Genomic DNA, 121,896 nt, shown 5'->3' with positions numbered 1-121,896 from the left:
TCCCACACTCCTGCAGAAACAGGAGCCTTTGATGTTGGCCAGGTAAGCCATATTGAGTAGTGACTTTTACGCTAGGCAAGTTCATGCTGACAATGTTCCAACCCATTTTAAGAGTTTTAGATCATCATACTAAATAATAAAGGAACAAGTCAAAGAGTATGGTGCTGGAAAAGGTTCCTCTACACTGGGGAGACAGGACGCCAACTTGCGGATTGTTTCAAAGAACATCTCTGGGACACCCGCACTGACCAACTCCACTGCCCTGTGGCTGAACTCTTTAACTCTCCCTCCCTCTCCCTCCCACTCCACCAAGGACATACAAGTCCTGGGCCTCCTCCACTACCAAACCCTAACCACCTGATGCTTGGAGGAAAAACGCCTCATTTCGCCTTGGGACCCTCCAACCACATGGATCAATGTGGATTTTACCCGTTTCCCCATTTCCCCTCCCCCCACCTTATCCCAGTCCCAACCTTCCAACTCGACACCACCCTCTTGAATGGTCCTACCTGTCCATCTTCCTTCCCATCTATCTGCTCCAGCCTCCTCTCCCACCTATCACCTTCTCCCTTACTTTTGTCTACCGATCGCATTCCCAGCTACCTTCCCGCCAGCCACAGCCCCCTCCCATCTATCTCTCAGCCCACTTGGCCCACAAGCCTCATTCCTGATGAAGAGCTTGTGCCCGAAATGTCGATTCTCCTGCTTCTCGGATGCTGCCTGCTGGCTGTGCTTTTCTAGCACCACAATCTTCAACTCTGCTCTCCAGCATTTGCAGTCCTCACTTTCCCCTAATGTAGGTTAAAACCCATTTTACCTTATAGTCATAGAGTCATAGCGATGTACAGCATGTAAACAGAACCTTCAGTCCAACCCGTCCATGCCAACCGGATATCCCAACCCAATCTAATCCCACCTGCCAGCACCCAGCCCATATCACTCCAAACCCTTCCTATTCATATACCCATCCAAATGCCTCTTAGATGTTGCAATTGTACCAGCCTCCACCACTTCCTCTGGCAGCTCATACCATACACGTAACACCCTCTGTGTGAAAAAGTTGCCCCTTAGGTCTCTTTTATCTCTTTTCCCTCTCACCCTAAACTTGTGTCCTCTAGTTCTGGTCTCCCTGACCCTAGGGAAATGATTTTGTCTATTTACTCTGTCCATGCCCCTCATAATGTTGTAAACCTCTATAAGGTCACCCCTCAACCTCCGACACTCCAGGGAAAACAGCCCCAGGCTGTTCAGCCTCTCCCTATAGCTCAAATCCTCCAACCCTGGCAACATCCTTATAAATCTTTTCTGAACTCTTTCAAGTTTCACAACATCTTTCCGATAGGAAGGAGACCAGAATTGCATGCAATATTCCAACAGTGGCCTAACCAATGTCCTGTATAGCCGCAACATGACCTCCCAACTCCTGTACTCAATACTCTGACCAATAAAGGAAAACATACCAACCGCCTTCTTCACTATCCTATCTACCTGCGACTCCACTTTCAAGGAGCCATGAACCTACACTCCAAGGTCTCTTTGTTCAGCAACACTCCCCAGGACCATACCATTAAGTGTATAAGTTCTGTTAAGATTTGCTTTCCCAAAATGCAGCACCTCATATTTATCTGAATTAGGGGCAACACGGTGGCTCAGTGGTTAGCACTGCTTCCTCACAACACCAGGGTCCCAGGTTCGATTCCAGCCTTGGGCGACCATCTGTGTGGAGTTTGCACATTCTTCCCGTGTTTGCATGGGTTTGCTCCGGTTTCCTCCCACAGTCAAAAGATTTGCGGATCAGGTGAATTGGCCATGCTAAATTGCCCATAGTGTTAGGTGCATTAGTCAGAGGGAAATGGATCTGGGTGGGTTTCCCTTTGGAGGGTCAGTGTGCACTTGTTAGGCCGAAGGGCCTGTTTCCACACTGTAGGGAATCTAATCTAATCTAATCTCAACTCCATCTGCCACTTCTCAGCCCATTGGCCCATCTGGTCAAGATCCTGTTGTAATCTGAGGTAACCCTCTTCGCTGTCCACTACACCTCCAATTTTGGTGTCATCTGCAAACTTACTAACTGTACCTCTTATGCTCACATCCAAATCATTTATGTAAATGACATAGAGGACCCCGCACCGATCTTTGTGGTACTCCACTGGTCACAGGCCTCCAGTCTGAAAAACAACCCTCCACCACCACCCTCTGTCTTCTACCTTTGAGCCAGTTCTGTATCCAAATGGCTAGTTCTCCCTGTATTCCATGAGATCTAACCTTGCTAATCAGTCTCCCATGGGGAACCTTGTCAAACGCCTTATTAAGTCCATATAGATCTACTGCTCTGCCCTCATCAATCCTCTTTGTTACTTCCTCAAAAACTCAATCAAGTTTGTGAGACATGATTTCCCCGCACAAAGCTATGTTGACTATCCCTAATCAGTCCTTGCCTTTCCAAAACATCCTGTCCCTCAGGATTCCCTCCAACACCTTGCCCACCATCGACGTCAGGCTCTGTCTATAGTTCCCTGGCTTGTCCTTACCGCCCTTCTTAAACAGTGGCACCACGTTTGCCAACCTCCAGTTCTCCGGCACCTCACCTGTGACTATCGATGATACAAATACCTCAGCAAGAGGCCAAGCAATCACTTCCCTAGCTTCCCACAGAGTTCTCGGGTACACCTGATCAGGTCCTGGGGATTTATCCACCTTTAACCATTTCAAGACATCCAGCACTTCCTCCTCTGTAATATAGACATTTTGCAAGATGTCACCATCTATTTCCCTATAGTCTGTATCTTCCATGTCCTTTTCCACAGTGAATACTGATGCAAAATACTCATTCAGTATCACCCCATTTTCTGCGTTTCCACACAAAGGCCGCCTTGCTGATCTTTGAGGGGCCCTATTCTCTCCCTAGTTACCCTTTTGTCCTTAATGTATTTGTAAAAACTCTTTGGATTTTCCTTAATTCTATTTGCCAATGCTATCTCACATCCCCTTTTTGCCCTCCTGATTTCCCTCTTAAGTATACTCCTACTTCCTTTATACTCTTCTAAAGATTCACTCGATCTATCCTGTCTATACCTTGCATATGCTTCCTTCTTTTTCTTAACCAAACCCTCAATTTCTTTAGTCATCCAGCATTCCCTATACTACCAGCCTTTTCTTTCACCCTAACAGGAATATACTTTCTCTGGATTCTCATTATCTCATTTCTGAAGGCTTCCCATTTTCTAGCCATTCCTTTACCTGCGAATATCTGCCCCCAATCAGCTTTTGAAAGTTCTTGCCTAATACCGTCAAAATTGGCCTTTCTCCAATTTAGAATTTCAACTTTTAGATCTGGTCTATCCGTTTCCATCATTATTTTAAATCTAATAGAATTATGGTTGCTGGCCCCTAAGTGCTCCCCCACTGACACCTCAGTTACCTGCCCTGCCTTATTTCCCAAGAGTAGGTCAAGTTTTGCCCTTCTCTGATAGGTACGTCCACATACTGAATCAGAAAATTGTCTTGTACACACTGGATGAACTCTTGAATCCCTTTTTGGTGTGGGTGAATGGTGCAAGTTCATAGGGCTAAGGGAGCTGTGCTATTGCTCTGGGGTGGGGATGGGGGAGGGGGAGTGTTCATTGCCCTGATCTGATAACCCCGAGGATGTTGATAGTGGGAGAGCCAGTGATGGTAATGACTTTGGATGGTGCTTAGATTGTTCAGTATTGGAGATGGTCACTCCTTGGCAGTGTGATGCCAATATAACTTGCTACTTGTCAGCTCCTGATACGGTTTGCTCAATGAGACGGTGTGGAACCTGATGGATAGTGTATCTGTCCAATAGCCACGTGGGGTGGTGCAGTGTTACCCAATGGGAGGTGGTCAGGTGTGTGGCTCCTCCCACCCTGGACCCGCTGATTGACAGAGGTTCTGACCAATGGCTGTGTACTGGTACCCCGTGAATAATGCTGGTTGCCCGGGAGACGGTTGCTCTGATTGACAGCGGCTGCAGGAGGAAGGAGGATGCGGCCGTGGGTGCCGCTGGTGTACTGTTGCTTCCAGACTCTCCTCCTGCTCCACCAGGCGCTGCTCAATGCAGGTCAGTCAATGCACCGACTCCGTGCATTGCATTGCTCTGGCCTGGGCGGGTGGGCCGGCACTGAGACCCCCTTCTCTCTTCGGATTACCGCGGTTTCCAAAGCCCCGAGGACGGCAGGGAGACGGAGAAGGAGAGTGACTGGGAGGGAGGGAGAGGGACGGGAAGGTTGACAGGGAGGGAGAAGGAGGTTGATAGGGAGGGAGGGAGGGAGGGGGAGGTTGACAGAGAAAGGGAGGATGAAGTTGAGAGGGGGGAGAGGTAGGTTGACAGGGTGAGGGAGAGGTTGATAGAGAGACAGGTGGAGAGGGAGAGAGAGGTTGACAGGGAGAGGGAGAGGTTGACAGGGAAGGGGGAGGTTGATAGAAGGATGGAGGGAGGCTTGACAGAGTGGGAGCAGGGAGCAGGGAGGGAAAGGGGGTGTGTAGATGCTAGCAATCACTACATCTGAGAACAGGATGCAATGTGTCTCTACTTGGAAACCCCCTGAATCACTGAGTTGACCCAAAGAGTATAGACAAAGTTGTTTCCATGGGGTGGGGAAGTCCAAAACTAGAGGGCATAGGTTTTAAGGTGAGAGAGAAAGATTTGAAAGGGACCTAAGGGGCAACTTTTTCATGTACTTGTATGGAATGAACTGCCAGAGGAAGTGGTGGAGGCTGGTACAATTACAATATTCAAAAGGCATCTGATAGGTATCTGAATAGTAAGGATTTTGAGGGATGTGGGCCAAGTGCTGGCAAATGGGATGAGATTAGGTTAGGATATCTGGTTGGCATGGACTAGTTGGACTGAAGGGTTTGTTTCCGTGCTGTACATCTCTATGACTCTATAACCTCCTCTGGCAGCATCCACTCCATAAACTGAGCTGGCTGAATTACCTCACCTGTGCCTGTAATCATTCTATCATTCCTGCCAGGCATACTGCAGGATTACGGGGCACAGCTGCAATTAAGTTAAAGTTCAGTTAAACCAAAACAGAAAATGCCAACTCCTCAGCAAGTCATGTAGAAGGAAAGTTAGAATCATATTGGAGTTTGATAATCATTCCACAGATTTAGTAAATTATAGTCAGGTTTTATGCAAGTGAAGTGATGGTATGAAAACAAAACCAGAAATTGCTGGAAAAGCTTATCAAGTCTGATAGCATCTGTGGAGAGAAAGCAGAGTTAATGTTTCGGGTCCAATGACCCTTCCTCAGAACTGTTCCAGCTGTTAGAATAGATAGATGCTTAATGATTGCTGCAGATATGATGGGCTGAAGGGCCTCTTTCTGTTGTTCAAACTGAATGGCTCTCTAATGATATCTGGATGTGGATGATTGAATGGATCCTCTGAAGAAGGTTCAGTTGGTGTGTACAGAAGAAGGTTCAGTTGGTGTTTAGCAGGAGAATGTGGCTTGAGAATGATACAAGGAGATGGTCTTAACCTGTGAGTGAGGCCAGAGATTTACTGAAGTCATGGGGTAAGGTCATGGTTGGGGGAAGGTGACGGGGAGTGGAGGGGGTTCTTAGAACTGTGAATGCGTACCTGCTGCTCCAACCCCAATTCATTAAACTAGAATAGTCTGTTGATAGATTGTCGAGATTTATGCTGTTTCCTGTGTTTCATTCAGGTCTAGGGGTCAACGAATATTTATATTTCCAAGTGCTGAGCCCTGGAGACATACGCTACATCTTTCAGACTAATTTGGCCAAGGACTTTGGAGGTATTTTTGTAAGTACCACTTCACTTTACAATATCTGCTGCAGTACTCCAACAGAGAACTTGGACAGAGGACCAAACACCACAAGAATAGTGTTGCTTTTTCGTCAATTTGACATAGAAGAAACAATTTTAAGGAACCCTTGGTGTACAATTTCATAGATCCCTGAAGGTGTCAGTACAGTAGACATGGTGTGGAAGAAGGCATACAATTGAATACAAGTGTAGGGAGGTTATGCTTCAGTTATACAGGGCATTGGTGAGACCCCATCCGGTGTATTGTGTACTGTATTGGTCACCTTATTTAAGGAAGAATGGGCCACAGCGTTGCAGTGATAATGTCACTGAGCATCCAATTGCACTGGCAGATAGTGTGGGGACATGGGATCAAATCTCCCCCCCTCCATGGTCCCTGGTGGAATTGAAACTCAGTTCCTGATTATTTAATTTCAGCCATGGTGACCACAGGAGTATCATTGGTTGTTGTAAAGAACCATTTGGAGCTCACTGATGCTGCTTAATGTGGGAAATCTGCCTTCCTTACCCCGGTCCACCCTATATATGACTGTAGACTACTGACTTTCTGAAAATGTCTAGCCACCTGCCCAGTTGTATCAAGCCACTGCAGACAAGTTGGTCAATAATGGATGGGTATCAAATTCTGACTTTCCTGGTGGTGCTCAGATTCAAAGCAAGAATAAACCTTGACTTGTTTGCAATGTTGACTGGGCTCTTTGTTTCTTCATGCAGCACACGAGGTATGAGCAGATCTATCTGGTTCCTGCTGAGCCACCCCATGCCTGCAGTGATTTAAACAATGGCGCCTTCGTTCAGGATCAGATTGCCTTGGTGGAGAGAGGGTAAGTTTCAGCAGCTCAACACTGCTCTACAGCCACATTTGTATTCAACTGGCACCTTTCAGAAAGCTAGGTTATCCAAATGATTTGGAGATGCCAGTATCCGAAATGCTTCATAGTCATCTCTGTTAGAAATAAGGGAAGGCCATTTTTCCCCTTGAGTCTATTCTTTTGAGTAGATCTGTGTGGAGTTTGCACATTCTCCCTGTTTCTGCATGGGTTTTCTCCGAGTTCTTCTGTTTCTTCCTACAGACCAAAGATGTGCAAGTTACGGTGGATTGGCCAGGCTAAAATGCCCATAATGTTCAGGGGTATGCAGGCTAAGTGGGTAAGCCCTTTCTGGGGATAGATTGGCCACTAGTGTCCACTGTAATCCCACTGACTCCCACAGTTACTTTGACTGTACATCCTCACACCCTGCTTCCTGTAAAAACTCCATTCCATTCTGAGCTGGAAGGTTCATTTCCAGACATTTCATCAACCTACTAGGTAACATCTTCAGTGGGCCTCCAGACGAAGCACTGTACGTGATTCCTGCTTTCCATTTATATGTTGATGATCTTATTTCCTGTGGTGATATCATGTCATGTAGTGATGTCATTTCCTGTTCTTTATCTCAAGGGGGTGGTAAATGTGGACGAACTCGATGTGTTTGTTGATAGAGTTCTGGTTGCAATATCAAATTCTAGGAATTCTCATGCGTGTCTCTGTTTGGCTTGTCCCATGATGGATGTGTTATCCCAGTCGAAGTGGTGTCCTTCCTTATCTGTATGCCAGCCAGCATACAGAGGAAAGCTAATTTTGACGGTATTAGGCAAGAACTTTCAAAAGCTGACTGGGGGCAGATGTTCGCAGATAAAGGGACTGCTGGAAAATGGGAATGAGATAACGAGAATCCAGAGAAAGTATATTCCTGTCAGGGTGAACGGAAAGGCTGGTAGATATACGGAATGCTGGATGACTAAAGAAATTGAGGGTTTGGTTAAGAAAAAGGCGGAAGCAAATGTAAGGTATAGACAGGAGAGATCGAGTGAATCCTTAGAAGAGTATAACGGCAGTAGGAGTATACTTAAGAGGGAAATCAGGAGAGCAAAAAGGGGGCATGAGATAGTTTTGGCAAATAGAATTAAGGAAAATCCAAAGAGTTTTTACAATTACATTAAGGACAAAAGGGTAACTAGGGAGAGAATAGGGCCTCTCAAAGATCAGCAAGGTGGTCTTTGTGTGGAGCCGCAGAAAATGGGGGAGATACTAAATGAGTATTTTGCATCAGTATTTACTGTGGAAAAGGATATGGAAGATATAGAATGTAGGGAAATAGATGGTGACACTTTGCAAAATGACTATATTACAGAGGAGGAAGTGCTGGATATCTTGGAACGCATAAAGATGGATAAATCCCCAGGACCTGATCAGGTGTACCCTAGAACTCTGTGGGAAGCGAGGGAAGTGATTGCTGGGCCTCTTGCTGAGATATTTGTATCATTGATAGTCACAGGTGAGGTGCCGGAAGACTGTAGGCTAGCTAACATGGTACCACTGTTTAAGAAGGGCGGTAAAGACAAGCCAGGGAACTATAGGCCAGTGAGCCTGATGTCGGTGGTGGGCAAGTTGTTGGAGGAATCCTGAGGGACATATATTTGGAAGGGCAAGGACTGATTAGGGAGAGTCAACTTGGCTTTGTGCATGGGAAATCATGTCTCACAAACTTGATTGAGTTTTTTGAAGAAGTAACAAAGTAGATTGATGAGGGCAGAGCAGTAGATGTGATCTATATGGACTTCAGTAAGGCGTTTGACAAGGTTCCCCATGGGAGACTGATTAGCAAGGTTAGATCTCATGGAATACAGGGAGAACTAGCCATTTGGATACAGAACTGACTCAAAGATAGAAGACAGAGGGTGGTGGTAGAGGGTTGTTTTTCAGACTGGAGACCGCTGACCAGTGGAGTGCCACAAGGATCAGTGTTGGGTCCTCTACTTTTTGTCATTTACATAAATGATTTGGAAGCGAGCATAAGAGGTACAGTTAGTAAGTTTGCAGATGACACCAAAATTGGAGGTGTAGTGAACAGCGAAGAAGGTTACCTTAGATTATAACAGGATCTTGACCAGATGGGCCAATAGGCAGAGAAGTGGCAGATGGAGTTTAATTCAGATAAATGCGAGGTGCTGCATTTTGGGAAAGCAAATCTTAGCAGGACTTGTACACTTAATGGTAAGGTCCCAGGGAGTGTTGCTGAACAAAGAGACCTTGGAGTGCAGGTTCATAGCTCCTTGAGAGTGGAGTCGCAGGTAGATAGGATAGTGAAGAAGGCATTTGGTATGCTTTCCTTTATTGGTCAGGGTATTGAGTACATGAGTCGGGAGGTCATGTTGCGGCTGTACATGACATTGGTAAGGCCATTGTTGGAATATTGCATGCAATTCTGGTCTCCTTCCTATCAGAAAGATGTTGTGAAACCTGAAAGGGTTCAGAAAAGATTTACAAGGATGTTGCCAGGATTGGAGGGTTTGAGCTATAGGGAGAGGCTGAACAGGCTGGGGCTGTTTTTCCTGGAGCCTCGGAGGCTGAGGGGTGACCTTATAGAGGTTTACAAAATTATGAGGGGCATGGATAGGATAAATGGACAAAGTCTTTTCCCTGTGGTGGGGGAGTTCAGAACTGGAGGGCATAGGTTTAGGGTGAGAGGGGAAAGATATAAAAGAGACCTAAGGGGCAACTTTTCACACAGAGGGTGGTACGGGTATGGAATGAGCTGCCAGAGGAAGTGGTGGAGGCTGGTACAATTGCAACATTTAAAAGGCATTTGGATGGGTATATGAATCGGAAGGGTTTGAAGGGATATGGGCCAACTGCTGGAAGGTTGGACTAGATTGGGTTGGGATATCTGGTCGGCATCTGTATGGGTTGGACCAAAGGGTCTGTTTCTATGCTCGATGACTCTATGACTCTAGTGAGAGAGGGTCATGTCGTTTTGTGGCTAGTTGGTGTTCCTGTACCCTGGTGGCTAGTTTTCTGCCTGTTTGTCCAATGTAGTTCTTGCACGGTATTTTGTAAATGACATTAGTTTTGCTTGTTGTCTGTATGTATCTTTCAAATTCGTTTTCTGCTGTTTTAGTGTGTTGGTGGGTTTGTGGGCTACTATGATGCCAAGGGGTCTGAGTAGTCTGGCAGTCATTTCTGAGATGTCTTTGATGTAGGGGCTAGCCACTCTCCCCTACATCAAAGACATCTCAGAAATGACTGCCAGACTACTCAGACCCCTTGGCATCATGGTAGCCCACAAACCCACCAACACACTAAAACAGCAGCTAATGGACTTGAAAGAGCCTATATAGACAACAAGCAAAGCTAATGTCATTTACAAAATACCATGCAAGAACTGTAGCAAACACCACATTGCACAAACAGGCAGAAAACTAGCCACCAGGATACATGAACACCAACTAGCCACAAAACGACATGCCTCTCTCTCACTAGTAGCCTTGCATACAGATAAGGAAGGACACCACTTCGACTGGGACAACACATCCATCTTAGGACAAGCTAAATAAAGACACGCACGACAATTTCTAGAAGCATGGCATTCCAACCGGAACTCTATCAATAAACACATCATGTTCGACCCCATCTACCACCCCCTGAGAAAAAGAACAGTAAATGAGATCACCAACCCAAGGAAACCCAAACATATAAATAGAAAGCAGGAATCATGTACAGTGGTTTGCCTGGAGGCCCACTGAAGATGTTACTTAGTAGGGTGACGAAATATCTGGAAATGAACCTCCCAGCTCAGTGAGCAAACCTACATCCAGAACCTCAACCTGAGCTACAAATCTTCTCAAAACTCCATTCCATTCTCCCAGTCCCTCCATCTCTGTCACATTTGTTCTAATGAGGCCAACTTTGACAAGAGAGCTTCTAAAATGTCCACCTTCTTCCTCAATGGAGGAATGCCCAGCACCATGTTGACAGGGCCCTCAACTGGGTTTGACTCATCTCTTGCATTTCTGCCTTCACTCCCTCTCTTCCCTCCCGCAACAGCGATAGGGTTTGCTTTGTTCTTATCTACCATCCCACCAGCATCCACATCCAGAGGAGCATCAGCCGTCAATTCCCCACCTCCAGCAGGATGCCACCACCTGACACACATTCCCCTTCCTTCCATTGTCCACTTTTCATAGGGGCCGTTCCTTCACTCTTAACATTCCTCCTCCACAGCCCCACGGCCCCTTCCCCTTCAACTGCTGAAGGTGTAACACGTGCCCATTTACCTCCCCCCTCCTCAGTATCCAAAGGCCCAAACACACCTTCCAGGTGAAGCAGCACTTTACCTGCACCTCACACAATCTCGTCTACTGCATCCGCTGCTCACAATGTGGTCTCCTCTACCTTGGAGAAGTGAAGCATAGACTGGAGGACTGCTTCACAGAACACCTATGTTCTGCCCATAAGAAGACTCAGAGCTTCCAGTTGCCTGCCATTTCAACACCCCACCCTGTTCCCTGGCCAACATCTCTGTCTCAGGTTTGCTGCATTGTTCCAGTAAAACTCAGCGCAAGTTGGAAGAACATCACCTCATTTTCCACTTGGAGACCCTGTAACCCTCCAGACTCAATAACGAGTTCAATAGCTTTAGGGTCTAAACTCTCCCATGTCTTCCTGCCCACCTCCATACACCAGGTCTCGTTTTCACATTCCTAATGAAGGGCTTTTGCCCGAAACATTGATTTTCCTGCTCCTCGGATGCTGCCTGACCTGCTGTGCTTTTCCAGCACCACTCTAATCTTGACTCTAATCTCCAGCCACTTCTGTTTTTGCTTTTGGAGTTCTGACCAATGTGCAGCCACTGCTCCAGGGGCCTGTGTGAATCAATCGCATTCGCTCCCAGTTTTCTTAGTCCCTGACACACACACACACAGACCTCGGAGACCTGCACAACTGCTGGAGAAATGAAAGGCAGCGTACCTCCTGATTGGACCCCTAAGATGTTGGTTATTACTAGGAGTTCCCCCTCTTTATAGTTTCTTCTGTTATTCACAAATTTTAATACTTTCCACTGAGTTTACAGGGCACCTTTATGTCGTTGCAAGTGCCACTTGTTTATGATCAGACAGGGCACCATTGCAGTCCTTGAGTGTCCTGGGTGAGGCATTAATATGTTCCTGATGAAGGACTTATGCTTGAAATGTTGACTCTCCTGCTCATCGGATGTTGCCTGACCAGCTGTGCTTTTTCAGCACCACACATTTTGAGTCTGACTCTCCAGCATCTGCCATCCTCACTTTCTGCCGAGGCATTAATATCTTATTGACCTCTCAGGTTCCTACTAATGTGCTTTTTGTTTGAGAAGCCAGCTACTGATGTGTTTTCAATGGACGACTGTCGGTGTTTGGAACAGAGTTGTTAAAAATAAGCAAATTAACAAAGTCTTTTACAACATTTAGTTCTGAAACAGAAATTAGAAATACACTTAAAATCTAAACTGAGTTTGTCTTTACGCACTGATAATTTTGCACAATCAGCATGGTAAGACTGAGATAGTAAAACACACATACATTCAGTTAATACATGGAATTTATTAGAAAGGCTACATGATCACAAAACCATCTTAGAATTTAATTTTAAACCATGAAAACAGAATGGAATTTCAAAGGAAGTGACTGTTTCCTTTGAAAGCACAACTAGGTAAAGGGCTCAACAAATGTAGGACACCAGCTGAAGACCTGATCTTTTCCAGCTGTGATTCTACACAATAGACCTTTCTCGGAGTCACTGATACCTTCTAATATAATTGTTAAGGATTGTAATAGTGCTGGAACTTCACTCAGATATTTCCCGGTTAGCATGTTCAGAGGTATTATTACACACTAATTGTATTGAACCTGGGCCTTCTGATCTACAGGTAGATTATTTATTAGATTTTTTAGATTCCCTACAGTGTGGAAACAGGCCCTTCGGCCCAACAAGTCCACACCGACCCACCCAAACACATTCCCCTACGTTCACCCCCGACTAATGTACCTAAAACTACGAGCAATTTAGCATGGCCAATTCACCCAGCCGGCACATTTTTGGACTGTGAGAGGAAACCCACGCAGACACGGGGAGAATGTGCAAACTCTACACAGACAGTTGCATGAGGCAGGAATTGAACCTGGCTCCCTGGCGCTGTGAGGTAGCAGTGCTAACCACTGAGCCGCAGTGCTGCCCCAAAGGTGGTAGTGACACTACCACTGCATCATAAAGAGCTCTTTCGAGTGTCACTGATAGGTGAGCTGCGCATGCTTTGAAGTTCACCCATAAAGGACAGCAGTGTGCTTCATCGTCAAAGAGTGAATCCTACATGGATTGTAATTAAAGGGAATAGCATTGCATTTAGTCAGTCATGGAGGTTCACAGCATGGAAACAGGTCCTTCAGCCCAACTTGTGAAAACTAGGCAGGATGGACAATTAATCCAGCCCCATTTGCCTGTGTTTGGTCAATTGATTGATGTTAATTCATTGCACTTTACTTCACCACCGCTGAAACAAATAATTAAACATGAGCTTCCCCACTTCCAGTAATTACTCCTTTACCTCAGCTTTCAACTCTTGTAACGATCATCGAGATATTTTTAAACAACTTGCTCAACTATGATATGACACATCTCTGGAGCAGGTGGAATTTGAATTCAGCCTCCTGGTCTAGGGGTAGGGACACTCCCATGACATCCAAAGAGCCATTCACTTAATCTTCTAAACTGGAAGAAAAAGACTCGTTCATGCAATCTGACCCCATCATTGACTCGTTCAAGCCCCACACCTCTCAGGTGAATCTGTAGTGCACCCTCTCCAAGGCTAGGACGGCATTTCCTGACTGCTCTACCTGGAACTGAATGCAGTCTTCACAAACGATATCCCAGCAGAGCTCTGTACAATTGTAGCCAAGCTTATTTTTGCCTGGTGAAGTGACCGAGTGAGCCAATCAGTTGAAAGACAATTAGGAGTGAGCAATAGATATAGACTTTGTCAGTGACACATCCCTTGAAAGAAAACTAAAGCTTAACATAAGACATTGAAAAAAAAGATTGGTGCTTTATCTGGGACTTTGCTGTGCACAGATCGGCTGTTACATTTTACTCTTTATCTGTGATGACATTTCCCAGTGAATCGAATCTCCACATTAATTAAAAAGTTTCAATTATTCGATCAGATTTACTGCTCACTCGTGTTCCTGGGATCCAAGTAATCACCTTGAGAAAAATGGCTGGGGGTTGAAAATATCATTGACTAGACTCGTTGTGTTGACTGGACAGTTTTCAAATCCCTTGCTATTCAGTACTCAGTTTAACCTGCAAGATGGTTTGTGTGAAAGATTGTGGTTTTGTTGTGTCTTTCTGAGCATCCATGAGATTCTGCTTTGATACCACTGGCTCCTTCCCGTGTCTGGGTGGATTAATGCGGTGTATGTGTGACAGAACATAATGTTCTTTCTTTGACAGGGAAACCAGACCCCAACCACTGTGCAGTCAGTGCTGCTATCGTTAGTTACAACAGTCAAAGGCCAATCCCATAGGAGCAGTCTAGCTCCCCTCATATGTTGATTGAAGTCTATAGCACAGGCAAAGGTCTTTCAGCCCATCAAGTCTGTGCTGGTCAACAACAAACTGCTAATAATCCCAGTGTCTGTGTGAGTTTAATCTGGGTGCTCAGGTTTCCTTCAACAGTGCAAAGATGTGCAGGTTAGGATGGATTGGCTATGCTGAACAGCCCATTGTGTCCAGTGAAGTGCAGGCCAGGTGGATTAGCCATGGGAAATGCAAGGATAGGCTAGGTGCTGGGTCTGGGTGGGATTCTGTTTGGAGATTCAGTGTGAACTCAATGGGTCAAATGGCCTGCTTCCACACTGCAGGGAGTCTATAATCCCATCAGGGGAGGTAATGGCCGAGTGGTATCATCACTGAACTTCTAATCTAGATAATGTTTTGGGGACATAGGTTTGAATGCCGCCATGGCAGATGGTGGAATTTGAATTCAAGAATATGTGGAATTAAAAGTCTAATGATGACCAGGAATCCATTGCCAATTGTCAGAAAAACCCATCTCTTTCACTAATGTCCTTTAGGGAAGGAAACAGCCAGCATTAACTTGGTCTGCCTGATATGTGACTCCAGACCCACAGTAATATGGTTTACTCTTAACTGTCCTCTTGGCAATAAATGCTGCCCTCGCCAGCAATACCACATCCTATGAATGAACAAAAGAGAAAAACAAATTTTCCAGCACTTGCCCCTGTGCAGTTATGGGAATGTGTTCTGAAAATTGTCCCCTTGACTGAAGCATTGAAATGTGACAGGGAAATGTGTGCCTGCAGTGGGAGGGGGAGCAATGGATGCAACAAGTCTGTCTCTCTCTGTGTGTCCCACAGGGCCTGCTCATTCCTGTCAAAGGCTCGCGTTATCCAGGAGCACGGTGGCAGAGCAGTGATCATCTCGGACAACGTGTATGACAATGACAGCTCCTATATTGAGATGGTGCAGGATGGTACGACCAGGGACAGCGACATCCCAGCACTGTTCCTTCTTGGGAAGGATGGGTGAGTTTGGGTATTTCCCGTCATCACTTCCTTGGACATCTGCACTTGGATTGGGTCAGCCAGGGCAGAGAAAAATCAAATCAAATTGGACCAGTAAATTGGGGATGCAGAGTCTAACGGAGGTGCACAACTGGAATATTGCATTCAGTTCTGATCGCCATGCTTTAGGAAAGATGTGAGAAGGTGTGGGGATACTAAGATTGGGGAGTTTTAGGTCTGAGGTTGAAAAGATAAGACAGAAGAGCAGAATTAGGCCAGTCAGCCCACTGAGTCTGCTCTGCCATTCAATCATGGCTGATATGTTTCTCAGTATCATTCTCATTCTATCTTCTCCCCATAACCCTTGATCCCCTTAGTAATCAAGAACCTGTCTAGCTCTTCTTAAATACACTCAATGACTTGGCCTCTACAGCCCTCTATGGCAATTCCACAGAGTCACCACCCTGTGGCTGAAGAAATTCCTCCTCATCTCAATTATAAAGGGTTCTCCTTTCACTCTGAGGCCGTGCTCTCGGCTTCTACAATGGAAACATATTCTTCATGTCCACTCTATCCAGGCCTCTCAATTTTCTCTAAGTTTCAATCAAAATCTCTCTCTTTCTTCGAAACTCCATTGAGTACAGACCCAGAGATCATATGACAACTGCTCCTCATATGACAAGCCCTTCATCCCTGGGATAATTCTTGTGAACCTTCTCTGGACCTCCCTCCAACACCAGCCCATCCTTACTTAGATACGGGGCCCAAAACTGTTCACAATATTTCAAATGCGGTCTGACCAGAGCTGTATACAGCCTCAGCAGTACAGCCCTGCTCTCGTATTCCAGCCTTCTCAAAACAAATGTTAAGATTACATTTTCCTTCCTAATTGCCAACTGAACCTTCTTGTTAACTTTAAGGGAATCCTGAACGAGGACTCCAAAGTCCCTTTGTGCTTCACATTTCTCAAGCCTTTCCCATCTTAGAAAGATTGGGCTTGTTTTCCTTAGAACGTGGAGATCGAGGGGAGATTTGATTGAGGTGTGTAACATTAGGACAGGCCTCAAGAGAAAGAGAAAAGGGGGATATTGCGGCACAGCAATAGTTTTCATAACTCTGTACTTGGAACCTGGGTTCAAGTCCTATCTGTTTCAGACATGTTTAATAACATCCCTGAACAGGTTGATGCAGGAAAAACATCTGCAGTTTGAGGCTTTGTCTCTCTGCAATAAAAACAAAGATGCTGCTCTGATTGGACAAGGATTAGGGGATAGAAATATTGATGCTTTGGGCAAGAGTTGCAAAGGCAGATGGGGAGGAATGTCTTCACACAGCGCTGGGTAATGGCCTGGAACTTGCTGCCCGTGCACAGGGGACATGGAGTAGAGACAGCAAATGGTTTCATAGAGCAAATTGGGAGGCAATTGAGGGAAATAAACTTGGAGAGCGAGCCAAGAAAAAGGCACTTGCAGAAACATTCTTATTACACAGTTGTGATGTAGAATGTACTGCCCGAAAAGCTGATAGAAACAGGTCCAAACATAACAATCACAAGAGAGCTGGATAAATTCCTGAAGGGGCCATGGGGGACAGAGAACAGAAGAGTGGGACCAAACCAAACAGCCAGCACAGACATGATGGGTCAAATGGCTTGTTGGGCAGGTATCATGCTATTATTTGACAGTGTTTGCTTTCCCCACTGTTGGCAGGTACATGATCAGGCGATCTTTGGAGCTGCATGGTCTCCCGTGGGCTGTCATCTCCATCCCAGTCAATGTGAGTGGGATCCCAACATTTCAGCTCAAACAGCCACCATGGACCCTCTGGTGACAGTAGCCAGCCCCTGGACTCACAGTCAGTCCGTTTGCACTAATCTCTCTTGATCATACTTTGTGATGTCTTCTCAACTTTATTTAATAAATTAATCTGCTGTTAACTTTCTACCCCTCCCTTTTGTTTCCATCTTTCCCGTAGTTATGGACTAGACTGGAAACGTGCTGCCACATACTTGTCCATTTTCATGCCTATGTTTCGCACTCCTGCAGTAGTCACAGGATCTTCTCGTACAGTGATTCCTTCTGGGGACATCACCAGCCTCTGTCCTGACGCTCATTTTGCTGCCACAGGGAACCCTGGCTGACTGGCCTAGCATAAACCCATGCCAGCTCAGGTTACAATTCATCTGCCTGCCAAGCTTGGTTTTGTGGGGAGGGCTTTGCTGGAAGTTTGAGTGGAACGAGTCAATCCATTCAGGGCTGGAAGTCTGCTGTCCCTCCCCAGTCTTTGCTGGAACTCAGAGCCACACCACAGTCGAAGCATCGCTAGCTTCTGATTGACAACACTCCACTTGTGTCAAACCAGCAGTGTTTCAAAATAGCAGCTCACACCCCACCCTTTCCCAACTGTAAAGGACAACATGACCCGGAGGGTGAATTAAACGTCTGGATAATAATCCATTACCAATTTACCACTCGCCTTAAAGGAAACCCTTCCCACAAGCACAGAGTAATGTTACCAGACTGATAATCCAGTATGAGTCAAAAAGTGTGGCACTGGAAAAGCACAGTGGCAGCATCCGAGGAGTAGACGAGTTGACATTTCGGGCAAAAGCCCTTTGTCAGGAATGTAAATACCCTGAGCTAATTAATGCTCTCATGATATGGATTAAAATCCCACAAGATCAGATTGTGAAATCTAAATTCAATAAAAACTTGAGTTCAAGCTCGTCCAGTGGTTAAATATCCATCTGGTATAATAATGCTGCTTAGGGAAAGAAATCTGCCATCCATACCTGGTTTGGCCTACACACGACTCCACACCCACAGCAACGAGTTTGACTCTTAAATTTCCTCTGAAATAGCCCAGTGATTAGAGTTAGACAGTCATGTCCACATCCTGTGAAACAATAAAAAGAACCAGACTCCATTTGCTGTTTTCCATCATTTTATTGAATACATGCAGATTGGTCACGCCTCAGTGCTGTGAGAATCTGTGATGATTAAATGGGAAGCTGCTACACTGCTGACCCAAGTGGAGCCTGACTGCTCTAAGTTATAGCCTATCCTAAAACTAAGTATTGATATAGAATCTTTCTAGACTATATGCAAAATCATCTCTTTACCGCTCCCCATTTCCCCCCCCCCAACTTCACAAAGTTCGCACTGGGACCTGGGATACACCAGCCTCAGCATAGTGACCCCCCCCCACTCCCACCTCATGTCACTGGTGGCCTTTCCAATTATGGCCCTTATCCACCAATTCCCCCCCCCCCCCCCCCACACTCTTTACTCAGCAGAATTGTGATCAGGATAGGAACAGTTCAGCACCTCTTACCCTCCCTTAGCAGCCTCCAAGTTCCCCCTGATCCTGGTCCCAGGGTTACTGGAAAGCAACGAGAGCTGTTGCCCTACTCCATGGTAGATGAATGACGTGAAACTGAACATTCCTTGTTCACTCCTACTCTCCCCGGAAGAGACTAACGATACAACTCAGGGGAATCACTAATGAAGCGAGACAGAGAATTGGGAAAAGGCTGGTGAGGACCATGAACAGCAGGAAGGACCAGATGGGCCAAACAGCCTTTTGCTGCAATGACCTACATAAAGCAATCACATCAATGAATTGCCCACATACAATGTCTGACTCCACTGTGTCCTGTCACTGTGCAGGGAGGACAGAGAGAGAAAGGAGAGAGAGAGAGAGAGAGAGGGACACACACACAGACAGGTAGGCCGTGAATAGGAACATGTCAGGACTCTGGGCCACTGAGGAGCAGCTCACAGGTTACTGTAGGCCCAGCAATAGATTGGCAGACAGACAGTCTCACTTACTCGTGTGGAGTTAAAAAGACCCAGGCACTAGAGACTGCTACCTTATCCCCAAGGCAGATAGTGGAACAGACACAGAAAGAGACAAACATCCCACAGCAAGAGATGTGTGTGTGTGTGTGTGTGTAACTGAGACAGACGTACACACACACACCCACATCCACCCAGACAGAACACGAACCAAGACAGAGAACTACTCAGCCCCTGCCCATCATCCCGCCCCCCCCACCACCCACACATGCAGTCCCACACCAAGACAGGAACCCACACACACAAACTAGACAGCAACAAAATGCAAACATCAGAAATCACATTCTCACACAGCACACTGTAACCAGCTGTTGTCTCTCAGCACATCAGCTGAACTGGAGCCAACTGGATTTTAGATCCATTTTAAATAATTCTCTTGCAGCTGGAGAGAGTGCATGTTACACCAGAATTTAATATAACTGTAACCTGCCCTCTAGGCTCTCCGGCCTGAACCCTTGCTTTCACCTTCATGGAGGTGCTGGTTGGGCTGGGGAATAGGCTCAGGGATCTACTGGCCACCTCTCTGTAATCTCATCCAGCATCTACCAAGACAGGGTGTGGATGGGAGGGCTATCCCACTAGGGGAGGGGAGGCAGCATTGAGGGGAATGCAATGCTTCAGGCTGCGTCGACTCACTTGGCAAGAGGGATCACTCAACAGTGACCGAAACTCAAACGTCAGTTTCTGGCTGTTCCTCGCTGACCCTCCCCACCCCATCGCCACCCACCCCACCCCCTCCAAGCCCGGTCCGTCACTGTACATCACAGGGCTGCCGTCACAGAGGTGTCTATGGCACAGGTTCTGATTACACCCACCAGCACACCTGGTGGAGGGGGGCAAGAAGGCAGACATCAGAAGGTGACAATTTTGCAGGAGGAGAAGGTAATGGAAGGCAGTGCTCATGGGGAACAGGAGACTGCCCCCTTGAACAACAACCCCCTCCCGAAAACAGCAACTATCTTCCTCACTCACATGAAGCAACTGGTGTGATTGAGGAACCAGCCTGCCCAGTGCTTGTACAGATTTGTATTTCTTGTGTGTGTGTGTGTGTGTGCGCACATGTGTATGTGTGATAATGATGTCTAGCTGTGGTTATTGCATTGTTGGAAAAGGGCCTCTGGCACAGCCGTGTTTCTGTGGAACCCTGTGCCCAGTCACTGCCTTACACATCGGTCATCTCATCTTCCAGCTCAGCACTCTCAGCATCAGCTTCAATCTCCTCTTCTTCGTCTGAGGTCAGGTCAGGGTCAGTGGCCTGAGCCACACATTTGGGACAGGAGCAGACGAACAGATAATTCTCCCTTCAAAAATAAAACAGATTTCAGATATAACCTAAACTCTCCCAGGTCATGTACAGCACGGGGTTACATACAGCGTACAGCTCCCTCCACACGTCCCCCATCAAACACTCCCAGGACAGGGACAGCACACGGTTAGATACAGAGCAAAGCTACCTCTACACTGTCCCCATCAAACACTCCCAGGACAGGGACAGCACGGGGTTAGATACAGAGTAAAGCTGCCTCTACACTGTCCCCATCAAACACTCCCAGGACAGGGACAGCACAGGGGTTAGATACAGAGTAAAGCTCCCTCTACACTGTCCCCATCAAACACTCCCAGGAAAGGGACAGCACTGGGTTAGATGCAGAGTAAAGCTCCCTCAACACTCCCCATTAAACACTCCCAGGACGGGGACAGCATGGGGTTAGATACAGAGTAAAGCTCCCTCAACACGTTCCCCCATCAAACACTCCCAGGACAGGGACAGCACAGGGTTAGACACAGAGTAAAGCATGGGACAGCATGGGATTGGATAGAGTTAAACTCCCTTTACAGTGTGCCTGCTGTGGGAGCAAAATGTTTCTGAAGCTCTGGTCAGATCCTCAACTCTGGTATTGTGTCCAGTCTTGGCAACACAAGAACATATGAACCAGGGGCAGGAGTAGGCCGTCTGGCCCCTCGAGCCTGCTCCACCATTTAATAAGATCATGGCTGATCTTCTCACGGCCTCAGCTCCACTTACCCACCCGCTCACCATAACCCTTAATTCTTTACTGTTGAAAAATCTGTTTACCTTAAGAACATTGAACGAGGTAGCCCCAACTGCTTCACTGGGCAGGGAATTCCACAGATTCATAACCCTTTGGGTGAAGAAGTTCCTCCTCAGCTCCGTCCTAAATCTGCTCCCCCTTATTTTGAGGCGATGCCCCCTAGCTCTGGTTTCACCCACCAGTGGAAATAACCTCCCTGCTTCTATCTTATCTATTCTATTTTATATGTTCCTATAAAATTCTCCCCTTATTCTTCTAAATTCTATAATCCCAGTCTACTCAATCTCTCTTCATAAACCATTCCTCTTAATTCCAGAATCAACCTCGTGAACCTCCTCTGCATTTGCTCTAGTGCCAGTACATCCTTTCTCAAGTAAGGAAACCAAAACTATACACAGTATTCCAGGTGTGGCCTCACCAGCAGCACCCTATACAGCTGCAGCATAACCTCCCTGTTTTTAAACTCCATCCCTCTAGCAATGAAGGACAATATTCCATTTGTCTTCTTTATTACCTGCTGCACCTGTAAACCAATGTTTGTGATTCATGCACAAGGCAACCAGGTCCCTCTGCACAGCAGCGTGCTGCAATTTTTCACCATTGAAATAATAGTCCATTTTGCTGTTATTCCGATCGAAATGGATAATCTCACATTTACCAACATCGTACTCCATCTGCCAGACCTCTGCCCACTCACTGAACCTATGTCCCTCTACAGACTTTGTGTCCTCTGCACACTTTGCTGTCACTCATCTTAGTGTCATCTGTGAACTTTGAAACACTACACATGGTCCCCAATTCCAAATCATCAATGTAAATTGTAAACAATTGTGGTCCCAACACGTGTTGGGAAGTGTAAAGACCGCATTTTTTATTTGTCTTTATTTTTACATTGTGGTCCTAAATGGGGAAAGAATACTGCTTTAAACTAAGGAAACTGCAGAAAAAGATGTTGCAGTTTTAAAAACGCTAACACTGTAACGCACTGAGAGTTGCATTTAGATGGCTGCTTTGTTCCAGCAGTGGGAGAGGAGTTGAGTAAAGCTTTGGGAAGATGTTTGTGCCCCAAGGCACCGTGGCTCTGTGTTCAGGTTTTGCCCAGAGACAGACTGTTAACTGGATTCTCACTCAAGACCAGCCGTGAATCATCAACATGACACCAACTTACTGATAACCAACTTGGGTGTGAACAATAAAGCAGCAGAAAGCCTCCAGACTATAAAAAGACTGCATCTCCTCTGCAGTGAGGTAACCTACAACTGAAGGATAGCTTGCTATTCCCTCCACTCATTTGCTGTAAACTATTCCCTTGAACTAGCGACTGAACAATTCCTGTGCCAATCACCCAGTGCCTTTAGTAAAGAACTGGAAGGATTTGGAAAGAAGGAAAAGGACACTTTGAAAAATCCTATGGACTGGTGAAATCGCACCACAATCCTCCAATGTCTTGTACTTTATCTGTAACATTCACATTTACTTACTTGTCTGTCTGATTGCATGGGTATGTAAGGGTTTAAGAAAGTGGTACAATGAATAAAAACTATAAGTTGAGCATTCATGTTTTGTTTGCCTGTGGTCAAAACTGATTTAACAGTTTTCCAGCCCAGAAGGAGGCCATTCCACCCATCATGTCTGTACTAGCTCCTTAAAGCTAGTCCCACTCTCCAGCCCTGTCCCTGTAGCCCTCTATCTTCATCCCTTTCAATTATATATCCAGCTCTCTTTTGAAATCTCTGATGGAATCCGCCTCCACCATTCTCCCAGGCAGCACATTCCAAATCCTAAAAAGTCTCTGAGTAATGAAGGGGGTTTCTCCTTATCTCACTCCTAGCTCTCTTGCTGACAATCTTGAAACTGTGAGCCCTAGTTACTGACACACCAACTAGTGGAAACAGAATATCCTTCTTCACTATGTCAAAATTGTTCATAATTTTCAACACCTCAATAAGGTTCTCTCTTAATCTTCGCTGCTCTAAGAAGAATAAGTCTAATCTCACTAATTTTTCTTTATATCTAAAATTTTTCATTCCTGGTATCATTCTAGTAAACCTCCTTTGAACTCTCCCCAGGGCTTTAACATCCTTCCTTAAATAAGGTGTCCAGAACTGAACACAATACTCCAAATTTGGTCTGATCAATGACTTGTAGTGGTGTAGCATCACTTCCCTTGCTTTCCTTGCCTCAATTTATAAACCCCAGGATCCTACCCTGCCGTGTGGCTCAGTGGTTAGCACCGCTGCCTCACAATGCCAGGGACCCAGGCTCGGGCGACTGTAGGTGTGGAGTTTACACATTCTCCCTGTGTGCGCGTGGGTTTCCACCAGGTGCTTCATGAATGAGGACTCCCTAATCCGCCTTTATGTAGTTCAGAGAATTATGCACACGAACCCCGAGGTCGTTGTGTCCCTGTAGTTCCTTCAAAGTTGAATCATTGAACCTGTAATGTCTCTCCATGTTTCTTCTATCGAAATGCACTGCCTCACATTTCTCTGCATTGAAATCCATTGATTTGTAATAAATAGTAGTTTCTTGTTAAGTACAGAAACCTGGTCAGTGTTTTCAAGCAGGTAAACTGGAGATCTTGAGTAATTTAATTAATCTCTAACTTGTCAGATGACTTGGGAACAGTGGGGCTCTATCTCAGTGCCTGGTAACAGAGGCACAGAAAGAAGGATCTTTGAGAGGGAGCATACGAGATTAACCAGAAGTAATCCAGGGCTGCTGGAAGTTCAGGTCCTAGGCTCACTGGAGATGGTGGGGCTGTGTCCTTGAAGCAAAGGCAGTCGAGGGAGGATGTGAGACAAAGGTACATCATTAAAGCAGGCTTAGGGAGGTTGACAAGAAAAGAAAAACTCTTCCCATTAAGCAATGAAACAAAGACTGGAGAGCAGGGATTTAACATTTTGGGTACAAACGTGAGGGAAAATCTTAAGCAGCCAGTGGTACAGACCAGAAATCTGAAGCCCATGATGGGCTGAGGGAGGTGGAGAACAAGTGTAGACTTGATGGGCCAAATGATCTCTTTTTGTACCATGACAGAGTCTCCAGAGGGACAGAGGCAGATTCGACATTGTGCAAAAACCTGGCAGGAGGAGTGTCATGTGGAAAAATGAGAGAGTGGCAGGAAGAATGGAGGAGCCGAGTATTATTTAAGTGGAGAAAGAGTGCAGACGGCGGATTAGGGAGCCCTCATTGATGAATCACAAAAACTAGAGCTCTTGTTTAGAGGGTAGTTGGGAAGACAAATGGAATGTTGGCCTTTATTTCAAAGGGAATGGTATATAAACGTAAGAAGATTTTGCTGAAACTATACAAGGTGCTAGTCAGCCCACAGCTGGAATACTGTCAACAGTTCTGGGTCCCTTATCGAAGGAGAGATATTTCAGCATTGGAGGCAGTCCAGAGAGGGTTCACTCGACTGTTACTGGGTAGGGAGGGACTGTCTAATGAGGAGAGGTTGAGTAGGGTCGGTCTGTACTCATTGGAGTTTAGAAGGATGAGAGGTGATCTTATTGAAACAGACAAGTTTCTTTGAGGACTTGACAGGGTAGATATGAAACCTACCGGGTTGTTTCCCCGAGGACCAGATGGTATAATCTCGGATTAATGGCTTGCACATTTAAGACAAAGACGAGGAAGAATTTGTTCTCTCAGAAGGGAGGGAACCTGTGGAATTCTTTACCACAGAGGGCTGTCGAGGAGAGGTCATTCAATATATTCAAGGTTCAGATAGATTTTTAATTTGTAAGGGGATCAAGGGTGATGGGGAAAATGCAGAAAGAGAAGTTAAGGATTATCAGAGCAACTATGGTCTCACTGAATGGCGGGGCAGACTCGATAGGGTGAATGGCCTACTTCCGTTCCTACGTCTTCCTATGGTCTTCCGGGTATTTGAGAGAAATTAATGTCAAGGTCTGTGTGGACCAAGTGGGGGGAATGAGGAATGACTGGGCTGCTCTGTGGTTAGACTTGATAGAGCAAATAGCCTCTTTCCATAAAATGACTCTACATTGTCACTCTGAGACTTGCCTGTGGCCAGAATGAAGCTCAGTGCAATCTGGAGGAACAGGACCCCATCAGTGAGTGGTGAAGCTGATACCTTTTAAATGGGAAGGGGAGGAATACTCAAAAATGGAGGAAACTGCAGAGCTGTTAGTGTGAAGAGTGGGCCTGAATTAAACCACTTTCTCAAAGAGTTGGCACAGGCTTGATGGGCTGAATGACCTGCCCCTGGGCTGTATTACACTATGACGAAAAGTAACATGTTTTTGAAGCTGTCCTGTGCTGACTGGAAGGTGCGGTAAAAGGGGAAGGGAGCAAGAAGCCGGGAGAGAGACAGTGAAAGGTGGGGTTCGCGACATGGGGGTGAAGTTGGTGATGGTGGGGTCAGGATTGTGGAATGGGGCACAGTACCGGAGGATCCTGTGTCGTGTGTGCCTGCTCCGATCTCGCTGACAGCAGTCCAAGTACGTGATGCACACTTCCTGTGAATAAGACACATCAACCATCAATTCCATGGTGCCATCCCCTCACGTACCCCACTCTCTGTCGCTGCGTGTGGGATATTGATAAATACACAATGTACACATACAAACACATTCCCTACAGTCCTTTCCTGGAACAGGAGGCCATTCAGCCCCTCAAGTCCGTTCTGCCATTCAATTAGACGTTGGCTCCACTGATCCCTGTAGGTTCTGGACAAGGTCATGAAGAACGGCGACCTCGGTGTTGAGGCTGAATACTGACAGTGAGGAAGGAGAATCCATAAAGAGATTTGGGTGGAAGCAAACTGATAATCTCTGCAGAGTCACACATTCATCGGCAAGGTGAAGAACAGAGAACATGCCACCACATTGAGACTGAACCCATGGTGAGACAAAGAGAGAGAGAAAGGAAGTGGGAGAGAGAACCAGAGAGGGGCAAAGGAGAGACAGAGAAAGCGTGACAGGCATAGAGCGTGACAGAGAGAGCGTGAGTGTGTGTGAGAGAGAGAGAGAGAGAGAGAGAGAGAGAGAGAGAGAGAGAGAAAGAGAGAGTGACAGAGACAGAGACAGCAGGCCAACTTTTTCACACAGAGGGTGGTGCATGTATGGAATGAGCTGCCAGGGGAAGTGGTGGAGGCTGGTACAGTTGTAACATTTAAAAGGCATCTGGATGGGTATATGAATGGGAAGGACTTAAAGGGATATGAGCCAAGGGCAAATGGGACTACATTAGTTTAGGATATCTGGTCAGCATGGATGGGTTGTTTGTTTATGTGCTAGATAGCTCTAAGATGGAATGAGATGGCTGACTTGAGGTTTCTGACTAACGTGCCCTTTTATCACTTTAAGGGAAGAGAGAGGGTTAATTTAAGAGCACTTTAAAAGAACCAGCACAGGTTTAATAAAGGAAGTGACCTCTTCCTGTACAAGGTACCATTAGCAAATTCAACATCTGACCTGTTTACACTTTAGCAGTGGGGAATTGGACTAGTTGCGAGCTCCCTGTCCACTCTCTCATCTGCAGCATGAGACAGAAGCCACGCTATCCCCAGGCAGGTTGGTCCAGTTACATACAAGCACGGGTGCTGCAGGGTCAATAAAAGTCAGTTCCTGTGGCCAAGCCTTACCTCTCCTGCTTTGATATCACGGAGCGCAGTCAAGTGAAGGAGGAAGTTGTTCTCTGGGAAGGAGGTTTCAGCATTGGGGTCACAGCTATGATTACCTACAGAGGAAGGTCAAAGGTTACAGTTGTCAAGGGAGCAGGGACAGTGCATGCAAACAGAAGACCTTTCTTTCATAGAAACCGTACAATATAGCGGGGTGCCATTTCGCCCTTTGAGTCTGCGCCGACCTAAAGATCTTCCTACACTGTCCCCCATCAAACACTCCCAGGACAGGGACAGCACAGGGTTAGATACAGAGTAAAGCTCCCTCTACACTGTCTCCATCAAACACTTCCAGGACAGGGACAGCAATGGGGTTAGGTACAGACTAAATCTTCCTCTACACTGTCCCCATCAAACACTCCCAGGACAGGGACAGCACAGGGTTAGATACAGACTAAAGCCACAAAAAGTTAACCTGTATCTTTATTATAATCCAGTTCTCGCAGTGTCACCCATTAACCTTTCCTCGCCAGAGCACTGTGTTAATTCCTTGCTTGCAATGGTGTATGCTTCACTTAATGTTGATAGGAAATCGATGCCTCTGGTTAAGTATGCCGTCCCTGTTGTGCTTCTGTCCTGGATCCTAGTTACTTACAGCAGCTTTGCAGCACGTACAGGCCAGATCCCTCGCAGTTCAGGAATTCCCCACTCTCTGCGGAAGAACAAAACATATCAGTCCAGTGATTTCTTTTTTCCTGCTCCCCCTACAGCTGGCCACTCAACCTCAACACCAAGCTGAGAACACAAGCTCCAACAACTGCACCGGGGTTGGGGGCTGATGGATTCCAGTTAGGAAGGGAAACAATTGCTGAGGTATGTGGACTGAGTCAGAGAGTGGGACTCAGGTGAATTTTACAATTCTGTACTAGAGAAGCTGGAACTGCTCCCTTGCAAGAGAGACCATCAGATCTATTGGAGGAGTTTAAATTATAAAGGGGCAAGGCAAAGCAGTTTGCAGGGTCCACACAAAGGCACAGGTTTAATGTGATTGGCAGAAGAAGCAGAGAGACAAAGAGAAACTCAGCATGTGGCTGAGATCTGGAATGCACCTACTGAAAGGGAGCCAGATGCAGTTTCAATACTAACTTCTGTGAGAAAGTTGCTATACTCAGAAAATGCAGAAAACCTACAGGGTCATGGGGAAACAGCAGGGGGTTGGGCCTAATTGTTGTTCCTTTGAAAAAGGTCATGCACAGGCCCCATGGAGACAAGGTCTGCACCTCCCTGACACAGCTGAAAATGTGTTGCTCGAAAAGCGTAGCAGGTCAGGCAGCATCCAAGGAACAGGAGAATCGACGTTTCGGGCATAAGCCCTTCTTCAGGAAGGGCTTCCTGAGAAGGGCTGATGCCCGAAACGTCGATTCTCCTGTTCCTTGGATGCTGCCTGACCTGCTGCGCTTTTCCAGCAACACATTTTCAGCTCTGATCTCCAGCATCTGCAGTCCTCGCTTTCATCTCCCTGACACAATATGGCACGCCCAGAACTCCACCTCATCTCAGAAGAGCAGAGTAGATACATTTATTTCATGGGTTTATGGGCATCACTGGCTGGCAGTTAGCATTATTGGCCATCCCTAGTTGCCCTTGAGATGGTGTCTTTTTGAACCAGTGGGTTGATGTATAATGCCCTTAGAGAGGGAATTCCAGGATTTTGACCCAGCAACAGAGAAGTAATGGCCAAGCCAGGATGGTGAGTGGCTTGGAGGGAGCTCCACCCCTACCGTATGCTCAGGATGTGGATGTCACAGGAAGGCAGGTACAGATGGGAGCATCGTCTCTGGTGCACTCTGGCCACATACTGAATGGGATGAGCGCAGTCAGGTCAATAATTACTGAAGCGCTGAAAACAAAGGAATTTTGCTAACACTGGTCACACATACATCACACTTGACATGCACAGCCACAATATATACCCACATCACACACACACTTCCATTGGTGGTGTAGTGGTAATGTCACTGGGTTGGTAATCGTCCAGTCTGGGCTACTATACTGGGGGCCGAGAGTTCGAATCCACTGTGGCAGAAGGTGATGTTTGAAATCAGTAAAAAATCTTGAATAAAAAGTTAGCCAAATGGTGCTCATGTAACCTCTGTCGATTGTCATAAACACCCACCTGGCTCTCTCGTTCCTTTAGGAAACTTGCCGTCCTTATGCCATCTGGTCTACAATGTGAACCCACATGTGGTTGACTCCAAAGTGTAGTCTGAAATGGCTCTCGCAAGCCATTCAGTTCAGGGAATGGGCAATAAATGCCAGGTTTGCTATTGATACCCATAACCCACGAAAAAAAAACCCTTTTCCCCGAAACACTGCCTACTCTCAGACTGCATGACAGATATACAAACACGACACAAACGTATACGATCCACAAATACACACCTGAGAAAGGCAATGGCCTAGTGGCATCATCACTAGTTTATTACTTCAGAGACCTAGATAATATTCTGGGGACCTGGGGTTCAAATCCTGCTCACGGTGGAATTTGAATTCAATAAAACTCTGGAATTAAGAGTACCCTAATGACCCCACAGCAACCTGGCTGACTCTTAACTGTGCTCGAGGCAATTAGGGATGGGAAATAAATGCCGTGACGCCCTTATTCTGTGCATGAATAATTTAAAAAACACCCCAAACACATTGTAGAGAAGCACTGGATACCTCCTTGCATAGTCCATTGTACTAACATCTGGGGTAGTAACTGAAATAACACCACAGAGGCCGGTATTCTGTTACCAAGTCACCCTTTATTGACATTTGGAGAGGCCTTGACACTGACCTTGACACTGACCTAGCTTCGTCAGTGCCAGCACTGAATGAACAGGATGTCCGACCCTCCTGTTTATTTTTTTTTTCAGAACCTTTGACCCTCCTGTTTATATCTGTCATCCAGGGCTCCTTGATTGGACCACATTAACAGCCCCATATTCTGTGAGGTCCACCTGGCTGACCTTATTGCAATCACTACACTGTACCAAAACTAGGGGAACTATCTGGCAGACAAGTTAAGCAACTTTCTGAGAGTCACATGGAATCATATCTTACAGACAATGCAGAATATAACATTGAACATTCCAGCACAGTACAGGCCCTTCTGCCCTCGATGTTGTGCTGACCTGTTGGAACCAATCTGAAGCTGGTCTAACCTGCACTATTCCATTTCATCCATATGTTTATCCAATGACCATTTTAAAAAATGCCCTTAAAGTTGGTGAGTCAACCACTGTTGCAGGCAGCATGTTCCACGCCCCTACTAATCTTGGAGTAAATAAACTCTGACATTTGTCCTATATCTATCACCCCTCAATTTAAAGCTATGTCCCCTCATGCTAGCCATCACCATCCAAGGAAAAAGGCTCTCCCTGTCGACCCTATCTAACACTCTGATTATCTTATATGTCTCAATTAAGTCATCTCTCAACTTTCTCTCTAACAAAAACAGCCTCAAGTCCCTCAGCCTTTCCTCATAAGGCATTCCATCCATACCAGGCAACATCCTAGTAAATCTCTTCTGAATCCTTTCCAAAGTTTCCATTTCCTTCCTATAATGCTGTGACCAGAACTGTACGGAATACTCCAAAATGTGGCCACAGTATGGTCTCATGGTTCCGAAACTCAATCCCTCTTCCAATAAAACCTAACACACCACGTACCTTCTTAACAACCCTGTCAACCTGGGTGGCAACTTTCAGGGATCTGTGTACCTGGACACCGAGATCTCTGCTCATCTACACTACCAAGAATCTTACCATTAGCCCAGTACTCTGCATTCCTGTTACTTCTTCTGAAGTGAACTACCTCACACATTTCCGCATTAAACTCCATTTGCCACCTCTCAGCCCAGCTCTGCAGCTTATCTATGTCCCTCTGTAATTTGCAACATCCTTCAGCACTATCCACAACTCCATGCCAGACCCCGTGCACAGGCACGCCACGCCTGACTCCGCGCACACAGGCACGCCACGCCCGACTCCGCGCACAAACACTCTATGCCAGACCCCGCGCGCAGACACTTCATGCCTGAACCGGCGCACAGACACTCCATGTGCACACATACACACCCACACTTATATATCCATACCCAACACTCAATGCACACACATACACACATTCGCACTCCACACCCCCACACACACTCAGCCCTATACACACACTCCCTCCAGTGAACCCACCCCCACGCGCGCACACACTCCCTCACCCTCTTCCCCCCCCCCCCCCCCCCCCCCCCCCACCCCCACCCATGCGATGCACAGGAAGGCACTGTTCTCTACCATTCCTACCTTTCTCAATGTCTTTGTATAGCTGGTCTATGAAAGCATCCAGCTCTTCCCTCACCTGTGCAGGAAGCTGGAGTGCATCACAGCCATGGACCCACTGACTCAAGGAGCTGTCAGAAAATCAAACACATAATCAACTCATCTGTAGGCACACAAGGTAGCCATTCAGCCCCTCAAATCCATTATATAAGAAAACACAAGGTGGTCATTCAGCTGCTTGTATCTGCTCCTTATTTGACTGGATTGATGCTGCTATGTATAGTCTCTCCACCCACTGCCTTGATTGCATTACCCGAGCATCCTCATTGAGGATCATATATAACCGACTCAATTGGCACGCAGCCACAACTTGTTATTTGTCTCGAACTGGTACTGCCCATTGTGTGAAGGTGTGCTTGCTAACAGCACCCCAAGACAGGCCAGATAAGAAGGCAAACTTCTGTCACATTGTTGGGGACTTCAGCTATCCCCTGCTCTTCTCCCCTCCCTCCCCCACCCACCAGCAGAGACACTTTTCAGCTTTATCATTCCTCTGAACTACCTTAATCCGAATGCCCCCGAATGTGTTAAACAGACGATATGGGACTGGAGTTACTTCTAGGCCAGTGATGAAGCAGAGCTGTGACTAAACCCAAGCCTCTCTCTTTCCATTCAATCTCATGTCGGCCTGGGATTTGAACTCTCAATCTGCACAACTCAAGGTTGTGGTTTTTAGTTCCAAACACGAGCCCACAAAGCAGGCTGACACACCGGTGGAGTGTGGAGAGAATGCAGCACTATCAGAGGAGCTACCTTCCAGAGAAGGCATTCAACAAAGGCCTGGTCTACCCTCACGAGTAGATACAAATGATCGGTGTCACCACTTGGAAGAAAGACAGAGGAGTCTTCCTCAATGTCTTCAGACAATCTTTACCCGGAAGACAAAAAAAAAATAATGTGGTTATTAACAGAATGGTGTGGAAGCACAAATTGATGATCATATTTTCAAGTTACGTCTGTAAATGTACTTTAAAAAATACTTCATTTGTTGCAAAGTTGTATGTTTTATTCACGTTTGGCATAACTGGCAGGACCTGGGTTTGCTTCCTATCCCAGAGAAGCAAATATCAGAGGTCGAGAATGGTGTCATACAAATGCACTTCTTTAGCTGAACCAACTGAGCAAGGCAATGTTCCACGAATCGCGAGTGGTCTCAGCTGGGAGAGGTTTCAGGAAGGGGTGGTCAGTCGGGCTTCATTCAGGCCGGATTGCCATCGACTGCACTGATGGATCTGGCCTGTGATGTCACTGCAAATAGTCAGACAAGCCCCATCATTGGGGTCTCGCCTCACAACATCTGACTGACTCCAGTGAGTGTGGAGCCAATGATCAGGGTGATCGGGGGAAAGAAGCTTCCCCCCCCCCACACAGAGGATAAATAGATGCCCAGCCGCACAGGGACGCCACCCACCTGGTCCCGATGCCTTGCCCATTGGTTCCAACCAACGCGAAGAGTGAGCGGAATCCCTCAGGAGTGAACCACTGCGAGAATGAGGGGGCGGGGGGGGGAAGGAATGAAAGGAGAGGCACATGAAGGGGAGAGCGGTAGGAGGGAGAGTGGAGAGGAATGAGAGTTGGGGGGGAGGAGGGGGAACGCGAGGGCGGGAGAGAGACAGTGTACAAGAGAAAGAGAGCAGGAGTGTGAGAGAGAGAGAGAATGTGGAGCATGACAGAGATGGGGCAGAGGAGAGGGGTGAGTGTGAGAGAGAGAGGAGGGTGTGCAAAAGAGAGGGGGGGGAGTGAGGCGAAGTTTGAGGGGGGGGAGGGAATGGGGTGACAGGGAGAAGGGAGGGGGGGAGAGAGAGAGAAGAGAGAGAGAGAGAGAGAGAGAGAAAAGAGAGAGAAAAAAGAGAGAGAAAGGTTGGGCAAAGGAGGTAGACAGAGAGACAGTGATTGCATGAGGTGAGTAGTAGGTGAGAATGAGAAGAGGAAGTAGATGGGGTGTTGAAGGATGGGGGTGCAGGCAGAGGTCAGAGAGGAGGGGGCAAGAGAGAGAGAGAGCGAGAGAGAGAGAGCAGACAGAGAAAGGATTAAAATCCATTGTCAGGGAAAATCCACAAGATTGATTATTGAGTTATCCAGTTCAGCAATTGTGTTAACCCAGTTAGTTCACCGAGTTTACCTGGTTAGGTCACATCCAAGACTCACATGACAATTACTGGTTAGTTGAGGATGCTGTGTTAAACTGGCTTGGTTACTAAGCTAACGTGATGAGATTATTGAGTTTGCTGTGCTCAGTTGTTAGGTTAGGTTAGTAAAACCATCCAGTTGCTAATCCAGTCAGGTTGTTATCTGGTAGCTTACCTGGTTGAGGGTGTCCTCGTAGAGAGCTTTGGTGAAGAGCTGCCGTAATGTTTCCAACTGACCCTGAAAGAAAGCAGCAGAGATATGAAGCAGCCAGTAAGAGAAGTTGAAGAAGTGTCACAGTGGCTCAGTGGTTAGCACTGCTGCCTCACAGGGCTGGGGACACGGGCTCAATTCCACCTTTGGAGTTTGTACATTCTCTCCGTGTCTGCGTGGTTTTCCTCCAGGTGCTCTGGTTTCCTTCCACAGACCAAAGATGTGCAGGTCAGGTGGGTTAGAGTGGGAAATGTAGGGTTACAGGGATAGGGTAGGAGGGTGGGTCTGGACAGGATGCTCTTCGGACTCAATGGGCCGAATGGACTGCTTCCACAGGGATCTTAAAAACAAAAATAAAACTGAAAATGTAAAAGCTTCTGACAGTGAAAGGCCATCTGGTTAATTAATATTCTTTCGGAAGGAAATTTGCGACCAGTACTTGCTCGGGCCTACATTTGACTCCAAACCTACACCTCAGGTACCTAACTCTTTTAATTCTTTCATGGAACGTGGACGTCATTGGCCAGGTCAGCATTTGTTATCCTTCCCAGTTGTCCTTCAACTGAAAGGCTTGCCAGAACCATTTCAGAGGGCAGTTAAGAGTCAATCACATTGCTGTGGGTCTGGAGTCACATGTAGGTCAGACGAGGTAAGGAAGACAGTTTCCTTCCCTGAAGGACATTAGTGAACTCGCTTTTTACAACAACCAATGTTGGCTGCCATGGCCACCTTCACTGAGAATAGTTTTCAATCCGAGATTTTATTAATTGAATTTAAATTCTGCCAGCTGCCATGGTGAGATTTGAACTCATGACCCCACAATATTCACCCAGGAGAATGATGGCCTGGTGGATATTAATTCAGAAAGTTGGCTAATGATCTGGGGACCCGAGTTCGATTCCCACCAAGGCAGATGGTGAAATTCAAAGTCAATTTAAAAATAAATTCTGGAATTAAAAATCTACTGATGACCATGAAACCATTTGCTGATTGTCAGAAAAACCCACTGGTTCAGTAATGCCCTTCAGGGAAGGAAATCTGTTATCCCCACCTACATGCACCACCAGACCCACAGCAATGTGGCTGACTTTTAACGGCCCTCTGCAATGACCTAGCAAGCCACTCAGTTCAAGGGCAGCTAAAGATGGACAATAAATGCTGGCCGGCCAGACACATCCATGCCCTGCGAGTGAATAAGTAAAGAAAGTGCGGTGGCACTACCATTGCACCACCAAAATGCTGCTTCCCCCTTCTTGCAAAGTGCTCCATTGAGAAAACCAGTGCAATGGCTGTCGGAGGACAACCATCATTACCTTCTCAGGGACAACGGGTAATCGGCCACAAACTGACAGCATTTCCCACAATTCGAGGAGGAATGGAAGTGGGTGCCATGGATAACAGCAGCAGCAGCTACAAATCCAACAGCACCCAGTTAGTCGGATTGTTTACTGAGTCCTTCATGACCTTGTTTAGTTAGAAGTCCCTCACCGACCGTGTGGGTCAGGTTATTTTCCGGAACACGCCACCGTAACACGGAGAAGACACTCAGGCCAATGGAAACTCCCACCTGGAATTTGTCGCCAATAAGTTTGTGAACGATCTCCTCCTCTTCATTGGCTGTTCGGCTGCAAAACTGAGAGAAAAGCTTCACCCAGCGTGCCTTGTCTTTAGCCTTTGAACAGAAAGAGGGACAGAAATGAGGACGTTAAAGTGAACCCTGCACATTTTCAAACACCAGGGCACTGGTTAGCAACCTCTCACCAATCATGGACCCATCCCCATGCAGTTCTTAAAAAAGGTGACAGAAACTGGGAAATCTAGAGAAATTATTATCACTCACAGAGCACGAGTTACACTAACGTAAAACAGCTTCGTAATATTTAGTGCAAAAGACAAATCTCGTTAAGAACTTTGAAATTCCAAAGACCAGGGTCCATCTGGCTCACTTTATACCATCCTCACAGTCACATGCTACAACTATAATCAGGCTGAATATTGCTGAGAAACAAAACAATTCTCCAAGCTTTCCTCTCTCGCTCATTAGGACACACACAAGAATGCCAAACTTCAACCCAAACAGAAGCTGATTGGTTGGCAAGCAGCATCTGACTGGCCATGGAGAAAACAACCAGCTCCCCATGTGCCGGGTAACTAAAAGAATCACTAGCGAGTTTTGATATGATTTGTAGCTCAGGTTGAGGTTCTGGATGCAGGTTTGCTCGGTGAGCTGGAAGGTTCATTTTCAGACATTTTGTCACCATACTAGGTAACATCGTCAGTGAGGCTCCGGATGAAGCACTGCTGGTGTTTCCTGCTTTCTCTTTATATGTTTGGGTTTCCTTGGGTTGGTGGTGTCATTTCCTGTGGTGACATCACTTCCTATGGTGATGTCATTTTCGGTTCTTTTTCTCAGGGTGCGCTAAACAGGATCCAAATCAAAGAATCGCTATCTCTGACCTCAAACAGAATCAACTTGCCAACCAATCAGCAGCCTGTCCTTCCATAGTGTAAATTATTTGAAATTTGGCATTCTTGCCTTCTGTCCTGATGAGAGCAGGTGAACATGCCTCTCTTATCTGCAACATTCAGGTTCTGCATTACCAAGGGACTGTCTACACAGGTGATACTGATTAATTACAGCAATCGATCTCCATTGATGAGTTGACAACAAACCCAGTCATGAGGTGTGCAAAACCCTCAGTGATGGAGAGAGTTGGGGCTCAAAGCCCAAAGTTACTTGCACTCCCAACATGTCACACTCACCCCGTCACTACTGACGAATCGCATTCCTAAATGTTGCATTCTGAAAGAAATGTATCCAATTCTCACATGAATGAATCAGTACTATCAGGTTCCACAACCTCCCCTACATTGGGGTGGCATGGTGGCTCAGTGGTTAGCACTGCTGCCTCACAGCACCAGGGACCCGGGTTCAATTCCCACTCGGGCAGCTGTCTGTGTGGAGTTTGCACATTCTCCCTGTGTCTGTGTGGGTTTCCTCCGGGTGCTCCGGTTTCCTCCCACAATCCAAAGATGTGCAGGTTAGGTGAATTGACCATGTAAAATTGCCCGTAGTGTTAGGTGCAGGTATAAATGTATGGGTGGGTTGCTCTTCAGAGGGTGGTGCGGACTTGTTGGGCTGAAGGGCCTGTTTCCACACTGTAGGGAATCTAAGAAACCTGCCTTATACAATGCTCATAAAAAGAACACTATTTCAAAATACAGGCAGTTGTTAAACAGAAAAACTGACATCTGTTACACTGTCCATTGATCTCTCTGCCTGTCTGCTTTTCTTCACTACACACGATGAAGCGGCAGCACTCTGAAAGCTTATGATTTCGTTGTGGTTCTGTTCGCCGAGCTGGAAATTTTTGTTGCAAACGTTTCGTCCCCTGTCTAGGTGACATCCTCAGTGCTTGGGAGCCTCCTGTGAAGCGCTTCTGTGGTGTTTCCTCCGGCATTTATAGTGGCCTGTCCCTGCCGCTTCACAGAAGCGCTTCACAGGAGGCTCCCAAGCACTGAGGATGTCACCTAGACAGGGGACAAAACGTTTGCAACAAAAATTTCCAGCTCGGCGAACAGAACCAAAACAATGAGCACCCGAGCTACAAATCTTCACCCAAACTTTGAGCTTATGATTTCATTTAAACCTGTGTTATGAACCTTTAGGAGAGTTGAAAAGTTAGCAGAACTACCTGACTCAGCAAAAGTGTTCTGAACAAGGTAACGATGTAACACTTGGTCGAACAACTAGCTAAGAGCAGTGTTGCCAGGATAAAAAAAACAAATTCAAATTCAGCCAATCAGTTTAAATTATGCCCCAAGATACCAAACTCCAATCAAGTTTGAATTTGGTATTTTGACAATATTAAAACCAATGAAGCGATCTGATGTTTTGGGGTATAGAGATCAGACATTTTGAACAGTTAGCCAGAGTGGCAAAGAGAACTCCAAAAGACCAACAGATGTAGGCTGCGAGTAAGAACATTCTGAGAGGTATCTGTCTGGAGAAGGAGTTTGCACAGAGAGAAACATAGACACCGGCCTGGAGAGAAAATCTACAGAGGAACATACAATGAGAAGATTCGACAGCTGGCTGGTTTTGAAATTTGATTTTTTTTGTAAATCCTAATGGGAGTTTTATCGGACTGGTAGAGGGGAAGGTAAAAGATAGGTTCAGAGAAAGGAGTTGTAAATAGTTGTTAGTTAATTATTCTCTGTTAGACTTAAAAATATAAAGTTGTTCATTTTTTCTTTAAATAGTGACTTTTGGGACAGTTCTTTGCCTCTCAAACTTTCACAGATTCCAATGGGGGTTGCAATTTAATGGAACATCTAAATGAAAGATAGCACATCTGGAAGTGCAGCACTCCCTCTGTATGCATAGGGAGCCAAGATCAGAGTGGTGCTGGAAAGCACAGCAGGTCAGGCAGCATCCAAGCAGGAAAATCGACGTTTGTCAATTTTCCTGCTCCTCGGATGCTGCCTGATCTGCTGTGCTTTTCCAGCACCACGCTAATCTTGATTCTGATCTCCAGCATCTGCAGTACTCACTTTTGCCTATGTATGGGGAGAGTCCTGGATGATGGACTCAGTTCTCTGGACTGGGACTTCGACATGTTGATCGAAGAGGTGATATTTACCCACAGCCATGCCTGTGGGTTCTATTTTTAACATTAAAGGGGTTATATAAATGCAAATTGTTACCATTGCTGAGGTCAGCTGACCCAGGATAACCAAACTGAATTAACACCACTTTCTACATCTCAGTGAGTGAAAAGAAACCTATCATTCATCAGTTCAGGTACAACAAGACATACCTTACAGAGCCTGGCAATCTCTAGTTACCTGTTTCACCATGGCAACCATCCTAACCATCAGCATAATGCTGGCTGTTTCTGGAGGGTAGTGCATGTTCCTGTAACAAACAAAATAAATTTTATTACCACTCAATGACCCATAACCCTGCACATGGAGTGGCAAACCCATATCTGAGCATGAGAGTTATTTGACCCGGATATGGTTCAGTCACCATTTTAAAATCAACTATTTTTACAAGCTTATTACAAATTCCAATGTGTAGATTGGTCGTACAAACTGTCTGTATAAACTTGTCACGCTGTAATCACACCCTTCTGCAGCTTGTCTCACTGCAGTGCCTCCAATGTCCAGCACTGGACTTGATGGGCGGAGTGGTCTGTTTCTCTGTCATAATCGCTCTGTAGCTCTGAACTGCTTGAAATCTCTCAGCAGAACCTCCTTTCCAATCATATCAATTCTGTTCGGGCCAATGTGGATAAAGCCAACTGGACCCCTCTCCACCCTCTTGAAGTTCTTCCCCAGCCACAAGGAGATGTCCTTAACCTTGGCACTGGGCAGGTAACATGGCCTTCAGGACTCATGCTCATGGCTGTAGAGAACAGTATCTACCTCCCTAAATCTACTGTCCCTTACTGCCACAACATTCCTATTTCTCCTTCCCAGTTGAATGGCTCCCCGTACCAAAATGCCGCGGTCACTTCGTGCATCCTCCCTGCAGTCACCATTCACATTCAAACAGCTTCCAAGAACCCCTTAACTGCTGGACAATTACAGAAACTGAGGCTCTTTGGCTGTTGCCCCGTACCTGTCTCACCTACAATCATACCTTTCTGTACTTGATCACAGATGTTTGAATTACCCAATTTAAGGGGTGTAACCACCTCCTGAAGCAATGTGTCCAGGTAGCTTTCCCCTCCTTGACGTGGCGCAATGTCTGTATCTTAGACCTGAGATCCAAAACTCGGATCCAAAGTTGATTGACCTGCGACGCTTGCTTCAGGTGTGATCACTGTAGTTTACCTTGGCATCCAGCAGCACCCACAAGCTGCAGCTGCAACACATCATCTAACCTGTTATCTCCATTGTTAGTAATTAAAATCACTTCAGTATCCCTACTACTTTATTCTACTACTTCCCTTTCTATAATTCGAATCAATCTTGTACCTAACAGGTTATTTTCCAAACAAAAGGGCCGGAGACATAAACATAGGTGTTACTTTCACTTTTAATGACTAGAAATACTCATCCATCACCTGCTTTGTGGAAGCAGAAAGCAACTATCATCCCTGGATGACTCAACAGTAACACTGTTATGATCGGACTCTATTCCATCTGAAACTCTTTGCACAACTTCGAATTGCTGCTAGAACAATGTTCTATTAATTATCATTCTTTTAATACACTGTAATTTGTACACCACTGTGCCTATTGTCTTGAAGTGTCAGGAATTACTTTACTGTCTTGGGCGTCTCGCACTTGGTTTATGCGCTTTGTGCTGCCCTGCGTATGATGGTGTAGTTTTGTGCTCTTTGTTAGCACCTTGGTCCTGGAGGAACACTTCTCGTTTTTACTGTATCAGCTGTATACAGTAGAAAAGACAAATAAAGCAACTCTTGACTTGACCATTCTGCTGCTGTCACCCTATTACACGCAGAAACATGAGCAGGATCACAATCCAACTCCAACTCTGGCTTTTTTTTCATTGACAGGATGTGGGCATCACTGGCTAGGCCCAGCATTTATTGTCCATCCCGAATTGCCCAGAGGGCAGCTAAGAGTCAACCACACTGGTGTGAGTCTGGAGTCACATTTGGCCAGACCAGGTAAGGATGGCAGTTTCCTTCCCTAAAGGACATTAGTGAGTCAGATGGGTTTTTCTAACAATCAACAATGTTTCTGGGCCAATATTAGATTCCAGATTTTAAACTGAATCCAAATTCCATGATATGCCCAGGTGGGATTCAAACCCGAATTCCCAGGTCATTTCCAGGGTTTCTGTCATAATTGTCTAGTGATAATACCATTCGGCCATGAGTAACATCCACTAACATAGACACCTGAGGAGCAGACTCCCTCACCAACTAGAGTCATAGAGATGTACAGCATGGAAAAGACCCTTCAGTCCAACCCGTCCATGCCGACCAGATATCCCAACCCAATCTAGTCCCACCTACCAGCAACCGGCCCATATCCCTCCAAACCCTTCCTATTCATATACCCAACCAAATGCCTCTTAAATGTTGCAATCGTACCAGCCTCCACCACATCCTCTGGCAGCTCATTCCATACATGTACCACCCTCTGCGTGAAAAGGTTGCCCCTTAGGTCTCTTTTATATTTTTCCCCTCTCACCCTAAACCCTTTAGTTCTGGACTCTCCGACCCCAGGGAAAAGACTTTGTCTATTTACCCTATCCATGCCCCTCATAATTTTGTAAACCTCTATAAGCTCACCCCTCAGCCTCTGACGCTCCAGGGAAAACAGCCCCAGCCTGTTTAGCCTTTCCCTATAGCTCAAATCCTCCAACCCTGGCAACATCCTTGTAAATGTTTTCTGAACCCTTTCAAGTTTCACAACATCTTTCCGATAGGAAGGAGACCAGAATTCCAACAGTGGCCTAACCAACTAGCTCAATGGGTTTTAAATATTGCCCTTCAGGAAGGACACAGAGGCCTGAGAGTGAGACAACAGCAACTTCACCTGAATACATCCCCAGCAACACAAGTTCAATTCATCCAGGACAAAGTAGACCACGTAACAAGCATTCTATCCAGCATTTGAAATGTCCACTCACTCCAACACTGAAGCTCAGTAGCAGCAGTGTGTACTATCTACAAGGTGCCCTGCAGAAATTCACCAAAGATCCTCAGACAGCACCTTCCAAACTCCCGACCGATGTAGAAGGACAAGGGCAGCAGGTACATGGGAACACCACCAACTGTAACATCTCCTCCAAGCCACTCGCCATCCCGACTTGGAAATAAATCGCCATTCCTTCACTATCGCTGGGTCAAAATCCTGGAATTCCCTCCCTAAGGGCATTGTGGGTCAACCCAGAGCACATGGACTACAGCGGTTCAAGAAGGCAGCTCACCATGAACACTGATGCCTGTTGTGAACCTGCTTAATGACTGAGCTTTCATCGTCCTCTGGGGAGGAGAATTCTAAAGATTCATTGCCATCCAAGTGAAGGAATTACCCCAATCTCAGTCTTCAAAGGCCTACCCCTTATTCTGCATTACAAGGTGGCAGCGGAGTAGGCCGCTCAAACTGCAACCCATTCGCTCCACCCACTCTTCTTCTTTCTCTTCTTTTTTTCTTACGCCTCATATTTTTTCCCTTCTTTTTTAGCTTTGACTCCCGGCCACCAACAACAACACTGACCTCCCGTGAGGAGGGACGATCCTCAGTCTCTGGCGAGTAATGACTCCCGGCCTGGTGCAGTGGCCTCCAGGCAGAGTGCCGCATGGTGGGCGGCCTCATGGCATGGCACATCGTCGGCACGAGGTGGAGCCAGGGTCTAGTGGGGACTGGAAGCTAAATGGCAGTGTAGTCTGTTGTACTGAACTCTTTCCTGTCATGCTGAATGCTTTCTTTATGTATTGGCTAAAATCTTGGAACTAAAGAAGCTGTGCCGAGGTACTTTTGTATCTAAGTCAGCGCTGGAACTTATAAACGTGTCCCTACACTCATTAAGTATATATGACAATAAAGGCTGTTCTAGTCTATTCTATCCTGAGATGTTACTGATTCTAGACTCAACAGCCAGTGGAAGTATTCTATCTGTATCCACCCTGTCATGCTTGTCGGGAAAGCTGTAAGTTGGAATACGTTCAGGTAAAATTTCACTCACCGCCACGCTTCCTGCAGCTGATTCAGGGGGTGCTGAGGGTCATCTTTTGAGGGGCCAAGACACAGGACCTGGTGGTACTGCTTCATTGCAGCCTGGCGGCACTCAGTACTGCAGTACAGCTCCTGGAGAGAAAGAGAGCATGATTACAGGGGCATTCTGCACTGTCTCTGATCATCCCCCACTGTCAGAGGGTCCGCACTGTCTGTGATCATCCCCCACTGTCAGAGGGTCCGCACTGTCTGTGATCATCCCCCACTGTCAGAGGGTCCGCACTGTCTGTGATCATCCCCCACTGTCAGAGGGTCCGCACTGTCTGTGATCATCCCCCACTGTCAGAGGGTCCGCACTGTCTGTGATCATCCCCCACTGTCAGAGGGTCCGCACTGTCTGTGATCATCCCCCACTGTCAGAGGGTCCGCACTGTCTGTGATCATCCCCCACTGTCAGAGGGTCCGCACTGTCTGTGATCATCCCCCACTGTCAGAGGGTCCGCACTGTCTGTGATCATCCCCCACTGTCCCTGATCATCCCCCACTGTCAGAGGATCCGCACTGTCTGTGATCATCCCCCACTGTCCCTGAGCATCCCCCACCGTTACAGGGTCCGCACTGTCCCTGATCATCCCCCACCGTTACAGGGTCCGCACTGTCCCTGATCATCCCTCACTGTAAGAGGGTCCGCACTGTCTGTGATCATCCCCCACTGTCCCTGATCATCCCCCACTGTCAGAGGATCCGCACTGTCCCTGAGCATCCCCCACCGTTACAGGGTCCGCACTGTCCCTGAGCATCCCCTACTGTTACAGGGTCCGCACTGACCATAAGCATCCCCCACGTTACAGGGTCCACACTGTCCCTGAGCATCCCCCACTGTTACAGGGTCCACACTGTCCCTGAGCATCCCCCACCGTTACAGGGTCCGCACTGTCCCTAAGCATCCCCCACCGTTACAGGGTCCGCACTGTCCCTAAGCATCCCCCACCATTACAGGGTCCGCACTGTCCCTAAGCATCCCCCACTGTTACAGGGTCCGCACTGTCCCTGAGCATCCCCCACTGTTACAGGGTCCGCACTGTCCCTGAGCATCCCCCACTGTTACAGGCTCCGCACTGTCCCTGAGCATCCCCCACTGTTACAGGGTCCGCACAGTCCCTGAACATCCCCCACTGTTACAGGGTCCACACTGTCCCTGAGCATCCCCCACCGTTACAGGGTCCGCACTGTCCCTAAGCATCCCCCACCGTTACAGGGTCCGCACTGTCCCTGAGCATCCCCCACCGTTACAGGGTCCGCACTGTCCCTGAGCATCCCCCACCGTTTCAGGGTCCGCACTGTCCCTGAGCATCCCCCACTGTTACAGGGTCCGCACTGTCCCTGAGCATCCCCCACTGTTACAGGATCCGCACAGTCCCTGAACATCCCCCACTGTTACAGGGTCCGCACTGTCCCTGAGCATCCCCCACTGTTACAGGTTCTGCACTGTCCCTGAGCATCCCTCACTGTTACAGGGTCCGCACTGCCCCTGAGCATCTCCCACTGTTACAGGGTCCGCATAGTCCCTGAACATCCCCCACTGTTACAGGGTCTGCACTGTCCCTGAGCATCCCCCACTGTTACAGGGTCCGCACTGTCCCTGATCATCCCCTCACGGTTAGAGGGTCTGCACTGTCCCTGATCATCCTCCATTGTTAGAGGGTCCACACTGTCCCTGATCATCCCCCATTGTTAGAGGGTCCACACTGTCCCTGATCATCCCCCATTGTTAGAGGGACCACACTGTCCCTGATCATCCCCCCTTGTTAGAGGGTCCGCACTGTCTCTGATCATCCCCCCTTGTTAGAGGGTCCGCACTGTCCCTGATCATCCTGCACTGTCCCTGATCATCCTGCACTGTCCCTGATCATCCCCCATTGTTAGAGGGTCCGCAATGTCCCTGATCATCCCGCACTGTTAGAGGGTCCACACTGTCCCTGATCATCCCGCACTGTTAGAGGGTCCACACTGTCCCTGATCATCCCGCACTGTTAGAGGGTCCACACTGTCCCTGATCATCCCCCATTGTTAGAGGGTCCGCACTGTCCGTGATCATCCTGCACTGTCCATGATCAGCCCGCACTGTCCCTGATCATCCCGAACTGTCCCTGATCATCCCGAACTGTCCCTGATCATCCCCAATTGTTAGAGGGTCCGCACCGTCCCTGATCATCCCGCACTGTCCCTGATCATCCCGCATTGTCCCTGATCATCCCCCATTGTTAGAGGGTCCGCACTGTCCCTGATCATTCCCCATTGTTAGAGGGTCCACACTGTCCCTGATCATCCCCAATTGTTAGAGGGTCCACACTGTCCCTGATCATCCCCCATTGTTAGAGGGTCCACACTGTCCCTGATCATCCCCCATTGTTAGAGGGTCCACACTGTCCCTGATCATCCCCCATTGTTAGAGGGTCCACACTGTCCCTGATCATCCCCCACTGTTAGAGGGTCCGCACTGTCCCTAATCATCCCGCACTGTCCCTGATCATCCCGCACTGTTAGAGGGACCACACTGTCCCTGATCATCCCCCATTGTTAGAGGGACCACACTGTCCCTGATCATCCCCCCTTGTTAGAGGGTCCGCACTGTCTCTGATCATCCCGCACTGTTAGAGGGTCCACACTGTCCCTGATCATCCCGCACTGTTAGAGGGTCCACACTGTCCCTGATCATCCCGCACTGTTAGAGGGTCCACACTGTCCCTGATCATCCCCCATTGTTAGAGGGTCCGCACTGTCCGTGATCATCCTGCACTGTCCATGATCATCCCGCACTGTCCCTGATCATCCCGAACTGTCCCTGATCATCCCCAATTGTTAGAGGGTCCGCACTGTCCCTGATCATCCCGCACTGTCCCTGATCATCCCGCATTGTCCCTGATCATCCCCCATTGTTAGAGGGTCCGCACTGTCCCTGATCATCCCCCATTGTTAGAGGGTCCACACTGTCCCTGATCATCCCCCATTGTTAGAGGGTCCACACTGTCCCTGATCATCCCCAATTGTTAGAGGGTCCACACTGTCCCTGATCATCCCCCATTGTTAGAGGGTCCACACTGTCCCTGATCATCCCCCATTGTTAGAGGGTCCACACTGTCCCCGATCATCCCACACTGTCCCTGGTCATCTCCCACTGTTAGAGGGTCCACACTGTCCCTGATCATCCCCCATGTTAGAGGGTCCACACTGTCCCTGAGCATCCCCCACCGTTACAGGGTCCGCACTGTCCCTAAGCATCCCCCACCGTTACAGGGTCCGCACTGTCCCTGAGCATCCCCCACCGTTACAGGGTCCGCACTGTCCCTGAGCATCCCCCACCGTTTCAGGGTCCGCACTGTCCCTGAGCATCCCCCACTGTTACAGGATCCGCACAGTCCCTGAACATCCCCCACTGTTACAGGGTCCGCACTGTCCCTGAGCATCCCCCACTGTTACAGGTTCTGCACTGTCCCTGAGCATCCCTCACTGTTACAGGGTCCGCACTGCCCCTGAGCATCTCCCACTGTTACAGGGTCCGCATAGTCCCTGAACATCCCCCACTGTTACAGGGTCTGCACTGTCCCTGAGCATCCCCCACTGTTACAGGGTCCGCACTGTCCCTGATCATCCCCTCACGGTTAGAGGGTCTGCACTGTCCCTGATCATCCTCCATTGTTAGAGGGTCCACACTGTCCGTGATCATCCCACACTGTCCCTGATCATCCCGCACTGTCCCTGATCATCCTGCACTGTCCCTGATCATCCCCAATTGTTAGAGGGTCCACACTATCTCTAATCATCCCGCACTGTCCCTGATCATCCCCAATTGTTAGAGGGTCCACACTATCTCTAATCATCCCGCACTGTCCCTGATCATCCCGCACTGTCCCTGATCATCCCGCACTGTCCCTGATCATCCCCAATTGTTAGAGGGTCCACACTGTCCCTGATCATCCCTCATTTTTAAAGGGTTCACACTGTTCCTGATCATCCCCCATTGTTAGAGGGTCCACACTGTCACTGATCATCCCCAATTGTTAGAGGGTCCGCACTGTCTCTGATCATCCCTCATTTTTAGAGGGTCCACACTGTCTCTGACCATCCCGCACTGTCCCTGATCATCCCCAATTGTTAGAGGGTCCACACTGTCCCTGATCATCCCTCATTTTTAAAGGGTCCGCACTGTCTCTGATCATCCCTCATTTTTAGAGGGTCCACACTGTCTCTGACCATCCCGCACTGTCCCTGATCATCCCCAATTGGTAGAGGGTCCACACTGTATCTGAACATCCCGCACTGTTAGAGGGTCCGCACTGTCTCTGATCATCCCTCATTTTTAGAGGGTCCACACTGTCTCTGACCATCCCTCATTTTTAGATGGTCCGCACTGTCCCTGATAATCCCACACTGTCACTGATCATCCCGCACTGTTAGGGGGTCCACACTGTCCCTGATCATCCCCCACTGTTAGAGGGTCCACACTGTCCCTGATCATCCCCCCTTGTTAGAGGGTCCGCACTGTCTCTGATCATCCCACACTGTCCCTGATCATCCCGCACTGTCCCTGATCATCCCGCACTGTCCCTAATCATCCCGCACTGTCCCTGATCATCCCGCACTGTTAGAGGGACCACACTGTCCCTGATCATCCCCCATTGTTAGAGGGACCACACTGTCCCTGATCATCCCCCCTTGTTAGAGGGTCCGCACTGTCTCTGATCATCCCCCCTTGTTAGAGGGTCCGCACTGTCCCTGATCATCCTGCACTGTCCCTGATCATCCTGCACTGTCCCTGATCATCCCCCATTGTTAGAGGGTCCGCAATGTCCCTGATCATCCCGCACTGTTAGAGGGTCCACACTGTCCCTGATCATCCCGCACTGTTAGAGGGTCCACACTGTCCCTGATCATCCCGCACTGTTAGAGGGTCCACACTGTCCCTGATCATCCCCCATTGTTAGAGGGTCCGCACTGTCCGTGATCATCCTGCACTGTCCATGATCAGCCCGCACTGTCCCTGATCATCCCGAACTGTCCCTGATCATCCCGAACTGTCCCTGATCATCCCCAATTGTTAGAGGGTCCGCACCGTCCCTGATCATCCCGCACTGTCCCTGATCATCCCGCATTGTCCCTGATCATCCCCCATTGTTAGAGGGTCCGCACTGTCCCTGATCATCCCCCATTGTTAGAGGGTCCACACTGTCCCTGATCATCCCCAATTGTTAGAGGGTCCACACTGTCCCTGATCATCCCCCATTGTTAGAGGGTCCACACTGTCCCTGATCATCCCCCATTGTTAGAGGGTCCACACTGTCCCTGATCATCCCCCATTGTTAGAGGGTCCACACTGTCCCTGATCATCCCCCACTGTTAGAGGGTCCGCACTGTCCCTAATCATCCCGCACTGTCCCTGATCATCCCGCACTGTTAGAGGGACCACACTGTCCCTGATCATCCCCCATTGTTAGAGGGACCACACTGTCCCTGATCATCCCCCCTTGTTAGAGGGTCCGCACTGTCTCTGATCATCCCCCCTTGTTAGAGTGTCCGCACTGTCCCTGATCATCCTGCACTGTCCCTGATCATCCTGCACTGTCCCTGATCATCCCCCATTGTTAGAGGGTCCGCAATGTCCCTGATCATCCCGCACTGTTAGAGGGTCCACACTGTCCCTGATCATCCCGCACTGTTAGAGGGTCCACACTGTCCCTGATCATCCCGCACTGTTAGAGGGTCCACACTGTCCCTGATCATCCCCCATTGTTAGAGGGTCCGCACTGTCCGTGATCATCCTGCACTGTCCATGATCATCCCGCACTGTCCCTGATCATCCCGAACTGTCCCTGATCATCCCCAATTGTTAGAGGGTCCGCACTGTCCCTGATCATCCCGCACTGTCCCTGATCATCCCGCATTGTCCCTGATCATCCCCCATTGTTAGAGGGTCCGCACTGTCCCTGATCATCCCCCATTGTTAGAGGGTCCACACTGTCCCTGATCATCCCCCATTGTTAGAGGGTCCACACTGTCCCTGATCATCCCCAATTGTTAGAGGGTCCACACTGTCCCTGATCATCCCCCATTGTTAGAGGGTCCACACTGTCCCTGATCATCCCCCATTGTTAGAGGGTCCACACTGTCCCCGATCATCCCACACTGTCCCTGGTCATCTCCCACTGTTAGAGGGTCCACACTGTCCCTGATCATCCCCCATGTTAGAGGGTCCACACTGTCCCTGATCATCCCACATTGTTAGAGGGTCCACACTGTCCCTGATCATCCCCCATTGTTTGAGGGTCCACACTGTCCCTGATCATCCCGCACTGTTAGTGGATCCATACTGTCCCTGATCATCCTGCACTATCCCTGATCATCCCGCACTGTCCCTGATCATCCCCCACTGTTAGAGGGTCCACACTGTCCATGATCATCCCCCATTGTTAGAGGGTCCACACTGTCCCTGATCATCCCGCACTGTCCCTGATCATCCCACACTGTCCCTGATCATCCCGCACTGTTCGAGGGTCCACACTGTCCCTGATCATCCCCCACTGTTAGCGGGTCCACACTGTCCCTGATCATCCCCCCTTGTTAGAGGGTCCGCACTGTCCCTGATCATCCCGCACTGTCCCTGATCATCCCGCACTGTCGCTGATCATCCCGCACTTTTAGAGGGACCACACTGTCCCTGATCATCCCCCATTGTTAGAGGGACCACACTGTCACTGATCATCCCCCCTTGTTAGAGGGTCCGCACTGTCCCTGATCACCCTGCACTGTCCCTGATCATCCCCCATTGTTAGAGGGTCCGCAATGTCCCTGATCATCCTGCACTGTTAGAAGGTCCACACTGTCCCTGATCATCCCGCACTGTTAAAGGGTCCACACTGTCCCTGATCATCCCGCACTGTCCCTGATCATCCCCCATTGTTAGAGGGTCCACACTGTCCCTGATCATCCCCCATTGTTAGAGGGTCCACACTGTCCCTGATCATCCCTCACTGTCCCTGATCATCCCCCATTGTTAGAGGGTCCACACTGTCCCTGATCATCCCGCACTGTCCCTGATCATCCCCAATTGTTAGAGGGTCCACACTGTCCCTGATTATCCCACATTGTTAGAGGGTCCGCACTCTCCCTGATCATCCCCCATTGTTAGAGGGTCCACACTGTCCCTGATCATCCCTCATTGTTAGAGGTTCTGCACTGTCCGTGATCATCCTGCACTGTCCATGATCATCCTGCACTGTCCCTGATCAACCCCAATTGTTAGATGGTCCGCACTGTCCCTGATCATCCCGCACTGTCCCTGATCATCCCGCATTGTCCCTGATCATCCCCCATTGTTAGAGGGTCCTCACTGTCCCTGATCATCGCCCATTGTTAGAGCGTCCACACTGTCCCCGATCATCCCACACTGTCCCTGGTCATCCCCCACTGTTAGAGGGTCCACACTGTCCCTGATCATCCCCCATTGTTAGAGGGTCCATACTTTCCCTGATCATCCTGCACTGTCCCTGATCATCCCGCTCTGTTAGAGGGTCCACACTGTCCCTCATCATCCCGCACTGTTAGAGGGTCCATACTGTCCCTGATCATCCTGCACTGTCCCTGATCATCCTGCACTGTCCCTGATCATCCCCAATTGTTAGAGGGTCCGCACTGTCCCTGATCATCCCGCACTGTCCCTGATCATCCCCCCTTGTTAGAGGGTCCGCACTGTCTCTGATCATCCCCCCTTGTTAGAGGGTCCGCACTGTCCCTGATCATCCTGCACTGTCCCTGATCATCCTGCACTGTCCCTGATCATCCCCCATTGTTAGAGGGTCCGCAATGTCCCTGATCATCCCGCACTGTTAGAGGGTCCACACTGTCCCTGATCATCCCGCACTGTTAGAGGGTCCACACTGTCCCTGATCATCCCGCACTGTTAGAGGGTCCACACTGTCCCTGATCATCCCCCATTGTTAGAGGGTCCGCACTGTCCGCGATCATCCTGCACTGTCCATGATCATCCCGCACTGTCCCTGATCATCCCGAACTGTCCCTGATCATCCCGAACTGTCCCTGATCATCCCCAATTGTTACAGGGTCCGCACTGTCCCTGATCATCCCGCACTGTCCCTGATCATCCCACACTGTCCCTGATCATCCCCAATTGTTAGAGGGTCCACACTGTCCCTGATCATCCCCCATTGTTAGAGGGTCCACACTGTCCCTGATCATCCCCAATTGTTAGAGGGTCCACACTGTCCCTGATCATCCCCCATTGTTAGAGGGTCCACACTGTCCCTGATCATCCCCAATTGTTAGAGGGTCCACACTGTCCGTGATCATCCCCCATTGTTAGAGGGTCCACACTGTCCCTGATCATCCCCCATTGTTAGAGGGTCCACACTGTCCCTGATCATCGCCCATTGTTAGAGGGTCCACACTGTCCCCGATCATCCCACACTGTCCCTGGTCATCTCCCACTGTTAGAGGGTCCACACTGTCCCTGATCATCCCCCATTGTTAGAGGGTCCATACTGTCCCTGATCATCCTGCACTGTCCCTAATCATCCCGCACTGTTAGAGGGTCCATACTGTCCCTGATCATCCTGCACTGTCCCTGATCATCCTGCACTGTCCCTGATCATCCTGCACTGTCCCTGATCATCCCCAATTGTTAGAGGGTCCACACTGTCCCTGATCATCCTGCACTGTCCCTGATCATCCCGCACTGTCCCTGATCATCCCCATTGTTAGAGGGTCCACACTGTCCCTGCTCATCCCCCACTGTTAGAGGGTCCACACTGTCCCTGATCATCCCCCATTGTTAGAGGGTCCACACTGTCCCTGATCATCCCCCATTGTTAGAGGGTCCACACTGTCCCTGATCATCCCCCATTGTTAGAGGGTCCACACTGTCCCTGATCATCCCCAATTGTTGGAGGGTCCACACTGTCCCTGATCATCCCCAATTGTTAGGCGGTCCACACTGTCCTTGATCATCCCCCATTGTAAGAGGGTCCACACTGTCCCTGATCATCCCCCATTGTTAGAGGGTCCACACTGTCCCTGATCATCCCCCATTGTTGGAGGGTCGACACTGTCCCTGATCATCCCGCACTGTCCCTGATCATCCCCCATTGTTAGAGGGTCCACACTGTCCCTGATCATCCCCCATTGTTAGAGGGTCCACACTGTCCCTGATCATCCCCCATTGTTAGAGGGTCCACACTGTCCCTGATCATCCTGCACTGTCCCTGATCATCTCCCATTGTTACAGGGTCCACACTGTCCCTGATCATCCCGCACTGTCCCTGATCATCCCCAATTGTTAGAGGGTCCACACTGTCCCTGATCATCCACACTGTCCCTGATCATCCCAAACTGTCCCTGATCATCCCCCATTGTTAGAGGGTCCGCACTCTCCCTGATCATCCACCATTGTTAGAGGGACCACACTGTCCCTGATCATTCCGCACTGTGAGAGGGTCCACACTGTCCCTGATCATCCCCCATTGTTAGAGAGTCCACACTGTCCCTGATCATCCTGCACTGTCCCTGATCATCCCGCACTGTCCCTGATCATCCCGCACTGTCCCTGATCATCCCGCACTGTCCCTGATTATCCCCAATTGTTAGAGGGTCCACACTGTCCCTGATCATCCCGCACTGTCCCTGATCATCCCGCACTGTCCCTGATCATCCCCATTGTTAGAGGGTCCACACTGTCCCTGATCATTCCGCACTGTGAGAGGGTCCACACTGTCCCTGATCATCCCCCATTGTTAGAGAGTCCACACTGTCCCTGATCATCCTGCACTGTCCCTGATCATCCCGCACTGTCCCTGATCATCCCGCACTGTCCCTGATTATCCCCAATTGTTAGAGGGTCCACACTGTCCCTGATCATCCCGCACTGTCCCTGATCATCCCGCACTGTCCCTGATCATCCCGCACTGTCCCTGATCATCCCCATTGTTAGAGGGTCCACACTGTCCCTGCTCATCCCCCACTGTTAGAGGGTCCACACTGTCCCTGATCATCCCCCATTGTTAGAGGGTCCACACTGTCCCTGATCATCCCCCATTGTTAGAGGGTCCACACTGTCCCTGATCATCCCCAATTGTTAGAGGGTCCACACTGTCCCTGATCATCCCCAATTGTTAGGCGGTCCACACTGTCCTTGATCATCCCCCATTGTAAGAGGGTCCACACTGTCCCTGATCATCCCCCATTGTTAGAGGGTCCACACTGTCCCTGATCATCCCCAATTGTTAGAGGGTCCATACTGTCCCTGATCATCCCCCACTGTTAGAGGGTCCGCACTGTCCCTAATCATCCCGCACTGTCCCTGATCATCCCCCATTGTTAGAGGGTCCACACTGTCCCTGATCATCCCCCATTGTTAGAGGGTCCACACTGTCCCTGATCATCCCCCATTGTTAGAGGGTCCACACTGTCCCTGGTCATCCCGCACTGTTAGAGGGTCCATACTGTCCCTGATCATCCTGCACTGTCCCTGATTATCCCGCACTGTTAGAGGGTCCATACTGTCCCTGATCATCCCGCACTGTCCCTGATCATCCCCCATTGTGAGAGGGTCCACACTGTCCCTGATCATCCCCCATTGTTAGAGGGTCCACACTGTCCCCGATCATCCCCATTGTTAGAGGGTCCACACTGTCCCTGATCATCCCGCACTGTCCCTGATCATCCCGCATTGTCCCTGAGCATCTCCCACTGTTAGAGGGGCCACACTGTCCCTGATCATCCCCCATTGTTAGAGGGTCCACACTGTCCCTGATCATCCCCCATTGTTAGAGGGTCCGCACTGTCCCTGATCATCCCACACTGTTAGAGGGTCTGCACTGTCTCTGATCATCCTGCACTGTAAGAGGGTCCGCACTGTCCCTGATCATCGTGGCGGCATGGTGGCACAGTGGTTAGCACTGCTGCCTCATAGTGCCAGAAACCCGGGTTCAATTCCCGCCTCAGCAAACTGTCTGTGTGGAATTTGCACATTCTCCCCGTGTCTGCGTGGGTTTCCTCCCACAGTCCAAAAATGTGCAGGTTAGATGAATTGGCCATGCTAAATTGCCCATAGTGTTAGGAGTAGGGTAATGGGTCTGGATGGGTTGCTCTTCGGAGAGGCGGTGTGGAAATGTTGGGCCAAAGGGCCTGTTTCCACACTGTAAGTAATCTAATCTAATCTAATCCCGCACTGTTAGAGGGTCCGCCCTGTCCCTGATCACCCCCCACCGTTAGAGGGTCCGTACTGTCCCTGATCAATGCACTGACTGTTTGAGGGTCCGGACTGACTCACGATACCACCTACCACCTGTTAAACAATCCAACAACATCCTCTAGCATATCCCCCTCCACTGCTCTGTGTCACGGTAGATGTTTCAGTGGTGCACAGTCTGTAGTTGAAGTTGCAGTCCCACCTGGATATGTCAACTTGCTCACAGGCAGCTTGTCCCCCTCCCTCCATGTGATCCTTGCAGCAAATACATGTTAGTCCAAGGTGGATTCACTGAACAGAGCGTGGCCTGTGCATTGTGCCAGCAGGTCCGTTACCTTGCAGGCAGGGCAAGTATCCAGGAGCTCCTTCCGGACGCTGCACTGTTCAGGGTGCGGGAGGATCAAAGTGGGGTTTCCCGACAGTCTGCGGCTGTTCTCCTCAGCTGATTCCAGGGACCTCATACAGTAATCACAGGCTGGAGAGAAATTCAACGACATGACAGGATTGCAACCGTTTCAAATTTCCTCCTTCACTGTCCTCATCAAACTCTCCCCGGACAGGGACATCACGAGGTGGGGAGCTTAAGCAGTTGTGACAACACATTGGTTGCTGATTCCTACTTGTTCGAATGCTGAAGCACCTCGAGTAACCAATTATTGTACCAGAACCAACTGCTGTATCGGGATTGCCTTTCTTGGTGAAATTTAATAAAGCAGTGGGGATTTTTAAAATTTCACTCGTGGGATGTGGGCCTTGCTGCCTGGGCCAGCGTTTATTGCTTGCCCTTAGTTGCCTTTGAGAAGTATTTGATGATAATGAGCCAGATTTTAAGTGCATAGCTCCAATCCTGGGGACATTTAATCACAGAGTTTAGTCTGTTCATTTGACTTGCAGATGTGGAACACACTATCCCTGGTTTGCTGCCTGAGAATATTAATCCTGGAATGCTTTTGTTGGGCTGGGTTATGTGTTGCATATTATCTAAATCCTATATTGCATATTTTGTTAAGTGCGTGCACATTGTGGGAATTGAGTGTATACTGCATGCAATTACACATGAATTGAATTGCACATATATATTGCATATGCATTGGATATTACATGGAATGCTCATACAATTTGACCACAGTGCCACACAGTTCTGTCCACTGGTGTAACCAGATGCGGGGGAGTGTCTGAGAGGCAAATGCACTCGCCCAATGTGTGAACCAACGAGTGTTGCCAGTTGATGCTCTCTCTGCACCTTACCTTTGTACTTGTATAAGGCATTCCAGAGGAACTGTGCTGAAACAACTGGCTGCTCCACAAAAACGGTCTCCCCTTTCCTTATATCCGTACTGGCGAAGAGTCCTTTCCCCTTGGAAACAAAAAAGTTTAAATGGAGCAGTCCTGTCAGAAATACTGGAGACAGTTGATCTGCCCTGAAGGAGGAAGAGGGGTCTGGTGAATGCCTTAGGTATGGTTTGACAACCTAGGGGGAGGCTGCTCATCCAAAAGACCCAACACAAAACTGAATAATGAGTCCAACCACAGTCTATCTCAGTCCTCATCTTCTTACATCTCATATTATCATGACTCACTGAGGTACCGCACGGGAAATTGAGCTCCACGATTCCCAGAGCAAATGAAACTACCGAAAGAGCCAATTTATCTCTGATTTGGAGGAGCCAGTGTTGGACTAGGGTGGACAAAGTTAAAAATCACAACACCAGGTTATAGTCCAACAGGCTTATTTGGAAGCACTAGCTTTCAGAGCGCTGCTCCTTCATCAGGGGGACCACCTGATGAAGGAGCAACGCTCCGAAAGCTAATTCTTCCACATAAATCTGTTGGACTATAACCTGGTGTTGTGTGATTTTCAATTTGTCTTTGACTGACTGATACCCAGGATGAAAACAAACCACACCAGGTTCCTTCAGTCACAATTAAAATACGTTTTTTTTTTATTGTAAAACTCTCAACTTGAACTTTACTCCTTCCAAACCATCCCCCAACACACACACACACACATACACACAGACAGACATACACACAGACAGACAGAGAGTAAAATACATATCATCAGTAGAGCATTTCCAAATCACAGTCACTGGACAGATTGACTAGACGATCCTTTTTCTTGCTTTGAGGTTATTTGCACAGCAATGATTATCTTTAGTTCAATGGCTGTTGGACAGGATTCAGCGTCTAACTAGTTGTTTTTGGATTTTAAAACCACTTTCTCAGCATCCCTGCTCCTTCAACAGAAAATGAGAGATAGCCAGTTTACAGAAAAAGGGGACAGCGCGATTGGGCAGCCAGCCTAACAAAGTCTCCTTGCTTTTACTCTGTTTCACTTCTCTCACTGCATTCTGTTAAACTGCAATCTGATCAATCAGAGGCATATTCCTATGCTGGGTTCTCCTGAACCTGTGGGCAACTTGTGTAAATTGAAAGCCAACCAAAACACTGTACCTGGGCAAAATTACCCTGAACACAACCAGGTGGTATTAATTTGTCTGAACAGTGTTTCCAGAAGACATGGGTTCAAGTTCCATCTGCCCCCGAGGTGCATCGTTATATATCGTAACAGTTTGATTCAGAAACAGCTCCAGATGCAGACCTGCTGAGCAGCTCCTGGGAAACCAAAGTCTTTGGGTTCCAGGAGGACTATGGTTGCAAAGTTGAGACTAAAAGGACTTGACAGAAGAGTACCACTAGCTGTGGAGCATGTGGCTTAATTTATCTCCAGACCTACACTGTCTCATACGCAGCAGTTAGAGCTTCACTTGTTTTCCCAAAGCTGTGAATTATAGAGGTTTATAAAATCAAGAGGGGCATGGACAGGGTAATTAGACAATGTCTTTTTCCAGGGTTGGAGGGGAGAGGTTTAGGGTGAGAGGGGGAGGATTTAAAAGGAACCTAAGGGCAACCTTGTCATGCAGAGAGTGATGCATGTATGGAATGAGCTGCCAGAGGAAGTGGTGGAGGCTGGTCCAATTACAACATTTAAAAAGCATCTGGATGGGTATATGAATACGAAGGGTTTAGATGGATATGGGCCAAATGCTGGCAAATGGAACTAGATTAGTTTAGGATATCTGGTCAGCATGGAGGAGTTGGACTGTTTCCATGCTGTACATCTCTATGACTCTATAATTCATTGCATATTTTCCATTTTTTAAAAGTAGTGACCATTTCTATCGTTTATAGTCTATTGCCCATAAAGAATAAAAATGAAAAGATTTAGAACATAGAATATAGAAAAGATTTAGTCTCTCAAAACTTACAGCACTCAATGGATCAATCATTGGTGTTTTAAACTTAAATCAAAGCAACTACATGGGCATGAAGACAAGGCTGGCTAAAGTAAACTGGAAAGTTAGATTGAGGTATCAATAAGGAGAAATATACTGGCAGAAATTTAAGGGATATTTCAGAATAGCCAGTAAAGAAACATTCCAGTAAGAAAGAGAATGCACACAACCTAGGAGCAGAAGGAGGCCATTCAGCCCATCGAGTCTGTTCCACCATTCAGTGGGATTATGGCTGATCTGATAATCATCAAATCCACTTCCCTGCCTTTTCCCTATAACCCCGATTGTCTTATTGATTAAAAATCTGTCTATCTCGGTCTTGAACATACTAAGGATACAACTTTAGCAGCCCTCTGCGTGAAAGAATACCACAGATTAAGTATCCTCTGATAGAAGAAATTCCTCCTTATTTCCCTTATTCTAGGATTGTGGCCAGTGGTCCTGAATCTCCTATAAGGAAAAGCAATCTTTCAGCACCTACCTTGTCAAGTCCATGAGATATCTTATATGTTATAATAAGCTCAAACATGACCTGAATTGTGTCCCCACTCCCCTCTCTCTCTCTCTGGGTAATCATGACCCCTCATCCCCAGCTCTTGGATTCTTACTCTCCCTTCCAATTCTCTGAGGAACCCAACTCCCCTCCCACTATCTACTTCTAGGGCAGCCGTTCTCTACAAAGGGATCCCAGGTCTTCCACAACCTCCCGCCACTCCTCTCTCATTGGGGGTGGGGGTCATTGGCCCCATAACCCCCAATAACTTTCTCTGGTAGTATCCTACAGCCCTGCAACATACCTTACCCTCTCTCTGGGGACAGTCCACAACCCATCTGTAACCAATTCTCCAAATTCTCCACACATTCCCAGCCTCGCACTCTCTGGGAGGGATCCTGGATCCCACACCACACCCTCCTCACTCTGGGAAGGATTCACACCCCACCTCCACCCTCACTCTGGGAGGGATCCAGAACCCACCTTAACGGATCCTACACTCCACCCACCGCCACGCTGGGAGGAATCCCAGATCCTACAGCCCACTCCCCTCACTCTCTAGAAGGGATCCCACTCCCCACCCTTCACTCTCACTCTCCAGGAGGGATCCCACATCACACCCTCCCCCCTCAATCTCTGGGAGGAATCTCAGCCCACACACCCCCTCGCTCCCCCCCACCCCCAACTCTCCGGGAGAGATCTCACACTCCACCCCACCCCTCCCCCCTCACTCTCCAGAAGGAATCCCACCCTCACTCTGCGGGAGAGATCCCACACTCCCCTCCCCCCCTTCACTCTCCTGAAGGGATCCCACACTCCCCTCTCCCCTTCACTCTCCTGAAGGGATCCCACACACTTCCCCCCACTTCACTCTCCTGAAGGGATCCCACACTCCCCCCCCCCCCCCCCCCTCACTCTCCTGAAGGGATCCCACACTCCCCTCTCCCCTTCACTCTCCTGAAGGGATCCCACACACTCCCCTCTCCCCTTCACTCTCCTGAAGGGATCCCACACACTTCCCCCCACTTCACTCTCCTGAAGGGATCCCACACTCCCCCCCCCCCCCCCCTCACTCTCCTGAAGGGATCCCACACTCCCCCCCCCCCCCCCCCCTCACTCTCCTGAAGGGATCCCACTCTCCTCCCCCCCCCCCTCACTCTCCTGAAGGGATCCCACACTCCCCCCCCCCCCCTCCCCCACTCTCCTGAAGGGATCCCACACTCCTCCCCCTCCCCTCACTCTCCTGAAGGGATCCCACACTCTCTCCCCCCCCCTCACTCTCCTGAAGGGATCCCACACTCCCCCCCCTCACTCTCCTGAAGGGATCCCACACTCCCCCCCCCCCTCACTCTCCTGAAGGGACCCCACACTCCCCCCGCCCGCCCCCCCCACTCTCCTGAAGGGATCCCACTCTCCTCCCCCCCCCCCCACTCTCCTGAAGGGATCCCACAGTCATCCCCCCCCGCCCCCGCCCCCGCTCACTCTCCTGAAGGGATCCCACACTCCCCCCGCCCGCCCCCCCACTCTCCTGAAGGGATCCCACTCTCCTCCCCCCCCCCCCCACTCTCCTGAAGGGATCCCACAGTCCCCCCACCCCCCCCCACTCTCCTGAAGGGATCCCACACTCTCCCCCCCCCCCCCTCACTCCCCTGAAGGGATCCCACACTCCTCCCCCCCCCACTCTCCTGAAGGGATCCCACACTCTCTCCCCCCCCCTCACTCTCCTGAAGGGATCCCACACTCTACCCCCTCACTCTCCTGAAGGGATCCCACACTCTCTCCTCCCCCCCTCACTCTCCTGAAGGGATCCCACACTCCCCTCCCCCCTCCCTCTCCTGAAGGGATCCCACACTCCCCTCCCCCCTCCCTCTCCTGAAGGGATCCCACACTCCCCTCTCTCCTCACTCTCCTGAAGGGATCCCACACTCTCTCCCCCCCCTCACTCTCCTGAAGGGATCCCACACTCTCTCCTCCCCCCCTCACTCTCCTGAAGGGATCCCACACTCCCCTCCCCCCTCCCTCTCCTGAAGGGATCCCACACTCCCCTCCCCCCTCACTCTCCTGAAGGGATCCCACACTCTCTCCCCCCCCCTCACTCTCCTGAAGGGATCCCACACTCCCCCCCCCCCCCTCACTCTCCTGAAGGGATCCCACACTCTCTCCCCCCCCCCCCTCACTCTCCTGAAGGGATCCCACACTCCCCCCCCTCACTCTCCTGAAGGGATCCCACACTCCCCCCCCCCCCTCACTCTCCTGAACGGATCCCACACTCCCCCCCCCTCACTCTCCTGAAGGGATCCCACACTCCCCCCCCCCTCACTCTCCTGAAGGGATCCCACACTCTCCCCCCCCCCCCTCACTCTCCTGAAGGGATCCCACACTCCCCCCCCCCCCCCTCACTCTCCTGAAGGGATCCCACACTCCCCCCCCCCCTCACTCTCCTGAAGGGATCCCACACTCCCCCCCCCCCTCACTCTCCTGAAGGGATCCCACACTCTCCCCCCCCCCCTCACTCTCCTGAAGGGATCCCACACTCCCCCCCCCCTCACTCTCCTGAAGGGATCCCACACTCCCCCCCCCCCCCCCCACTCTCCTGAAGGGATCCCACACTCCCCCCCCCTCCCTCTCCTGAAGGGATCCCACACTCCCCCCCCCCCCCTCACTCTCCTGAAGGGATCCCACACTCCCCCCCCCCTCCCTCTCCTGAAGGGATCCCACACTCCCCCCCCCCTCCCTCTCCTGAAGGGATCCCACACTCCCCCCCCCCCTCACTCTCCTGAAGGGATCCCACACTCCCCCCCCCCTCACTCTCCTGAAGGGATCCCACACTCCCCCCCCTCCCTCTCCTGAAGGGACCCCACACTCCCCCCCCCCCTCACTCTCCTGAAGGGATCCCACACTCCCCCCCCCCCCACTCTCCTGAAGGGATCCCACACTCCCCCCCCTCCCTCTCCTGAAGGGATCCCACACTCCCCCCCCCTCACTCTCCTGAAGGGATCCCACACTCCCCCCCCCCCTCACTCTCCTGAAGGGATCCCACACTCCCCCCCCCCTCTCCTGAAGGGATCCCACACTCCCCCCCCCCCCCTCACTCTCCTGAAGGGATCCCACACTCCCCCCCCCTCACTCTCCTGAAGGGATCCCACACTCCCCTCCCCCCTCCCTCTCCTGAAGGGATCCCACACTCCCCTCCCCCCTCCCTCTCCTGAAGGGATCCCACACTCCCCCCCCCCCTCACTCTCCTGAAGGGATCCCACACTCCCCTCCCCCCTCCCTCTCCTGAAGGGATCCCACACTCCCCCCCCCCTCACTCTCCTGAAGGGATCCCACACTCCCCCCCCCCCTCACTCTCCTGAAGGGATCCCACACTCCCCCCCCCCTCTCCTGAAGGGATCCCACACTCCCCCCCCCCCCCTCACTCTCCTGAAGGGATCCCACACTCCCCCCCCTCACTCTCCTGAAGGGATCCCACACTCCCCTCCCCCCTCCCTCTCCTGAAGGGATCCCACACTCCCCTCCCCCCTCCCTCTCCTGAAGGGATCCCACACTCCCCCCCCCCCTCACTCTCCTGAAGGGATCCCACACTCCCCTCCCCCCTCCCTCTCCTGAAGGGATCCCACACTCCCCCCCCCCTCCCCCCCTCACTCTCCTGAAGGGATCCCACACTCCCCCCCCCCCCTGACTCTCTGAATGAACCTCACGCTCCATTCTCTGGGAGAAGTCCCTCTGTCCCCCCGCCCCTCCCCCTCCCGGCGGATCCCAGCTCCTGCTGACCCCGCTCTTACCTGGAGGACCCTGACCCTCCAGTGGGGCCTGTCCCAGGTGCAGCCCCCTCGGGGTCCGTGTCCCCGGAGCCGCCTGGCCCGGTGCTGCTCCAGGATCAGGATCAGGATCAGGCCTCGGCCTCGGCCTCGCTTACCTTAACGTTACTGATGAACCGAACCTCGACCCGTGTCCCGGCGGCCGCGTCTCTGCAGAACGAGAAGAGCTCGCACATGGGAGCCGCCATCTTGCTGTCCTCTCAACTCTGACCCCTGACCCTCACCACCCACCGCTAGGTTCAACCAATCAGAGCAGAGCCCGCCTCAGAGGTAGGACAGACCAGAAGGTGAATGGGAAATTGTAATCATTAAAACTCCAAAATACAATCCAAATAATCATTAATACTCCTAAATATAACTCAACTAATCATTAAAACACCAAATTCTTATTAACACTCCAAAATATAAACCAAATAATAATAATTAACACTCCAACATATAACCACCCTTTTATATCTTTCCTCGCTCACCCTTATGCTATGCCCTCTGGTTCTGGATTCCCCCACATCAGGGAAAAATACCTTCTCTATTTATCCTGTACATGCCCCTCATGATTTCATAAACCTCTATCAGGTCACCCCTCAGCCTCCAACGCTTCAGGGGAAAACCCCAGCCTAAAATATAGCCAGATAATTATTAAAACTCCAAAATGTAATCCAAATAATCATTGAAACTTCAAAATATAACCTAAATAGTCATTGAAACTACAAAATGTAATCTAAGTAATCATTATGTCAATAGTCTGACGAGGGAAGGGGCCACATTGGACCTGGTACTGGGGAACGAGCCAGGCCAAGTGGTAGAAGTTGCGGTGGGGGATTTCTTTGGGAACAGTGACCACAATTCTGTAAGTTTTGAATACTCGTAGATAAAGAAGACAGTGGTCCTAAGGGAAAAGTACTAAACTGGGCCAAGGCCAATTATATCAAAATTAGGCAGGAGCTCGGAAATGTGGATTGGACACAGCTATTTGAAGGAAAGTCCACATTTGAGATGTGGGAGGCTTTCAAAGATAGGTTAAAGATAGTGCAGGATAGGCATGTCCCGTTGATATGGGTCAAGTGGTGGCAAATGGGACAAGATTAGTTTAGGATATCTGGACGACATGGACGAGTTGGACTGAAGGGTCTGTTTCCATGCTGTACACTCCCCAACATCACCACTTTACAGAGATTCAAATCCAGAGAAGTGACCCCCTCGAGATCAAATCTTTTAAGTTTGACTAAACTGATTTTTCCCTGTTCCTGTCCTGTGAACTGAGAGTCATTTTACAATTACAAAACTGAGACATGAGGCTTTCTCTGCTCTGAATAACCTACGGATTTCTTAGCAAACAATCCTGGTACAAAAGTAGTACAAATTACAGTTTTCAGTTGAAGTCACCCATTCCCTCAACTGCTTGAGAAAAAAACGTGTGGGTGGCACGGTGGCACAGTGGTCAGCACTGCTGCCTCACAGCGCCAGAGACCCGGGTTCAATTCCCGCCTCAGGCGACTGACTGTGTGAAGTTTGCACGTTCTCCCCGTGTCTGCGTGGGTTTCCTCCGGGTGCTCCGGTTTCCTCCCACAGTCCAAAGATGTGCAGGTCAGTTGAATTGGCCATGCTAAATTGCCCGTAGTGTTAGGTAAGGGGTAAATGTAGGGGTATGGGTGGGTTACGCTTCGGCGGGTTGGTGTGGACTTGTTGGGCCGAAGGGCCCGTTTCCACACTGTAATGTAATCTAATCTAATCTTTTCCATGGGAGAGACTATCCTTGCTTCTGACCCTATCCAGGTTCCTCTAAATTGCCCTAAAAACTTTCAACCTCTAACTTTACTCAGATAAAATCAATCCGTGAATAATCTGAACCAAACAAACAAGCTAATGGCTTTCAATCCCACTTTACCTATTGTAAATCATCACATTATAAACAATTTTCCATGAACATTTCAAGAATTCGCAAAAATCTGCTCTCTGGCACATAATGAATTAGGTCACTGTTCCAGAAAGACTACCTCACCTTTTTTTAAGTTTTTTTTTTACAGAAAGAATCAAGACCCAACTATTTTGAAATCCCAGCCCGAAAATGGTATTTATTATATAAATCATATATATTTCACCATGTCGTTCTTAATAATCTAATGGTAGGCACTAGAACAATAATGGCTTCTCTTTCTGTTCCCACACCATTTGTTCTGGTTTTCCCCAAGATTTATCCATTGATCGTGCCTACTTCTCATCTACATGCTGTCCCTCAGCAGGATCAGCTGAAAGGCACAACTTTGCTTTCACACATTCCCTAATGGCACCCAGATCTAATTCACATTGACCTCTCTCTCGGCTCCTCCACTGTCTCTCAACTGACAGACATCGTATCCAATATCTAATGCTAACTGAGTCAAAATCTCTTCCAATTGAATTTGTAAAGGCTGCCTTTGTTATTCTACTCATTTGCAATCAACTCTAATTGGCAACTCTGAGCTTGAACAAGACAGTTCACAAAAACAGAGATTACTGGGGCAAGTCAGCATCTATGGAGAGAAAGTAGAGTTAACGTTTCGAGTCAATAGAATCATAGAGATGTACAGCATGGAAACAGACCCTTTGGTCCAACCCATCCATGCCAACCAGATATCCCAACCCAATCTAGCCCCACCTGCCAGCGCCCAGCCCATATCCCTCCAAATCCTTCCTATTCATATACCCATCCAAATGCCTTTTAAATGTTGCAATTGTACCAGCCTCCACCACATCCTCTGGCAGCTGATTCCATACACGTACCACCCTCTGCGTGAAAAAGTTGCCCCGTAGGTCTCTTTTATTTCTTTCCCCTCTCACCCTAAACCCAAGCGCCCTCTAGTTCTGGACTTCCCCACCCCAGGAAAAGAACTTTGTCTATTTACCCTATCCATGCCCTTCATAATTTTGTAGACCTCTATAAGGTCACCTCTCAGCCTCCGACGCTCCAGGGAAAACAGCCCCAGCCTGTTCAGCCTCTCCCTATAGCTCAAATCCTCCAACCATGGCAACATCCTTGTAAATCTTTTCTGAACCCTTTCAAGTTTCACAACATCTTTCTGATAGGAAGGAGACCAGAATTGCATGCAATATTTCAACAGTGGCCTAACCAATGTCCTGTACAGCCGCAACATAACCTCCCAATTCCTGTACTCAATACTCTGACCAATAAAGGAAAGCATACCAAACGCCTTCTTCACTATCCTATCGACTTGTGACTCTATTTTCAAGGAGCTATGAACCTGCACTCCAAGGTCTCTTTGTTCAGCAACACTCCCTACGACCTTACCATTAAGTGTACAAGTCCTGCTAAGATTTGCTTTCCCAAAATGCAGCACCTCGCATTTATCTGAATTAAACTCCATCTGCCACTTCTCAGCCCATTGGCCCATCTGGTCCAGATCCTGTTGTAATCTGAGGTAACCCTTTTCGCTGTCCACTACACCTCCAATTTTGGTGTCATCTGCTAACTTACTAACTGTACCTCTTATGCTCACATCCAAATCATTTATGTAAATGACAAAAAGTAAAGGACCCAGCACTGATCCTTGTGGCACTCCACTGGTCACAGGCCTCCAGTCTGAAAAACAACCCTCCACCACCACCCTCTGTCTTCTACCTTTGAGCCAGTTCTGTATCCAAATGGCTAGTTCTCCCTGTATTCCGTGAGATCTAACCTTGCTAATCAGTCTTCCATGGGGAACCTTGTCGAACACCTTACTGAAGTCCATATAGATCACATCTACCGCTCTGCCCTCATCAATCTTCTTTGTAACTTCCTCAAAAAACTCAATCAAGATTGTGTGTCATGATCTCCCACATACAAAGCCATGTTGACTATCCCTAATCTGTCCTTGCCTTTCCAAATACATGTACATCTGCCCCTCAGGATTCCCTCCAACAACTTGCCCACCACCGACATCAGGCTCACCGGTCTATAGTTCCCTGGCTTGTCCTTACCACCCATCTTAAACAGTGGCACCACGTTAGCATACCTCCAGTCTTCCGGCACCTCATCTGTGACTATCGATGATACAAATATCTCAGCAAGAGGCCCAGCAATCACTTCTCTAGCTTCCCACAGAGTTCCAGGGTGCACCTGATCAGGTCCTAGGGACTTATTCACCTTTACCCATTTCAAGACATCCAGCACTTTCTCCTCTGTAATATGGACTATTTGCAAGATGTCACCATCTATTTTCCAACAGTCTATATCTTACATATCCTTTTCCACAGTAAGTACTGATGCAAAATACTTGTTTAGTATCTCCCCCATTTTCTGTGGCTCCACACAAAGGCTGCCTTGCTGATCTTTGAGGGGCCCTATTCTCTCCCTAGTTACCCTTTTGTCCTTAATACATTTGTAAAAACCCTTTGGATTCTCCTTAACCCTATTTGCCAAAGCTATCTCATGTCCCCGTTTTGCCCTCTTGATTTCCCACTTATGTATACTCCTACTTTCTTTATACTCTTCTAAGAATTCACTCGATCTATCATGCCTATACCTTACATATGCTTCCTTCTTTTTCTTAACCAAACCCTCAATTTCTTTAGTCATCCAGCATTGCCTATACCTACCAGCCTTTCCTTTCACCTTGACAGGAATATACTTTCTCTGGACTCTCGTTATCTCATTTCTGAAGGCTTCCCATTTTCCAGCCGTCTCTTTACCTGCAAACATCTGCCCCCCAATCAGCTTCTGAAAGTTGTTGCCTAATACCGTCAAAATTTGCCTTTCTCCAATTTAGAACTTCAACTTTTAGATCTGGTCTGTCCTTTTCCATCATTATTTTAAATCTAATAGAATTATGGTCGCTGGCCCCAAAGTGCCCCCCCACTGACACCTCAGTCACCTGCCCTGTGCCTTATTTCTCAAAGCTCTTCTTCACAAGAAGAATCATTGGCCTTGAAATGTTAACTCTGTTCTCTCTACAGAGATGCTGACAGACCTGCTGAATTTCTCTAGCAATTTCCAATTTTGTTTCAGATTTCCGGCAACCTCAGTTCTTAGTTTTGTTAAGGCAGTTCACAGTTTCTCCAAGATGAGCTTCTGCCCACTTATCTGCGCTGTCATTCGGACTGTCTGTTTCCATGTCTGTGCCCCAAAGAATAATTCCAAGTCTGCATTTACCTGCATTTCCTCTGCATTGGAGAGACCGAGCGCAAACTCGGGGGCTGGTTCAGGGAACATCAATGCCGCTCCAATCAACCCCACCTCCCAGTTGCCAGTCATTTCAACTCCCCCTCCCACTCTCCAACGACATGTTCATCGTGAGCCTCCTCCACCATCAAAATAAGGCCACATGCAAACTGGAGGAAGAACACCTGATCTTCTGCCTTGGGAGCTTTCAATCTTATGGCCTCAACATAGAATTCACCAGCATTCCAAACCTCCTACCCACCCCCACCCCCACCCACCACATCCCAGGTCCAAACCTGACTCTCCACCCTGCTCCCTTGACCTGATCTAACCTATCCATCTTCCTTCCCACCTATCTGCTCCACCCTTCCCACTGACCAATCCCATTCACCTCCTACCTGCATCCACCTTCCCCATCCCACCCACCTTTCCCTCAGCCCCACCCCTCCCTCTATTTATTTAGAACATAGAACATAGATGAGACGTTCTTCCTTGTGTGGTTAAGGAGTGGCGATGGAGAAGGCCCAGGACCTGCATGTCCTTAGCGGAGTGGGAGAGGGAGTTAAAGTGTTCAGCCATGGGGTAGTAGGGTTAGTTGGTGCGGGTGTCCTGGAGATGTTCTCTGAAGCGCTCTGCGAGTAGGCATCCTGTCTCCCCAAGGTAGAAGAGCAATGGATACAGGAAATGACATGTGTGGAAAACTCTGATGGATAAGGAAGGCTCCGTTGGGGCCTTGGACGGAAGTGAGGGGAGAGGTGTGGGTGCAGATTTGCAATTCCTGTGGTGGCAGGGTAAGGTGCTGGGAGAGGAGGGTGGGTTGGTGGGGGGGTGTAGACCTGACAAGGGAATCACAGAGGGAGTGGTCTTTACGGAAAGCAGATAGAAGTGGGGAGGGAAATATATTCCTGGTGGTGGGGTCCATTTGTAGGTGGCGGAAATGTCAGAGGAGGATGCGATGTATACAGAGGTTGGTGGGGTGGAAGGAGAGGACTAAGGGGGGTTCTATCCTTGTTGCACTTGGAGGGGTGAGGTTTGAGGGCAGAGGTGTGGGAATTGCATGAGATGCGTTGGAGGGCATCATCAGCCACGTGGGAGGGGAAATTGCGGTCTTTAAAGAAGGAGGCCATCTGGTGTATTCTGTGGTGGAACTGGTCCTCCTGGGAACAGATGCGGCGGAGGCAATTGGGAATAAGGGATAGTGTTTTTATAGGAGGCAGGGATGGAGGAGGTGCAGTCCAGGTAGCTGTGGGAGTCAGTGGGTTTGTAGAAGATGTCAATGTTGAGTCAGTCACCGTTGATGGAGAGGTCAATTCTCCTGCTCCTTGGATGCAGCCTGACCTGCTGTGCGTTTCCAGCACCACACTCTCATCCAAAACTTTGCTGCCCTACATCTGACATTCTACTTTTTGATCAATTATATTGATCATTTATGGTGCTGCATTATATTTTGATCGAGTATGTTGATATTTCTGGTGCTTACTTGTGATTACTTGTAGGGATTATTCGTGGTGTTGTAATTGTAGCAGCCTCCACCACTTCCTCTTTCCCCTCTCACCCTAAACCTATGCCCTCTAGTTCTGGACTCCCCCACCCCAAGGAAGAGACTTTATCTATTTACCCTATCCATATCCCTCATGATTTTATAAACCTCAATAAGGTCACCCCTCAGCCTCTGAAGCTCCATGGAAAACAGCTCCAACCTATTCAGGTGTTTTAAGATCATTCTAATTGTGTTTTATGCTGAGCATTTTTTAAAAACTATTTTTTTGTATAACAGACTTTGTTTTATTGATTAAAAAACCTCTGCAGCCTCTATCCATCAGGGCAGATTTCATTTGTGGATCTGACTTGACCAGTAACACCTGGAATCATAACCAGGCAAAAAGGGAATAGGCTGAATATTATAAAAGGATACATTTACAGAGAGGTGAGAAAAGACTAAGGGAACAGAACTATTTGGACGGCTCTTTCAAAGAGCTAGCACAGTGCATTAGGGACCAAATGGCCTTGTTCTGTAGGATGATGAACATAAAAGATAAATCATTCTGTGATGGGCCAATTGACCGAGGAGTGGCAGATGCAGTTTAATTCAGATAAATGCAATGTTTTGCATTTTGGTAAGGCAAATGAGGGCAGGACTTACACGGTTAATGGTAGAATGTTATCGAACAACCGATAACCTGTCCTGGACTTCCCACATAGATGTGACAGTCAAAGAGGCACAGCAATGCCTCTTCTTCCTCAGACAGCTCAGGAAATTATGTCCATAAGGGCCCTCACCAACTTCTACAGATACACCATTGAGACCATACTGTCCGGGTGTATATCGGCCTGGTACGGTAACTGCTCTGCCCAGGACCGTAGGAAACTACAGAAGGTGGTGTGCACAGCCCAGACCATCACGGAAGCCAACCTTCCATCCATGGGCTCCATTTACACGGCTCGCTGCCACGGAAACGCTGCCCACATCATCAAAGACCCCTCCCCCCCCCTCCCCGGTAATGATCTCTTCCATCAGGCAGGAGGTACAGACACCTGAGCACACACACCAGCAGGTTCAGGAACAGCTTCTTCCCACCCGGTATTAGAATAACATCAAATAATATTGCGCTTGCCTAGTGCCAAAGCTTTTCACTGTACTTAGGTACACATGGCAATAAGTAAACCAAACCAAACCAAACCAAACCAAACCAAATCCGACAGAGAGAACTGGTGCAGGTGCATGCTTCCTTGAAATTGGAGTCGCAGGTAGATAGGACAGTGAAGAAGGTGTTCGGTATGCTTGCCTTTATTGGTCAGTGCATTATGTATGAGAGTTGGGAGATCATGTTATGGCTATCCAGGACATTGGTTCGGCAACGTTTGAAATCCTGGTCTCCCTGCTACAGGAGAGACGTTGTGAAATTTGAAAGAGTTCAGCAAAGATTTACAAGGATGTTGCCAGGGCTGGAGGATCTGAGCTACAGGGAGAGGCTGAATAGGCTAGTGCTGTTTTCCCTGGAGCATCCGTGGCTGAGGGATGACCTTATAGAGATATATAAAATCATGAGCAGCATGGAGAGGGTAAACAGTCGAGATCTTTTCCCAGGGTAGGAGTGTCCAAAACTAGAGGGCATAGATTTAAGGTGAGAAGGGAAAGATTTAAAAGGGACCAAAGGGACAACTTTTTCACCCAGAGGATGGTGCGTGTATGGAATAAGCTGCTAGAGAAAGTGATGAAGGCTGATACAATTACAACATTTAAAAGGCATCTGGATGGGTATATGAATAGGATGCGTTTGGAGGGGTATGAGCCAAATGATAGCAAATGGGACTAGATTAATTGAGGATATAATTGGTTGGCATGGACACGTTAGACTGAAGGGTCTGATTCTGTGCTGTATAACTCTCTGACTATAGGGTGGCATGGTGGCTCAGTGGTTAGCACTGTTCCCTCACATTGCCAGGTTCAATTCCACCCTCGGGTGACTGTGTGGAGTTTGCATATTCTCCTGTCTGGGTGCTCTGGTTTCCTCCCACAGTCCCAAAATATGCAGGTTAGGTGGAGAGGCCGTGCTAAATTACTCATGGTGTCCAGGGGTGTGCAGGCTTGGTGGATTAGGCATGAGAAATGCAGGGTGAAAGGGTAGCAGGGTGAGTCTGGGTGGGATGTTCTTCGAAGAGTCAGTGTGGACTTGTTGGGCAGAACTTAAAGCTTAAAAATGTGTTGCTGGAAAAGCGCAGCAGGTCAGGCAGCATCCAGGGAGAAGGAGAATCGGGAAAAGGGCTTAAGCCCAAAACGTCGATTCTCTTTCTCCTTTGATGCTGCCTGACCTGCTGCGCTTTTCCAGCAACACATTTTTAAGCTCTGATCCCCAGCATCTGCAGACCTCACTTTCTCCTAGTTGGGCAGAATGTCCTGTAAGGATTCTATGACTCTATTAAAGAATGAAAGAGGAGCATATTATCTAACTGATAAGAGATTGCAGAACTCTTGAGATGCAAATAGGTTATGAGATATGGGGGGAAAGAGGAAAGGGATATAAGATATGAATCACAAAGTGTTTGAATACTTGAAAAGCAAGTAATTAGGAAAGATAGTGGAGTCTTATTATTTATGAGGAAGGGAATTAAATACAGAAGTGGGAAGGCTATGCTTTTAGTGAGGGAGTTCCAGGATTTTGATCCAGTGATAGTGAAGGAATAATGATTTATTTCCACATTAGGAGTGACTAGGAGGGGAGCTTGCAGGGGGTGGTGTCCCATGTATTTACTGCCCCTGACCTTCAAGATTGTAGAGGGCGGGGATTGGAAGATGCAGTGAAGGCACCGGTAAAATTATTAGCCACTGAGCTGAAACTGACAATGGAACTGATGCAGCCAAGAGCAAACAAACTGGTCAAATGTCTTCTTAAAGTTTGTTGTGCAATTCCTCTGTTCATCTCAGTGAGCTGGTTTACCTTCATTCTTATATACTACCCAGATTCTGCAGTACCTCCAATTGGCCATGAGAGGGTAGTGGTGACCAAATGATGAACAGTACAAAGGTTTCCCCCAATTCATTCCAGTGATTCCCGTCCTCCAAATGGACTTCCCATTACCAGACCCCATGCCATGACCCCCATGCCACCCCCTCCTCCCCCAACACTAAAGGGGTATTGGGGATACGAATGATTTAGAGGAATGTGATGGCCTTGTGGTATTGTTGCTAGATTATTAACCCAGAAACTAAGATAATGTTCTGGGGACCAAGGTATGAATCCTACCGTGTCAGATGGATTGAAGAATCTACTGATGACCCGAGGGCCTAAGTTATCGGGAGTGGTTGGACAAACTAGGACTTGTATAGAAGTATATAAGATCATGAGAGGCGTGGGTAGGGTGAATGCGCTGAGTATTTTTCCTGGGGTTGGGGAATCAAGGACTCGAGAACATCAGTTTAAGGTTAGAGGGGAAAGAATAAAAGGGAACCTGAGGGGCAATGTTTTTACACAGAGATTGGTACGCATATGGAATGAGCTGCTAGTGGAAGTGGTTGAAGGGGATACATTAAGAACATTTAAGACAAATACATGGACAGGAAAGGATTAGAAGGATATGGGCCAAGTGCAGGGAATGGGGTTAGTGTGGACGGCCATTTTGGTCGGCATGGACCAGATTGGGCCAAAGGGCCTATCTCTGTGCTGTAGGATTCTGTGACCATGAAATCATTTTCAATTGTCAGAAGAACCCATCTGGATGGCTAATGCCCTTTAGGGAAGGAAATTTGCCATTCTGATCTGGTGTACTTGTAACTCCAGAGCCACAGCAATGTGGTATTAACTTTCAATTGCTCTCTGAAATACCCTAGCTAGCCATTCAGCTGTATGAACCACTGTGAAGTCTCATCAAAGAAATAAATCCGGACTGATCACCTGGAATTGAACTAGGCAGCGACAAAGACAATGGCATAAAAAACAGCCCTGTTGACCCTGCAGGTTCCTCCTTTCAAACATCTGGGGGCTAGTGCCAAGATTGGAAGTGCTATCTCACAGTCCAGTCAAGCAACAGCCTGGCAGAGTTATCCTCATGGATTCAATTATTCTCAATGTCCTAGACTAGGAGGCATATTTTTAAAGTGAGAGGAGAAATACTTCAAAGGTACCTAAGAGGCAACTTTTTCACACAGAGGGTGGTTCGTATGTTTAATAAACTGCCAGAGGATCTGGTAGATGTAGATACAGTTAGAACATTTAAAAGACATTTGTGTAATCACATGAATAAGAAAGGTTTGGAGGGATATGGGCCAAGTGCAAGCAAGTGGGGCTAGTTTACTTTGGCTGGCTTGGCCAAATGGGTTTGAAGGGTCTGCTTCTGTGTCATATGATTCTAAGATTCTATCACCATCTCTGGATATGTCCTGTCCCACCAGCACAATGGTATACAGTTGGAAGGGAGTTGCCCTTGGGGTCTGCAACATTTACTTCAGACCCCATGAAGTCTGATGGTTTTAGGTTAAACATGGGCAAGAAAGCCCCTTGCTAATTACCGCATACCATCCTCTCTTGGCTGATGAATCAGTACTCCTCCATTGGAGGAAGCAAAGAGGTTGGTAAAGACGTAAAGTATACTCTAATTGGGGGATTTCAGTGTTCACCAGCAGGAGTTGCTTGGCAGCGGCATTACTGATCGAGCTGATCAGATCCTAAAGGACGTAGCTGTTGGACTGAGTCTGCAGCAGGTGGTGAGGGAACCAACAAGAGGGAAAACCTCATCTTTACCAATCTGCCAGCTGCAGGTGTATCGGTCCATGACAGTATCGGTAAGAGTGACCACCGCACAGTCCTTGTGGAGATCAAGTTCTGCCTTCACATTAAAATTTACGTCCTGCTGTGTGGTACTATCACTGTGCTAAATGGGACAGACTTTGTACAGATCTAGCAACTCAAAACTGAGTGCTCTGCTATTCTGCTATTCTTACCTGGTCTGTCCTACATGTGGAGAAAGTGAGGTCTGCAGATGCTGGAGATCAAAGTTGAAACTTTATTGCTGGAACAGCACAGCAGGTCAGGCAGCATCCAGGGAACAGGAGATTCGACGTTTCGGGCACAGGCCCTTCCTCAGGAATGAGCAGAGAGTGTTCAGCAGGAGAAGATAAAATGTAGGGAGGAGGGACTTGGAGGAGGGGCGTTGGAAATGTGATAGGTGGAAAGAGGTCAAGGTGAGGGTGATAGGTCGGAGTAGGATGGAGGCGGAGAGGTCAAGAAGAAGACTGCAGGTCAGGAAGGCGGTGCCGGGCTGGAGGTCTTTGGCTGAGACAAGGTGGGGGGAGGGGGGATGAAGAAACTGGTGAAGTCCAAGTTCATCCCCTGTGGTTGGAGGGTTCCCAGTCGTAAGATAAGACGCTCCTCCTCCGACCGTCGCGTTGTTGTGGTTTGGCGGTGGATGAGTCCAATGACCTGCATTTCCTCGGTGGAGTGGGAGGGGGAGTTGAAATGCTGTGCTACAGGGTGGTTGGGTTGGTTCGTCCGGGTGGCCCAGAGGTGCTCTCTGAATCGCTCCGCAAGTAGGCGGCCTGTCTCCCCAATATAGAGGAGGCCACACTGGCTGCAGCGGATGCAGTAGATGATGTGGGTGGAGGTGCAGGTGAATCTGTGGCGGATATGGAAGTTTCCTTTGGGGCCTTGGAGAGAAGTGAGGGGGGAGGTGTGGGCGCAAGTGTTGCACCTCCTGCGGTTGCAAGGGAAGGTGCCGGGAGTGGAGGTTGGGTCGGTGGGGGGTATGGATCTGACAAGGGAGTCGCGGAGGGAGTGGTCTCTACGGAAAGCTGATAGGGGAGGGGAGGGAAATATATCCTTGGTGCTGGAGTCTGTTTGGAGGTGGCGGAAGTGACGGCGGATGATGCGCTGTACATGGAGATTGGTGGGGTGGTAGGTGAGGACCAGTGGGGTTCTGTCCTGGTGGCGGTTGGAGGGGCGGGGCTCAAGGGCGGAGGAGCGGGAAGTGGAGGAGATGTGGTGGAGGGCACCGTCGACCACGTCGGGGGGGAAATTGCGGTCCTTGAAGAAGGAGGCCATCTGTGTTGTACGTATTTTGAACTGGTCCTCCTGGGAGCAGATGCGGCGGAGACGAAGGAATTGGGAGAATGGGATGGCGTTTTTACAGGGGGCAGGATGGGAGGAGGTGTAGTCCAGGTAGCTGTGGGAGTCGGTTGGTTTGTAGTAGATGTCCGTGTTGATTCGGTCGCCTGAGATAGAAACAGAAAGGTCTAGGAAGGGGAGGGAGGAGTCCGAGACTGTCCAGGTGAATTTGAGGTCGGGGTGGAAGGTGTTAGTGTAGTGGATGAACTGTTCAACCTCCTCGTGGGAGCACGAGGTAGCGCCGATACAGTCATCAATGTAGCGAAGGAAAAGATGGGGGGTGGGGCCAGTGTAGTTGCGGAAGATGGATTGTTCCACATACCCTACGAAGAGGCAGGCATAGCTGGGGCCCATGCGGGTGCCCATGGCTACTCCTTTTGTTTGGAGAAAGTGGGAGGATTGGAAAGAAAAGTTGTTCAGGGTGAGGACCAGTTCGGTCAGTCGAAGGAGGGTGTCGGTGGAAGGGTACTGGGTGGTACGGCGGGAAAGGAAGAAGCGGAGTGCTTTGAGTCCTTCGTGATGGGGGATGGAGGTGTACAGGGACTGGATGTCCATGGTGAAGATGAGGCGTTGGGGACCGGGGAAGCGGAAATCCTGGAGGAGGTGAAGGGCGTGGGTGGTGTCACGAACGTAGGTGGGGAGTTCTTGGACTAATGGGGACAGGACCGTGTCGAGGTATGCGGAGATGAGTTCGGTGGGGCAGGAGCAGGCTGAGACAATGGGTCGGCCGGGGCAGTCAGGTTTGTGGATTTTGGGCAGGAGGTAGAAACGGGCGGTGCGGGGTAGTGGGACTATGAGGTTGGAGGCGGTGGATGGGAGGTCCCCTGAGGTGATGAGGTTATGGATGGTCTGGGAGATGATGGTTTGGTGGTGGGGTTGGGGTCATGGTCAAGGGGACGGTAGGAGGAGGTATCTGCGAGCTGGCGTTTGGCCTCAGCGGTGTAAAGGTCAGTGCGCCAAATTACCACTGCACTTCCCTTGTCAGCTGATTTGATGGTGAGGTTGGGGTTGGAACGGAGGGAGTGGAGGGCTGCGCGTTCCGAGGGTGAGAGGTTGGAGTGGGTGGGAGGGGTGTGGGAGTTCAGGTAGCGGTTAATATCGCGGCGGCAGTTTGCTATGAAGAGGTCGAGGGCAGGTAGGAGGCCAGCACGGGGTGTCCAGGTGGACGGGGTGTGTTGGAGGTGGGAGAAGGGGTCGTCAGAGGGTGGGCGAGAGTCTTGATTGAAGAAGAAGGCACGGAGGCGAAGGCGGCGGAAGAATTGTTCGATGTCACTCCGTGTATTGAATTCATTAACCCGAGAACGTGTGGGAACGAAGGTGAGACCTCTGCTGAGGACTGATCTTTCATCCTCAGAGAGGGGCAAGTCTGGAGGGATGGTGAACACACGGCAGGGCGGGGAGCTAGGACCTGGTGTGGGACTGGAGCTGGATGTGGGGGCGGGGTTAGGCCTGGGGGCGGGGACAGAGGTCGGCGTGGGGGCGGAGTTGGACATGGTGATGGAGACCGCCGGGGGGGCGGGGTTAGGCGTGGGACTGTCCTACATGTGACTCCAGACCCACAGCAATGTGGTTGACTCTTAACTACCCTCTGGGTAATTAGAGATGGGCAATAAATGTTGGTCTAGTCAGCGATGCCCTCATCCTGTGAATGAATAAAAATGAATGTGTGCATTTATAGAGTCATAGAGATGTACAGCATGGAAACGGACCCTTCAGTCCAACCCGTCCATGCCGACCAGATATCGCAACCCAATCTAGTCCCACCTCCCAGCATCTGGCCCATATCCCTCCAAATCCTTCTTATTCATATACCCATCCAAATGCCTCTTAAATGTTGCAATTGTACCAGCCTCCATCACATCCTCTGGCAGCTCATTCCATACACGTACCACCCGCTGCATGAAAATGTTGCCCCTTAGGTCTCTTTTATATCTTTCCCCTCTCACCCAAAACCCTCTAGTTCTGGACTCCCCGACCCCAGGGAAAAGACTTTGCCTATTTGTCCTATCCATGCCCCTCATAATTTTGTAAACCTCTATAAGATCTCCCCTCAGCCTCCGAAGCTCCAGGGAAAACAGCCCCAGCCTGTTCAGTCTCTTCCTATAGCTCAAATCCTCCAACCCTGGCAACATCCTTGTAAATCTTTTCTGAATTCTTTCAAGATTCACAACATCTTTCCGATAGGAAGGAGACCAGAATTGCATGCAATATTCCAACAATGGCCTAATCAATGTCCTGTACAGCCACAACATGACTTCCCAACTCCTGTATTCAATATTCTGATCACTAAAAGAAAGTATACCAAATGCCTTCTTCACTATCCTATTTACCTGTGACTCCATTTTCAAGGAGCTGTGAACCTGCACTCCAAGGTCTCTTTGTTCAGCAACACTCCCTACGACCTTACCATTAAGTGTACAAGTCCTGCTAAGATTTGCTTTCCCAAAATGTTATGTGAATGTGTGTTCATGCCTGTGTCTTGGTGCTAATGAATGGCACATGTATGTGTGTGTGTTTTTAAAGCATTTTCATTTATATGTGGGCGTAGACTTCACTGGCTGGGCAGTGTTTATGGCCATGCTTAGTTGCCCCTTGAGAAGGTGGGACTGAGCTGCTTTCTTGAACCGCTGCAGTCCATGTGCTGTGGGTTGACCCACAATGCCCTGAGGGAGGGAATTCCAGGATTTTGACGCAATGACAGTGAAGGAATGGCAATACATTTCCAAGATGGTAAAAACCTTGGAAGGGAGCTTGCAGGGGGTGGTGTTCCCATGTATCTGCTGCTCTAGTCCTTCTAGATGGTCTAGAAGGTGCTGGTGTGAATTTTTGCAGTGCATCTTGTAGATAGTACAACATTGCTGCTGCTGAGCATTGGTGGTGGAGGGAGTGGGTGTTTGTAGATGTGGTGCCAATCAAGCGGGCTGTTTTGTCCTGGTGTCAAGCTTCTTGAGTTAGAGATGCAGCCATCCAGGCAAATGGGGAATATTCCATCACACTCCTGACTTGTGCCTTTGTAGATATTGGACAGGCTTTGGGGACACATGATGCCTTTCTAAACTAAACATTTTTTTTGCGTCTATGCAGTCTGTATCCCTCTATTTTCTGCCTATTCCTCTATTTGTCAAGATGCCTCTTAAACATTGTTATTGTATCCTCCTCCACCATCTCCTCTTGCAGTGCATTACAGGCGCTCACCACCCTCTGTGTAAAAGATTTGCCTCTCACAACTCCTTTAAATTTTCCCACTTTTATCTTAAACTTATGTCCCCTAGTAGTTTGTATATGTGTGTGTTTCTGTGTGTGTTTCTGTGTGTGTGTGAGAGAGAAAGAGGGAGAGAGAGGGAGAACATGTTTGCATGTGCACTAACTCTCTCCTCCTGTCTCCCAGACTTTTCAGGTGTGTTAACCAAGTTTTGCTTTGTAGAGGAGTGTGAAGGTTAAACCAGTTTGAAATATGTGTTTATCTCTTCTCTCGCTCTCTCTCTCTCTCTCTCTGTGAGTGTGTGTGGGGGGTCCCTGATGGATCTGTTCATTCTGACACCTCCATCACACTTGAGAGATTCATGGAGCAGAAAAGTGTTACAGTTCCCAGCTCGTTAGCAGGGAGTGAAAGTTTTAAAGGATTTAAGCTTGAAATATATCATATGCACACACGGGGCTAATGAGAGACATAACGTCCCTTTAACTACTGGCTAATTAATGTAAAACACAGCTCTCCAGATTATACTGCAGGGTATTCTGAAGAGACTGGAGGCCTCTGAAGAACTACCGCTATTTGCTTTCCTGGTAACTAGATTAGCCACAGCCCATTAATAAAATTAATTAGTGACATTCCAAAGATATTAAAGACTGTAGGAGGCTCAACAAGACAGAAGTTGAACATTGCAGTGGTGTAAGGTAGAGAGATCAGAAGCAGATTGAATGCAAATTGCCCCATTTCAGAAATCAATATTCTGCATCCCTCCACCCCCAAAAATACCTGTGTGTCAGACTGCTTCTTAGATATTCACCTGACAGAGGCCATGCCAATGCGTTTCACAGCCAGAGAAATACTAACGTTGTCACTATTGAAATGTAGGGAACACAGCAGCCAATTTTCATGCAGCAAGATCCCAGGAACAGCAATGTGATATTGACCACGTTGATTGGGGAACAGAGAATGATGCAGGATGATATGAGGACTCCCCCCCCCCCCACCTTCTTTTTGCCTGTGGCTGGGCGATCTTTTACATCCAGTCACACCTTCAGTGCACATCCAAAAGACAACACCTCTGACTCCACAGTGTTCTCTCTCTGGAGTGCAGTTTGAATATGCTCAGCAGTGAGAGTGCTATTCACTGAAGGCCAACCCAGTGAGGTACCGAAGGCTTGTTTTGACTCATGCTGGTGAATTGGTTATCAGAGGACTTCGCTGTCTTCTGCTCAGGATACTCCTGTGTACTAAGTAGATTCTTTGTTCTTAATACGGTCCTGTGGAGTTGGGGGTTGAGGAGGTGGGAGTAGTACCAATTTGTATCTTCAATTTTCTGCAAGTGTGTGTTATGGAGACCCATCCCCCCTCCTCCCAGAGGGCAGCTGTGTTGACATGCAATGCTTTTACTCTTGATTGTCAATGAGAACAAAGGCAGGAGAATCTTGGCTTTTTCAGGCTGGAAAGGAAGAGTCTCAGGGTGACAATATAGAGTCATAAACCTGTACTGCGCAGAAGGAGGCCATTTAACTCATCTGTTTGTGCTACCTCTTTGAAAGAGCTATCAAATGAATCCCTCTGTCCACCTCCTATATCAAAGTACTGTCATTCCTTCACGGCTACAGTCTCTCCCATGGCCCTGTATCAATCCCAAACTAATCCCACTGCCCCACTCTCTCCCCATAGCCCTGTATCAATCCCAAACTAATCCCACTGCCCCACTCCCTCCCCATAGCCCTGTATCAATCCCAAACTAATCCTACTGCCCCACTCTCACCCCATAGCCCTGTATCAATCCCAAACTAATCCCACTGCCCCACTCCCTCCCCATAGCCCTGTATCAATCCCAAACTAATCCCACTGCACCACTCTCTCCCCATAATCCTGTATCAATCCCAAACTAATCCCACTGCCCCACTCTCTCCCCATAGCCCTGTATCAATCCCAAACTAATCCCACTGCCCCACTCTCTCCCCATAGCCCTGTATCAATCCCAAACTAATCCCACTGCCCCACTCTCTCCCCATAGCCTTGTATCAATCCCAAACTAATCCCACTGCCCCACTCACTCCCCATAGCCCTGTATCTATCCCAAACTAATCCCACTGCCCCACACTCTCCCCATAGCCCTGTATCAATTTCAAACTAATCCCACTGCCCCACTCTCTCCCCATAGCCCTGTATCAATCCCAAACTAATCCCACTGCCCCACTCTCTCCCCATAGCCTTGTATCAATCCCAAACTAATCCCACTGCCCCACTCACTCCCCATAGCCCTGTATCTATCCCAAACTAATCCCATTGCCCCACACTCTCCCCATAGCCCTGTATCAATTTCAAACTAATCCCACTGCCCCACTATCTCCCCATAACTCTGCATCAATCCCAAACTAATCCTACTGCCCGACTCTCTCCCCATAGCTCTGTATCAATCCCAAACTAATCCAACTGCCCCACTATCTCCCCATGGCCCTGTATCAATTTCAAACTAATCCCACTGCCCCACTATCTCCCCATAACTCTGCATCAATCCCAAACTAATCCTACTGCCCCACTCTCTCCCCATAGCTCTGTATCAATCCCAAACTAATCCAACTGCCCCACTCTCTCCCATTGCCCTGTGTCAATCCCAAACTAATCCCACTGCCCCACTCACTCCCCATAGCCCTGTATCAATCCCAAACTAATCTCACTACCCCACTCACTCCCCATAGCCCTGTATCAATCTCAAACTAATCCCACTGCCCCACTCTCTCCCGATAGCCCTGTATCAATCCCAAACTAATCCCACTGCCCCATTCTCTCCCATAACCCGGTATCAATCCCAAACTAATCCCACTGCCCCACTCCCTCCCCATAATCCTGTATCAATCCCAAACTAATCCCACTGCCCCACTCACTCCCCATAACCCTGTATCAATCCCAAACTAATCCCACTGCCCCACTCTCTCCCTAGCCCTGTATCAATCCCAAACTAATCCCACTTCCCCACTCTCTCCCCATAACCCTGCATCATTCCCAAACTAATCCCACTGCCCCACCCACTCCCCATAGCCCTGTAACAATCCCAAAATAATTCCACTGCCCCACGCTCTCTCATAGCCCTGTATTAATCACAAACTAATCCCACTGACCCACTCTCTCCCCATAGCCCTGTATCAATCACAAACTAATCACACTGCACCACTCTCACCCCATAGCCCTGTATCAATCCCAAAATAATCCCACTGCCCCACTCTCTCCCCACAGCCCTGTATCAATCACAAACTAATCCCACTGCCCCACTCACTCCCCATAGCCCTGTATCAATCCCAAACTAATCACACTGCGCCACTCTCACCACATAGCCCTGTATCAATCCCAAACTAATCCCACTGCCCCACTCACTCCCCATAGCCCTGTATCAATCACAAACTAATCACACTGCGCCACTCTCACCCCATAGCCCTGTATCAATCCCAAACTAATCCCACTGCCCCACTCCCTCCCCATAGCCCTGAATCAATCACAAACTAATCCCACTGCCCCACTCTCTCCCCACAGCCCTGTATCAATTCCAGAGTAATCCCACTGCCCCACTCTCTCCCCATAGCCCTGTCAATCCCAAATTAATCCCACTGCCTCACTCACTCCCCATAGCCCTGTATCCATCACCAAACTAATCCCACTGCCCCACTCACTTCCCATAGCCCTGTATCAATCCGAAACTAATCCCACTGCCCCACTCACTCCCCGTAGCCCTGTATCAATCCCAAACTAATCCCACTGCCCCACATCCTCCCCATAGCCTTGTATCAATCCCAAACTAATCCCACTGCCCCACTCCCTCCCCATAGCCTTGTATCAATCCCAAACTAATCCCACTGCCCCACTCCCTCCCCATAGCCCTGTATCAACCCCAAAGTAACCTAACTGCCCGACCCTGTTTTGACATGAGCTTTCTGATATCAGTCAAAATGGATCACAACTGTTTCCAATGTATATTAATGATTTGGAGGAAGGGAGTGAATATACAGGAGCCAAATTTGCAGGTGACATAAAAATAGGGAGACAGGCAAGTTGCAAAAAGGCACAAACAATTTACAGAGAAATCGATAGGATAAGTTAGTGAGCAAGAAGATGGCAAATTAATAATAACATGGAAAAATATTAAGTACATTTTGGAAGAGAGAATAAAGAACAGAGTATTATTTAAATGGGGAAAACTCTGAAAGCTGCAACACCAGAAAGTTAGCATCCAGGGGCAGCAGGTAATCAGCAAGGCCAATGGATTGTTGGCCCTTATTTCAAGGTGTGAATGCTGAGAGAATGCTCCCCCTCATGGCAGAGTCTCAGTGTCAGAATAAAGCGACGCCAATTTAAGACCGAGACTATACGAACTAGGAACAGGTATAGGTGTTTGATTGCTTGTGCTTGTTCTGCCATTCAATAGGATCATGTTAGAGACAAAACAAAACTGCAGATGCTGGAATCCAAAGTAGACAAGCAGGGGACTGGGAGAATACAGCAAGCCAGGTAGCATCAGGAGGTGGAGAAGTTAACGTTTTGGATATAACCAGTCCTGAAGAAGGGTTATACCCGAAACGCCAATTTCTCCACCCCCTGATGCTGCCTGACTTGCTCTCTTCTCCCAGTCCCCTGCTTGTCTATATTCAATAGGATCATGACTGATGCAACTTTCCTCACATCCACTTTCCAGTCCTTCCCCACAACCTTTAATTCCCCGACTGATCAGGAATCAGCCTTAAATATACACAAGGACTCTGCTCCCACAGCTCTCTCTGGGGGTAAGGAGTTCCAAAGATTCACAACCCTCTGAGCAAAAGAAATTCCTCCTGATCTCAGTCTTAAATTGGTGCCCCTTTATTCTGAGACTATGCCCTCTGGTCTGAGACTCTCCCACAAGGGGAATCATCCTCTCAGCATTGATCCTGTCAAGGCCCTCAAGAATCCGATATGTTTCAATGAGATCACCTCTCATTCTTCTGAACTCCAGTGAGTAGAGTCCCAAGAAAGTGAGGACGGCAGATGCTGGAGATCAGAGTCGAAAAGTGTGGCGCTGGAAAAGCGCAGCAGGTCAGGCAGCATCTGAGGAGCAGGAGGGTCGAGTTTTCAGACACATTCCCGATGAAGAGCTTGTGCCCGAAATGTCGACTCTCCTGCTCCTTGGTTGCTGCCTGACCTGCTGTGCTTTTCCAGCGCCACACTTTTTGACCCTGATCTCCAGCATCTGCAGTCCTCACTTTCTCCCAGCATTGTGGATGTCCCTAAACCTCAAATACTGCAGCAGTTTGAGAAGGCAGCTCACCACCACCTTCTCAAGGGCATTGAGGAGGAGTAATAAACAGTGGACTGGAATTTAAGATTGGAATTGAAAGAGAAATGGTAAAATAAAACTTTGTTATGTAAAGTGGGTGCTTTCTTCTGCATTTGTCGTTTATTATATATTTTCCTAACTACAAAAATGGTTGTATTCCTTCTTTATTAATGGGATGTGAATGTGGCTGGCTGGACCCAGCATTTATTGCCCGTCCCTAGTTGCCCCTTGAGAAGGTGAGAGTAAGCTGCCTTCTTGAACCGCTGCAGTCCATGTGGTGTGGGTTGACCCACAATGCCCTAACGGAGGTAATTCCAGGATTTTGACCCAGCGACAGTGAAGGAACCGTGATATATTTTGAAGTCAGGATGGTGAGTGGTTTGGAGGGGAATTTGCAGGGAGGGGGTGGTATTTATATTAATAGTTGATAGATTTATATTGTTTATAATTATATTACATTAAGAAGTATTCATATGGAATGTTTAGAATTTTTTTATTGATGATTGTGTATTTAAATCACTGTTGATTGGATTATTGTTTTGGGTGTTAAACCAGTTAAGCTGCAGGTTGCAGTAAGTATACATTCTGTATACTGTCAGTGAGAGGATCTTTGGTTTTAAAAGGACTTGAAAAGCTCTTGATTTGATCATTTCTGTAGGGAGCTGAGTTTCCAGGGAATGTGGGGAAAGCCAGGAGTGAGAGAAACTCCTTTTCTCTAGCAACTGCTAAACAGGCCCGTGTCTCGTTGTTACAACACAGGTTTTTATCTGTGTCCTTTAACCCACTCACCTGAACAAATTAGTGCCATTACCAATGTGTTTACATTCACTTAATTAAAGAGAAAATGTAACACTGCTGTGCTGAGGGGAAGTTCGCACCGTGCACAGGATGCAAAAGATTAGCGATTGCTAATGAAGTGTTGTGATTGAAAGAATGTTCTAAGGGTCATTATCAAACTGACAATACCCAACAAGCCAGTGTCTTGGTGGGTGGTGAGGTTGTGAAGTGTCTCAGGCCTCCCGTCTTTCCTCTCAATTTTCCTTTTCATTCTTGGGAAGGTGGCGGTGAGCTGCCTTCTCGAACTGCTGCAGCCCATGAAGTGTAGGGACCTTGAGAGTGCTGTCAGGGAGGGAATTCCAGGATTGTGACCCAGTGACAGTGAAGGAACGGCGGCGATATATTTCCGAGTCAGGATGGGGAGTGGCTTGGAAGGGAACATTCAGGGGGTGGTGTTCCCATGCACTTGTTCTTCTGGACGGTAGAATCATGGGAAACCCAATTTCTCAAAATGGTTCATTTGGACACACTCTGTGTTGCAGAGTCATAGGCTCATGCCCATCATCTGGCTGTAGCACAAAAACTACACTGACACTTTAGTGTGGGTGAAAGGTTAAACTCATGCCTTTCAGAGAATAAGGCAGCTCTAGAAAAACTCAGTCAAACCAATCATTATTGACATTTACCCACCACAGTAAATCATTTCAGTGATAATTCTTTAAGACCGCACAACAATGCTGATGTCTGTTTCCACAGTTTGCTTTTCCTGGAGCAGTTCATTCGTCTCCCACCAGAGACTGTGTCCCAAGGCGTGCCACCATGCATCAGTCATGGCTGTCCAGGAGACGTTCCTGCTGTTGTTGTTGACTTGAAGTCAAAGAGTCATATGGTCATACAGCACAGAAACAGACCCTTTGGTCCAACCAGTCCATGCTTTTTTAAAATATTCATTCACAGAATGAGGGCATCACTGACTAGGCCAGCATTTATTGCCCATCCCGAATTCCCCAGAGGGCAGTTAAGAGTCACCCACATTACTGTGGGTCTGGAATCACATGTAGACCAGACCAGGTAAGGAGAGCAGTTTCCTTCCCTAAAGGACATTAGTGAACCAGACGGGTTTTTATCAACAATCTACAACACTTTCATGGTCATCATTAGACTCTTAATTCCAGATTTTTATTGAATTCAAATTCCACCATCAGCATTGGGAGAATTCGAACCCAGGTCCCCAGAACATTATCTGAGTCTCTGGATTAACAGTCCAGAGATAATACCACTAGGCCATTGCCTCCCCCTATTATGCTGAACATAATCCCAAGCTAAACTAGTCCCACCTGCCTGCTCCTGGTCCATATCCCTCCAAACCTTTCCTATTCACATACTTATCCAAATGTCTTTTAAATGTTGTAATTGCACCCACGTCCACCACTTCCTCAGGAAGTTCCTTCCTCCATGAACCACCCTGTCTCCTCATGTCTTTTAATAAATCTCTCTCCTCTCACCTTAAAAATGTGCCCTCTAGTCTTGAAATCCCCCATCCTAGGGAAAAGATAACTACCATTAATTCTCCCTATACCCCTCACCTGTATCAGGTGCATTTACAGGTTGCTAATCAACTTGCTTCACCTCGCTATAAACCTTCATGGCCATGGAGTCCTGGAGCAGGATTTGAACCTAGACATCGTGGTGCAGTGATGGATAAACTACTGACCTTCCCTCAATAAATTTACTGAACACATCCCATATCCCTTCAGTCGTTCCCTTCACTTGCATACTCTGTCTAAAAATGATCGACTAAGGAAAATCCACAGGCATTTGTATAGCACTGTACACATCCCTAGGATGTCCCAGAATACTTTTCCCCTAATTGAAATATTTGTTAAGCGTAGCCACTGTTTCCATTCAGGGGATATGGACAACAAAGGCAAGGTCAGTATTTATTGCCCATCCCCTAATTGGAGGAAATGGTGGTGAACTGTCTTCATGTACTTCTGCAGTCCACGTGGTAATTCCAGGATTTTACGCGGCTAAGTGTAATTTCCAAGTCAGGATGGTGGGTGGTTTGGAGAGTGACCTTCAGGTGGTGGAGCTGCTGTACACCTGTTGCCCTTGTCATAGAGTGATAGAGTCATACAGCACGGAAACAGACCCTTTGGTCCAACCAGTCCATGCCGACCACGTTCCCAAACTAAGCTAGCCCCACCTGCCTGCACTTGGTCCATATCCATCCAAACCTTTCCTAACCATGAACTTATCCAAATGTCTTTTAAACATTGCAACTGTACCTGCATCCACCACTTTCTTTGGCAGCTCATTCCAGTATGAACCACCCTCTGTGGAAAAATGTTGCTTCTCATGGCCTTTTTCAATCTTTCTCCTCTCACGTTAAAAATATACCCCCTTGTTTTGAACTCCCCCACCTTAGGGGAAAGACCCTTGTCAGTTACCCTATCCATGCACCCCATGATCTTATAAACTTCAGTAGGGTCACCTCTCAACCTCCAACACCCTGGGGAAAAAGGTCTCAGTCTTAACCTTCCAAGCAGAATTTGTAGTGCTCAAATCTGTCAATTCAGACACGACAAAGGCCCACAAATAAGAATGAAATAAAGGAGCTGATGTCTTGCTTTTAAAGGATTGGTTGATGGATGATTGTTTGGCCAGAAGCCAGGGTGAATTCTCTAGCCTTTCACAGAGTCATAGAGGTGTACCCTTTGGTCCAACTCATCCATGTTAACCAGATATCCTAAATTAATCTAGTTCCATTTGCCAGCATTTGGCCCATATCCCTCTAAATCCTTCCTATTCATACACCCATCCAGATGCCTTTTAAATGCTGCAATTGTACCAACCTACACCACTTCCTCTGGCAGCTCATTCCATAAACATACCTCTGTGTGAAAAAGTTGGCTCTTCGGTCCCTTTTAAATCTTTCCCCTCTCACCCTAAACCTATGCCCTCTAGTTTTGACCTCCCCTATCTTGGAGAAAAGACCTTGTTTATTTATCCTACCAATGCCCCTCATGACTTTATAAACCTCTTATAAGGTCACCCTTCAGCCTCTGACGCTCCAGGGAAAACAGCCCCAGCCTAATCAGCCTCTCCTATAGTTCAAACCCTCCAACCCTGGCAACATCCTTGTAAATCTTTTCTGAACCCTTTCAAGTTTCACAACATCCTTTCTACAACAAGGAGACTAGAATTTCCCACAGTATTCCAAAGGTGGCCTAACCAATGTCTTGTCTAGCCGCAACATGACCTCCGAGCTCCTTTACTCTGAAAGTTGCTGGGGGATCTTACCTATCCATCTGAAAGAAGAAACAACAGTAGGTGTAATGTCTCAATTGAGAGATAATACTTCTGGAAGTAATGCACTCCCTCAGTGCTCAGGTACCTGGAGTGGGATTTGGGCCCACAGTGTGCAGCCTGGAGGTGGAATTACTGTCCACTGAGTCATTAATGATACCTCTGTCACTTTCAGTTTGGCTTTTTGACAGTGTTTGAGGCCTCACGGCGTGAGGTTTGATCCCACACTCAAGCGACCATCTTGTGTGGAGTTTGCACGATCTCCCCATGTCAACGGGTGCTCTGGTTTCCTCCCACAGTCCAGAGATAAATTTCCCCGTAGTGTCCAGGCTAGCTGGATTAGCCATGGGAAGTGCAGGGTTACAAGGATGGGGTTAGGGTCTGGGTGGGATACTCTTCAGACAGTCTGTGTGGACTCGATGGGCCGAATGGCCTGCTTCCACGCTGGGGGGATTCTATGAAATATGAAGTGGTCGTCATGTATTGCTGATTGCAGTGTGGAGTGTGAGATAGAGATAGAGAGAGGGAAGACAATGTTTAGTTGGGAAGTTAAAAAAGGAAGGGGATAATGTGAGATGACAAGGTGCCTTGCTATGACCTGCTTTCACAGTGAGATTAAAGAGTCTGCAGGCTACTGTATCTAATGCTGAGCTCTGACACAGACAAGCAGATGATCATTGCCTCCAGGCAAACTGACCTCAGCAACATCTCAAACTGATGGGCTTTGAAAATAAAGGCAAGATATAGACACACAAGGCTGATCCTATCAGAGGCAGTCACGGTGAGGTGGGGATTATCACTTCACGCTGCCCACGTCTCACACACAGACAACTTCGTTGGGATCAGGGCGACTTAAACAAACTGGAGCTCAGAAATAGGCTCCAGTCCCCAACCACTCTGTCCCACCCTGAGAAATTAACTGAAAGAGCATTCTCACCAGAGTCCCAGAGTCAGGATATTTTCAATATTGTTCCATTCCTAACTTCTTGCCGTCAAATGATACACATTGAAAAGGAAGCAGGAGAAATTTACGGAAAGATTGTTAATTAGGAACTTATCCAAACAATTTCACAACTTCACTCAGCCTGCAAGACTCTGTCATTCTAGCTATCTTTCTCTTTCTGTCTCTCTCTCTCTTTCTTTCTTTTTATTGTGGGATTGCTTTCTATCTGCTTTCACTTCATACTTTTTGCTCTTCCATTTTTTGGCCCTGATCTAGTCCAATTCTCTCTCTCTCTTTCCCTAATATGACAATATGCTTGTACTGATATATCTCCTCACCCTCACTGTACATCTCTCCATCTCCCTCTTTCTCTTTCTCTCATTCTCTGTTAGGGGAATGCTGTTAGTGATATATCTCCTCACTTTCACTGTAAATCTTTCCATTTCTGTCTTTGCTTCCCCCTCTCTCTCTCTCTCTTTGTCTTTCTCTCTCTCACCATAACTTTTCACTTTATACATTAATGATCTAGATGAAGGAACTAAGGGCATCCTGGTTAGGCTTGCAGATGGTACAAAGATAGGTAGATGGACAGGTAGCATTGAGGAGACGGGGAGGCTGCAGAAGGATCTGGACAGGTTAGGAGAGTGGGCAAAGAATTGGCAGATGGAATACAACATGAGCAAGTGTGAGGTCATGCACTTTGGTAGGAAGGATAGGGGCATGGACTATTTTCCAAATGGGAGGAAAATACTTCACTGTAAATATCTGCATCTCTGCCCTTCCCTACCTCTTTCTCTCTCTCTCTTATCCTCTCTCTCGTGATCACTTTTGAATATGCTTATTTCTGGTGTACCTCTGCAGTCTGTCAGTACACCCGTCTCTCCCTCTATTTCCCTATCTCTCTCTCTCTATTTCCTGCTATTTCCCTATTCCTCTTCCGCTTTCCCTATCTCTCTCTCTGTGTTAGGGGAATATGTACACCCCTTTCTTCCTCTATTTCCCCATCTATCTCTCTCTTGCTTTGTGTTAGAGGAGTACTTGTTACTGATATGTCTCCAGTTTCTGTTCATTACTCTAACTCTCTATATCTCTTTCTCTCACTGTTGAAACTTGATCTTTTGTCTGGAGTTGCCCTTTGAGGCAGATGGACTCCGATCAGTGTGCAGACAGTTCAAGCTCAGCATGTGGGTCTGTGTTAAAGCGGAGATTACTTTAATAAAGCTTTTCTTACTTGTCCTTTTCAAAAAGGAAACTGAAAACAGCAAATGATCGAATTAATGAGATCTGAGGATTGGGCAGGGGCTGCAGGAGGTGGGGGACATCAGAGGGTGGATTGACTCCTGACAACACTTTGGATTTTGCATGCTGCTCCTGGGACAATAAGTGTTTAGCAGGGACCTAAGTAACCATAGTAACCCCTAAACAACCACACGTTTTTCAGTTGCACAATGTACATGTTTTGATACTTGATAATTTCATTAACTAATGCCCCACTAATTATCCTTTGCCCTCCAAACATGGTGATTCTCTCATGGTATTGTTCCTAAATATAGCAAAATCTCACTTGAACCTTCACTACCAATGGTCAGTAGCAGCAGTGTGTACTATGTACAGGATACACTGCAGAAATTCATCAACGATCCTCAGACAGCATCTTCCGAACCCACAACTATTTCCATCTAGAAGGACAAGGACAGCCGTTACATGGGTACACCACAGTATCCCGATTCCACACATACCATCTCAACTTGCAGATTTACTGGCAGTTCTTTCACTGTTGCTGGATAGAAATGTTGGTCGATGTGTCTCCCTATAGCACAGAACCTGCAGAGAATTAAGAAGGGACCTTATGAAGAGTGATAACTGCTGTCTTTGTGCATGAAGTCCACATCTTAAATATAAATAACAGGAATTATTTCCAAGAGGAGGAACCATCACAGAATGGGCAGTAATTCATTTTCCATTACTTTTCTCACATTTACCTGTTTTGATTGACTTATGTACTACTATGAGTTTCCACGGTTTTCCTAGTGCAACAGTCAAGTAAAGCGAGTTTTGAGAAGATTTGTAGCTCAGGTTGAGGTTTTGGATGTAGGTTTGCTCGCTGAGCTGAAAGGTTCATTTCCATACGTTTTGCTACCTTACTAGGTACCATCTTCAGTGGACCTCATGCAAAGCAATGCTGAAAATTCCTGCTTTCTATTTATATGTTTGGTTTCTTTGGGTTGGTGATGTCATTTCCTTTGGTGATGTTATTTCCTGTGGTGAAGTCACTCCCTGTTCCTTTTCTCAAGGGGTGGTAGATGGGTTCTAACTTGATGTGTCTGTTGATAGAATTCCGGTTGGAATGCCATGCTTCTAGGAATTCTCGTGCTTGTCTTCGTTTGGCTTGTCCTAAAATGGATGTGTTGTCCCAGTCGAAGTGGTGTCCTTCCTCATCCATATATGAGGATACTAGTGAGAGAGGGTCATGTCTTTTTGTGGCTAGTTGGTGTTCATGTATCCTGGTGGCTAATTTTCTGCCTATTTGTTCAATGTAGTGTTTGTTACAGTCCTTGCACGGTATTTTGTAAATGGCGTTAGTTTTGCTCATTGTCTGTTTAGGGTCTTTCAAGTTCATTAGCTGCTGTTTTACTGTGTTAGTGGGTTTGTGGGCTACCATGATGCCAAGGGGTCTGAGTCATCTGGCAGTCATTTCTGAGATGTCTTTGATGTAGGGGAGAGTGGCTAGGGTTTCTGGACATGTTTTGTCTGCTTGTTTGGGTTTGTTGCTGAGAAATCAGTGGACTATGTTCATTGGGTACCCATTCTTTTTGAATACACGGTGTGGGTGATTTTCCTCTGCTCTGCGTAGTTCCTCTGTGCCGCAGCGTGTGGTGGCTCATTGAAATGTTGTTCTGAAGCAGCTTCATTTGTGGGTGTTGGGATGATTGCTTCTGTAGTTCAATATTTGGTGCGTATGTGTTGTTTTCCTGTAAACGCTGGTTTGAAGTTCCCCATTGGCTGTTCGCTCTACTGTGACATCTAGGAATGGCAGTTTGATGTTGTTTTCCTCCTCTTAGTAGTGAATTTTATGCCAGTAAGGGTATTATTGATGGTCTTGAAGGTTTCCTCTAACTTGTTTCGTTTAGTGATGACAGAAGTTCCGGAGTCCTGAGGTCATGATGCAGTTGTATAAGACTCTGGTACGGCCGCATCTGGAATATTGTGTGCAGTTTTGGTCGCCATACTATAGGAAGGATGTGGAGGCATTGGAACGGGTGCAGAGGAGGTTTACCAGGATGTTGCCTGGTATGAAAGGAAAATCGTATGAGGAAAGACTGAGGCACTTGGGGCTGTTTTCACTAGAGAAAAGAAGGTTTAGGGGTGACTTGATTGAGGTGTACAAGATGATTAGGGGGTTAGATAGGGTCGACAGTATGAACCTTTTCCCGCGTATTGAGTCGGGTATTACAAGGGGGCATAGCTTTAAATTAAGGGGGGGTAGATATAGGACTGATGTTAGGGGTAGGTTCTTCACTCAGCGAGTCGTTAGTTCATGGAATGCCCTGCCAGTAACAGTGGTGGACTCTCCCTCTTTATGGGCATTTAAGAGAGCATTGGATAGGTATATGGAGGATAGTGGGTTAGTGTAGTTTAGGTGGGCTTGGATCGGCGCAACATCGAGGGCCCAAGGGCCTGTACTGCGCTGTATTCTTCTATGTTCTATGTTCTAAGTGTCATCCATGTAGTGGACCCAGAGTTTGTGTTGGATGGTTGGCAGAGCTGTTTGCTCAAGTCTCTGCATTACTGCTAAGAACCCTGACATCGGAGGTCCCATGGGTGTTCCATTGGTTTGTCTGTAGGTTTTGTTGTTGAAGGTGAAGTGGGTAGTAAGGCATAGGTCCACAAGCTTGATGATATTCTCCTTGCTGATGAAGTTGGTGGTGTTTGGTGCATGTGTCTTTGGGTCTTCTAATAGTGTAGTCAGTGTTTCCTTGGCCAGGTTAATGTTGATTGAAGTAAACAGGGCTGTTACATCAAAGAAGATCATTATTTCATCCTCTTCTATCTTAGTGTCTTTGATGGTCTTCAGGAATTCTTGGGTGGAGTGCCATGAGTCTTCTACTAAGTGTTTTAGTCTTTCGTGTAGCTCCTTGGCCAGTCTGTAAGTTGGTGTTCCAGGTAGCGAGACTATGGGTCTGAGGGGGGGCTCCTGGTTTGTGAATTTAGGGTAATCCGTAGAAGTAAAGTACATTAAAACGTGGAAGTGGGGGAGGAAAGTCACCTGTTATCTCAATCCTAGACAGTTCCATCATTGATCCCACACCATACAGGTCCCATTCTACCCCCTTGCAGCCTCACTCCCTGTTGTAGCCCCCACTGGAAAGAAATCCCTCACCGAGTCACTTACAACCACACTTTCCAGATCTTAGCTCTCTGTCTTTGACCTTATGTGTCTGATGTGATACCTTAGCGGCTATGGATCTGTGTAATCATAAACACACCTCTACTTTTAATATCTTCTCCCAAGGCGATGGCTTAGTGGTATTATCGCTGGACTGCTAATCCAGAGACCCAGCTAATGTTCTGGGGACCTAGGTTTGAACCTCGCTCCGGCAGATGGTGGAATTTGAATTCGGTAAATATCTGGAATTAAAAGTCTTCATCAGGAATGGAGGGACTTTTGCTCGAAATGTCGATTTTCCTGCTCCTCGGATGCTGCCTGATCTGCTGTGCTTTCCCAGCACCACTCTAATCTAGACTCTGGTTTCCAGCATCTGCAATCCTTGTTTTTACCTATCTGGAATTAAAAGTCTAATGATGACCATGAATCCATCATCGATTGTTGGAAAAACCCATCTGGTTCACTAATGTCCTTTAGGGAAAAAAAACTGCTCTCCTCCTGGTCTGCCTGACATGTGAGTCCATACCCACAACAATGTGGTTCACTCTTAATTGCCCTCTGGGTAATTAGGGATGGACAATAAATGCTGGTCTAGCCAGTGACACTCATCCCATTAATGAATTTTAAAAAATTAAAATTCTTGTTAATCTCATTCATGCTAATCACATCCCCCAGCATACCCTTCAACTTTCTCCACCAAAAAGCTGTGGATACTAGGGGTCAACTTAAATGATTATCAGAGATGTTTGGCTAAGACTTCAAGAGATCAGTAACAAAGACAGATAGATAAAGTCAGGTGCATACCGGTCCTGAATAACCTAAAAAACTTTGGAGTATGTTTGAGAGGCTGTGTTACTGTCCTTGTGTTCCAATGGATACTCTCACTGCAGAAATCCCAGTAGATCCAAAACACATTCAACTTCACATCCATGCATTCCCAATCCAAGATTAGGAGAACACTGCATAAATCCTGCTCATTCCTTTCAGTGTGCAGCATCCCAATGGATCAAAACTCTTATCATTCACTCCCATTGTACAAAATCCCAATTGCTCAAACCCTTTCCCATTCACCCCCACTATACAAATTTTCAATGGATCAACCCCCTAGCCATTCACCCCCACTATTCAAAATCCCAATGGATCTAACCCCTAGCCATTCACTCCCACTATACAAACTCCCAGTGGATCTAACCCCTTCCCTTCACCTACACAACATAATACAAAATCTCCATAATACAAAGTTCCCATGGTTCAAACCCCCTTCCCATTCACTCCCAATCCCAAAAGCAGGATACATTTCAATCAGCTGTAGTGACAAATTCAGTCCAATTAAAAGGGATTCTTGATTCCAGCATAGTGGAGATTCCCAATTAGCTGGATGTTAATCCGCTGTAAACTCCCTCTAATCCTCTTTGTGCTGAGTGTGACGGTGCAGTCAGTTTGTGCTCAGTATTGACTGACAGTGAGTCTGTGACAGAATGAATGAACTGTATTGTCACTGTTTGGAAACAGCCTCATTGATTCAGTGGTTTGAATCATAATGTCCTGATATAGACTTTGTCAAAGATAATGGAAGCAAGGAGTCCACAATACACTCGTCCTCCAAGCACCCATTACTGCCCCTTACAAATTGATAAATTGGCTTTGTTGCAAAGATCTGTCTTTGAGTCCACAAATATTATTGTGCCATTCCATTGTTAGCTTAATAGTAGATGTTTACAGAACAGGAAGAGGCCATTTGGTCCATCATGCCTACGCTGGCCTTTTGGTAGAGCTGATGAATTAGTCCAGCACCCCGTGCTCTTTCTCCATAGCATTGTCAAGCTCTCCTGTTCAATTATTTTGCCAATTGCTTTTCGAAAGTCATTATTAAATCTGTTTTCACCCTGCTTTCAGACAGTGTGCTATAAATCGCAATATCTCACTGTGTCAAAGCATTTCGAATCCTCACCCCTCTAGCTCTTTTACCAGTAACCTTGAATCTGTGTCCTCTGGTTACCATACATCCAATCACAGAAAACAGTTTCTCCCGATAAACACCAGGAGTTGACTCCTGATTTCTGACAGCTTTATAAACCCTCTGGCAGCAGTTAGAGTTCCAATGGCAATAACAGCCAAAACTCTGCCATTTTGAACTCGGAGTGAGATCTAACTGCTCATTATCTGATTAACACATCTTGGAGCATCAATTACTTCCCAATTCAATGCCAATCTCTCGAGTGAGCAATTATTCGTTTCACTGGAGAAAGTGGAGCTCAGAGATTGGCTCGTTCCTTTGGATCTTGCACTACATTCAAGATAAAATTTCAATTTGCTTTATTGTTGTTATAAGCACCAAAGATGTGCAGGTTAGATGAATTGGCCATGATAAATGGCCCGTAATGTTAGGTGCATTAGTCAGAGGGAAATGGGTCTGGGTGGGTTACTCTTCGGAGGGTCGGTGTGGACTGGTTGGGCTGAAGGGCCTATTTCCCCACTGTAGGGAATCTAATCTACTTAGGTACAGTGAAAAGTTTGTTTAATCTGTAGTGCAGGCAGGTCATACCATACAAAGTGCATTAGGGTAACAGAACAGAGCGAGGAATACAGTGTTACGGCTGCAGAAAAGGTGCACAAAGAGCAAAATCAACATTAAATTTAAAAATTGCAAGGTCCTTTCAGAATCTAATAACAGCGGGGAAGAAGTGGTTCTTAAATCTGTTGGTTTGTGTGATTAGGCCTCTGCATCTTCTGCCTGATGGAAGAGGTTAGAAGAGATTATATCCAAGATGGGAGGAGTCTTTGATGATGTTGGCTGCCTCCCTGAGGCAGTGGGAATGTAGATGGAGTCAGTGGATGGAAAGTTGGTTTGTGCGATGTGTTCACAACTCTCTGTAGTTTCTTACGGTCCTGGGCAAAGCAGTTACCTTACCAGGCCATGATGCATCCAAACAGAATACTTTCTATGGTACATCTAGAAAAATTGATAAGAGAGTAAAATGGTAAAAATTAGTGGGGATGGGGGATAAGACAGGAGAATATTCATTCAAGGGGACAACGAAAGCTTGGCAGTTAAATGTTAATCATCATTAATTGGTGCATTCACCATGGCAACACCTCTCAGAATCACCTCGCCTACCCAGCAGCATTTTCCTCTCATGTAGTATAAACCTTGGCATTCTTAACTCAAATTAATATTCTTGTGAACTGTCTTGATGAGTGAAATTGAAAAGCTCAAAAACAATGTGTGTTTTCTTTTTCAGTGCTGTAATTGAAAAGCAACTAGTTGTACTTCTGAAATGTTGTCCTGGAGGGAAGTAAGTCCAATGCTTGCTTAGCAAATACAGAGTTCCACAAAATGACATGTCATTATTAAATAAGGTACTGCTTCCACCTAGAATCTGGGACTGATAGCACAGTAGGTACAGCATTAAAATGGATGTGATATTAAATAGAAATATGTCAGGCTTGCAGTTAATGCGATCTGAGTCCCTTCACTGACCATAAGAGATAGGGTCAAGTGTAGGCCATTCAGACCCTCGAGCGCACTCCACCATTTCAATAGGATCATGGCTGATTTGACATTCCTCACATCGACATTCATCCATTTTCCCAGAACCCTTGATTCCCCGATTGGTCAGGAATCTTTCTCAGTCTTAAATATACACAAGGACCCTGCCCCCACAGCTTTCTCTGTGGCAAGGAATTCCAAAGATTCACAACCTTTGGAGAGAAGAAATTCCTCCTCATCTCAGTCTTGTGTTGGCACCTCTTTATCTTGAGCCTATGCCCTGTGGTCCTAGACTCTCCCATGAGGAACAAAAAATATATATTCAATAGGGTTTGATGAAGTAAACTGCAATGAAGCAGTTGAGGAGTATAAACACCAGCATGGAAAAGATGGGCTGAATGGCCTGGTTTCAAAGGTTTGCCAATTCCACATAATGATAAGCACAATGATGTTCTTTTCCTGAAAGCCTGATTATTGGCAAAATCCTTTCTGAGCCGATGCATGTTTGTAAAATTAAATTGCAGTCCTTCAGCAATAGGGAACTTCAAAATTCCCAGGCTTCTTGCATTCCTCCTTAAATAATCCATTTTACACGGAGTGGGGAGGAATCTTGTTTCATTATTATAGTGTGGAGCAAGCTGGCAGATAAGAGGCACAGTCAGAAAAAGGAAAGCTGGCGCAAGTCAGGTGGAAACGTTCTGTTTGTGCGAGGCGAGGGAGGGGAGGGGGTAGCGTTGTCACTGGTTTTACTGTGAGAATGTGCACACCTCTCTGAATCTCACTAACTTTAAGCTTACTTGTTTCAAAGCTCCGAGGTGCTGGCTTGGTTCAGTGCCTAACTCTTTTGCCACGCGAGACAATAGGTCAAGGTTTCAATCTTGCAGGAACAAGTCCTCAATCTTGACTTTGTTACTCGTTAAAAAGTACTGTTCTAGAACCTAAGTCCTATATATCTCAGGAATTTATACTTCATTCCATTAGTGATGACTTGATTACCCCAGACCATAAGTGCTGAAAATGTGTTGCTGGAAAAGTGCAGCAGGTCAGGCAGCATCCAAGGAGCAGGAGAATCAACGTTTTGGGCATGAGCCCTTCTTCAGGAGCCCTCCTGAAGAAGAGCTCATGCCCGAAACGTCGATTCTCCTGCTCCTTGGATACTGCCTGACCTGCTGCGGTTTTCCAGCAACACAATTTCAGCTCTGATCTCCAGCATCTGCAGTCCTCACTTCCCCCCCCCCCCCCCCCCCCCCAGACCATAAGTGGTCTGGCACAGTGGCTCAGATGTTAGCACTGCTGCCTCACGGCGCCAGGGACCCAGGTTCGATCCAAGCCTCGGGTGACCATCTGTGTGGGTTTGCTCTGGTTTCCTCCCACAGTCTAAAGATGAGCAGGTTAGGTGAATTGGCTATGCTAAATACCCCATAGTGTTCAGAAATGCGTAGGTTAGGTGCATTAGTCAGGGGTAAATGTAGGATAATATGGTTGGGGAATGGATCTGGGTGGGTTACTCTCCAGAGGGTCAGTGTTGGGCTGCAGGTCCTGTTTCCCCTGTAGGGATTTTATGATTTTATGTGCAACTTTAAATCACCCGTTACCATTGTATGCCATGTTAGGTGTATGGCTAATTTCCTGCTTTGCAGTGTGCCCAACATTAGGACTACAATTTGTTGTTCTATAAACAACTCCTACAAAGGTTTGTCACCACTCGCCTTTCCTTAGCCACACCCAAACAAATTCTGCATCTTCAGCCTTTGATCAAAGATCCTGTCTGAGTAATGTGCTGATGCCATCCCTTATTAAGAGGACTAGCCCAAATCCTTTTCCTATCCCTCCTGAATACCAAATATCCTTGGATAGCCAGTTTCCAAACTTGATCACCCTGGAGCTGCATCTCTGTAATGGCTGTTAAATCATGCCCATCAACTCAATTAATTGTCATGTGCACTCAGATTGAGTGCTTTTAATTAAACCTTTTTAACATTATTCTCCATTTTAATCCTGTATAATGCTTTCCACTGCTTTGTCTTCTATTTTTGGTCACTTCCCTTCGACATCCTTTCCCTAATTTTGCTTCCCTTGAATCGGAGCTCCCTCTTAGTTTCCCATCTATTCCAGTTTAAATCCTCCCCAGTGGCACTAGTAACTCTCTGTGTGATATTGCTAGTCCTGGCTCTGCCAAAGTGGAGTTCCTTCACCTTGTTCAGGTCCCACCTGCCCCAGAATTGGTGCCAATCTTGTCCCCCTTAGCCCGTTTTCCCAGCCACATGTTCAATCATTCTATTTTTAAAATTAATTCATGGATGTGGGCATCGCTGGCTAGAACAGCATTTATTGCCCATCCCTAATTCCCCAGAGGGCAGTTAAGAACCAACCACAATGCTGTGGGTCTGGAGTCACGTGTAGGCCAGATGAGGTAAGGATGGCAGTTTCTTCCCCCAAAGAACATTAGTCAATCAGATGGGTTTTTCCAACAATCAACAATAGATTCATGGTCATCGTTAGACTCTTAATTGCCTGCCACTGTAACACACCGCCATGTTCCCCGGCCAACATCTCTGTCTCAGGCTTGCTACAGTGCTCCAGCAAAGTTCAGTGCAAGCTGGAAGAACAGCACCTCATTTTTCATTTGGGACCTCAACAGCATTCTGGACTCAATATCGAGTTCAACAAATTTAGGGATTGTGCTATCCCATATTCTTACCCTGTCCCCCACACAACGGACCTTGTTATCACATGGCCTGCTATTACAACGCTATCTTGATGAAGGGCTTTTGCCCAAAACATCGATTCTCCTGCTCCTCGGACTCTGCCTGACCTGCTGTGCTTTTCCAGCACCACACTCTCTAATCTCCAGCATGTACAGTCCTCACTTTCGCCTGCTATTACAACTGTTAGGCACTAACAGTTCCCATTAATAACTACTCACCTTTCCTGCCTGACTGATATCCAATTTTTTGTCTGTCCGACTGTTCTCTCTCTTTGGGCTCTATCTCTGCCTATCATTTACTCCTTACTCCCTCCCCGACCCCATAAATGAATAGCTTTTTACTAGCTACAGTCAGTTCTGAGGAAGGGTATCTGAACCCCAAACATCAACTCTGATTTCTCTCCACAGATGCTGCTAGACCTGCTGAGCTCTTCCAGCAATTTCTGTTTTTGTTACAGATTTCCAGGATCTGCAGATCTTTCGATTTTTATTTAGACTTTTAATTCCAGGTATTTCATTGAATTCAAACGTCATTGTCTTCCATGGTGGGATTTGAACCCAGGTCCCCAAAACATCAACTGGATCTCTCTAGATTAGCAGTCATAGAGTCATAGAGATGTACAGCATGGGAACAGACCCTTCGGTCCAACCTGTCCATGCCGACCAGATATCCTAACCCAATCTAGTCCCACCCCGGCCCATATCCCTCCAAACCCTTCATATTCCAGTGGTAATACCACTAGGCTATTGCCTCTCCCTAGTCAATTATATCAATTCTCCGATTTCTCACTCATATGTGAGACTTATTAATCCTGAGGTTGTTGCTTTAGAGGTCCTGCCTTTCAGTCTCCTTACTAATCCCAGAAATCTGCTGTCAGGATTTAGCTTGCTTCCTGCCTAAGTCATTTCTATCAACATGGACCACAGCCATTCTTTTATCCACTTCCTTCAGAATACTCTGCAGCTGTTCTGTGACACTCCTATAGTGACACCAGGCAGGCAACAAACCATCCTGGAGGCAAGCTTACAACCACGGAAATATCTATCTGTTACCCTGAATAAAGAATCTTCAGGGAGATACGGAATGCAGATACAGCAAGTACAAAACTGAAGATGAGCAGCAATGTGAAAACCTTGCTACAAAGAAAGCTTTGCAATCTTATGCCTTCAACAGGAAGTCACAGTTAAGTAGATTAGATTACTTACAGTGTGGAAACAGGCCCTTCGGCCCAACAAGTCCACACCGACGCGCTGAAGCGTAACCCACCCAGACCCATTCTCCTACATTTACCCCTTCACCTAACACTACGGGCAATTTAGCATGGTCAATTCACCTAACCCCTGCACATTTTTTTTTGGACTGTGGGAGGAAACCGGAGCACCCGGAGGAAACCCACGCAGACACGGGGAGAATGTGCAAACTCCACACAGAGAGTCGCCTGAGGCGGGAATTGAACCCGGGTCTCTGGCGCTGTGAAGCAGCAGTGCTAACCACTGTGCTACCGTGCCGCCCAAGTAATGAAGAGCTAAAGGGTAAAGTTGGAGATGATGATGACCTGAAGATTTTGGACAAATCTGATGAAGTTATCAGCTGGCTAGATAAGAACTTGACTTCTGTAAAGGATGTGCATGTGCACCAAGAGAAGGAGCTGGAAAAAATCTACAATGCCATTATCAGAAAGGGGCCTGGTTGACCAGCACAACGTTTTCCCTGATGTTGGCAATGCTCCTTCAGATGCCGAGATATCATCAGATCCAACTGTGGAAGAGATCAATTAAATACACAGTACATCCATTCATCACCATTGTCTAATACATGGATAGGAAAGATTTAGAAGGATATGGGCCAAGTGCAGGGAAATGGTGTTAGCATAGGTGGACATTTGTGTCGGCACAGACCAGTTTGGGCCAAAGGACCTGTCTCTGTGCTTTAGGACTCTATGACTGGATTGGCTAATATGTCTTGTCAAGCATTCTAAAACTCAAGGAACTGACATCCATTAAGTTTCAAAGTTTTGGATGCACTTGAGCATCAGTCTAAATACTTGTCAGTCTTAATAAAACCTATGACCAGAAACAAAAAAATCTCCCTCAGTACTGCTCTTCCCCCTGCCTCCTTCCCTCCTTTACAGCAGAGCTCTCAGTGCCCCTGAGTGGGCTCCTGTGAGGGAACACCACCCTCACCAGCAACCAACATGGAAAACTGAGTCTCAGGATTTCGCCTGCACCCTTCTCAGCTGGGGTGTGACCATCTCCTAAATCTGCTCTCCACATGGTCAATTCTCTGCTTCACGGATACCCAGCAGTTACTTCAGCCATCACTCGAGTGCCAGAGCTTTTGTTTGTACAGGTGTTTTCCACTTGCAGAAGAGTCTCGGACGAGACGGTATGATCTCAGAATTCGGGGTCAAACAGGGATAAGCAGGAATTTCTTTGCTCAAGGGGTAGTGAATCTGTGGAATTATTTACCACAGAGGGCTTGTTGAGGCTGGGTCATTCAGCATATTCAATGCTGAGATAGACTGGTCTTTAATTAGGAAGGAAATTAAGTGGTTAGGCCGAAAAGTGGAGTTATCAGATCAACCATGATCTCAGCTGAATGGTGGAGCAGCCTTAGTTGGCCTAATCCTTTTCCTATGTTGCTAATGCATAACCACTGAGATTTTAGCTCTAAATCCTCGGTCAATGTGGTGGGTTTAAAGAAGTACCTGAAAGGAAGAAAGTAAAGGGTTCTGGGGAAGGGTTAGCGAGATCAAAGAGTCATGCAGCATGGAAATAGACCCTTCGGTCCAACCAGTGCATGCAAAGATAATCCCAAACTAAACTAGTCCCACCTACCTGCTCCTGGCCCATATCCCTCCAACCTTTCCTATTCATGTATCCATCCTGATGTCTTAAATATTGTAATTGTGCCCACATCCACGTCAGGAAGTTCATTCTACATGCGAACCAGCCTCTGTGTAAAACATTTACCACTCATGTCTTTTTTAAATCTCTCTCATCTTAAAAATGTTCCCCCCGTCTTGAAATTCCCCATCTTAAGGAAGACGGTGGGCGACACGGTGGCACAGTGGTTAACACTGCTGCCTCACAGCGCCGGAGAACCGGGTTCAATTCCCGCCTCAGGCGACTGACTGTGTGGAGTTTGCACATTCTCCCTGTGTCTGCGTGGGTTTCCTCCCACAATCCGAAGATGTGCAGGCCAGGTGAATTGGCCATGCTAAATTGTCCGTAGTGTTAGGTAAGGGGTAAATGTAGGGGTATGGGTGGGTTGCGCTTCGGCGGGGCGGTGTGGACTTGTTGGGCCGAAGGGCCTGTTTCCACACTGTAATGTAATCTAATGTAATCTAATCTACAGCTACCATTAACTCTATCTATACCCCTTATTATTTTATAAATATCTATAAGGTCACTTCAATCTCATACACTCCAGTGAGAAAAGTCCCAGTCTATCCAGCCTTTCTTTATAACTCAAACCTTCCATACCTGGTAAATCTCTTCTGAACCCTCTCCAGCTTAATAATATCCTTCCTAAGACAGAGTAACCAGAACTGGACACAGTACTGCAGAAGAGGCCTCACCAATATCCTGTAAAACCTCAACATAATGTCCCAACTCCTAGACTCAAAGGACTGAGCAATGAAGGCACCTGTTCCAAATACCTTTTGAACTATCTTGTCCATATGAGATGCAAACTTTAAAGAAATATATACCTGAGTCTGTTGATTCCCCTGTTCTACAACATCACCCAAGGCCCCACCCTTGTTTTTCTTACCAAAATGCAATATCTCACATTTATTCAGATTGAACCCCATCTGTTGTTTTACAGCCCATTGACCCATTTGATCAAGATTCCTTTGTAATCTTAGAAAACCTTCCTCAGGATAGTGATCCACAACTTGTTGTCCAGACAACTCAAAGCACAGCTTTCCTGTGGTGGAACGATTAAAAATGGAGGATGTGGAGGGTTGATGGCTGGGAGAGTTGCAGGGCTGGAGGGGATTACAGAGAGTGGAGAGCACAGTTGTGGGAGCAGCTGTGTTTCGTGGAAAGGACACTAACAATTTGGAAACAAGGATGAGAATAAAATTGAGACATTGGTTGACTAGGAGCCAACATGCTAGGGAAGAAGTGGGACTTTCTTCGAATTACGACAAGGGCAGGAGAGGTTTGGATGACCTCTGGTTAGAATGTGGAAGATGGGCCTAGAGTAGATTGGAATAGTCAGCTCCAGGGATAACAAGGGCATGGATGGGTGTTTCAGCAGCAGACGGACTGAGGCAGGATGAAGTTGGGCAACATTGGGATGTTGAGGTAAGGATTAGATTGGGCTTATCTGTGGGAAAAAGAAAGGTGTGAAGAGATTTGATGGAGCAACTCAAAATAATGAGGACTTCTGATCGGGTTGTTAAGGAAATTCTGATGGCAGGAGGTAGGGTCATGAGAGAATACATATCACAAGTGATTAGTAAGGAAATAGAGAGAAGGGGAGGTTTGACAAATATAGAGTGAGTTATTTTGATCTGGAATGCGGTGTCTACTTGAAGCTGTTGGAATTTTCAAAAGTTGAACCGGACACAAACTTAAAAGGAAGACATTTTCTTCTCCCTATGGAAGGAGCAAAAAAATGGGATTGAGAAGGAAGCGCTGTAGCACACGTCCAATGGCTGATTGGGCTCTTGCTTTGCATTCAACCCACAGTGGCTTGACAGTTCCATTTTGTCCCTGGGCTGTTAGATTCACAGAGGCATCAATCTGCTGCCATTTAATGAGATTTTCTTTATTTGCCAAAATACTTTATTAAAAACAGTATGAATGTAAAACACAAAATCTATCACATACACAGCAAAGGGTCTAGTATGATTGTTGGATCCACTTTCCTGGAAGTCCACTTTCCGAGAGAGTAATGGTGATTTGGATGTAGAGGGGTAGTGGTGAAATAGATTAAAAGGACAAATGGGAGCCTGATATTGAGATGGCAGGGGCTGAGGATAACAAGGGAGCACAGGGATTGCACAGAGCAACATTATCAGCTTGGCAGAAGCTACGTTTCGATGTTCAGAGAATGAATTGCTGGCTCGGCCTCAGCCTGAGTATAATGCACTGGTTTGGATGCTGTATTTTAGGAAGGATGCCAAGGCTTTGAAGAGGGTGCACACTGAAGATACTGTCCACCCCACATCATAATCTCTGTTCCCTCACGTCCTTCCTCCTTCTTCATAACCGCCGGAGATTAAGCCAGTCTTTCCACAAGCTAGCTGACACTTCTGATCTCGAGCTGATCCTCTGACCACAGCTCCCTATCACGAAGATTGCTCAGTTTTGTAACATAGCCCAGCTTCGCCCTTTCACCCTGTGCCTTTGTTACCTCTGGACTTTGATTATTCCAGCGCCTTCCAGGCCAATCACTCATTTTCCAACCACCACAAATTTGAGGTTATTCAAACACTGTTGCCTGTGTTCTAACTCACACCAAATCTCCTTCACCCACTTCCTCTGAGCTCACTGACCTATATTGCTCAAATGAGAGCTAACTCCTCAATTTTAACATTGTCATCCTTAATTTCTAAATCCAGCTATCCCCTCACTGCCCCTATCTCTGTAATCTTCCCTAGCTCTACCATCGTCTCAGTTATTTGCATTCATCTAACTCTGGCCTCTTGAGCATCCTCATTGTCCATTGGCAACCTTGCCTTCAGCTTCTGAAACACTAAGCTCAAAAACTCCCTCCCTTAGCCTCTCCAATTCCCTCCCTCTCTCCTCCTTTAATGTACTGCTCAAAACCTACTCTTAGATCAAGTCATATTTTCTCACGTAGCTCAGTGTCAAAGTTTGGTTAAGAATGCCTTAGGGCATTTTATTATATTTAAAACCTTTGAGGGTTTTGTTAAACAGAGAGAAATTGATTTCAATAACAGAAGGGGTGGTAACCTGAGGGACACAGATTTAAGGGGATTGGCTGAAAAGTCGGAGGTGCCATGGGGCATATTTTGCGGACAGTGAGTTGTTGTGATCTGGAATGTGTTGCTTGAAATTAATAGTCACTTTCCAAAGGCAATCTTTTAAATACTTAAATCGAACATACCTTTGAGGACTTTGAGGAAAGATCAAGGGAGTGGGATTTAACTAAGCAGCTCTTTCAAAGAGTTGGCAGATAAATGATGGACCAAATGGCCTTCATCTGAACTGTATCATTTTATAAATCTATAACCTCAGACACACAAGAACAGATACACACACCCAGACATGCATAGACAGACAAATAGACAGCAAACAGACAAGTAGATGCACGCACAGGTGCACACAGACAAACAGACAGACAGAGATACAAACATCAACACAGGCAAATCATTGCACACAGGCTCATAGACATACACAAACAGGCACATGCGCAGGCAAACAGACACACATGCACACAGATGCACACAGACCCAGAGTTGAGCACAGACAAACATAGACACAGACACTTGCATCCACACAGGCAAACAGACGTATAGGCACACCGAAACAGACACACCGCAGGCAAAAACAGATGCACAGACACACACATGCTGACAAACAATCGCACACACACAAACACACGTGTGCACACATACATGCACACAGACACACATACACGTGCACACACATACACACAGGCAAACAGACAGACAAATACACATAGATGGAAAGACGCCTCCTTTAAAACTCCAATAATATATTAGGTATATCTATACTAATTTTACAATACACAATATGTTATAAACAACGGTGAGTGAACACACCAACAAGCCCCAGGTTTGATGCCTGCTCTGTGGATAGTCAGTAGGTACCAGCTGCACCAGTTTCAGGCTTGACAAGTTATAGTTCGTGGTGTGGCTGGTGTGGACACAGCTATGTGCTAAGAGTCTGTGACGAACATCCTGCAGGATCTCAGGGCTGGTCCTCATGTTGGGTTTCAGGACATGGTCCCTCACCGGTGCTCTGAGAGTCCGGGCTGGCCTGAGTAGCCACAATACCCAGTCTGGCCAGCTTAGCCTGCTGCTGCTCAAGGCTCTGTTTCCTCCATTTGATTCTTCGGTTCTGGAACCAGACCTTGACCTGTTGATTGGAAGGAAGGGAGGGAAAGAAACAAAGATAACTAAGACCATAAGACATAGGAGCAGAAATCAGGCCACTTAGTCCATCGAGTCTGCTCTGCCATTCAATGATGGAGGTAATAAAGAAAGTGACAAGAATCCGAGATCCGAGTTTAGAAACAAAATGTGGATAGTCTTAATTGTAAAATTACTCAACCTCTCATCTTCAGGCGTGCTTAGTCATGCTAAATAGTACTTAAAATGAGCAAGGGATGTGATTGGTTTGAGGTAGCCTTCTGTCTGGCTAGTTGACAGACTGGGCTGTGGTGGGTCAGTCATGGGTCTAAGCCCCACCTAGACAGGGCAGTCTCTCCACACTACCTCCAGGGGGAGCCATGGGGTTCCGATTGTGCATGAGCCAGCGCTCTCCTCCCCTTTCTCTGGGACTTCTCCTGGGCCCTTCACACCAGCTCACCTCGTCCCATGCCTTTCCAAAACAGTGACGAAAGCAAATGATGCATTGGCATTCAGCGTGAGAGGATTTGAGTACAGGAGCAGGGATTGTTGCAATTGTGCAGAGCCTTGGTGAGACCACACTTGGAGTATAGTGTGCAGTTTTGGCCTCCTTATCGGAGGAAGAATGTTTTGTCGATGGAGGAAGTGCGACAAGAATTTCTGGACTGTGAAGAAAAACTGGATCTTTTAGCATTACATTCTAGGAGTTTAGAAGAATGAGAGGGAATCTCATAGAAACATTCTAACAGGAATAGACAGGGCAAATACTGGAAGCAAATTCCCAATGACCAAGGAGACCCGAACCAGGGGTCACAGTCTAAGGATATGGGGTAGGCCTGAGATGAGCAGAAATGTATTCAACCAGAGAGTGGTGAGCCTGTGAAATTCTCTGATACAGAAAGGAGCTGAGGCCAAAACATTGAATATTTTCAAGCAGTTAGATACCGTTCTTAGGGCTATAGGGATCAAAGGGTGAAAGCAGGGACAGAGGACTGAGTTGGATGATCAGCCATGATCATACTGAATGGCAATGCAGGCTCAAAGAGCCGAATGGCCCATTCCTCCTTATAAATACATGTTTAGGTTTCCATTTTTAAACTGGTCCAGAGATCACAGCCATGAGTAAATGCCACCAATTGTCAGTGTTTAGTGACAGAGTCGAAACAGAGAAACCGTTTCCTCTGGTAGAGACACCCTGGACAAAAGGCCAGACCATTAAAAATTAGAGAAAGGCTGCTAAGGGAGCAAAATCAGGAAGCACCTTTTCCACACAGAGGACATAATCTCAGAATAGGGGATCACCCAATGAAGACAGAGATGAGAAGGAATTTTTTCTCTCATAGGGTAATGGTTCTGTGAGGATTCTTTACGGCAGGGAGCTGTTGAGGCTGGGTCATCGAGTATATTCAAGGCTGAGATAGATTTTTTAATAAATGAGGGAATTAGTATGGCGAGATGATGGTGTTGTGGTGATACCACTGGATTAATAATCTAGAGACGCAGAATGATGCTCGAGGATATAGGTTTGAATCCCACCCTGACGGATGACCATCGTCAATTGTTGTAAAAACCAACTTGGTTCACTAACGTCCTTTAGGGAAGTAAATCTGCTGTCCTTGACTATGACTCAGACCCACAGTGATGTGGTTGACTCTAAGCTACCATTTGGGCAATTAGGGATGAACAATAAGCACTGGCCTAGCTATCAACTCACATGGATGACTTTTTAAAAAAAAAGTCATGGTTTATTATTTGTGTGGGATAAGGTACTGAGGGATATACAGCTGAGCAGCATTGAGCCAAGCAATTGCTGAAACAGATTGCAGGGACTGAAATTCCTCTTCCTATTCTTGTGTAACAGACTTAAGGGTTTGAATGGTTTCCTTTTCCTGCGTAACAGGCTTGAGGGGCTGAATGGCCTCCTCCTGTTTCTGTGCGACTGGCTCAAGGGGATGAATGGCTCCTACTGTCCTCTGTGACAGGTTTGAGGGGCTGAATGGCCTCCTCCTGTTTCCATGAGATCAGGTATGAAGTCTTTATGGGAAGAGTGGCTGGAATGAGCCTTGCTACCACAGGGGGTAATTTGGTTATCATCAGTGAAGGAAGCAGGATCTGTGGACAAGGAAGGAGAGAATTGAAAGAGATGCTGATAGTTTGAGATGGGCTAGAGGGGCTGGGAAGAGATTCACATGGAGTATAACCACCAGGAAGACTACAGATCCCTGTGCTGTACACTCTGCAGGTACAGGAATCAAAGTCGGAAGCAGAAAAGGCACTCATCATTAAGTTTCTTTTGGTTACACATAGAATGTGGCCGTCACTGGCTGGGCCCAATATTTATTTCCCATTCCTTGTTACCCTTGAGAAGGCGTGAATGAGCTGACTTCTTGAAATATTGCAGAGGGGAGGCAATGCTTTGTTATTGGACTGGTAATTCAGAAACCCCAGGTAATGTCTGGGAACCTGGGATTGAATCTCACCATGTCAGAGGGTGAAATTTTAATTCAACAAAAAAAAACTGGAATTAAAACTCTAATCATGACCATGAAGTGATTGTGGTCAAAACACATCTGGTTCTCTTATGTCCTTTAGGGAAGGAAATCTGCCCATTCTGGCCTACATGTGACTCCACACCCACAGCGATGTGGTTGACTCCGAACTGCCCCTGAAATGCATTTCCATCGCCCATTCAGTGTGGGCAGGAAGCTGTATGATCGCAGTAAGAGAAAAGAATCCCATAACCCAACCCTCCCCCAACCTTCAGCAGATTGATTTGACGAGGGCAGTAGGTCTGGTGATTTTTACACACTCTAAAGCACAACTCCAGCCCATGCATCCGCGCCCATATCTTCCATACAGACCACCAACCACACCCTGCCCAGCTCCCGGAGTACAGCTGAGGTACTACACTTGGAATCTTGCTGTTTCCTATGGTCCAGTACCACTGACTCACTCACTCACATATGTGCTCACTCGCTCTCACTCACACATTCTCACACATGCGCGCGCACACGCACACACACACACTCACAAACACACTGTCATACATACTCTCTCATATACGTGTACATCCATTATCTTATACACACTCATACACTCTCACAGACACACACACTCACACATGCACACACACACATACCCTCTCGCAAACACTGTCACACTCCCATACACTCTCACATATACACACACAAGGTTAGGATCCTAAAACCTGGTACCAGTCTTACTTGTGATTCATTGAGGTGCAGGGCAGTTGCCAGCAGAAGCCTCTCAGAGCCCACCATGTACTGCTGCCGGGCAAACTCCTCCTCCAGACGGGCCAGCTGCTCATGGCTGAAGATTGTCCGTACCCGCTTGGACTTGGCACCTTTCGATTTGAGAGGAGTGAGGGCAGCTCTGGCCAGTGGATATTCTGGGGATGGGGAGGTGAATACAGATAGAGATAAGAGCATGCCTTCTTATCCAAACCAGCACAATACAAGATACCCCACCCCCAGCCCCAAATAAATCCTAACTCTCCCTCCCCACCAAAAAAAAATCTGCTGTAATACTGGGGACTGTTTTCCCCTTCAATATTGATGGAATTAAAAAAGTATCACATTTTCTCAGCAAATTCACAGGAGGCCATTTGTGCCATCTTTGGAGAGCTGTCCATTGCTACTCTCCCCCACCCCAAGCTCCAATTTATCTTTGAAAGTTATAAAAACAGAGTATGCTGGGCAGCGCTGGCAGATTAGTGGACACAGACACAGAGTCATACAGCACGGAAACAGACCCTTCAGTCCATGCTGACCATAGTCCCACCTGCCTGTGCTTGGCCCATATCCCTCCATTTCTCATACATCCAAATATATTTTAAATGCTGTAACTATACCCTCATCCACACTTCCTCTGGCAGTTCAGTCCACACATGAACCAACCTCCAGGTAAAAAAGTTGCCCCTCGTGTTCTTTTAAAACCTCTCTCCTCTCACCTTAAAAATACATTCCCCTTATCTTGAAATCCCCCACTCCAGGGAAAAGACACCTGTCAATCACCTTATCCGTGCCCTCTATAAGGTCACCCCTCGACCTCCCACGCTCCAGTGAAAAATATCCCATCCTATTCCAGCCTCTCCTTCTTTCTCAAAACCTCCACTCCTGGCAACATCTTGGTAAATCTTTTCTCAGCCCTCTCCAGCTGAATAATATCCTTCCTATAACAGGGTGACCAGAACTGGACACAGAGTCAACATTTCAAGTCCAGTATGACTCACTGGGTGAGAAACTTTTGTTAATTCCCTTCCCACGTCATTTTAAACCAAACTCTTCGAAGTCATAATCAAAAGCAGAAGTTGCTGGAAAAGCTCAGCAGGTCTGGCAACATCTGTGCAGAGAAATCAGAGTTCGGTGAACCCAAAAACGTTAACTCTGATTTCTCTGCACAGATGCTGCCAGACCTGCTGAACTTTTCCAGCAACTTCTGTGTTTTTTTTTCTGATTTACAGCATCTACAGTTCTTTCAGGTTTAATTGTCGTCTTCATCCCCTCATGAACAGGAAGAGCTCCTCCCCATCTACTCTATCCAGCCCACTCCTGACTGTGAAAACCTCGACCAGTTCTCCACTCCGCCTTCTCGCTCAGGAGAACAATCCCAACTTTTTAAATCTATCCTCACTTTTGAAGTTTCTCATCTCTGGAAGCAGGAGATGCGGATTAAAAGCTGGGACCTACATCTCAGAACTGTCCTGTGTCTAGCCCAGCACCAGAGAGAGAGAGAGAGAGCTCTTACCGTGTGTGTAGTGACCCTCCCTGTAGCCGCTGGTCCGGTAGAGCAGGGGCGCCCCGTAGTAGAGAGGGTAGCCGGCGTGGGGAGGCATTAAGCCCGGGTACAGAGGCTGCGGGACGGCGGGGCTGGTAGCTAGTCCCGGGGGAGCAGGGCTGGAGAGGAGGGCGTCGATGCTGAAGGGTTTGGGGGTGCATTCGGAGCAGAGAGGGGGGCGAGGGAAGGGAGGCGGGTAGGCAAGACCTCCCAGGGTCAGAGCCGGTACCTGCATGGCTGAGGGCAAATGGGTCCCCAAACTCAAGAGAGCAAATTTGGAGCAAATCGAGCCCTCCAGCAATGAGACGGGTCGGTGTGTGTCTGGATGAGTGTGTAGGCTTCCACTTGCCCTTATAGAGCGGGGTGTGATGTGTCAGTGACCCCCTGGAGAGCTCTTGTCCTGTTAAATCCCAGCTGAGAGATCTGAGAGGTGCGCAGGAGAAGCGCAGTTAATTGACGGAGTGATATAACACACTGGTGTGTTGTCAGTGCAATAATGACCCCGACCCATGTCAAAACATCTGCGGGATTTCAAAAGCCTTGCTTGTGTCCTGGGCTACAGTTTACCGAGACCTGGAAACGTCAGCCTGTAGGCAGCACCTTGATGTTAATTCAATCATCTTATTACCATTTAAATGAGAGGGGGCTGGGTGGGTGAGGGACAAATCTCTCAGCACTTCACCTTATCTGTGAGCAGAGGGAACACTGTGAAACTATGCTGCTGTAACTTCTGACTCAACCACAGAAATTGCTGGCGAAGTAATAGGTTCATAAGATATAGAAGCAGAATTAGGCCATTCGGCCCATCGAGTCTGGTCCGCCATTCGATCATGGCTGCGATGCTCCTCATCCCCATTTTCCTGCCTTCCCCATATCCCTTCAGCCCGTCACCAATTAAAAATCTGTCTAACTCCTCCTTAAATGTACTCACTGTCCCAGCATCCACCGCACTTTGGGGAGAGTGAATTCCACAGATTCACAACCCTCTGGGAGGAGGAGTTTCTCCTCAACTCTGTTTTAAATTTGCTGCCCCTTACCCTAAGACTATGACCTCTCACCCCTAGAATGCCCCACACCAGGAAGCATCCGCTCCATGTCTATTTTATCCACACCTTTTATTATCTTGAATACCTCAATTTGATCTCCCCTCATACTCCTAACTTCCAGAGAGTATAGACCTAAACTGTACAATCTCTCTTCGTATGATAAACCCTTCAGCTCTGGGATCAATCTGGAGAACCTCCTCTGAATTGCCTCCAATGCCACTACCACTTTCCTCAAATAAGGGGACCCATACTTTGCACAACACTCCAGGTGTAGTCTCACCAATGCCTTGGATAGTCACAACTATACTTCTTTACCTTTATATTCTATTCCTTCAGCTATAAAAACCAACATTCCATTTTCACTTTCTTTATTCTCTGCTCTACCTGCATGCGGGTTTTCAGTTACTCATGAATGGGTACACCTAGATCCCTCTGCACTGGAGCACCCCAAGGTCTCTCCCCATTAAGATAATAGGTCACCTTCTTCATTTTTTTCAACCCAAATGCATAACATTGCACTTATTGACATTAAACTCCATCTGCCACATTTTGGCCCACTCTCCTAGCCGAACTATATCCATTTGTAAGGTTCTTATTTCCTCTTTGCAATTTACTGTCCTGCCTATTTTTGTGTCATCCGCAAATTTGGCTCTCGAGCTTTCTATCCCCGTATCCAAGTTGTTAATGCAGATTGTAAATCACCAGGGTCCAAGGACCGAACCGTGTGTCACCCCCACAAATTCAGCAGGTCTGTGGGGAAATCAGCAGAGATCATGTTTCCAGTCCAGTGACTCTTCATCAGTTACATTTGACCACTGTTCACAGAGCCTGGAATCACAGAGATCTATAGCACAGGAACAGGCCCTTCAACCCATCAAGCACTGGTCATTCATCCTAGTCCCATTTTCCAGCACTTGGCATCGCAAGTGTGCATCTAAATCCTTCCCCAATGTGATGAGTGTTTCTGTCTCTCTAATCCTGACAGGCAGCGTGTTCCAGATTCTCACCACCCTCTGGGTGAAAAACTATTTCCTCACATCCCCTGCCCCTTACCGTAAATCCACGCTTCCGAGTCATTGATCCCTCCAACAATGGGAAATATTTCTTCCTGAGCACCCTGTCTATACCCCTCAGAATGTTATACAATCTCAATCATGTTCCCAGTCTCCAGCCAGGGTGGAGGGAAAAGTGGATGGGTCGAATGGCCTCCTTCTGAGCTGCAGTACTCCATGTTCTCTAGATCTTTAAGATCAAGTCAGGTGGTGTTTAATGACATTATAAGGTAGGAACCACCCTTCTGAAGAGCTTGCACTTGAAATGTCGACTCTCCTGCTCCTCGGATGCTGCCTGACTGGCTGTACTTTCCCAACACCACACTCTTCGACTCTGATCTCCAGCATCTGCAGACCTCATTTTCTCCCCCTTCCAATGATAAAGCCTACCGCTCTCCCAGTAATACCCCCTCTTGTTACCTCTACATTTAGCTCTCTTATGCCAGCACCAGCATGGACCTCAGCTTGTTCCTCACTCTGTTGCTTGTGTCATAGAGGAGAAAGTGAGGACTGCAGATGCTGGAGATCAGAGCTGAAAATGTGTTGCTGGAAAAGCACAGCAGGTCAGGCAGCATCCAAGGAACAGGAGAATCGACGTTTCGGACATAAGCCCTTCTTCAGGAATGAGGAAAGTGTGTTCCGCAGGCTAAGATAAAAGGTAGGGAGGAAGGACTGGGGGGAGGGGCATTGGAACTGTGATAGGTGGAAGGAGGTCAAGGTGAGGGTGATAGGCCGGAGTGGGGGTGGGGGAGGAGAAGTCAGGAAGAAGATTGCAGGTTAGGAAGGCGGTGCTGAGTTCGAGGGATTTGACTGAGACAAGTGGGGGGAGGGGAAATGAGGAAACTGGAGAAATCTGAGTTCATAGTGCCTGTGTCACAGAGACAAAGAGGTTTACAGCATAGCGAAAGGGCCTGGAGCCCAGTGTCACCCAGCTCACCTTTACCTGCAGATTCAGGATTTGTCATGGTTTGTCAATGCCTTGATTTTCTGATCTCAGCTGTGGTTTCAAATCTCCCCATGGCCTTGCTCCTCCCAACCCCTGCGATCCCCACGAGCCCAATAACGAATGGCTCCTCATAGTCTTTATTCAAGAGTGACTAATTGAGGGCAGTAAATGCTGAGCAGCCACCAACAGCCACATCCCACAAAAGAATAGTTACATGTGTAAGGTGGAAATCAATAGGTTTCTGGAGAATAATCATGTTCAGGGATATGGAGATAGTGCAGGAAGTGGCATTGATGAGATGATCAGCCGTCATCTAATTTGATTGGCAGGTCACACTGAACGGGCTGAATGGCCTGCTGAATTTCCATGAGTGGGGTGGCAATTCCTCCAAGTGCACACCACCCTTTAGCGTTTTTGCATGGCTCTGCAATTTAAATGACCTGATTTGTGAATGGCCTGACCTTTCAGTTGATGGTGCAAGCTGGCGGCTTACTGGGAATATGGCGTACACCCCTCTGAGACTTCTATGCTCCTTCAGTTCTGGCCTCCTGAACGTCTTAACTTCCTTCAATTCACTGTTGAAGGCTGTGCCTTCAGGACTTAAATACTGGAATTTACTCTCTCAGTCACTCTGCTTTTACATCTGAGAATTCTCTATCCACACCATTGATCATCCACACTGTTGTTTCTTTATGTGGTTCAGTGCCTGGTTTAGTTTACTACATCTGTTGGGAAACTCCTTGGGCTGTTTTAGTATGTTACAGGCACTGACTAACTACGGGGTAAAAACAATGACTGCAGATGCTGGAAACCAGATTACTACAGGCTATTGCTGCTGTTGGTGATTGTAGGACCACTGAAGGTTACAGAGATAAAAGGAGGAAGAGGAGGATTTGAAGACAAGAATTATAAACTTACTGGACCACAAGCTAATGCAGGGTTAGCAAGCAGAGGGGTGTGGATAACAATACTCGGTGCAAATTATAATGCCAGAGATGTGGATGAGTCCAAATTCATGGAGAGTGGGACGTGGGACAATGGGAAAGAGTGTATTGGAATTGTCAAATCCAGGGGTACCAACAGAATGGATGAGGCTTTCAGCAACAGATGAGCTACCTCTGACAGAGATGGGTGATGTTAAGGAGGTACTGGGTTTGGGTAATCGGGCTGATCTTAATGATACAGATGATAATAAACCAAGGTCAGAATTCTTCCTGATAACAAGAGTTTAGGATACAGCAGCTGTTCCTCCCTTACACACACACACACACACACACACACACCAGAGGTTAAGGGACCCTCCTCCCAAAATGCACCCTTGATGGCTTTCAAATGGTCATTACTCGTAAGTGTTAGAATGTGATGCAGACCTGTAATGAGCTGGGAAAAATCACACCTTGAAACAGACCCTGCAGGGAGTGCAAAATATGCACAAGTCAAAAAGGAATATCAATCAAACCCCTGTATTCATTTGGCAGTTAGGAAGGCAAATGCAATGTTAGCATGCATTTTGAGAGAGCTAGAATACAAGAGCAGAGATGTGCTGCTGAGGCTGTATAAAGCTCTGGGCAGACTGTCTTTAGAATATTGTGAGCAGTTTTGGGCCCCGAATCTAAGGAAGGATTTGTGCTGGCCTTTGAGGGGGTCCACAGGAATTTCACAAGAATGATCCCAGAGGTGGAGGACTTGTCATATGCGGAGCACTTGAGGACTTTGGGTCTGTACTCAATAGCGTTTAGAAAGATGAGTGGGGAATCTGATTGAAACTTACAACATTCTGAGAGGCCTGGATGTGAAAAAAATGTAGGTGAGACTAGTAACTGGAAACATAGCCAGGGTGATGGGATGACCCTTTGGAACTTAGAGCGTTCTTCTGCCAGAGGGTGGTAAATCTGTGGAAGTCATTGCTGCAGAGGTCAAGTTGTTGAGTGTACTTCAGACAGAGATACACAGGTACTTGATTAGGCCTAATTCTGCTCCTGTATTTTAAGGTCTATAGTCTAATGTGCTTCATATCAACTTAAAATGAGAATTAAAGTGAAATGTAACAAGGAAATGAGCAGATCAAGAAACTAGGCTCTACTCTTCACACACACTCACACAGACACACACACACTCACATAGACACACAGACTGACCTACACACACTCACATAGACACACAGACTGACCTATACACATATACAGACACACAGGCAAACACTCACATACACAGACATACACAGGCACTCAGATAGACACACAGACTGACCTACATATACACACACACACAACAGACACACAGGCACACATACACAGACACACACACACACTCACATAGACACACAGACTGACTTACACACACACAGACACACTGTCACACACACATACACACAGGCACTCACGCACACAGACACACACACATGCACACGCGCATGTACATACAAACACAGATGTACAGACATACACACGCATACTCTGTCATACACACACATACAGATACTCACACACACACACACAAACACACTCACACAGATTGACTCATACATGCAAGCACAGACACACACAAATATGTATGGGAGCACATACACTGACACATACAGATGCTGACTTACACACAGCCCATAAACATACCAATGCATTTATATTTATGCATGCAAACACAAGGACACATCTACATACTGGCACACACAATCATAAGTGTTCAAACACATGCAAGCATTGACACACTTATACAGACCCACGATCATACAACACAATGGCGCACATATGTATGCTCACAGACGTAGACATACACAGACACACAGATACACTCCTACATATGTTCAGCCACTCAGTTACATTCAGGCAGTTGGGAAACCTGGGCAAGCAACATCCCAGGGCTCTTTAGTGTTGCTGTTGTCCAAGTTTGTGTCTGATCTTCGGGGGTGGTTGAAAGGCAAAGTCAGTCCCAGGCAGCTAACAAAGTGATCATCAGCTCATTTGATAAGGACCGCCTTCCTTTGATTACTAGGATCCTGACACCTAGGTGGAAGTGTCTGGGAGGTTGGAATGTCTGTGTGTGTGTGTGTGTGTTTGTGTGTGAAAGAGAGAGCTGGTGGAGCAGGCGCTATGGTTTTACTGATTAACTGGCCATCCTTTTCCATATCCACGTAACCAATTTGAGGAAGATGGTCTTTATAAACATACACAAAGCAGGAGCAAAAATAAGACCAATGTTCCAAAACCTAAAATAGCTTCTGGCTTAATGAGAATGAAGTTTTTGGCCTGGTGGATATTAACAAGGGTTCTAGTGCCTGGGTTCAGTTTCTATGAATATATAAAGGCCTCAATTTACCATAAATTATAAAAATACAAAGATTGTAATCACACACAGACACACACACACACACACACAGACACACACACACACACACACACACACACACCATAAGTTGACCATCATTTCAAAGAAGCTTCAAAGATCTGACTATATTTTCACTCGGCTGCGTCAAAGTTGAACTCAAACCTCATGACTGAATTCTTAGTTCCCTGTCATCCCAGAGTCATTCCAGTGGATCACTACTGGATCCCCTCCCAGACCAAAATACCCTTCTTGAGGTACCACAAACAACCATCAACAAGAACAGATTACCATCCAGGTATTTAATTGTGGGAACTTGCTGTGTACAAATTAACTGCTGCTGTACACAATAGGGGTATGTGAGAGTATGAAAGGATTTGACGAGATAGACATAGAGAAGGTTGTATTTTTACTAATTAATGTGATCTGAGTGTCACTTGCTGGGGCAATGCCTGTTGCCTGTCCCTAGTTGCTCCTTGAGGGGATGAGCTGCCTTCTTGAACCGCTGCAGACCACCTACTGTGCGTTGACCCACAATCCCCTGAGGGAGGGAATTCCAGGATTTTTACCCAGCGACAGTGAAGGAATGGCAATATATTTTCAAGTCAGCATACACATATGTCACAGCGGCACTGAAATCCATGGACATATTGCTCATTGGTGTAACAGGCAGAATGACACTATGCTTGAGGGCAGTAATATCATGTTAGTGGCGAACACCATTAGCTGTGCGATAGCATTGGTGTGAAACAGCTAGCTTCACCTGTTACTCAAACTTCAGACATACTTTACCCTTCGAGGGTAATTGGAGATAGACTGGCCATGTTTCAGAATGAAGAGAGACTGCCCTAGTGGCATTCTGTAAGGTCGTGGGTTACACAGCAGGAATTGACCTGGTCATATTCGACATGATCCTAGAGGATGACTTTGATAGACCTTACTCTTGCACCAAGGCCGAATGGTGAACAAATGGCTCAGGCTCTGTTTAAGGTTAGTGATAAGGCCAATCTTGAGGTGCATGGAACTGTGAGAATAGTGACAATGCAGCTCCTTTAACAAGAATATGTTGTCCTTGGGTCTTTTTCCGGAGGGGATCATAAAGTCATGGGTTCCAAGATGTCTGGGTTTAGCTACTTGAAGAAGCTTTTAAGTTTATAAAAAACTTGTACAATGAAAGGGCAGTGGCCAGCTTTTCTCTGGTTTGCTTTGGTTTCAGCAATCTGGCTGTTCAGGAGCTGCTGGTCAGTTTAAACTAGGGAATCCAAACAAACAGCTACAGTGGATGAAGATTCCATATAAACTCTCTCTGCCATCTCTCTCTCTCTCCCATAAGAACCTGTGTCTGATTATACCTTTTTGGCAAGGGGATGTTTATGGGGACTGTTGCAAGCATTTGGAACAACATCATTAAGTTGGGATAGTCTGTTGGGTTTTTGGATTATTATGGAATTCTGATCTCTCTTGTTTGTGTTTAATTCGGTTCTCTGTAAATAAATTGTTTTGTTTAAAACCGATGGGTTTTCACCAGCCGCATCCCTCCTGGAATATCCACTGTATGCTTGCTTAAAACAACTAGAAAAGTTAGGGTCTGGGCTTCCTTCTTGAAATGTTTTGAGGGGGTCTGGCCTGGTCCGTAACAGAATCATAATGAGCGTAGTGACCAGTGAAGGGAGCGGTGCAATGGACAGTAAGACAGAACACTCCTGGCCCATTTCCCAACCATACTGGTTAATTTTGAAGGTGAATTTGAACCCAGGACAGAGACCATTAGGGGCATGTAAGGAAATTCTAAGCTGCAGATCCAAATATAGAAAATATATCATCTGTATATTGGAAATACTGAAGAGGTAGGAGGTTAGCTGTCATTCAATACCTTTGTACCGAAGATAGAGCCATCTGTGGCGACATTAGACACTTTTCACTGCACCGTACATCCGTACTTGAGTACACATGACAATAAAATCTAAATCTAATTCCACTGAAGACACTGTTCTCATGGAATTCAGCAAAGATGTTTGTGAGCTCTGGATCCAATGGGGATGCATGAACATTAATTAGAGCTACACAGCATCAACTCAAATTGAACTCAACTGTGGGAGTTGTTGAGTACATAAGTTCAGTGAATAGTGATTCACACTGTGCTGGTGGGTCCAAATCACCATTATGTAATTCGACAATGCAGATTGCGAGGGCTACCTTGAGTGATACAATATGCCAGTCACATCAATTGATGGACGCTGTATTACTAATGACATGCAAATCCTGTGTGTTCTTTGTAAATGTGAAGGGATTCTTCAACATGTAAGTGGAAAATATACTCCAAAATGGTTGCAACAATTCACCCAGTTCATGTTGTGCTAGTCATAGGTCACAGTATTGACGGTGCTTAAAGGAACATCAGTGTTGTGTATTTTCGGCAGCTCATACTCGGTGAAACATGAGGATGAACCCTATTGTACATTTTACTCAGCAGCTTGTTATTCTGACACAGATCCCTCAAGTGCTTGTTTTTTATAGAGTCATAGAAACAGACCCATCAGCCCAACTCATCCATGCTGAACAGGTTTCCCCATCTAATCTAGTCCCATTTGCCAGTGTTTGGTCTATATCCCTCTAAACCTTTCCTATTCATGTCCCTGGCCAAATGTACCCGCATCTACCATTTCCTCAGGCAGCTTAGTCCACACATGAATCACCCTCTCTATTAGTCTAGTAAACCTCTGAACTGCTTCCAATACATGAATATCTGTTTGTATGGTTAGCAGTACTGTACAGTGAACAGTATTGGGAGAAAGTGAGGACGGCAGACACTGGAGATCAGAATAGAAACTTGGGGCACTGGAAAAGCACAGCAGGTCAGGCAGAATCCGAGGAGGAGGAGAATCGGCATTTCAGGCATGAGCCCTTCATCAGTAAACCTTCTCTGAACTGTTTCCAACACAAGGATATCCTTCGGTTAGTATGGTGAGCAGTACCATATGGTGAGCAGTACTGTATGGTGAGCAGTACTGTATGGTGAGCAGTACTGTATGGTGAGCAGTACTGTATGATGAGCAGTACTGTATGACGAACAGTACTGTATGATGAGCAGTACTGTATGGTGAGCAGTACTGTATGATGAGCAGTACTGTATGGTGAGCAGCACTGTATGACGAACAGTACTGTATGATGAGCAGTACTGTATGGTGAACAGTACTGTATGAGGAGCAGTACTGTATGGTGAGCAGTACTGTATAGTGAACAGTACTGTATGGTGAGCAGTACTGTATGATGAGCAGTACTGTATGGTGAACAGTACTGTATGGTGAGCAGTACTGTATGGTGAGCAGTACTGTATGACGAACAGTACTGTATGATGAGCAGTACTGTATGGTGAACAGTACTGTATGAGGAGCAGTACTGTATGGTGAGCAGTACTGTATAGTGAACAGTACTGTATGATGAGCAGTACTGTATGGTGAGCAGTACTGTATGATGAGCAGTACTGTATGGTGAGCAGTACTGTATGACGAACAGTACTGTATGATGAGCAGTACTGTATGGTGAACAGTACTGTATGAGGAGCAGTACTGTATGGTGAGCAGTACTGTATAGTGAACAGTACTGTATGGTGAGCAGTACTGTATGATGAGCAGTACTGTATGGTGAACAGTACTGTATGATGAGCAGTACTGTATGGTGAGCAGTACTGTATGGTGAACAGTACTGTATGATGAGCAGTACTGTATGGTGAGCAGTACTCCATGACGAACAGTACTGTATGATGAGCAGTACTGTATGGTGAGCAGTACTATATAATGAGCAGTACTGTATGGTGAGCAGTATTGTATGACGAACAGTACTGTATGATGAGCAGTACTGTATGGTGAACAGTACTGTATGGTGAGCAGTACTGTATGGTGAACAGTACTGTATGATGAGCAGTACTGTATGATGAGCAGTACTGTATGGTGAACAGTACTGTATGATGAGCAGTACTGTATGATGAGCAGTACTGTATGGTGAACAGTACTGTATGGTGAGCAGTACTGTATGGTGAACAGTACTGTATCATGAGCAGTACTGTATGATGAGCAGTACTGTATGGTGAACAGTACTGTATGATGAGCAGTACTGTATGGTGAGCAGTACTGTATGGTGAACAGTACTGTATGATGAGCAGTACTGTATGGTGAGCAGTACTCCATGACGAACAGTACTGTATGATGAGCAGTACTGTATGGTGAGCAGTACTATATAATGAGCAGTACTGTATGGTGAGCAGTATTGTATGACGAACAGTACTGTATGATGAGCAGTACTGTATGGTGAACAGTACTGTATGGTGAGCAGTACTGTATGGTGAACAGTACTGTATGATGAGCAGTACTGTATGATGAGCAGTACTGTATGGTGAACAGTACTGTATGATGAGCAGTACTGTATGGTGAGCAGTACTGTATAATGAGCAGTACTGTATGATGAGCAGTACTGTATGGTGAGCAGTACTGCATGACGAACAGTACTGTATGATGAGCAGTACTGTATGGTGAGCAGTACTGTATAATGAGCAGTACTGTATGGTGAGCAGTACTGTATGGTGAGCAGTACAGTATGTTGAACAATATTGTATTGTGAGCAGTACTGTATGATGAACAATATTGTATTGTGAGCAGTACTGTATGGTGAGCAGTATTGTATTGTGAACAGTACTGTATGGTGAACAGTACTGTATGACGAACAGTACTGTATGGTGAGCAGTACTGTATAATGAGCAGTACTGTATGACGAACAGTACTGTATGATGAGCAGTACTGTATGATGAGCAGTACTGTATGGTGAGCAGTAATGTATGATGAGCAGTATTGTATTGTGAACAATACTGTATGATGAGCAGTACTGTATGATGAGCAGTACTGTATGGTGAGCAGTACAGTATGACGAACAGTACTGTATGGTGAGCAGTACTGTATGGTGAGCAGTACTTTATGGTGAGCAGTACTGGATGATGAGCAGTACTGTATGGTGAGCAGTACTGTATGACGAACAGTACTGTATGATGAGCAGTACTGTATGGTGAGCAGTACTTTATGGTGAGCAGTACTGTATGATGAGCAGTACTGTATGGTGAGCAGTACTGTATGACGAACAGTACTGTATGATGAGCAGTACTGTATGGTGAGCAGTACTGTATAATGAGCAGTATTGTATTGTGAACAATACTGTATGATGAGCAGTACTGCATGATGAGCAGTACTGTATGGTGAGCAGTACTGTATGACGAACAGTACAGTATGGTGAGCAGTACTGTATGGTGAGCAGTATTGTATTGTGAACGATACTGTATGATGAGCAGTTCTGTATGATGAGCAGTACTGTATGGTTAGCAGTACTGTATGGTGAGCAGTACTGTATGATGAGCAGTACTGTATGATGAGCAGTACTGTATGGTGAGCAGTACGATATAGTGAGCAGTACTGTATGGTGAGCAGTACTTTATGATGAACAGTACTGTATGATGAGCAGTACTGTACGGTGAGCAGTACTGTATAATGAGCAGTACTGTATGGTGAGCAGTACTGTATGACGAACAGTACTGTATGATGAGCAGTACTGTATGGTGAGCAGTACTGTATAATGAGCAGTATTGTATTGTGAACAATACTGTATGATGAGCAGTACTGTATGATGAGCAGTACTGTATGGTGAGCAGTACTGTATGACGAACAGTACAGTATGGTGAGCAGTACTGTATGGTGAGCAGTATTGTATTGTGAACGATACTGTATGATGAGCAGTTCTGTATGATGAGCAGTACTGTATGGTTAGCAGTACTGTATGGTGAGCAGTACTGTATGATGAGCAGTACTGTA

The 121,896-nt window shown here is 47.3% G+C and overlaps 3 protein-coding genes across 4 annotated transcripts; 1 reads left to right on the top strand and 2 right to left on the bottom strand.

Annotated features, from left to right (window-relative positions):
• The first annotated feature begins 4,002 nt into the window (after positions 1 to 4,002).
• Positions 4,003 to 18,422, top strand: LOC122549380 (protease-associated domain-containing protein 1-like). 2 transcript variants are annotated; one of them, XM_087996652.1, is made up of 6 exons: positions 4,003 to 4,084; positions 5,697 to 5,797; positions 6,536 to 6,645; positions 15,057 to 15,224; positions 16,913 to 17,057; positions 17,178 to 18,422. In XM_087996652.1, the coding sequence occupies exons 1-5, from the start codon at positions 4,009 to 4,011 to the stop codon at positions 17,031 to 17,033; spliced, it is 576 nt and encodes a 191-aa protein (XP_087852778.1). In that variant the 5' UTR covers positions 4,003 to 4,008; the 3' UTR covers positions 17,034 to 17,057; positions 17,178 to 18,422. The 2 variants fall into 2 exon arrangements, with proteins under 2 accessions (XP_087852778.1, XP_043545090.2); XM_043689155.2 differs by lacking the exon at positions 17,178 to 18,422 and having other exon boundaries at positions 16,913 to 17,163.
• Positions 18,423 to 18,484: 62 nt separating this feature from the next.
• smyd5 (SMYD family member 5) lies at positions 18,485 to 61,172 on the bottom strand. Its single transcript, XM_043689023.2, has 13 exons — positions 61,053 to 61,172; positions 54,593 to 54,701; positions 53,680 to 53,819; positions 42,095 to 42,216; positions 38,269 to 38,338; positions 34,988 to 35,092; positions 33,385 to 33,447; positions 32,492 to 32,562; positions 31,045 to 31,151; positions 27,360 to 27,416; positions 26,726 to 26,820; positions 25,528 to 25,598; positions 18,485 to 20,361 (listed from the first exon to the last, which is right to left on the bottom strand). The coding sequence occupies exons 1-13, from the start codon at positions 61,140 to 61,142 to the stop codon at positions 20,223 to 20,225; spliced, it is 1,239 nt and encodes a 412-aa protein (XP_043544958.1). The 5' UTR covers positions 61,143 to 61,172; the 3' UTR covers positions 18,485 to 20,222.
• Positions 61,173 to 104,064: 42,892 nt separating this feature from the next.
• Positions 104,065 to 109,914, bottom strand: LOC122555162 (homeobox protein EMX1-like). The gene is made up of 3 exons (XM_043700890.2): positions 109,650 to 109,914; positions 108,107 to 108,291; positions 104,065 to 104,889 (listed from the first exon to the last, which is right to left on the bottom strand). Exons 1-3 carry the CDS (start codon positions 109,912 to 109,914, stop codon positions 104,722 to 104,724), a joined length of 618 nt encoding a protein of 205 aa, XP_043556825.1. The 3' UTR covers positions 104,065 to 104,721.
• Positions 109,915 to 121,896: the final 11,982 nt, after the last annotated feature.

The sequence above is a fragment of the Chiloscyllium plagiosum genome, unplaced genomic scaffold (genome assembly GCF_037043375.1).
Source record: "Chiloscyllium plagiosum isolate Xiang-an unplaced genomic scaffold, Cpla_swu_hap1 HiC_scaffold_1, whole genome shotgun sequence".
Classification (NCBI taxonomy): Eukaryota; Metazoa; Chordata; class Chondrichthyes; order Orectolobiformes; family Hemiscylliidae; genus Chiloscyllium; species Chiloscyllium plagiosum.
The sequence above is the reverse complement of the archived record's forward strand: the minus strand, read 5'-3'. Positions and strand labels throughout refer to the sequence as shown.

Bases quoted from the DNA above. Each gene is read 5' to 3' on its own strand.
- smyd5 (XM_043689023.2), bottom strand. From the start codon at position 61,142: ATGGCGGCTCCCATGTGCGAGCTCTTCTCGTTCTGCAGAGACGCGGCC. The intron at 38,339-42,094 runs GTGAGTGAAATT...TGTTTGTTACAG, and splicing joins CAGCTGCAGGAAGCGTGGCG to GAACATGCACTACCCTCCAG. The intron at 26,821-27,359 runs GTAAGTAACTAG...CTTCCTCTGTAG, and splicing joins GTACGTGCTGCAAAGCTGCT to GTAATCATAGCTGTGACCCC.
- LOC122549380 (XM_087996652.1), top strand. From the start codon at position 4,009: ATGCGGCCGTGGGTGCCGCTGGTGTACTGTTGCTTCCAGACTCTCCTC. The intron at 6,646-15,056 runs GTAAGTTTCAGC...TGTGTCCCACAG, and splicing joins ATTGCCTTGGTGGAGAGAGG to GGCCTGCTCATTCCTGTCAA. The intron at 15,225-16,912 runs GTGAGTTTGGGT...CACTGTTGGCAG, and splicing joins TTCCTTCTTGGGAAGGATGG to GTACATGATCAGGCGATCTT.
- LOC122555162 (XM_043700890.2), bottom strand. From the start codon at position 109,914: ATGCAGGTACCGGCTCTGACCCTGGGAGGTCTTGCCTACCCGCCTCCC. The intron at 108,292-109,649 runs GTAAGAGCTCTC...CCCCATCCCCAG, and splicing joins GGAGGGTCACTACACACACG to AATATCCACTGGCCAGAGCT. The intron at 104,890-108,106 runs GTAAGACTGGTA...TCCAATCAACAG, and splicing joins TGCACCTCAATGAATCACAA to GTCAAGGTCTGGTTCCAGAA.